Source organism: Coffea eugenioides, chromosome 7, assembly GCF_003713205.1.
Source record: "Coffea eugenioides isolate CCC68of chromosome 7, Ceug_1.0, whole genome shotgun sequence".
NCBI lineage: Eukaryota > Viridiplantae > Streptophyta > Magnoliopsida > Gentianales > Rubiaceae > Coffea > Coffea eugenioides.
Window position 1 is genome coordinate 11,584,013 of NC_040041.1, and position 130,070 is coordinate 11,714,082.

At 34.7% G+C, this 130,070-nt stretch overlaps 14 protein-coding genes, 1 long non-coding RNA gene and 1 other non-coding gene across 24 annotated transcripts in view; 8 read left to right on the top strand and 8 right to left on the bottom strand.

Annotated features, from left to right (window-relative positions):
• The first annotated feature begins 22,511 nt into the window (after positions 1-22,511).
• On the top strand, positions 22,512-26,945 carry LOC113778674 (autophagy-related protein 13b). Of its 4 annotated transcripts, XM_027324150.1 has the most exons (5): positions 22,512-22,768; positions 22,957-24,395; positions 24,473-24,657; positions 24,770-24,824; positions 26,248-26,335. In XM_027324150.1, exons 2-4 carry the CDS (start codon positions 23,010-23,012, stop codon positions 24,789-24,791), a joined length of 1,593 nt encoding a protein of 530 aa, XP_027179951.1. In that variant the 5' UTR covers positions 22,512-22,768; positions 22,957-23,009; the 3' UTR covers positions 24,792-24,824; positions 26,248-26,335. The 4 variants fall into 4 exon arrangements, with proteins under 4 accessions (XP_027179951.1, XP_027179948.1, XP_027179950.1 ...); XM_027324147.1 differs by lacking the exon at positions 24,770-24,824 and having other exon boundaries at positions 26,248-26,945; XM_027324149.1 differs by lacking the exon at positions 24,770-24,824 and having other exon boundaries at positions 22,960-24,395; positions 26,248-26,945.
• Positions 26,946-37,931: 10,986 nt separating this feature from the next.
• Positions 37,932-39,398, top strand: LOC113776893 (nodulation-signaling pathway 2 protein-like). The gene has a single exon (XM_027321942.1). It carries the CDS (start codon positions 37,932-37,934, stop codon positions 39,396-39,398), a length of 1,467 nt encoding a protein of 488 aa, XP_027177743.1.
• A 1,289-nt stretch (positions 39,399-40,687) lies between these two features.
• Positions 40,688-42,279, bottom strand: LOC113777530 (acetylglutamate kinase-like). The gene has a single exon (XM_027322647.1). It carries the CDS (start codon positions 42,255-42,257, stop codon positions 41,205-41,207), a length of 1,053 nt encoding a protein of 350 aa, XP_027178448.1. The 5' UTR covers positions 42,258-42,279; the 3' UTR covers positions 40,688-41,204.
• Positions 42,280-44,746: 2,467 nt separating this feature from the next.
• Positions 44,747-44,875, bottom strand: LOC113778892. The gene has a single exon (XR_003469358.1). It is a non-coding gene; the product is annotated as a U6atac minor spliceosomal RNA (small nuclear RNA).
• Positions 44,876-47,746: 2,871 nt separating this feature from the next.
• Positions 47,747-53,390, bottom strand: LOC113778527. Of its 4 annotated transcripts, XR_003469281.1 has the most exons (6): positions 53,308-53,390; positions 52,962-53,017; positions 52,701-52,788; positions 50,001-50,056; positions 48,278-48,365; positions 47,747-48,180 (listed from the first exon to the last, which is right to left on the bottom strand). It is a non-coding gene; the product is annotated as an uncharacterized LOC113778527 (long non-coding RNA). The 4 variants fall into 4 exon arrangements; XR_003469279.1 differs by lacking the exon at positions 52,701-52,788; XR_003469280.1 differs by lacking the exon at positions 48,278-48,365.
• A 1,975-nt stretch (positions 53,391-55,365) lies between these two features.
• Positions 55,366-60,197, bottom strand: LOC113778382 (serine/threonine-protein kinase ATG1t). The gene is given in 10 exon segments (XM_027323780.1): positions 55,366-55,456; positions 55,567-56,150; positions 56,265-56,303; positions 56,306-56,375; positions 56,448-56,528; positions 56,664-56,757; positions 56,861-56,925; positions 57,643-57,701; positions 57,786-57,903; positions 59,915-60,197. Coding segments are annotated over 9 exon segments (873 nt in total). The 5' UTR covers positions 60,194-60,197; the 3' UTR covers positions 55,366-55,456; positions 55,567-56,082.
• Positions 60,198-68,280: 8,083 nt separating this feature from the next.
• On the top strand, positions 68,281-70,925 carry LOC113777525 (G-type lectin S-receptor-like serine/threonine-protein kinase LECRK1). Of its 2 annotated transcripts, XM_027322642.1 has the most exons (2): positions 68,281-69,724; positions 69,803-70,925. In XM_027322642.1, exons 1-2 carry the CDS (start codon positions 68,380-68,382, stop codon positions 70,771-70,773), a joined length of 2,316 nt encoding a protein of 771 aa, XP_027178443.1. In that variant the 5' UTR covers positions 68,281-68,379; the 3' UTR covers positions 70,774-70,925. The 2 variants fall into 2 exon arrangements, with proteins under 2 accessions (XP_027178443.1, XP_027178442.1); XM_027322641.1 differs by having other exon boundaries at positions 68,282-70,925.
• Positions 70,926-74,136: 3,211 nt separating this feature from the next.
• LOC113778836 (G-type lectin S-receptor-like serine/threonine-protein kinase LECRK1) lies at positions 74,137-76,732 on the top strand. The gene has a single exon (XM_027324338.1). It carries the CDS (start codon positions 74,266-74,268, stop codon positions 76,600-76,602), a length of 2,337 nt encoding a protein of 778 aa, XP_027180139.1. The 5' UTR covers positions 74,137-74,265; the 3' UTR covers positions 76,603-76,732.
• A 7,694-nt stretch (positions 76,733-84,426) lies between these two features.
• LOC113776894 (G-type lectin S-receptor-like serine/threonine-protein kinase LECRK1) lies at positions 84,427-86,823 on the top strand. Its single transcript, XM_027321943.1, has one exon. The coding sequence runs from the start codon at positions 84,427-84,429 to the stop codon at positions 86,821-86,823; it is 2,397 nt and encodes a 798-aa protein (XP_027177744.1).
• Positions 86,824-87,885: 1,062 nt separating this feature from the next.
• On the top strand, positions 87,886-90,419 carry LOC113777438 (G-type lectin S-receptor-like serine/threonine-protein kinase LECRK1). Its single transcript, XM_027322521.1, has one exon. The coding sequence runs from the start codon at positions 87,939-87,941 to the stop codon at positions 90,282-90,284; it is 2,346 nt and encodes a 781-aa protein (XP_027178322.1). The 5' UTR covers positions 87,886-87,938; the 3' UTR covers positions 90,285-90,419.
• Positions 90,420-91,794: 1,375 nt separating this feature from the next.
• LOC113778437 (UPF0235 protein C15orf40) lies at positions 91,795-93,380 on the top strand. 2 transcript variants are annotated; one of them, XM_027323850.1, is made up of 4 exons: positions 91,795-91,972; positions 92,088-92,176; positions 92,815-92,949; positions 93,067-93,380. In XM_027323850.1, the coding sequence occupies exons 1-3, from the start codon at positions 91,807-91,809 to the stop codon at positions 92,944-92,946; spliced, it is 387 nt and encodes a 128-aa protein (XP_027179651.1). In that variant the 5' UTR covers positions 91,795-91,806; the 3' UTR covers positions 92,947-92,949; positions 93,067-93,380. The 2 variants fall into 2 exon arrangements, with proteins under 2 accessions (XP_027179651.1, XP_027179650.1); XM_027323849.1 differs by having other exon boundaries at positions 93,073-93,380.
• Positions 93,381-94,562: 1,182 nt separating this feature from the next.
• LOC113778521 (G-type lectin S-receptor-like serine/threonine-protein kinase LECRK3) lies at positions 94,563-97,091 on the bottom strand. The gene has a single exon (XM_027323958.1). The coding sequence runs from the start codon at positions 97,027-97,029 to the stop codon at positions 94,663-94,665; it is 2,367 nt and encodes a 788-aa protein (XP_027179759.1). The 5' UTR covers positions 97,030-97,091; the 3' UTR covers positions 94,563-94,662.
• Positions 97,092-106,221: 9,130 nt separating this feature from the next.
• LOC113776895 (AT-hook motif nuclear-localized protein 21-like) lies at positions 106,222-109,616 on the bottom strand. Its single transcript, XM_027321944.1, has 2 exons — positions 109,574-109,616; positions 106,222-106,859 (listed from the first exon to the last, which is right to left on the bottom strand). Exons 1-2 carry the CDS (start codon positions 109,614-109,616, stop codon positions 106,222-106,224), a joined length of 681 nt encoding a protein of 226 aa, XP_027177745.1.
• Positions 109,617-109,803: 187 nt separating this feature from the next.
• On the bottom strand, positions 109,804-111,933 carry LOC113776896 (histone-lysine N-methyltransferase, H3 lysine-9 specific SUVH5-like). Its single transcript, XM_027321945.1, has one exon. It carries the CDS (start codon positions 111,931-111,933, stop codon positions 109,804-109,806), a length of 2,130 nt encoding a protein of 709 aa, XP_027177746.1.
• A 6,240-nt stretch (positions 111,934-118,173) lies between these two features.
• Positions 118,174-119,007, bottom strand: LOC113776897 (cycloeucalenol cycloisomerase-like). Its single transcript, XM_027321946.1, has one exon. It carries the CDS (start codon positions 119,005-119,007, stop codon positions 118,174-118,176), a length of 834 nt encoding a protein of 277 aa, XP_027177747.1.
• A 10,296-nt stretch (positions 119,008-129,303) lies between these two features.
• The window catches only part of LOC113776898 (G-type lectin S-receptor-like serine/threonine-protein kinase LECRK2), a 10,074-nt gene continuing 9,307 nt past the window's right edge, over positions 129,304-130,070 (top strand). The window contains exon 1 of the mRNA XM_027321947.1: positions 129,304-129,403. Within this exon, the coding sequence (XP_027177748.1) occupies positions 129,304-129,403 (100 nt within the window). The remainder of the gene's footprint in view (positions 129,404-130,070) is intronic.

The window sequence follows — 130,070 nt, forward strand, 5'->3', positions numbered from 1 at the left end:
AAGGTTCTATACCACGGTAAAATCTTGCAAGGGAATCCAAGGGCATTGACAAATAAAAGTTCTCATATAATTATTTAGTACGTAGTTTTATTTGGATTCCGGTTTGTAGTACTTGTCTTATTTCGGAATTTGTGTTTTATTTGGTAAGTTTTTATACAAGTAGTCTCCTATTTTACAAGTCTAAGTAAGTTATAAATAGGGCATTAGTTGGAGTTTTCTTCTTCTTCTTTTTTTTTTTTCTAAGAGACTCAAAAGAGTTTGCAAGTTATTATTGTAGTGTGTCTTTCTTTCATTGTCTAAAAAATCAATTCTACTGTTAACGTTTATTTGTTTATTCTCTCCCACACATATAATTTTTTGTGAGTAATTATTTTATCTCTTCAATCTTATAACCCCGCACGAGTTAATTATTATTAGAACCCTAAATTTAGATTCTACAAAGGGGCCTCCAAGTTGTCTTAGTGCAATCTAACAAAGATCCAAGGGATTTACAAAACTTCTGGCATGTGTCTAAAGCAGATCATACTGTACGTACCATCCTCTAAAGAATTCTCTTAGCTAAAAGGCAGAATAATGCAGTTTGATATTCTAAACTATTCTCTTAGTTAAAAGAGAAAAAACCCTCGAAAGGTGAACAAGGAGGTTGTTGTCAAAGGCCTACACACATTAACAACTGTCTGAAAAGGATATAAGTGTAGTAAGGTACCATCGTAACAGCCTGGATACCTAGATATCTTCACAAAAAGTTCTCTAATACTACTTTTAGGGCAACAACATCTATCTTTAAGTTTTTGTACGTTTTGTACTAAATAGGTGAAGGCTAAAAGGCTAAGCTGAGGATATGATTGAGATATGATTTAGTTACTAATGCAAGTACCAGCATGCACCTTAACCCTATCTTCTTGTGGCTGGACAACACTAGTAGTCTATTGTGCTTGAGGTCCCATCCTGAAAAGCATTCATATTAGAGAAAGTGCAAAATGGATTAAAAAATATTTTATTTGTATTCAGAAGATATTACATGACGACTATGCTGCAACTCCTATGCTTCTGATGGGAGTTAAGAAAGTAAAGAAAACAAAGTTAAAACAAAAAACCAGAAAAGATATAAAACGAAATAAAAGAGCAAATAAAGTAAATCATGCTATTTTACTTTTTCATACTTTAATTCTTTATCGTATCTCCAGGGGATCACGATATGACAGGATGGCGTAATCACAGTGGAAACTCTAACAACAAAAAGTTCAATTCTAATTTTATCATTCTGTTAATTTGTATATATAATAAAGAATTAATCTTATATATACTGATAATATATATACTAATTTTCTTGAATGTGTAGTATACGTACAAAAAATAAAATTCAAATTCAATTTGAAATTAGGTAACATGCATCTAAAAGTGCTAGTGTATACACTTTCAATGTAAATGCATGATAACTTATGTTGATTAAATCTCAGTATAAATTAACTTTCTATTGATGGATTTCCTTAAGAGATCATTTGTAGTATCACTAGAAAGACATGCAAAGTAACAGGAATTGTGTGAGATCCAATCTGGTGAAGAGGGGTAGAAACAATTTTCAGTAACCTCAATAACTAGTGGCCACATTTGCTACATTCTTACAAATAATTTCTTCTGCTTGGATTCATTTATGTGCATACCCAGGCTTGAATGTATACGTTCATGTTCCTTTCTACGTAACATGAATCTTGTTTACGTTCATGTTTACGTTTATGTTCCTTTCTACGTAACTTATGTTGATTAACACGTATAAAGGGATTATTTTAGTTTTCAATACAATTTAAACTATACTACGAATTAAAACGTATTTTTTCAAAAAATATCTTGACTTCCTTAATTGTAATTTAATTGTGCATGAAATCTTTTAAGGTATTAATTACTCACCAAAATCCTCCTAAGTGGTTGACGTTGATTATATTTAATTTATTCATGTGATCCCAATGTAAAGAAATATGGACCATTATTAGCTAATAATTTGATTTTTTTTAAATTTACATTTTTTGGTTTTAAAATTTTGTTTTGTTTTGGTTTTTTGGTTAAATAATTATTAAGAGCAAGGGTAATGTTGTCCATTTGTGACATTTGATAGGAATATTTAGTCTTGTCAAATTGACAAGGGAGGTAAGCGAGATTTTAAAAACTTCAGAAAAGTTAAATAATATTATGACAAATCCCAGACGAGGTTTCTGATATTATCCCTTTAAAATATGGACCAGTATCATTATTAGATAAATACAAATTGGGGGAATGATTCTCGAAAAAGACTACAGAATACTCCTAATTAATGTACAAGTAAGAATTTGGCGCGCTACCCCTTTATCGATTTCCATTACTAACCTCAGGAGGATGATGTATACCTTTTGCCCAGCACAAAACAAGTGTTGTCAATGCTAATTTTGTGACTTGTAGCATCATGAGTGACTTGTTTCGAAGAAAATTGACAAACACATATCATCATTTAGCTCTATCCTCATCCCGTACTACAACAGCAAGAAAATTGACGAGTACGTCTCATTTAGTTCTATCCTCTCGTCTGCGGCATGAGCCACTTCTTTTCTCATGATATTGACCTTTTGTCTTGTAACCACACTAATTTGTTTTAACTGTCACCATTTATCTCGAATCATAAGTGCTGAACCAACAATATAATATCTCCTCTCACACAAGCATTGCAATCTATAGCAAAAACTCCTTTTCTTCTCCTTTTGCAAATTTTTAGTTGAATGCTTAAGTTAGTCTAAGTAATTCTTAATATACAAACAAAAAAAGTAAGAATTTTGTTTCATCCTACTTTTTTATGTTCTTTTCCTAAAAAGAAAAGAAGGGTAGAAAATTTGTTCCAATATTGTGTTATGTTTCTTGTTTTTTTTTGTATTGTATTGTTTCCCTTGTATTCTCTTGCTTAAGTACCATCATTCATGATGCCCTGCACCATCTCACTCTCCATTCTAATCGCTACCCTATTTTGTCCGCCACGCGCTGTACACGATTGAGAGTAGATCCCATGCAAAATATCTTCATGTTGGGTGTTGGGGTCCGTTTGAAACACGTCACCTGCCCAGTTTTCGTAAAAGCCAAGGCCTTTGGATTGGTGGTTCAAACAGAGCTTTATTTTCCACCTTTAAATCTTCTTCTTCTTTCTTTTCTTCCGGCACGATAGATTATGTATTACAACTACTTTTGATTTACACTAGGGATATATTTTGTATTACAACTGCTCCTATTCTACACTAAGGGGAGGAGGATCTAAAGAGTGCACCCATTGATGAAATATTTCTAGAAAAGCATGGATATTAGAATGCATCCGCTGGAATTTGATCTTTTGACCTACATCTAAGTTAAATTTAAAACTCTTTTGGTGGCCAACTATATACACTGTCAATGTATATAAGATTTACTCGATAAGGATTAATCTTTCCTATACTGATACCTATACTAACAGTGTATCAGTGTAGGAAAGATTAATCCTTATTTTTAAATCTTTTTTTTTTTTTGTGTAACGGCACATCTAACCTAGTCTAACATATTCCTACTCCTAAGGGAAGAGCCTGCTCTATGAGGTGGCTCAATTGAATCAGGGGAATCTGACGGGGATTAAACTACCTATCAGATCAGACAAGTGCACCACGCACTCGTATGGATTTAGAACAAATCTCATATAGAAACACATTGATGGGAAGCAAAATTTGAATCCTTGACCTTCCACCTTACAATTAATGTGGTGGCCAACTCCTCTAAATGGAGTTGGTTTACCTTTAAATCTTCTTGCTTGCCAATTTTCTTACTTTCCTCTTGTTTAAATCTTCTTAGCAACTGAGCTCCCGCAGCATAACTCGGAGCTACAATATCCCTTAATTATCTCTCCCTTACTAATACTACAGATAATTCATGGGTATTTTACATACGTGCAAGTTAAAAAAAAATGAATTACACCCGTTCACTGCAAGTATACAGGTCAACTAGTAGTTTAGGGTATATATCGGGTCGATCCCACAGGGAAGAGTGAACAATTACCGGTATTACTAAAGCTTCTGTATTATTTAGACTATAAATGAATTATAACAAATTTAATCTACTAAAATTATACAAAATAACAAATAAAAGTTCCTTAGGCTGTGGTATCCCTAACTACTCATGCAAGTGCTATATTTGGATCATTGAATACTACATCTAGGATAGTTATGGTGTAATTTCCTTATGCATTTGAATCCTACTTTCGTAGTGAATCAATTATACTTATAACTAATCCATACCTATTCTCATGGTTATGCAATTAATTACAAGTTCATTTCTTCAGTGAAATTACATGAAATGAATCATTAAAAACCACATAGGTGCACCTCTACTTTCGTGAGTGTACTCCCTATGTTTAGCACTTCTTGAACTAGTGTTAAATCTCAATTTTTATTGCAGAAATAACACCTTAGATAATCACAATCAATGGTACCAGATTAATCATGATTTAAAGAGCCAAAATGCTAAATAACTTGCTCAAATCATAGCAATCAAATAACCAAATAATAAACACTAACAATTATAGAAAGTTCAACCAAACCCAAGGCATAAACTTTAGAGACACATATTAAACACAAAATCCAGAACTTGCATATTAACTATACTTAAGAATCTGATATAAAAGATAAAGAGTTGGAGAAGAGATAACCCATGTCACTTGAGTTTCAACTCCTCCTTCTTCATCTACATCTTCATCCTAATCTAGCCAATATACAGGAATAGATGAACTACACTTACTCTATACTAAACTAACCTAACACTCAGAAGATGAAAGAGCTACATTTCTGCACTCTCCAAGTTCTCCCGTATGTCTCTCTCTTCTCCTCTTCAATCTTACAAGCTTTTGCTATATAATGATGAAAGTTGGTCAAGAAGTGAGGTTTACACCTCCCTTTTACAGTTGGGAATGTTTCTCACATGTCTAGCATCACATGTGAGTTGGTGGAGGTGAAATTGAGTTTTTCGAGTAAAGAGCAGCCTTCTCAGACCACAATCCGGCCAAGTTTAAGCCGGATTGCTACAGTGACCTTTTGGTCACTTTCTGCTCAATTTCCAGCTCTGCTCCAATTTTGCATCAATTTTAACTAAACTTTTCTTGATGATAAAAGCTGATTTAGCTCTTGACCAAAACATGAAAGTTGTAGCCCTTTGAGATAGTTTTCCAATGCATCAAGAATCACCTCATTTGGATTTGTGTGGGTTGAGAAATGACCGAAATACCCTTGACTGCTCATTGCCCTGTTTCAGTTTTGACCAATAGAAATTGGCTACTGTAATTCGACTTTTTGACTTGAAAAACCTTCAAACTGGATTCAAATGTTTTCACCAAAGTTGTAGATCTATCTCTTATCTTCAAATAGGTTCAAGAATCATTCCAATCCGATCATTGTAGCTCAAGTTATAGCCGAAATACAAAAATGTGTCAAAACTGTCAAAATACACAAAATCCAAGTAAAAAGTGATAAAAACCTCATTTAATTATTTAAAAGCATTTTTCACCAATTTATAGCCAAAATGATTTATATTCTTCCAATAATATAACCAAAGTGACTAAAAATAATATAAAATGTCATACAATTATTACGTAAATTAGTCACTTATCAATAATAGCAGGCTTTGGAGGTTGGGCAGTTAATAATAGTGCAGTATCTCTCAAACTCTTAAAGGAATCATCGATATGTCGTGTTTTTTCATAGCATTGATAACAAAGTATCCTCACAAACCCAAAAACTATTAAAAAGGCATCTTACTGCAGAAAATCCCACCTTGATTTGATATTTTCAAGCCCACAAACTACTATTAAAATGGAATCATTACTATGTCTTGTTTTATCTTTTTGTAGCATTTTTTGGCTTTTCAAAAATTATTTTTTTGACATATATATTCTTGTAACACGTCTGTCACCATACATTTTTGAGTAAATTTTATATACACTGACAGTGTATACGTATGTAAAAATTGAATATTAAACTCAAATTTGTTATAATCGTTATTTATCTAAATTTGATAGTGTACACACTGTCAGTGTAAAAAAGATTAATCCTATCTTTTTAACAGGGAACATGTCAATATGAACAATCGAAAGGGTTCGACACCTACACTATGCAGCCATTACTCCCCCAATTTCGCTTAACAATCTTCAGTCAAGCTCTGTTGTCGGTGTCTGTCCCATGATTCTGGCCTTAAGTAAGCCCTCATAGTGGATAATACTACAGGTTTTGTAACCTGCAGAAAAGAAAGCCTCTCAGCAGTGGAGGATTCGGATCCTTCTTCGGGTCCAGAGTTTCTGTAGTTGTCAGTTGCAACTGCACCATATAGAACCTGATACAGTAAAAGTAGACACTGAACTAAATCTCATGGACACTAACATGACAATACATAAAAGGATTAATATTTTTTACACCGACAGTATATATACTGTTAGCATTGGATGAATGACAATTATATAAAATTTGAATTTGAAATTCAACTTTTACACACATGTCATGAATCTAACACAAATTTAATCCCAGTCATCCAATTTAACATAAATCTATCTCCACCATGAAACTGCAGAGGATCCAGATCCCTAATTCAAGCAGCATCTGATAATGTGACCATTCAACAAAATCATGCACAACCAAAAATTATCACCTAAATTTCACTTTAAATTGCCAAACAGCCTCCTCATCTTATTTCATAGTCATAAAAGCTCAAGAAAGAACTGCTAATATAGTCAAACAATTTCCTTGATTATAAATGCGATGTCCATAATCGGTTTTGAGATTTGGCACGTCTCAAGGTATAGCAAGTCAAATTTTCATGTTTTTAATATGCACTTTCTTTTCTCTTTTCTCTTTTCTTTCTTTTTTTTAAATAAATTTTTTAGAAGACACTAGAAGACGATACAGCCAATAGAGCGTCTGATTATTGATTATCTACTCCACGTTTAAAACATCGGAAAAGTAAAACTTTTCATGATAAAAGGTAAGCTGGCAGTTTGCTAGATGAGCACTGGACATTTAGATACAATAAAGTTGCAACAAGCAGTTGGACTGTTCCAATGATTCCCGATGTTGTTTTTTTGGACTGCATATGTAGGTAGGGGCATGAACATGCATCATTGACAATAAAGACATATCACTTTTTTTTTTAATATATATATATTTTTTTATGTTCGAGATTTCTCACTTACACTCCTTTCTTCCGTACCATTCAATTCATCCCCGACATATCACTTGAGTTATTATACCAGTTCTTTAATTTCATGTCACAAACCATAAGATGGAGGGTAAACCAGTTATATAGAACCAAATTGGAACTTCTTGTTGGTAGCTCACTTGGAGAAAATCCAAAAATTATGTTGTCAAAATTTTAGCAACGTTTGATTTTTTTTTTTTTGGATCAATTCCATGACTTCTTCACGCAAAAAAAAGAAAAAAGAAAAATAAATAAATTGGTTCGGAGTACACACAATTAATAAGGCTAACAACAGCTTGAGGCCTCAACTTTACCCAATCTCAACACCAATGCTCTTATCTTGATTGATTAATGTCTTCTGCAAATTTTTAAGTGGAACCCACATGAAATCTTGGTGCATTATATTTCCACATTCCATTCTATGTATTGGAGAGAGTGGCTTCTTCACTTATCAGCATTTCTTTACAGTGTGGTGGGGTTAGAAAAATGGAATTCTTATTTGTCTGCTCTTCTCCAGCACAATCTGGTGTGGATATTCCACAGCCTACTTCCTTTCCCAAATCAAAAGAGAGCTACTTGGATTGGTAGAAATTGGAGACGATCCTTTGAGCCAAAAAGGTTGCATAATCACTGGCTGGACAGCAAAAGTTTCCACCTAGGCTTGCCTAATCAGAAGATCTTGCTCCAATTTTTCTCAAATGAAAATAAGATCTTTTTCTTTTTTAAACTTTATGACCATTTTCAGTAACTATCACAAGGTCATGTCCTGATCTGGCATTGTTTAATTCTGCCACTGTTTTCTTGGTTATATAATACTTCAAAGGTTGTTGCTCAGAATCACTCAATCTGGATTCTCATCTATCCTTCGAGACTAAATGCTTGAAGAACTGCAATAGCAGTCCAGAATTGTTTGCAAAGTTGCTTTTTGTCCCTTATATATACGATAAAGCACTTTAATATAACCTAGTAAATTGATCAAAAGATTAATTGTTTTTTAGAGAGAACCGGACAGTAGTTGGATTAACTTTTACAACAAAAAAGGAGTCTAAATTAATAAAACATATTTTTATTACTTCAATTATTTGCTCGAGTCTATGTCAACATGACTTGGTCCTTGCAAGTTGCGGTTTGCAGGCGCCGTTCAATTTACAAATAAGACAGAATGGACGCTAAAAGAAAGCTATTAATTTGGTGATTTCAAAAGTTACCTAATCAGCACGCTTTGCGAGATTTCTGCCTAATTAAAGCACAGCCTTTTTTTAGTTTTCAATCACAGGAAAGAAATCTCCATCTTTTGTACATGATTGTCAAGAATAGTTTACTAACCTGTAATGAATGTTCTTATTTGGATTTTTTTTTTTCTGATAGGCACCAAGGCATCCGTCAGCACACCTAATTTATACCGAACTTATCATATGAATGTTTGGACTCACATTTATTATATTCTCCTATATTTTGATAGTTTCCCAAATCAATAATATCCTTGCCAAAAACTAACACTTGAAACTAAGCATGTCAAAGGATAGGATTTGGGTTGGACCCTTTGATTAAGATCCAAACTCATTAAATTTAATTAAATCCAAATCCAGACTCAGACCCATATGGGTTTGAAAAAGTAAATCCAAACAGGGACCCTTATGGGTTTGGGTCTCTAATGGGTGTCCATGGGTATTCTTTTGAATATACAATGAAGAACTAAAGTAAAAATATTTTAAAAATATATAGAATTCAAAAATAACATAAACATCATCTAAATGTTAATTTTTAAATAATAAAATTAACATTCAAAAAGTAGAATGCAATATTATGAACTCAAGAAAGAATTATTATCAACTACTTCTATTTATTTTCACAACTTTATTTGCATATGCATCCAATCTTTTATTTGTTTGCCTTTACTTTTTCTCATTTCCCGAAAATGTTCGCACCAATTATAATGACAACTAAGATTATTATATATATATATATATTTATAGGGTAAAATATATTTTATCCCCTGTGGTATAGCATTTTTTCACAACCCCCTATGATTTCAAAAGCTATACATGACCCCCTCATAGTTTGGATTAAAATGTTAAAATGACAGAATTTATATTCCATAATAGAGTCAATTAAAATGTCAAAAGTGCCCCTATGTAAAGTTAAAAATTATTTATTAACCATGGGGTATTATGTTTATATTTTGAAAATCATAAGAGAGTTATATGGTAAAACATAAAATCATACGGGGTTAAAGTGTTATACATGTTATATTTATATATTTTGATCACTTCAGTTATTTTAGTTTTTAAATAAGAGTAATTTCAACATTTTTATGGGTTTCGTTACAAATGATCATTTCTGTTATTTTGATATTTTAATTCAAAATATGAGGGTATTATATATATTTTTTGAAACTATAGGAGGTTATGTGAAAAATTGCTAAATTACAGGGGGTAAAGTGTATTTTGCTCATATATATATATTATATATAGTATATGTATGTGTGTATATGTATATAATTTACACGTAGATTTGGGTTGGATTTGATTTGGATTTGGGTTTGGATATGAACCATAGAAAATCATATCGTACCCAGACCCATTACTCTCATATAGGGTCTGGATTTGGGTATAGTTTGGATTTGAGAAATTAAATTCAAACTTTATCTAAATATATTACATCTGAGTAAGACCCGACCCATTAATTTGTCTACATGAAATCCTCTTAACGAGGCATCTGTGCCACTATTAGCCAAACCCTCTTCATTTTTTTTGTGTAGTATAATGTATTCATACTAATTCTGTATCATTACAAAAATGGAAAACATTTCAGTGTCAAATTGATGCAAATATCAAAAAGTATTCATTCTTATATGTGTAATGCTATGGGAAAATTGAATGAATTTAGAAAGTAGAACCGAAACTATTGGAAGATAAATCATGTCCTGGCATTCCCTCTTTAAGTAGTCGGCAGCAAGAAGTGAGTAGGCCTTCAACTAGAATATTAGCAAGTTCTTCACCCTTACACAAAAATTATAAGTTTTTTTCATTTTCTTGATGAATTTAGAGAAAGCACTCTAAATAATTGTTACTTATAAATATGGCAGCACATGCTCGGTTTTACTGTGGACTCAATGGAACATTGCCATCTGAAGAGGTGATTTCCGTCTTGATGAGCTGTACCGGATCACTAGAGTGCCTTCTAAGGTGAAATGCGATTGTTTAGGAATCACCTGTTCAAGTTACCAGAGGCGGGGCTATGTTCCCCGGTTCACCTCCGACGATCTAATCAGTTTGGGTGAGAGAGAGTAAAGGAAGACTTTCGAAAGTAGTTTTTTTTACATCTGATATCAGTTGTTCTTTTTGAGTGAGAGACTCCGATATTTATATGAGACAATTTGGAGGGAAGGACAGTGGGGTCTAAGTCCCCAAAAATCCGATTGAGACAGCGTATCAGCCTGATTTGACAGGTCTGTGCAGTGAACAGATTTCGTCGGAAATCATATCCACTCTGCAAGTGTCAGAATCTTGGACAGAACCTCGGGTGTTGTGCTAGGTATGGCACTATCCCGGGGTGGCAGCAAATATAAGGTTCACCTCGGTCATCCGTACGCGATGTATAGCCGAGGTGACCAGAATGAACGAGTGCCGCCCCAGTATCATCTCACACACCCGTAGGTGGGAAGGTGAGCTCGGTAAGGCCGAGCCGGGATGATCATCCTCACCATCCAAATTGTTAATGGCATTGAGATATGGGACAAAATATAATAAACGCATGAAAATTCAGAGCCTATTTAGATGGATTAAAGTTAATTTGATCTGAACTTGTTTACTGTACGTGCGGGGAATCCACCGGCTTGGGACTTCGGGTACCAGCAGGCAGAAGTCCTGAAACGAGGAGCTAGGAAGAAGCTTGGCAACTTCGATGCTTAAGTCAGTAAAAGTTAAGAGCAAAATAAAAATAAGAACTAAAAAAGAAATGAACAGTATGTGCTTCTTGAAAAAAACATAGGGGTAGTTATTCTAATTAGCAAGAGAGAGAAATGAGGGACAAGACCTGGCATCTCAGTTTAAGGCAAATCAACGGTTTTAGGGCTGCACAATTGCATACATGATAGTTTGACATCGATACTGTTTCTAAATGGAACAGTAATTCAAAAAATTTATTGAATGCTTTATGAACTTAACAAGGATGTGAAACACATTATTCTTTCACCTTTCTTTTGGTGTATAATGCATAATTGTTTGATTTTGACATCTTCTGATGCAATGAAACTGCCTTTTTACTTATATTAAATACATGAAGTTATTAACGTTGAGCCTTATGTCTGAACTAGAGGTGGCAAAATGGGCGGGATGGGCGGGATTTGCTTGGGTTTGTGATGGAACCGAGTCATATGGGTTTGGGCCCAACCTTACCCATATGTGTTTTGGGACTAACTTGGGCGGGATCACTTTGGGATGGGTTTAGATTGATCCCGCCCAATACCCAAATCTATTTTCTACATATTTTTTTTCCTTTAATTCATTTTTATTTTTTATATAATTTTAATATTTTTGATTTATTAAATTTTTTTTAGTTTTATTAAATAAACATGCAAGTGCTTTATACTCAGGATTCCCATAAAAAATTGGATTAACAAATAAAGGAAAAAATAGATATACAGTAATTTTCCAACATATATCAAGATGACCAAGGTACTTAAGGTGTTGAATATTTATCCTCATCATTGTCCAAAGATGACAGGTCTAAATTGACTGAAATGTTGAAAATTCTTGTGGATAATGACTAGGAAAACTACTAGATTATATTCTCTAGTATGACTATAAAAATTGTTAAAGATAATTTTTTAATCTAAGACTCCGTTTGGATTGGCTATTTTTTCAAAAAATAAGTTTTTCAAATACAATGTTACAGTAATATACAATAACTCAAAAAACATCCCATCCATATTAGTATATCAAATATTTCAAAAAAATTTTATAGTAAAAATTTTTCATATACACTGCTATAATAAAATATTTCAAAAATACCCCCCAAAAATAGCTAAACCAAACAGAGCCCTTGTTATTTGAGCCCAATGGGTACCCAAGTATTTCCCAAGTATTCCCATCAATTAATGGGTACAATTGGGATTTGTCCCATTTTAAACCCAATATCAAAATCCAATACCCATCCCGCCCAAAGTCCTCATGGGCATGGGTAACCCATTGGGACTTGGGACAAATTGCCACCTCTAGTCTGAACAATCAACTGTGCCCATAAGACATACACAAAAATTATAATGTGAGAGGAAAGACGAAACTTACCAGATATTATAGATTATGATGCATTTTTAGTCCACTCTCAAATTTTTAGCTTTTCTAAGTCCACACAAACCATTTCAAAACCACAGATGGGAATACGACATTAGAGAAAAAAATATTTTTAACTGGTATATTAAGGTCACCAGCTCGTTAATATGCGCAACTTACCCTTCAAAAATCATGCAACTATCCTCCCCTTATGGTTCATCATTTTTCTAATTTAACCTCCTTTTTCTAAAAAAAAAATATATAAAAATATAGATTGTTGTTAGACCCAAAAAAAATAAAAAATCAAATTTCACCAATTTCATATCGTTTTAAACGCATAGCCAAGTGGTAATGCTGGAGAATCCATCTGTCTTTTCGGTTTGGAAAAGCATATGAATTTTCAAGAGCGAGAATCTTATGAAGAAAATATTGAAGTAATTTATCATCCAACACTAGAAAGTTAGTCGTTCGACAAAATTACTTTCCTCAGACTAATGTCATTATGGCATTCCTCCTCACAAATCACATTAATCATCACAAAGGGCCCTTGCAAAGAAACCACGTGAAAATGTTACTAAAGTATGTGCTATTGTACTTGTCTGTACGTAACTTTTCGCATGTACGGGACAGATAAAACAAATGATCAGCACGATGAATCCAAACCTAAAGCCAAAGGTAGAGTTGGAGGAAAAGAAGAGAGGTCATCTATCATGCCCTGTGATTTTTGAGATCTTAGGTCGTTAGTAGTGGGAGGACATGTACCACATTCCGAACCTTTTAAATGGTATTTTCCAAACCTTTTGCTGGTAGCCCTTAATTATTTTTTCGTTTTAGATTTAAGATTTGAAGTTCAAATACTTTATTTTACCCATATGATGATACATCTTACATGAAAAGGATGCATGAACTTAGAAATCTTAAGATGTACGTGTGTGGAAAAGTTAATCACCTTGCTCCTAGGATTTTGGTAATTGCATTGTTTTTGTTCAGAAAACTTTCAATTTTTGTTGTACCCGACCTCAAATATTTTAAATCACAACTCGCAAGTATAGAGTTTTTTTTGTTTAATTTTTTTCAACAAAAAAGAGATGGGACTTAAGAAACAGGAAAAAAGTAAGGAGATTTGTACCCAAAACCTCTAATTCTTGAAACTATACAAGTATAGAGTTAACAACGTAATATACCTCTACTTTGATAGTGGCAGGATCAATGATTTCTCCTACGAGAAAAGGGTTAAATAGGATATGTGAAAATTTTATGAAATATTACACGAATCTTTATGACTGATTATGTATTCTCTACATTTTATGTATAAAAAGGAATGATGTCGTGTTTATAGCTAAATGAGATCCTCAAAATCTAATTGCAAATTATCACATTTAGCAAGTGATCTAAAAGGAGAACAAAATGCTGTACCTACCGTAGTTATAAAGCTCCGGTATAGAAGAAATTACAGAGAATCATAGATAGACAAGAGAAAAAGAAGATGGATAAAGATAAGAAAATGACCAACTGAAAAGATGTTTAACAGGCCAACAATTTTCATTTCTCCCCGATTTGACACCATGATTTCGAAGCACGAGTTACAAATACAAACATGGCGTGCATCTATGGGATTGTTAAAATCTGGCAAAAGCCCACCATGTCTTCCCACAAAGATCTTGGGGATTCTACCATCTGATCACTATGTTCCAGTGGCGGATTTACACTGGGGCCACTGGGGCCCGGATTCCACTACCCCTTTAAATTTCTATGATACCTATAAAAATTTGATATAATTTTAACTGTGTCTCTGGAGTTTTGTGTATCTATTGGTTTATAGGCTCCCACTGCCCCCTTAAATTTCTATAATACCTATAAAAATTTCATGTAATTTCAAGTGTGCCCCCTAGAGTTTTGTGTATCTATTGGTTTATATGCTTTTAAAGTTGTTTTTGATTTTACCTGTTGTTACAGCTACCGTAGAAAGGGTTTTTTCAATAATGAATATAGTGAAGAATCGGTTACAAAATAAAATAGAAGACACTTGAATAAATAATTGTTTAGTTACTTATATAGAGAAAAATATATTTCGTGAAGTTCAAAATGAAAAGGTTGTAAACCGTTATCAAAATATGAAAACTCGTCATGAGCAATTGTAAATGGTTTAGTTTGCTTTTGAAATAAAATTATTATTATATTAATAATTTTGAGTTTGTTTTTTGATGTTTTTCATGAAATATATGCATCATTTTGTACTTGTTGGTGAATACTTTTTTCCTTAAAAAAACTAAAAAAAGAGTAGGTAAAAAATTTTAGAGTTATTTTTGTTCCCCATTGAAAATTTTTTCTGGCTCCGCCACTGCTATGTTCTACGATTGTATGCAGTCTCATGATTTGGTTTTTGAACAATTTCTTCGGGTACAAAACTGTACTAACGCATTCCTTAACGAGGAGTTCCAGTCCGGCTAGGCGTGATCACCATTCATTTCAATAATTGAAAATTAAAAACTAATTAAAATTCTAAAAAACGTCGTTACTAATTCATCATTCATTAAAAAGGAATACATAACCATCAATCCCCACGTACTCATAGTAAATATTGTTTTTAAGATAACGTTTATTTAGAACAACGAAAAAAATAAAAAAAAATTTACATATTTTGACGAGCTAACAACCATGTATTGTTGAAGTAATAAAGTAAATCATTTTAAACATGAAGATTCGATGAAAGATTGTTATATCTTTCTCTATTCATTTTAGTTTTAATGAATGAAATTACAAATTTAGCGTTACATGTGAACCAAGTCAAGTTTCCGCGATTTTTGTGAACCTCAACCTGACCGTGACCCAAATCATATGCTAAAATTGGTTCATATAACGTGCGGTTTAGGTACCCTAATTTTGCAGTTCGGGAGGGCCGATTGTGGTTTGTCAGTTTTTTGGGTCAAAATGAACCGTCCTAGTTTTAGGTATGTGTAATCCTAAGTGTTCAGTATCTTAGGATTATTTGTTTTCCAAAACTGTAATCCATTTGCAACCAACCCTCCCCCCTTTTCGGTGAGATTTATATCAGTTAATCTCTCCCAAATATTAAGTAAGTTTCTTCAATTATCAGAGGCTTCAACTCTATTTTATGTCTCCTATACTTCTTGATAATAATATTTCCAAATCCAATTCCAACAACCAAAGACATGAGTAATCTTTTCAACACTGCCAAGCCACTGCATTTTTCTTCAATCTTCCCGATATTTATTTCTTTTTGTTGGCATTAAGCGTTTTTTCGAATCAGAGTTGATCTGCCTTTTGAAATTTCATGTCCGGGATCAAAGGTATTTGAGGGTTGCATTAATAAACGACACTGAACAATTCGATTGAAGGTGGAAAGGATTTTGGTTTCTGTTGGTAATTGGATTGTAGGTTGAAATTTTGAAGGCAATGAGGGTTTTCATTTCTATAGCTAATTGAACAGTGGGTTTTCTTTTTCGATGTTTAAAGTATTTAACTTTTGATCGTGGGTAAAACTTGTGAAAAGGCTATAATACGTTGCAAGGTATTCTTAATTATGTGGCATGAGATAGTGAGCCGTCACTATAAAATAGCTTTACACTGACAATGTAAAAAAAAATTATTCATATAAAATTAATTATTCAAATTCAGCGTACATTTCAACATGAATTTGCTGCAAATGTTTGAGTAAAAAGTTATGACATATGAACTAAAGTGACATTAGTCAGTTAATTATGAGGTCTCTGGTTGAAATATCAAACTCTCTTATTTTTATTCTCTTCATAAGACTTGAGAGTGTTCTTTAGGTTAAAAAAAGTGAACTTTAGGTAAAATTGAATCGGAAATTAAAAAGGGGAATAAATAACTTCCTTTAAAAAATGGTTCATGATGATATTTGTTGCAAATGGTCTAGCCCAAATTAAGCTATTGTCTTTGTGTTTTTTCATAAACCTTGTGAAAGCTTGCAATTTCCAATCTAACAAAATTTAGTTTACTATTGAGGTTTAAGCCCATTTCCTTTTCAATTAATTATTGATTACTCCGGTGTATTTACTAAAGAAAAACAAATAGACTACACAAAAAAAAGTTATTAATTAGTTGAACTTCTTTTCCTTTGTAAATGTACAGACTACAGGGGTTGATGCTCACTTCAGTAAACATGCTTGAGAATTAATAAAATTTATGCTACTTTTTTCTTTTAAAAAACAAGGTTGGAGTACTTCTTATTGTTGGAAAACTTGCATACTTTAGATGAAAAATATTGGAAGCTTCATTGAATTTTGAAAAGATAACACGTATACAATAAATGAACTTATCGGATTAAATGAGTAATTAATTGTTTCAGTTAAGAATAAAACATAAAGTTCAATATTAAAAAATAATATATGAATTGTTCTCCACAAGTTCTCAATTCTCACCATCCCCCATCTTCATTGATTTTCTTCTCTTCACAATCTCCACCTCTGAAACATGGACTGCTAGAAACCAAAAAGAAAAGACAAAGAAAAAGAAAAAAGGTTTCAGTAAAGTTGCTTATTAGTATATTCAAAAATATATATATATATATATAGTAAGGAAATCAACCTGCATTGCCACTCTCACAAGTTTCAGAAAATATGACCAAGCCTTTGAATGCAACAATTTCATTTCTGCTGATGTTCTGCATGATGAAATCTTGTAAGTCTCTCTCCCTCTTGCAAAGAAAACTTGTCATTTCTTTTTATTTCATGTGTTCATGCATCTTTCTTTTACATGGTAAACATTTTTGTATAATTATTAACAAAGTAAAACTAATTAATTTGACATGAATATTTATATTGTCTGCAGGTCTAATACATAGGGCAGAATCTTGGATTCTTCAATCAGAACGCCAATGCTCTAAAGACGAAGACTGTGATTTATTTTGCCTACTTATTTTCAAGAACTTTGTGGGAGCCAAATGCCATCAAAATAAAGAAGGATGCATTTGTGAGTACAAAGGAAATGAATATCTGCCAACTGATATGTTTTATAAATGGATAAACGATCGCATTGGTGGAGGCAATCCTGAGATCAAGGTTTAGATGACGCAAAATTCAAAAGGAAGAAAAAATAAATAGGATTGAAGGTTGTGTTATGAAATAAATAAATGAATTGATTTTCAATTTCCTTGCTATGTTTAATCTGAGGAGTTAACTTTGTTATGGCCCTTAATAGCCTTGTGTTGCTGAAAAATTATGTTTAGCATTTTAGATGATTGTTGACATATTGATTTGATTTGGTAGCAGAAATTTTTTTTTTCCAATTCAGTATTTTCAGTTTACACTAGCGGTCTTGAATTTCTTGTTTATAGACAGTAGCACAATGTATTACATAAATAGGATAAAAAATATATACATTCACGTTAACTAAGAAAAACATAATTACTAGTTTGAGGTGTTCTTATAGAGTCTGAGTATATATATATGGGGTGAATTCCCAGCAATCCCTTCAACTTGATGTAATTCTGAAGAAAATTATGATGATCTTCCCTTTTGAATACAGAAGACCTGTTTTTAGTTTTGAAAATCAAAATCATCATGCATGGTACTCGTTTGCAACTACAGAGTATGGTGAAGAGTAGATCATGTTTCTCAAATCAAGGACCTTAGGACTTGATCCAGGAGTAATTCATAAGAGCATACATTTTTAGATCACGTTTCTCATATCAAGAACCTTAGGGCCTTAGGAATAGATCTGATGGTGTACACAAAATTTCAAATTTATATGCATTTATGTCATGTTTAATGTATTTTCTGTCGTTAGTGTAGATTTATTGTATGGAAATTGAAATTGTACTTTTTATAAAACAAAAGGGTTTTTTATGGTATTTTGTATTAATCACAAAAATGTACACTGCAGCAAAATTTGATATTTGTGTTAGCCTGTAGTTTGTGTGTGTATGTGTGCGTGTGTTGTTAGATTTTCTGAGTGCATCATATGTCACTAAGCCGATTTCTAATGAAGAGAAAAATGGCCCTCATCACGGTGACTAACCCTCTCATATGAGTGTTGCTTATAAGACTTTGGAAGTTTCCTCATAAAGGAAAAAACAAAGTAGCTAGAGTTGGAAGTATTAGGGGCTCATCTAATTGTCTTGTAATCAAGCAAATCGTACAGATGGCAAATGCTCAAACATCATGTAATTCAATTGTTTTCAGACAATTGTCGAGTGGGTATATAAACAAACAATTCTACACAATAATTTTTACTTTGAAAGAATGGTCTATTCAGTTTGAGAGATATCCCTATTACCTCTCGGTTACCTAGATCCATTCCTAGCTATCACACTTCTAGTTAGGATTGCAAACGAATCGAACAACTCGCGATCAGAGTTTGACCCGAGTTCGAGCTGACCAAGTCGAACTCGAGTTCAAAAATACTAAACTCGTTAGCTCGCAAGTCGGTTCAAGCTCGATTATATATATACATATATTTATTTTATTTTTTATTTTAATAGTAAATTTACATATATATCCTCAATATTTTATTATTTGTTAACAAAAATTATTATTTTATTTATTTTTAAAAAATAAAATAATTATTTTTTAAGCTCGAGCTCGACTCGAATTTAAGTGGAGCTCGAGTTTGAACTTGATATTTTGAACTCGTCGAGCACGAGTTCAAGTTCAAGATTCATAAAATTATGTTGAGTCTCAACTCGATTAGATCATAATTCGACTCGGTTCGACTCGATTGCACCCTACTCTTACCAAAAAGAAAAGAAAATAAAATAAAATCCACTCTCAAAATTTCACCAAACTCGTATTTCACGTTGAACTTTTAAACATACATTTGAGAAAAATGCCTATAATATGAGTACGTTCAATATTTATAGGAAAATAATATTAGCACTCCTAGAAAAAGTCTCTAGCACTCTATCCTCTTTTATGCATTTAAAAGGAGATGGAGTGCTAAAAACCTTTTAGGAGTGTCAATAACATGTCTCTATTTATATTACTAGGGGGGAGTGCTCGCGCATCGCGCGAGTGTTTGGTGCCTATAATTAGAGAGATAATTTGAGAAGAAATAGTTAAAGAAGCTGGAGTTTGATATTTTATGTAAAACGTGTTTGCAGTACAAATGTTAAATGGCATATCCAGGGCATGGTGCGGAGGAGTAGCGGGTACCGGCGATGGTGTCATAGAAGTAAGCGCTCTTGCCGAAAGGAGTAAGGACTCAATGCCCAAAGTCAACTGCTGGTGGTTCAGGAAATTAATCAGATTCATCCTACATAAAGTAAAAAGCGCCAATACAAAAGTGTGTAAACTATAAAAACAAGTCAAGGTGAATAAGCTTACCTTTATAATCAATTAGCAAGTGACTACAGTTACCTAAAGGCAAAGAGGAGCTCATCAAGGCTAACAGGAATGGCTAACCCCAACCCTGGTAGAACCTTTCTTTTTCAGTTGAGGACTAATTTGCTTAGCCAGCGTAGGAAGAAAGGCATGTAGCCGTATTCCCATTAAAGGGATATTCCCTGTTGGCTACTAATTTAGCAAGAAGGTTCACTATGTCACTAAAAGAAAAAGAAAGAGTTTGTTGTAGGAATTTCTGACCTCTCAACGTAAATTAGTCGCTTAGTTTTCTAAGAAAGCAAATAGCTAGCACATCTCTCCCCTCGTCAAGCAAACCATTCACTTTCTCTAACAAAACGAGCGAGGAAAATGCTTGAAAGCCAAAAACTCTATAAGATCCCAGTCGTTCTCCTGCCCTGCCTTACATTGATGGATTTCTGTCCTGCTACTAGCTATTCCCAAAAGGAAAGAGGAAGTGAATCTCTTATTTCATATAGCAGAAAACACACCATGACCGGATTAATGTACTAAGCTAGAGTACCCTAGAAAGCTGACCTAGTTCCAAATACCTCCTGGGACGTTTTTTCTTAAAGTTGCTCCGAACCTATGATTATAAGCAAACCAGTTAAATTTCAGAGGACACCGATTCTGTGTGAAAATCTTTATCTTGCAGCTAAACTACACAACCAAAGTTTCAAATTTAGGATCTGACCACACATTGATGCTACAAACCACAAGAACCACCCACATAAACAACAAAATTGAGGAACAAATCTAATCTCAAGCTAAACCACCACGAATAGCTGCGGCTGAAAACCATTCCGAGATGTTTAGTATAAAGGTTGCAAAAAATATCCCAATTCCAGAAGCCGAAAGGGGAGAAACTGAAGAAGGTGAAAGGGGAAGCATTGAAACAACCATAACGATGCTCAGCCGTTTATTCATTCAATACCCATGTTTTTGGCTATTTAATTGAGATGTAAATGGGAAAAGGAATAGGTTGTTTTAAACGTGAGCTCATATGAGTTGGGAAACGATCAGACAAGTTGTTTCAAACAAAGAAATAACCTCAAACGAGTAGTTGTAGCAACATGTCTTTGTTTTAATTGCACAATAAAAGCCACAGTTATATTAAATGTATCTATAATACCATTCCAGTAATTATACCAACATATAAGCATATATGAGTTGTACACGGTGCAAAAATGGTTGCAAAATAATTTTACCTTCCAGAAATACCCAGATGCCTATATAAATCAAAACTTTTAATGTACTAAAATAAGGATATTTCGGTAAACATACCCAAATACATGCTCCCCTCAGTTGTACCAAAAGTTTTAAGAAAACCACACAACATTCCACATTCCCAAAAAACCCCTATCATGCGGTTGAAATTCAACCCCCTTTTTGACCAAAACTCAATCTTATATAATATAAAGATAAGGATACTCCTTGCTATGTTACTAACTATTTTACATCGCTGCAAATGTAAATGGACTCACATATTTCTCAGTATCTCCTTATATTTATTAATAAGATAGAACTTTGACATGTTACTCTCATTTTCTTAATACTCTGAGTAGGATCAAACTATGCCTTTTGTTTGATAATCTAATTAAGTACTTAAATTTAACGTGTTTAAAGCTTAACATAGTTAGATGTGTTTGATAACAAAAAAAGAATACTTTAATTAATTAAGTGACTTTGAATTTTCTAGATAAAATATACTCTCAAAAATAAGCAATAAGTTATTCACTTATCATTTAATGCAAATGCAAGATTTATTAATTTTATTGTGCCAATAATATTTTTTACTATATCTACATATGCTAACAAAGGAGCAACAGAAATTATTGAAATTGTGCTAAAATTTGTTTTTCTCAAATAAAATTATTTTTCTTTGATAAATTTGTTATAAAGTTTTTTCATTTTTATTTTGTGGTTTGTTCTTATTTTTTTAATATCTTATTTTCAATGAAATTTAATCATATATATTACTAATAAAATATAACATTTTAATACCATATTGTTGAATAAATCAACTTAAGGACAAACCTATAAAATATATAAAATTCAGCATTTAGTTTTCTATAATTATTCAATAGGCATACTATATTTAGTATTTAGATTCAATAATGGGTTGTATCAGATTCAATATTTAATGAATTCAGTAATTTAATGGATTTAGATTTCATATTCAAATTTCAACTTTATCAATGATCTTTAGATTGAACAAAGTAAAGTTGAAAATGTAAAACTTTTGACTTTTACCTTCTTTTAAACATCATACATTAACCGTGACCAAAATGTAAAAATAATAAAATAGAAAAATATCATACTCTAATGATTGAATTTCAAAAGTATCAATTTATGAATACAATTCTCCTGCCGCTCCCTGCTTCTTAAATCTTTCTTCTCCCCTACTCGAGAAAAACAAAACTTACGAATACTTGCCGAAATTGGCTAAGTAATAGTAGTATTTTCTTTTGCTTTTCCTCGATCACAGAAATACGTTACTTCTCAAAGAAACGAACAGAAAGGGAAGCCTTGAGAGGCCCTAAACCAACATCCACAACTACAAAACTTTGGGCTTTTTTCTTTCAAAAGTCCATTCATAGGAAAGCCATGGACAGTGAAAGGCTGCTTGTCATTCAATTCCCGGCTTCAGCTCCCCATGTTTCAAAAGAGGATAAGTATCTTAAACAGACGAAAACTCCCCACTCTTTCTTCTCCTCTCGCTCTATTTCCAGTCCAAATTCAGCTCCTTTTGGACTCGGGAGGTTCCAGTTTACTTCCACCTCCGTTATGACCACATCGACCATATATACTGGGGTCTTCATATTCGTCAATTTTCATGAATAGGCACCCAAAAAGCTTTACATATTCATTCCAATATACCAAGAAGGGAGTAGAAACAAATATACCCTTTAATCCCTTTTCTTTCCCTTGCAATCCAAGCGCCTCTGTGCGGTAAGTTTACTCTCTTCTTGCTGAGTTTGATTGAATTTTATAATTTTTGCCAGTTACGTTCTTTGGCCGATTTAAGAGTTTGCTTTATCGGGTTTTTTTTTATTCTGGATTTTTTTTAAATCTGGGTTGGTTTTGTTCTCTGCTTATATGTTGTGTATCATTTGAATTTTGTATTTATTTTTCGACAGTAGAACTTGATTGATGCTGGGGGACTGTTGTTGAAAGTTGTTTGAAGAGAACTATGGCATCAAATCATGGAAATACTAACTCAGAACCTGCTACAAATGAGCAAATAATTACTGAATTTTTCGCGAAAAGCCTTCATATAATACTGGAATCGAGGTGCCCTTATGTGTCGTCCCGAAATTATAGTGGTGAACAAGTGCTGTCGTCCCCCTCCTCATCCTCGTCCTCCTCGTCGATTTTTTGGCCAAGGGATAAGTGGTTTAATCTGGCATTGAAGGATTGTTCTGCTGCTTTAGAAAATATTGATTTTTGGAGGCAGAGTTATCTTGAACCGATGGTTGTTGATGTGGTTTTAGTGCAGAGATCAAGCAATTGGGATCCTTTGAATTGTTCTCCGAAAAGGGCGCTTGTTAGAAACTTGTCATCAAAAGAGACGTATTATTGGAATTCAGAGAATGATGAGTATCGGAATGAGGTGATGAGCGAAAAGATTATTGAAAGATGGGTTGTGGAGTACGAGAGTAAGAAGTGTAGTAATATTGGTGGTGGTGGTGGGGGCTCTGGGAGTAAGAGGTGGAGTTCCACCAGCTCGCACACTTTGTACAAAAAGTCAACATTGTTGTTGAGATCTTTGTATGTAACTGTTAGGCTTTTGCCTGCTTATAAGCTATTCAGGGACCTCATTTCATCTGCTCAAATTGGGATGTATAATCTTGGTCATCGGGTTTCTTCTTTTGTTGAGCCATTTACACATACAGAAGAAGCAGAGATGCAAAGGTTTGTGTTCACCCCGGTGGACACAGCATGTGGTAGGCTTTGCCTTTCAGTATTGTATCGTTCATCAATCTCGGATGTGAGTTCTGAACCATCAACCCCCATGTCTCCACAGTTTATACCAGACTATGTTGGCAGTCCAATGGCAGATCCCCTTAAGACATTTCCATCTGGTCCACTGCCTCAAGGTTCCCCATCTTTTTCTCATCTTGGGAGGCGTCACAGCTGGAGTTATGACTTATATAAAGCATCACCACCTTCTGGAATCCCATCACCATCTCCTTCTTATTCGGAATCCCATGCTACATTTGCTAAGCCGCACTCCTATCGTCTCCCTCCAACAGGTGTAACTCGTCACCTGCCCGATGAAACACCTCAAGAACATGTGAAAAACACAAATTATGATGAGTATTCACCGTCCCCTAACTTTTCTATGTCTCCATCTCCATCACCCCCTACGTACACTCCTGGTATTCATATATCAAACGCTCTAAAACGGTCTGAAAGTGCTCCTGTCAGTATCCCTGCAATTAGGGCCTCTGGGATTCCTCCGTTGTTCTACAATCAAATGCTGCCTCCATCTCCCCCTTTAAGACCTTCCAAATCCAGTCTTGCTAAAATGGATTGCCGTTCTACTCTGTTGCAGGCTGGCTCAACAGTTGACAAGGTATTCTGGGTTCTGAATATGCTGAACTAGGGAGTTTGTCTACCTTTTTCATTTCAAACTGATTTTGTGTGCTGTAGATATTCCCTTTTGGGAAAGATGAAGCTGGAAGATTGACTGGGGTGAAGATATCTTCAAATAGCTCACCACAAAAATCAATCTCTAGAAGCTCTAGCAGGTTATCATTTCCAGATGACTATGATGAATCTGAGTTTTCTGGTCCATTTGTTGTGGATGAGGATGATATGACGGACCCAGGTAGCAGGTAATCATTTGAGTTATTGATTTTCATCTAGCTTTTCCTTGTAAATGCAGTTTCATCGACGTTTAATGTTGTAATTAGGAGGATTAAAGGCTCACCTTCTTTCATTTTTCAGGCAACACCATACATATTTTTAACATATATTGAAGTCAGTCATACTTACTAAGATGGTCAGTTCACAGAATTTACATTTTAAATTCCATGCTACTAGAAAATTTAACAACTTATGGTTGCAAACATATTTTTATTGAGGATTTGAGAGGTAATGGAATTTGTTGAATAAGGAATCATTAATTTGGCCAGATTGGGGTAATTGTATACATATGCTACTTGATGCTCCATTGTTCACTGATATTCTGTCAAGAATTGGCAAGAACTTTGTAGTGTGTCTAGATTGGTTCTGGAAATTCCCTGGTCAATGCAGAGAAAAAGTTGCATCTTCATATCAGGTCTTGTTATAATTGCATCATTCTGTATTTTGTGGTATGCTAGCCAAAAGATAAATGATTAAATAGGACACTGGTTGAATTCACCTCCAAAACTTTTGCCATTCATGTTAAATCAATTGTTGGGGAGTTTGAAATTTTTGCTACCTCGATCAAAATGGTTTAGTCAAGCTCTGGGGCACCACTAGTTAAGGAGGCGGCTCATACTTTCCTGAAGAGTCTAGGAGGTCCTTTCATGAGAGGGAAGAAGGGTGTCAAGAACTTTAACTGTTTGAGCTTGGCTGTGGGGAAAAAGAAGTTAGATTGTCTATTGGAGCAGTTTGATTTCATGGTTTTTATTGGTATCCAAGATCAGCATGCACAAGTGCTTCCCGGGAGAGCATTTGAATAATTTGTCTGGAATTCTAGTTTCTTCAAAAAGCTGAATGTTTTGCCTTTAGACATATACATATGCACCCAAAGTACACAAATGTGTGGACCAAACAAAGCCACAGCGGGTATGAATACCAATACCTCTGTGGTAGCTGTACTTGCTTGACAAATAAAGATGAAAGCTCTCGAGTGTAGCTGGTGTAAGAAATGCATTTGAACTTTCCTCAGTAGTTTGACCCAGTGGATTTTTCGTTGAGGAGATGATTAGCAAAATTCCATTACCAGTGCAGCCTCAAAAGATAGACGAGAAGTAAAAAGCTGAAAATCTGATTATTTCCTTTCTTTTTTGGCTTTCCTCTCCTGCCCAAAGCAAGACCCCATTCTAATTATAATTAGGAAGCATGGTTCCTAAATAGAAGTCTCAAAAGAGTTACAAGCATGGAATACCTGTCTCAAACTATAATCTGTTCATGCAATGACACACAATGGGTATGATATCAATACTCAGCCACATATAAGAGTCTTTTGAAGAAATTCATTGATCCTTCAACTACAGAAGTTGTGAATATCCTAGAGAAGCATCTTTCTTTCCTTCAGAATCTTTTTGTGCCTATCTGAAGATGATGTCTGGTGATCCTATCGGCGTCTAATTATGCCAATATGCAATTGTGTGTCTTGTTTCTTTTGTTTTCTGGGGAGGTTTGCATCTTTGGTGTTTTGATATGAGTGCCCTTTACTGGTAACAAAACAAACTGAAATAAAGGAGACTTTGCAGACCTGGTTCATTTGATCCAGTTGGAAATCCTTGTGGACAGAATGACCATTTAGGAGTTTCTGCTGTTAAAAAATCCCAAGATGCTGCAGTTGGTGCACTCGTTTGTATGCTGAAGAAGGCACCCCCACTTCAACAAGATTTGCAGAATTCAGCAAACTTGTTGCATGGATCCAGGCCTGAAATCTTGAAGGCCACAACAATAGATCCTAATCAGATCTCTGGACAGCCAGTGATGCAGCAGTCCGCAGCCATTAGTTCTGCAGCTTCTCTACTCGCACCCAAGACAACAGCTGATGCGCTAGAAGAACTCCGTGGGTATGCGGTCATGAAAAACTCACTGCTGAAGCAAGGTGGAGATCACAAACATACCTAGTGTGATCTTGTGCAAATATAGGAAAGCTGATGATGGAAAGTATTAAGATCTGTACAGCATTTTGTTGCTGCTAGGGTCCGAGTTGTCATGCCATACAGCTTGAGGTTCTGGCCATTTTTTTGCCTTGTAAATATGGTGAGCTTATAAAATTTAGTGAGCTAAGTCCATCCTGCCGAAGGAGCACTGCACTCTGGTACTTAGATGTGTATATAAAAGCATATACATATGTTGTCTAATATATTTAAGCTGTATATAACTTCATAGGATTTATTTGTGCAGAGTTTGTATATGAATGATTTTTAAATGCAGAGTTTGGATATGGAAATGGAAGTGCTTTGTGATCTTGAGGTTAGAGCACTGGTTGGACAGGAAAATACAGTATGGGGAGTTGGAGATTAAAAGAAATCAAAGGTGAGAAACAATCAGAAAGTTCAACGGTTGAGGTGCAAAGCTAATCAAGACAAGTAGGAATCCTAATTTTTGTGAATTGAATTTTAGCGCCCCATGTTCTGAATTAAGTTGACTTCAGTCCTTAATATTTTGCAACTTTTGTACCTTTGATCCTTATTTTCTGTACTTGATAATTCAATCACTCAGACGTTGAACTAGGGGTTGCTGATTTGTCATTTTAGAAGTAGGTTTACTATACAATTAAAAATGTCATGATATAGCAACATTTATGAAACACGAGAGACCAAAAAAGGAAAAAAAAAAGAGAGAGAGAACATAAGGGACCAGTTTTGTAATATTCAAATTTTTCTGGGGGCTTTCACAAGGTTCGATATTTTAACTATGGAGAGAAAAGTATAATGAAAACAAATCATGAATGACCAAATTCATTGTAAGTTAAATGTCAAAGACATTGAAACTACCAAAAGTGATATTTATTCTTTTTTAAGAATTCCAAAATTCAAATTTAAAATGTAATGCGGAATCAATCGAAAGTTTAAGAGCACAAAATAGCTCCAAAATTGAAATTTAAAGTGTAATGCGAAATCAATCGAAAGTTTAAGAGCACAAAATAGAAGTAAATAAGAAAGAAAAAGCAGTGATGCTCACTGACAATTTTATTAACATTTTATATATCATTAACTATTATACAAAGTGAGACACATAATAGAATTTAGTGCGTAAAACATTCAAATGTTTAGGGTGCAATGTGAGAGTTGATATAAAGTACATAGGGTGAAAAGTGAAATTAGTCCAAAACTTCTTTTCTCCCTGTAAAAACTGGTGGCTGCCCTATAGTTCAAAGAAAACTTCTTATTTCTTTACTCCATGTTGATATGTAAGCTCCTTGCAATTGAAATTCAGACAGTCCTTGAAGAGTTGTAAAAATGGGAAACACAGCTTAGATATTCAAGCCTACAACAAAAGTCCAGCAGGTGGAATATATAGTCAAAGCCATTCATCAACTTCAGTTTATCAATTAATGTACAATTTTTACACAGTGCAAACTCCAAGAATTTCACTTTTAACGTTCAGACACATCCCAAATGACCCAAGAAAGTTCAGATATTGTCTTTCACCCATTATGCCAAATCTTCCTATCTGCATAGGCTAAATCTGGTTTATAGAAACAAATTCTGTAATTAGAGTATCAGATTAAGTGCATTTATTGTTCCATGCTGTCCTGTGTATCTAATTATTTCAACAAAAGTCAGAATTGCATGCAACCTTTTATATATATTACAATTATTTTTAAAAATACTTTTTGAAGCTTTATAGTATATTTTTTATCTATCTTTCAAATCTGTTCTTTAATATTTGTGTGTCTTTGACCATGTATATATCTTCTGTCATTAGTATAAATTTTAATAACATTATGATATTTTATCATATATACACACACGTACACACAGTGGATGGTCTTAAATTTGGTCATGCTTTCAAGAGATATAAGTCTGCAAATATAGGCAACGATCAACTGCGGTTTGTATGTATCTGGTTTATTTGAAAGAGTATTCAAAAGTTGCCAAATTCAACGTTAACTATCTGAATCAGAAAAAGAGAAAAGAAAAAACTGTAAAACGTATTTAATAACAATCCATTTTCTTTTGATAAATTAAGAAAATACTTGCTTGGCCCGAAGAAGAGTTGAATATAGGTAAAGAGTTGATCTGACCTTTTCGAAATTGACAAATTTGGATTAGGGCTATAATCGAACCAAACTACTCTTGAACTCTAGTTGATCGAATTTGAGTCGAGTTCGAATAGCTCAATAAGCCGAGCAAGTCGAGTTCGAGTACCCAGATGCAATGCTCGAAGGCTCATCGAGCTTTATCGAGTTTTTTAAATTTTAATTCTTTAATATATTATTATTATGAAATTATGCTTATGTCCAAAAAAAGTGGCTGAATTTATGAAATGTTTCAAATCGTATGAATATTTTTAAAGGACAATAATGTCTTTTTGCTCAAAAATTATCAAGAAAATGAAAATTTCTGACTCGAGTTCGATAAGGCTCGCATTGACTGGAGCCAATACGAGTCAAACTCGAGTTCTGTGAGCAATCATCGAGCTCGAACTCGAGTTTCAATAATACTACTCACTCGAGGTCGAGTATTTTTCTTGCATGTCGAGTTGAGATCAAATGTAATGATACTCGAGCTCGATTCGACTCGATTATAGCCCTAATTTGGATGTACAAATCGACAATTGTAACGGCTATTTAAAACATGACGTATCTGTAACTTGTGCTAACTCTTTTCGTGACTTTATACAACTCTTTAGTCTTTACTCTTCAGCCAATCATAAGCCCATAATTTGGTCAAATTGTTCCTTGATAAAGCTTTTGGAGCTTTACAAATTCTAAATAATTTAGAGGGTAGGTATACCCTCACAAGATTGTCCACTAATAACTACAATGATGGTACATTCTCCATAGTTTTTGTAAAGAAGAAGGTTGTATGGATCATAAAGAATGCATTGGCTATCTAAAGCATTAATGGTCTCAAATGGTTGTTAGTCTTAATTCCCTCAAATCATACCTCCCTGAAATGAAAAGGAAACACATGTTGGAAGAAGAATATTCTTATCTTGGTAAAGAAAGTTTAGAAATTACCTGAAATTTCCAAGTGGACTTACAAATATGGCCATCATACGGAATCACAGCAACGAGGAGGTTTAGATGTCCATAATGGCTAACTTCACTAGATACAACATGTCATTAGATTACATGATGTATTATTGTTGATGCGTAATGATATATTATATTGATACATATACTCGCATTTATTTTTTTTTACTTTATATTTTAATACTTTTTCGATTTAGTTTCGCTATTTTTAAATTCAAACACTTGTGACATCTTTTCACCAATAATCTTCCACTGGGTCTCGCGCGATTAGGCAAATCACAGTTTCCTCTTAAAACACTTGTGACATCTTTTAAATTATTGTTGTCAATGTGGTAGGTAATGCTTGTTAATCGAGTGATGATTTTACCATGCCTACACAACTCAAATAAAACCACATGATATTCTAATCAGAGTAAGACTCAGACAGACAGACACCAGGAGTATCATTTCGAAAAGGAAATCACAGTTTCCTCTTATTCTTTCATTTTATCATTTCCTTCTAAACTTGAATTAGCAGAACAATTAATTAGAGACAACAAAGTCTAACTCAGCTGGGTTGTAGTCTGAGTTTTTTTGAAGTTGTTAACCGCCCATTTTCTTGTCTTACTTAAAAAAATGAAGAATATGTGTTGTCACTTGATACAGACATTTGGAAACTTTCCAATTTTTATCATCCCTATCGCTGCACAAATACATCACTATTTTTGATTAGTTAAACTAGTAAGACATTCTCTGATTGGAAGATTAAACCACTGATTATCTATTGACTTGCCGCTCTTGTAAATTTGCATGTTGTCTGTTCTTAATCATGGATTGACTCATTGACAAAAGCTTTTCCCAATCATAAATCACTTTACTTCAAGTCAAATTCAGTGTTAATTAGTAAACAGCTAGTTAATTCTTGAGAGCACTAATCACATAGTGATGTGGGCTTGGTTTAAAAACAAAAAAAAAAAACTAGAAAATATGACGTTTTTGGAGTGTTCCTAGTGACAAATTCTTGAGTTGAACTTTTTAGCTCTTTATTTTAGGCTCAGAAATTTATCTTCATTCAATAACACTTAGAACTTCTAATAAGGTTCATTTTTATAAATGTTGACTAAATGGCAGCTCAAACTTATAGAAGTTTTCACATTAGGTTCATCTCCATATAGTTTGGACTACATCACCTGAAGCACTTTGTTGTGTACACAAGAATGAAGAAATCTACGACAACGAGCCATATTTTGACTCAATCATCATATAAAGGAACTAACCATAATGCAAAGTTAGTGCTTTTTATATGTTAATTTAAAGAACATACACAGCTGGTAAAGATGAATTTTCCGATGATAAGATTTCATTGTCGTAAAGGGGAAAAAAATTGTCAATCAAGAAACATAAAAGCATTCCATACTAGCTAAATGTTCCCAAGGTTTAAAATGTAAGTTTCTTCAACCCTGCAAATTAACATTATTGTTTCTGGCACCTTAAAATATTTTTGTTTTTCCAAAATGAATAAAGGATAAAAAATTCCATCGTCATTTGTAAATGTTCCAGTTCACATCCTTCCCATTACATTTTTCCCAAAAATCAATTTAGCTTCTGCTTTCCATCTCAACCAAATTATAGAGAAATTCACAGAGTGAATTGAGATTGTTGTTAAATGTCCTGATATAATATACACATGGCCGGTAATAAACCAACTCATGTGAAAAATTAAAGAATTAATTTGGCCTACACCAACACGATAATTAATAGGAATTATCCCTAATATATATTCCAAAGATATCAGTATATTAGGAACAAAAAGAGCACATCTGCAGATCGAGAACATTTGTCCTTGGATTTCTCTTGTGAGTAAATTCATTCACAGAGAGTTTGTATACTGGACTTGTTCCAAACGGAATTAAGAGTTCAATACTTCAATTAAGTGTGAGTTCTAAATCCACCCATCTGAGAGTTTATCAATTAGTTGCTTTGTTATCTCCAAGGCATTTTGGTCAAATGTGGGATTTTGAATCGTACGTCCTTTAGTTATAGGCAAGAACACAAATTTTTTTTTTTTTTTTAGGTTACCTTCTCACCCCTCCTTACGTCTTTCTCACCTTCAGTTGCCAGAGATTCAGGTTTCAAACCTTGAACCTGGTAGCAGTGGATAAGAACACTTCTATTTACTGAAAAGAGAAAAAATTAATAATGCCAAAGATGTAATTACATAAACATCCAATTTCTAATGAGTGCCATTGGGACACTCGATCGTTAGTACATATGCATTGCACTTAATTTATTATATGAATGCGCTCACGGCATCCATTAGCCAAGCCTATAAAGTATAAACATGAGTTAAACTTTGTTTAGATCTTATTGCACATTCTAATGACAATTGACAATTTAAATCAATCCATGTAAACCTTCAATTAACCCTACCTTGTTCCTCAAATTTTGTCCTTTCACACCCACTCACTACGTAATTATTCGCAAGGCTATACGACCTGATTTAGTTATGATATCAACAACACATACACACACACACACACATATATATATATATATATATATATATATGTTTATTAGAAAAGGAAGATTCCAAATCTTATAAATTGAAGAGATATAGAGGGAGAGGGTTCAATAGTTAAATTAGAGATTGATGGTTATTTAAGTAGTGTCCTTAACATCTGCGTTAGCTCTCGGGACAATTTCGCTTTCTCATATATTTATTATGTCAAGTGTGTTTTTGATCTGTGTTATTCTAGTAGTCTTTTGAAAAAGAAAGCACCTGGCTCAGAAATGCCTTCTTTGTCAAAGTAAATAGTCCACAAATACACATCCTTTACTGGCTGCATGTACTTACATGCCAACATGCTTGCTTATATCTTCTTCTTCTTTTTTTTTTTCTTCTTTTACAGTGGTCAGATAACAATAATATATGCGTCTCTTTACTTGCAAGAATGTTTTAGCAATTGATGATGTGACTCACCATTATGCAACTTCTACAATCTGCAAAGAGACAAATGCAAATATATATAGTGTATATGATGTATCTATGTAATGTATATAGCACAATCGTCATTGACTACTGCATTTCTCACTGCAAGTTGCAATTGACACTATGGCATCCATCATCATGCTTGGTACAATGAATTTAGACAAGTTCTACTATTTTGCGCATGCCAAAGCCAAACTCCAAAATATGGAGAATCACTTACGCAATGCGTGCTGATCCAATCAAGAAATACAGAAGTCTTAAGTGACATAATAATAAAAAGGACATATGCACCAATTGTATGAGTACTTGAGATTTTTTTTTTTCACTTTGGTTTTTTTTTTTTTAAATTATCGAAGTTTCTAATATATTCAACAAAAAGTTCGATAGTACAAATTATGTAGCATGCTGATAGAGACCAGCTCTCCCCTAATAAAATATCTTTGTGAATAGAAAATAGCCTGGTCACATTAACATATTTTGGATGTGGATTTTCTCAATGGTGGTTATGTTGATACACAAGTAGTTTACCATTTAAATGGATAGAGTCACACTTGCTGTCGACTCTCAATTGCGATTTAGACTAATAAAACTAGGGAAAATTTTCATTTACAAATAAAATTTCCCGAAAACTATGTGATTCCAATTTGATGCGATGCATCTCACCCGCTCGCAATGCTTGCTTGTGTCTCTATATGGTGAAAATAATTGAGGGGGCCATGATTGGGATTTGTTTGATCGTCTTTCTATGAGGAAGAGGCGAAATACAATCAACATGAATTGGGGACCGTTATTCAAAAAGGACTTGCATTTATTGTGGAATTTCATTTTATATATAATTAATATCTTCTCAAAGGGGTAGGGGCCGGGGGCATAAGTTCATTTCCATATCAAAAGGGGGCTTAAGTTCTATTTCTTTATTTTAGTAGGATAAAAACTAGGAAATGTTGAAAACAAAGAAATTGCTGAAGGTATCATTTTTATATATAGTCCCAATAGGTTTGGATCTCTTGCAGGAAGGTTGACTAGATATTTCTTGCAAAAGCACCAGCCCCATCCAGTTCATAATAAGAATGTTTTAATCTTTTTTGATTCCTTGTATTATTTTCCTTACACACATAGGGGGAGCGTATAAAGTGAAAATTTCACGTGTGGTTTTAGAATGGAGCTTTTTTGAATGACAATATATATATATATATATATATATATATATCATGTGTGTTTGTGTGATCATATTTGTGATCATCTATATGTTCAAATTTCAATATTTCAATTACACACGCACAAACATACATTATATATATATATATATATTGAAATTTGACCATATAGATGATCACAAAGTATTGAACAATCTAAAGATTTTGGATTTGCTACACAGAGATATCTTCTAGAAACTGAAAAGTCTTTCAATTTTCTCCTATCCTATTAATCAATTATAATGAAATTCTTTTAAGATAAGAAGATTCTCCGATTTGAAAATTGCACACACCATAACATTTTGATAATTTGCTTTTGTCATATTACTATAGTGCAACAAATGGCCAGCGTTATCAATGATTGGACAGATGGAACCCTTCAACTTTAGCAACATTTGTATTTCAACTTTTATGCGTGCAATAATAGCGCTATGCATGTGAATCACGTAGCTTGTAAATGGTCTAGTACGTACATAAATCCAAGCTGCCGAGTTGGTCTAAAACCAAAAAGGGTACATAACCCTCAGATGCCTAAACTCATTCAGGAAATCGTACTTAGACATTATAGTCCTTTAGCTTTATTTAGACAAATCAATTCGATCCCTGTCAATAGTTTAGCTTTTCCCTAAAAATTTGACCTTATGTCGGAGTGTAAAAAATTAGGCCATTTCATAAGCTCCATAAAAGCTAATACAACATCATTTGGACATGATTTTGGTGCAATATTTTGTTAGTCATAAGTCTATGACAAAATGTAAGGGAAAAAAATTATGCTTCAATTTGTAAAAATTTTATTTAACAATCAGTCATTTATTAGTAACTGTATTTTTTATTTAACAAAATGTAAGGTTGTGGCTTTCAGTTTGTTCATTTTTATTTCAACTTGATGTTATAAGTTTCTGAAAGAGAGTGAATTTCCCAATATTTGGTTCAGAATTGTACAAAAATCTTCAGGTCACATGAAATTCTAACTAGACTAAAATACAAGATGTATCACGAATCCGGCCTTCCTTAAAAAAAAAAAAAAAAAAATCTAATTTCCATGCATCAAAATTGTGGGAGCAAAAAAAAATTTTCATTAAGCATTTATATCATAACTAGGTGTAAAAGAAGAGCATCCTCATGCTACATTATTATTTTTCTTTTTCCTTCTTTTAGCTATAACCTTAAAGTAATTAACCCACGAAATTTGCACTCACAACAGCACCATAATCAATTAAAAAACTTCCAACATTTAACAAAAATTACTTTCTTAAGATACTGAAGCAATTTTTTGTTTGAGCATTGCTAGCACTTTTCTTATGATTTCTGCGAAGGGCATCACACAATCATCCTGTTTTACCTCAAGGAAATGACGTGACTGAAAACAATGGTCATCACCACAATAATACAAGGCAGCTGCCAAAGACCAAGAAAGTGATGGGGTCTAATTATTGTACTGTAGGTTTGACTTACATCTCCTTCTCATGACGGAATTACAACCTAGTTCTTTATGGAAGATCTTCCTTTTTTTATTTTGTCCTTTTTCTTGGGGCCAGAGAATAATTTATAGAAGTTGAGTGATGCTATTTACCTCCTAATTAAGAAGATAACATAATTAAATTACTCAATGTTTTCAAAAACCACAATTATTAACCCCTCTTTGTTCATAAGATGTCATGTTTAATAGTGTAAGTTGATTATAGGAGGACGAATTAGCAAGGCATCTGCAGCACAAGTTGATATTTGCTTCTTTTCATTTTGTTTTCCACAATAGATACAAGTGAAATAGCTTTACTTCACAAAATTATGTTGGTATGGCTTTCTTGTTTATTCCAAAAGTATCACTAGTAGAAAGTTAACAACTTCTAAAATACACTTTTCTTGTATATATGTGTGGCTCGTCCCTCCTGGGTAGCTCGGTTGGTCACGTATCCTTCTCAGGAAGTATTGTCCATCTCCTCCACCAGGGTTCGAGTCCCAGGGTTAACGTGTCCGAAGGCCCGGAACCTCCTGCGTCTGAAAAAAAAAATGTATATATGTGTGGCTCACAAACAAATTAACCTTGGTTTTAATACTTTAATTAGTTCTCGAGTCTTAGAAGCTGATTGAAAAGGCTTGTTTTCAAGTCTTGTAGTTGTGAGTTGTACAACATACTTTAGTCTCACCCTTTACAAGTTATTATATCAACAACTTCATCCCCACTTCCCTAGAATCTTGCCCTATTGAGGCTCAATTACTTGCAGCAAGCTTTATGCTAGACACGCCTTTCACCCTAGCACAGCTTCAGAGAATTGTGCTTGTTAACATATTTAGGTACAAATGGCATCCTGAGATACAGTTGTTAGAACCAGAAGACCAAAGATGCAATTATTCCTACCCAGAGAGAGAGAGAGAGAGAGATGCAATTAAAAAATCATTTGCCAGCCCTTTTGCATGTTAATGCACTTTGTCACCAATGAAAAATAAAAGAAATAAATTAAGGAGATTTTTTTTTTGTTTTGCCATGGATTAGACATTTGAACCACTTGAACATGTCTTTGTTTTCCTAATTTGTGGGATCTTCTTTTCCTATATGATTGCGTCATCAAATTTTATTCTAATCAGTGTATAAAAACTTGGCTAAAACGGAAATGAGCAAGAATCCAAGTCTAGTTTCAGTTGTTGCAGGGGAATTCGTCAGCTACCAATCATATGCTTGGCATATTCCTTACGATTCCTTTTATACTCAAATTAAGCCTATTTGATTGCTTATTACTTGCTACAGATTTGTCTAGTTAGGCAAGAATCTTTTGAGAGAATGTCTATAAAACCCAATTACAAATTTAAGTAACAAATGTGAAGTTCTGATTTGATGCAAATATTTAGATTATGTGGTTGCATTTTATATAATCATTTAGTCTTGAGTCTTATGGTCTAATTAAGATGCTCTTAGGTGATATCCCACAGATGAATTAATTGTCAGTTGTCACCCATGATAACATTTAAATTGTGGCAAAACATTGTCAGATAGTAAAGTTTGTACATATTATTGTCACATTTTATAATGATTGATACTACTTTGCTGCCTTTTGCACAAAAAATTCTTGGAGTGGCTTGCCAAATATTTGGCATAGTTTGAGATGTCTATGCCTGTGAGCTTCAGTGCCAAAAAAAAAAAAAAAAGTACTCTATCCTTCAATTAGTACTTTGTAACATCGAATATTGACCTATCCTTTCTGCTATTTATTAACAAAGTTAGAGAGAAATTACCTAAAAATAAAGGAATATAGTACAAGATGATGAAAGTAAATACAATTGTAGTCTAAAAGTAATATAGAGCTTGTAACATGCCGTGTATGCTTTGTATAGCTAAAGTGACAGCTTAATGTATCCTGCTTTGTGTTCATTGATATGAAGATGATTGGAGAACGTGTTTTAAGAGTTTTTGGGGAACTTGTATCTAAGGAAATCAACCATCCAATCTTTATACAGATGCAATATATAGCGTCTTAGTGTATTGTGCTTATGGTATATAATTTTTTGGTTATGATAGTTTGATTAGGTGGTAACAAATATATGTGTCCCTAGTCTTGGGCTTAGAACATGAATATGCTGTGTTACTGTTACTTGAGTTTTAGTTTTTCAATTTTCCTTTGTCATTCTTTTGCTAATGGTGGTCTAAGGAGATCTTTTGCTAAGCTTTATATTTAATTCCCCTAGCAAAAGTTAATGAGATAGGCAGAATTGAACAATGATTAAATCTCACTAATATTTTATCGTTTTTGAGTTTGGATTTTTAAATGTCTATACTCTAGCAAATTGTCCAAAACTGATTTGTTGAAACTTGAAAACCTCCAAATTGAGTAGTAAATTCTTCAGCTTTTCTCAATGTTTAATGGGAATGCGAACGTCACAGTTTGCAAGAGATTCTCTTTTCTTGGCTTTACAACGCCTTTTTTTTTTTTTTCAGTTTACTGATGCTAATCAGGTCGAAACTTTTACCAGCACAGTTCAAACTGCTACTTCTTTGACAATCCATTCTATATATATATATGGCTTCCAGTGGTTTGATCTCTCAAAAGGCTCCTAGCTTAGTAACTTGTAGTAATGGAGTTTGAAAAGATGTATTTTGATGTTGAGCCAAGCTACATTATTGATCATCATTGTTGTAGCTTGGAAACTGCATTACCTTTCCAGAACAACCATTTGTCTTTCCAAGATTATGTTTCCAATGATATTGTTAGCACCGAAAACTTTCTTGAAATGGAAACAGATATCAAGGATTTCGATTCCATAGCTAAAAATTGTGCTTTAGACCACGAAAACGTGGTACACAAAAGATTGTTGCCCTGTCAAGAAATCCAAGAAACTATGGATATTTTGGCTGCTGAGCAATCCCATTTGAAGGATATTCAAGATGAACTCATGGAAGAGAGCAGCTTAACTGATCTGCTGCTGATGGGGGCAGAAGCTATTGAAGCAGGAAATGTTCGTTTTGCTTCATTAGTTGCACTAAGGCTCAAGGATATCCTATCTGATCAAGAAAATGGTGACAATCCAATGGATAGGTTAGCTTTATATTTCACTCAGGGCCTTCTTGACAAGAGCCTCGCTCCTCCTGAGCTTCCGGAGGACCCCGTTTCGCAACAAACCAATGCTATCACAGCCTTCCAAATGGTGCAGGAGCTGTCACCATATGTGAAGTTCGCGCATTTCACAGCCAACCAGGCAATCCTGGAGGCAGCCGAAGGTCTTCAGGAGATTCATGTTATTGATTTTGACGTCATGGAAGGAATTCAATGGCCTTCTTTGATGGTTGACCTTGCTGCTAGAGAAGATGCGTCTCTTAGGATAACAGCTATTGTTGGCGACAAAAGAAGTTCATGTAATATTCAACAAACAGGTTTTAGGTTACAAGATTTCGCAAATTCAATCAATCTTTCTTTCTCCTTTGACCAAGTTCTGGTAACAAAAGAAGAAGATTTCGAAGAGATCAAAGTAGGGCATACCCTGATAGCTAATTGTATGATTAATCAGCTTCACATGCCTTGTAGAGAAAGCTCATTGGTCAAAACATTTTTCAACGGTTTGAGGAAACTGTCCCCAAAGATATTGGTTTTAGTCCAAGAAGAGTTATTCAGCTTCTCTAAAGCTCCATCTACATCATTTGCGGAGTTCTTTTGTGAGGCCTTAGATCATTACACAGCACTCTCTGATTCACTCCGGAGTGGTTTTTGTGGAGGTTACAAATTAGCATTAAAGATCATAGAGAGGGAGTTCTTGAGAAAGAGAATTTTGGATAGTGTGAAACATTTTCCTTGTGGGATCATGGGAAATGAAAGTAACATGTTGCCAGATTATCCTTCTATGAATGGATTCAGGCCAATTCCCATGAGTTCCTGTAACGTTACTCAAGCAAAGCATTTAATCAGTTTGTTTAATGGGGGTTACTGGGTGCAAAATGAACACTGCAAGTTAACATTATGTTGGAAATCAAGACCTTTGACCACAGCTTCCATTTGGGTGCCGACAGCATCAAGCAAGACTAGTCTTGCTAGGTCAACTTATTTTTAATTGGTTTTAGATCAATTTCCTTGGACTTTGGATCATATTATATATTGGAAGCTAGTGTGACAGTATTTTCCATTGTGAATAGCCATGTTTTGTTTTTAAGATTTGAAATTGAAGAGTTGAAAGTGATTGTATACAATAAAAAATTTTCATGCTAGCAGTGAGTAGTTAGGTTGCAAGGTGTGACCAATGTAGCAAATGGAATCTTCTTTGCCTTTGTTTTCCCTTTCAGATGGCTTTTACTCTTTTTCCTTTTGTTGGTTGTGGGGAAAATTAGTGCAGAAGCACATTAGAAGGAGGAGAATGTGACTACAAAATGAAAATGGGGAAAATAAGTGGCCCCAAAACCTTATCAACTTTGAGAATTTTATCAGCAGATTTATGTTCTTGAAAGTAGATATTATCCAAGTGTTATTGTTTTTCAAGTTTCTCCATATGGCTTTTAGCTCCACGATATACAAGCATCAAATCAAATTAAAGAAGATTCTAAAAGGTTTGTAGTTTATAACTGAAGTACACTTTACTCCCTCATACTATAGTGGCAGTTCGTTCCCATCTAAATTCTCTTTGTTAGGACTTTAAACCCTTTAGGCTTTTTTTTCCTGGTATAACGCACAGGTATTTGCATCCGTTTTATGATCTGCGACTAATCCTGTTTGAACTCTTGCATCAACATCCGTTGGTTTAAGCCCTTTAGTTACTACTCCAAATATCTGAACAATAATCCCAGTGTAGTTTGAGAGTCCATTTTTCCTGTAGCGTTTCTTTTTCATATTTTTCCCGTAACTAAGAAGAAACAAACTGATGAGAATAGTGAAGTTCCTATCAAGATTGTATTCAGACCTTATTTAGTAAACTAGCTTTTCAAGAAACTCTCAAATGGTTGTAGTTAATCTCTTCAAAAGTTAACTCATATTCCTCCGAAATGAGTAAAAAAACTGCTACAAATGTTAATTTTTCCAGATCAATAAAGCAAATTCAATAGGTTAAAGGCAGTGAAGACCTCACCACAATGTGGTCACAAGATGGGTTGTTGGAACTTAATCTGCTTAAAATTTGCTTCTAGAATAGAACATGTGAAGAGAAATTTAAAAAAAAGTAATAAAAAACCAAGTCCCAAGTAAAATCTGCTCGAAAGAAATTCCATGGAGGTAACATATGTACAAAGAAAATACAAGATGATTGTAACTAAACTTGCTCTAACAAACATAATTATTACTTAATGTTGAAAAATCTCAAGACATGGTTGATTTTAGGGTTAACAGCTACAGGGAATGATTGAACAGTCAGAGTTGTGTCAACTAATTTCCATGAGTGACAGAACACAAATATATCAATCTATTGTCAAGACTTGTACAAGATCCAAAGCGATGCTAGATTTCTTACATTCCAAGGAAATGCAGCTAATATGCAACAACTCGAGGGGAAAAAAACAAAAGAAAAAAAAATAAAGAAGCTCAATAGCAAATAAAATATTTAGTATATAGTATAACCGAACACAAGCTACAAAAAGGGTATATGGTAGAATTATCAGGCACGTAGAGCACTGCGCACCTTAAAGGAGGGAGGAAACTGAAAACCAAAAAGCAGAACCAATCTAGCCACAGAAGTGATTTACCCCAACCACTATTAGCAGAAACATGTGAATAGTTTCAAGAGCTTAAGGACTGAAACTCACAAGTGAAGAACTTTTTTCTTCATTGGCTGTTCAAGCACTGCAAGCTATATTTCCAGATTGCCATTTTAGATTGAACATCTTCTAAAGTGGTTAACAAATGTAAGCTTTAAACAGTGTGCAAGCTCTCCAATTTATCCAGTGATCATTGTTCCTACTCCTTCATCAGTGAGAATCTCAAGGAGTAATGAGTGCTGTACTCGTCCATCAAGTATAGTTGCAGTCCTGACACCTTGAGCTACGGACCTCACGCAGCAATCCACCTTTTGAAACATCCCACCTGCAATCTTCCCATCATTCATCATCCTCCTCGCCCCTTGGATATCTAATTCCTTCACCAAACTTCCTGGGTCACCTTGGTCCTCTAGAATTCCAGCCACATCAGTCAAAAGAATTAACTTCTCTGCTGCCAAGGCCGCAGCAACCTCACCTGCAGCTATGTCTGCATTGATGTTGTATGACTGGCCTGTCTTGTCAGCAGCTACAGAGGCAATGACTGGGATATGACCATTGTCAATGAGTAGTCGAAGCACTGTGGGGTCCACAGTGGCTATATCACCAACGAAGCCAAGCTGATCAGAATTTTGGGAAGGCCTGGCAGTCAAAAGACGGCCATCCATACCAGATAAGCCAACGGCAGAAGCCCCTGCCTTGTTGATTAAGGCAACAAGATGTGTGTTCACTTCACCCGCCAATACCATCGAAACAATTTTCATGGTTGTTGCATCAGTGACACGACTTCCATTCACAAACTTGGGCTTCGAGCCCAACCTACCAAGCCACTGGTTGATTTCAGGACCCCCACCATGGACCATGACAATGCGAAGACCAACACGAGAGAGAAGAACCAAGTCAGACATTACAGAAGCTTGAAGGGCCTCAGACTTCATGGCTGCACCTCCATATTTGACCACAATTGTCTTGCCATGGAACTTTTCTATATAAGGCAGCGCCTCCGGAAGGATATTGACTCTTTTTTGTGCTGATATGGAACGTGCTTCAGGTACAACTACAGGTTCTGATGAAGTCCCGTGGCAGGAGCTCCGAAAACTAAGAGAAGGATTGGTATACTTTTTCGTAATCCATTTGTTGATGCCTATGCAGTTTGTTGAGGTGAGATTAGCATCAGGAGATTTGGGTGCCTTTATCAAAGCGGAGGAGAGAGGGAGGGATTTAGCAGGCAGCATTTCTTCTGCCTAACCTCCTTTTGCGTGGACTATTTGGGTCAAAGCAAGAAATCCAAACCAACCACACTCCAAGCAAAACGTAGGGAAACAGGTCAATGAGATCTGCAATAATAAGAGACTCCAAATTGGAACAGCAACAATTAAAATTTTGTTTTACAACTGCAAAGCAATACAGTTACGTACAAAAAAGCACACATCGTTGTGTGAAATTTGGGACTAGAAAACAAATTTAGGATGTCAAAATCACAATCTTTATACGTCAATGAGATCTGCAATAATAAGAGACTCCAAATTGGAACAGCAACAATTAAAATTTTGTTTTACAACTGCAAAGCAATACAGTTACGTACAAACAAGCACACATCGTTGTGTGAAATTTGAGACTAGAAAACAAATTTAGGATGTCAAAATCACAATCTTTATACGTCAAATTCAGAGCCTAGATTACTAATGGAGCTCCCCTTACAGGTACAAGGAGGGTGTTGGAGGGATTTTTCTCTTTATAGTTCAAATAATAATGAATTATGGTTGATGACCAAGCATCTTCCAGATTCCAAAAGGTATTATTCGTAAAAAGAAAAAAAAAAACAATAAACAAAACTGCCACTGAGGTTCATATAGCACTATAACAATTAAAGAACTGCTCAAGTGCAAATCATACAAAAAGTTCAGCAACCAGTGAAATTTAAAGCCAGTAAGAGGGTTCAGGAATTTCAAGATTGTCAAGTTTTATTCTTACTAACTAATAATCATCAGGTCAATAAACTCCAAAACTGATACCATTACAGCAGAAGTTCTAATTCTCATTCTCAGAGAACAGACAAATCATTAGATAATTTCCATCATGTTGACATAATATTTTAATAAAATGGACGTAATTGCAGTCACAGGGCCAAGGATAAAGAATGGAGCGCACAAAGTTTTCTTGGAGATCATTAGTACGAAAAATCAGGAACGTATCAACTTATTCTTCCTACTATACAGATTCTGAAAAGTATAGTTACAGCTCAAAAATCAGAATCATCCCAGTGTAATAACTAAGTAAAAATAATTTAATTAACTGCTGCAAATAATCAAGCACCTGCTATGCTTTAATACCTCTTGAGCTAAAGACTGCACAAATTAAACCAACAGCACCTGAAATTTACAGTTAAATCACAACAAATTATGCATATAGAGCAAAAACCCATTTACAAACATCAGCGAATAAAAAATTAGTACAAGTATATTATAGCAGTTGACTGGGGCAAATAATCAGACACCTAAGATGCATTACTACATAACCTACTTCAACAATCAGCAGCCCAATAATTGAGCCAAAAATTGCATAATTACAGCATCAGACAAAATTTTACCTTCCCCCGTAGAAATTTCAACCAACTATTAGAAGCAAAATGAGTAGAAATCCCTAATAGCGATGTTTTTGAGATGAAATTAAGATAAAATGATGAAGCCCTACACCGCCGCCATGTTATCTTTGTTCGCCCCTACAAGAACTAAGTATTTAAGGGTAGAGAATTGAATAACAGTTAGTTGTTAATTAAGAAATCAGAAAATTATAGCAAATGAGAAAGGACAGAGAGGTCCAAAGGTAAAACGGGAAAAGAAAAAATTAATTGAATCTTTAGGAAATCCGAAAAAAAAAACATAGCGAATGAGAAAGGGCGACAAATGATTATTTAACGGTAGGGAATTGAATAAGATGTACATTAAGAAATCACAAAAAAGAAATTTAACAAATGAGAAAGGATGGACGAATCAGAGGATAAAATGGGGACAAATGAGAGGGATAGACAAACCTAAAGGTAGAATGGTAAAAATAATTGGAAATGATAAAAAATTAAGAAATCCAAAAAATATAGCAAATGAGAAAGGGCACCAGATGATTATTCAAGGGTAGGGAATTGAATAACATGTCCATTAATAAATAACAAAAAGAGATGATTTTAGAAACCTCCATTAAGGTTTCTAATAGTTTCACTTAACACTATTAAATTTTTAAAAATCTCACTTAACTCCCCAGACTTAAACTTTTTGTAACATTTGAAACTCATTTCAAAATATAATATTAAAAAATTCATTTTGGGAGAGTGAATACAATTTCATTCCAAGTTGGCCCTTTTCTTATGATTTCTTAATTATCATAATATGCCAAATCTATTACTTAACTTTTGCAAATTGATCAATGTCTCTTTAACAATTTTTGTGTCACTGCTTCAGATAAAATAGGTTAAATTACCTAAAATTATGAATAATTTATATTACTCTTAAAAATGACTTGCAATAATTTATAACCATGAGAATATCTTTTTGGACTAACTTAAAAATAATAAAAAACAAGTTTATATATAAAATTTAGCATGTTGTATCTTTTTAGTTATCAAGCCATCGATTTAGAAAAAATTAAAAAATGTGTAAATGATTTATTAATTAACTCAAAACACTTTGATAAAATGAGAGGAGACAGACAAATTCAAGGGTAAAACGGTTAAAAAAAAGGGTTATAGATCCACCGAAGCGGGAAGCCTTAACCGGCTGTGTTGGTAACAGTTAAGGCCCGAAGGCCGTTCCCGTCCCTGTCGGGGGAGATGCCAACCCTCTCTCCTTCTTATGAGCACGGTGCTTAAAGCTTATCCAACAGGCCGATGTGGGACAAGTTTCGGATACGACAATCCCAAAAGAAATGGATACTAAAAAATATAAAGTCGCTGTGGTAAACTTAAGTACAGAAAAATTTTCGTGATTTCAAAACATACAATATGATGTCACATACTTTGAACTAATTTGTAAAAGTGACGGAATTCGTTAAAATTAATGAAAATGACCATTAATTTTAACGAATTCCGTCACCTTTATAATTAGTTCAAAACATGAGATGTCGTGTTTTGAAATCATGGAATTTTTCTATGTATTAGATTTATCACGAGTGATTTTTTTGTCTTTTGATCCAAAGAAAATCGATTTGCTTCGTACTATCCCTGTGCACTTAAACACGCTTGTCATTAGTGGCGTATAAGAACCCATCTTTTTGGACGCTTGACCATTTTTTATAGTTTCATTGGGCTAATATTGTTCACGTTTAAAACAATGACACCTACGTGAATATAAATAATATATAGGGAACGAATTACACGTGAATGAAAAAGTTTCATATTAACCTGAGAAAGAACTGAATTGTAATCATGACTTACAAAAACTCCAAAATTTCATTGCTTTATTTACCCAAAAAACAAGTAGAATTTTTAGGGCTCCGGTTAATGTTTTAAAACCCGGACCGTCAAGTGAACCGGTAAAGTGAAAGGATCGAGGTTCAATCAGTCAGACCGGTTCAATCCCGATTCAATAAATAAATAAATAAATAAATAGTATATTATATATACATATACATATACATATACATATACATATACATATATATCCTAATTTGCATCTCCTGTTAGTGTACTATCTACATGCCTCTCCACGAACAGCAGAATTAGAGTTGAATCTAAATGCAAATTTCCTAGATCAGGAAACACACACACACACACCTATGCACAAAATAAGATATAAATGCTAAACTACAATTAACATAAGAGCAATATCCACCAATTCACGCACACAATTAACATAGTTATCCAACTTACATGTCCAATTGTCTAAATATTAGAATTAACAAAAAACAATACAAGTCTAGAAAACAATCAAAGGTCCAAACAAGTCCAATTTCTGAGGCTTCTATAATCTTCTTTGTAACTATTCGAATTCTTAATCTTCCATCCCAAAAAGCACTTAAGATCTTTATGGTGGCCAGGCCAGCAGCCTAACAAGCCGTTGGTGGAATTTAGCAGTGAAGTACTGGGCCTTGAGAGTATTCCTTTGTAGTGAAACAGTGAATTAGAAAAGCAGTAGAAACCGGCAGATGCATTTCTTCCTTTTTCCGTTCTTCAAGAATAAAAAATAAAAAGCTTGAGATTGATCCCTGTTTTTGTGCCGGTCAGCCACGTTAAGCTTACGCATGATTGATCAAAGTAGCTTTTGCAGTGAAGGTCCAAAAGGATTAGAATAATTTATTTTGCTTCAAAAACAAATTGAAACTTATTTATCACATTAAGATTTTACTAGGACATCATATGCAACTTTTTCCACTTATGACCATGAAACTTTCTATCTAAATTGGTACAAATCCTTACTAGACTATCATGCATCACCAATCATTACCTCAAAGACAGCAGTGAGTCATGTTTCAGAGCCTATCTTAAATTTGTATGTTTCCTACATTTTCGATCACCATAAGGCCAAGGTAGGAAACGGACATCAATAGAATAGACTGAGTGGCCAAAAATTTGACCACCAATTAACTGACATTTTGGTTGTCGGCCAAAAACTGAGTGGGAGTCTACCTCCCTTAAGTTCCGGTTTCACCAGCGGCGCAACTCAACAACAGGGCAACCAAATTATCTAATGAGTAAAAAAAAATGAAAATTGCAGGACAAACAGACTGACAGCTTATCTAATTTGAGGACAAACCAAAAAAAAAATGATTTAGGCTGATCAGCTTATAATATAATCATTTAGGCTGCTGCTGCAATGACAAGTTAATAAGGATCATATCCCCAAAAATTACAGCAGTATATATACAGAGGGCCGAGGGGACGGAAGGGCAACCAAAACCCAGTAATCAACAACGAAAGGAAAAAAAAGGGGAAAAGGATAAACGAACCTGGTATAAGATTGAGGCCTTTCAGGAGTGCAATAGAATGGGAAAACGTTTCAACTCGGCAGGTTCACTTTCAGTGCTGGTAATGCTGTACAAGACTCGATCATAAATTTTGTCCCTAAAGCTGTTGATTAATTGATGGATAGCAGCTGAGAATCGAAACAAAGGGAATTGAGTTGCTCCATAGATCACTGTCCGTGATTGATTCCAGACTCCAGAGTTTTTTTTGGCTTAGAACTTAGAAGCGGTGCGGTGAGTAGAAAAACAGAAACTTCATGCTTCCTTTTTGCTGATTGCTATGGATCAGCTAGAGACGGAGCAGATTAAGGGTGAAGGAGCTAGAGACAGCAAGCAATTTCGGCAATTGTAGAGGAAGCAGAAGGAAGACCGAAGCGGCGGACCGAAGCGGCGAAGCGAAGAGTGAACTGAAGAAGTGAAGATTAGCCGATTAGGTTTAGACTAGGAGAGGTTCACCGCGCGATGCGCGGTGGAGCCCAGTTATACCCGCTTATTTTGCTAATTATTATGTAGCAGATGTAAATGAAAAACAAAATATTCAGAGTTGTATTCTTAGAAATTATATATAATTAGTTCAAAATTGTAAAAATATGAAATTCAAGAGATGAAAATTATTATACAACACCTTTACAAAAGGCCAGAAAACATGATTAGAACACACACAACTGGCTATTGATCCAATATACAAATTATATTGTGCTCTCCTCAAAATTTACGAATGAAATCTCATTCTTAAAAAGCATCAACAGTAACATACTTGCATTAATTAACATAATTAAAAACTCTTTCTCAACATATCTTGTCTTTTGAGTTTTGAGGAAAGCGACCTCACAATTTCTGCACAGCTTTGATGCTAGAGAGGTTTTACAGCATTATGGGATAAAGCCAATCAAAAGAAAAATAAAATCCTCCAAAAAATATCAAGGATATACATCATAAAGAAACCTCATTTTTTTCTTTTTCTTTTTCTTTTTTGGGTACATTGGAAGAGGTCATAATCTCTTAAATAGAAACAAAATGAGAATAAGCAATTGCTAACACATACGCATCCAACAAATCTCGCATCTCTGCAGGGATGTCATCAAGAACTTGTAAACCCAATGGACCATTAATGCTGCACTTGGCCAATCAATTTGTATATTGATTGCTTTCCCTCCAAATATGACTCAGCTAACAGCCCCAGCCTCTTTGCTTTAACTCTCATATCTGAATAAGAAGATTATGATCTGCTGAGTTTTGATACCTAAATTTTTGACTAAAACTGCATGCAAGAAAAAGACCAATCAAATGGATCTACATATACCGTGCAATAGTAAGGGGCATGGATGACTGGTAATATCCTTCACATCATGCAAGTCAATCTCACAACTATCATTTGGAGTAGTCCCATGCTGTTTCAAAAGATGCAAGCTAAATTGCTAAATGAAAATAAGAGGTTTGCCATATGCAAAAAACTCGTCAATGGTTTCCAAACAAAATTTACTCTCAGTTTCGACGTTATGTACAACTAAAAACTAACTAAATTTAAGTGCAAACATCTGCTCCAAAATCTAACTTGGCAACTTTTCGTATAGGAGAACAAAAGAATCAAGAAGATTTCTCAATAAAGCAGGACAAAAGGAAGTTTCTAAAAATTTTCAACTTAACTTTGATGCTCTTAGCCCAAGGACAACAAAAAATTAGAACAATCCACTAAAATAAAATATAGAAGAAACTTTTCATGAAAGGGAGAGGAAGGAGAGAAAATATTAACGGCATTCAGAGGAGGAAGGGAGAAAAGAATATAGCAACAGAAGAAAGAATGAAGTAGAAGGGGAGACAACATTGGAAAAAAAAAAAAGAACTGTCTAGAGTAAGCTATAACCTTGTAAGCAACTCAAAAACAAAGATAAGATATGAAGTAATTTTCTTTTACACTGCACACTGGCCAATATTTACAGCCTCAAAACCAGCTAGAATTCCTCAAATTCAAACAAGTCGGTATCTTATTATTTTCTTTATTAGTAAAAAGAAAACAAATACTATCATACTTTTCCATTCCAAACAAATTAATACAAGGTAGACCATAAAACTGCCAAGTAGTCTGAATTTTCATTATAAACCATGCGGCCAATATCAAATAGTAAAGCTACAAGTCAAAACACAACTGCATAAGCAAATGCCATAATGAGCTTCACGAGAAACAGGAAAAAACTCACATGAGAAATTTACGAAGCACAGACAATTATCAGGTTGATACAATTTTGGAGAAAGTCAAGGAATGAAATTTGTGAAATCCTTGCTATCAATACATTTTTAAGGAATCCGATCAGACACATAATATTATGCAGTAATATTTAGCCTTTGAATTGCAGCAGCATTTTTAAGGGAAAACATGACTAACAAATTACCCTTTGAATTGCAGTAATAATTATAATAGTAATAACTACTCTATGCTCAATCGAAAATGCATTTTAAGCATCCAATCAAACTGTTAGTCCTCTTTTGCATCATTCATTTAGCAAAATATTTGATCTAAAAGCCTAGAGAATCAGCACAAATCACAAGGTGAGAAAACATATATATGTCTAGAAAAAATGAAGCAAGATTGTTTGATCTCTTTCAACTATTTCTTCCTTTAGATAATTGTTTGCCTTTTCTTCAACATCCACAGCTTCTAGAAGAATAAGCTACATTATTTAAAAAAACCCTCAATATATGGCTATCAAAGACTATATTAGAATGATTGATAAATTCAGCATGGCAAATGATAGAACACGAGTATAATGCACATCAATTATGAGAAAAGATATCCACCTCAAGAGTACTTCAAACTGAACCTCCCAGCTTCATATATGATTCAGATGCATAACAATTCATGTTGAGAAGGCAATAGTTTAAAAAAAAGGAATTAGTAAAATTAACAATTTCAACACCCACCAGACACTTCGTGAAAACCACTAAATAGCACAAAAATCAGAAATTTGAAATTCAAAGTTAAGGTAATCTAGAAAGATGACCACAAAATAAAAAGAAAAGATGATAACCTGAAAAGCTAATCTTTTTCTCCTCCCTTTAGTATTTCCTTGTGATTTTCCTCAATCTATCAAATAGGCAGCAATCTAAGATTATGAGGAGCAGCAAAACTAAAGAAGCAAGCAAGAAATTAAAAACTTCAGAAATGAAAAGGAAGCAGAAACTTGAAGGTCCAATCTAGTGTAAAATTGGAAAAATGACATGGAAATAAATCAAAAAAAATTCACAACCTGAAAAGTTAAAATTTTTTCTCCTTTCAGTAGATATTCCTTCCATTTTTTCAAAATGTTTTCACATTTGTATACTATAACGTTGAGATACCAAGAACCATATATTACATACACTGAAAAAATGACTTCACCAATAATGACTAACCATAGAAAAAAGGGTTTTAAAGATCTGATTTGGTAAATTCACATACGAAATAAAAGCTCAAGTAAGATATTGTCAATAATATTAAAAAAACCCATAAAAGTATAAACAAACAATTATTAGATCAAACTTGGCTGTTTTGTCTTACAATTACTATGGGCAGAATAGACTGCTATTATAGGCAATGAACCACATCGTTCAATCGTCAGCTCTGCTTTACCCAACTTGCTCACACAAACACTTCTAGAACAAAGCCATGTAATTAAATGATAATGCTCAAAATGTAAAAACATTTGCTAAAAAATTGATTTTCTAGTTTTTGAAACATTAATGAGGTGTTATCAAGATTAAAATGCAAAGAAGAAAAGTAAGTTTGTAAAATCTACCCATTAAATTGGTGAAACAAATTGTGTAACCTAACCATACTATGATAATAACCAAAGTAATAGGCTCTTTGAAGAGCTAAGAGAGCCGGGAAAAAAAAGGAAGAACAGGCCAGAAAAGAAATTGCTCCAGTACAACTCATCATTCAAGAGTAGAAAGGCAAAGAAAATTATAAGGCACAACTATTCAATATGTTATTTTTAACTTTCACAAGCAAATGTACATGTATCAACCCCCTGGGAGTTTCTATTCTAGCTTCGTAACCTTCAATTGTTGAGGAATACAATCTATCAAATAAACAAAAGAACGCAATTAGGAGATAATCTAAATCCTATCAGCATATACATTTAAGAATCTAGGGAAGGGAAAAATTTCTCTTATTCAGGGGGAAAAACCCCGAAGAATACAAAATCAGTCTGTTTACCACCATGTGTGCATTATCTTCAATGAATGTCGCAGTGGTAGTTATTAAGTGGTGATTTTTTTTTGCATTGATAGTAAAGAAATTGCACATGAGCCACTGTAAATAAATCATTCTTTTCCGTAGGGCCAATAATTACAATAAGAAAGCAAACTATGTACCAAAAGGTAAATACATCAATACATTGAAACTGCATATAAGCAAGCTAACAAATGAATTTCAAATCAAATATTAAATAATCTACAATAAATGAAAATTTCTTACTAAAAAATTCAGAGACTACAAAATTACAAGGATCTCATGGTAAAAGAAACATTAAGTAAACAACAGTACATCAAAAGACTAAACATACCTAATTAAGTAGAAAAAGGCTAAACATAGAACAAACTTAAGTAGCCTTAAAGCTATTGAGAATAATATAAGCAGCTTCCCTCCTATCACTATTAGCAATCAGCTTAACACAAAATACCTATTAAAGACACCAGATCAGTTTTGGATACTCAAAAAAACCCAAAAAGAAAAAAGAAAAAAACATTGCAATCATGGGTTCTGAACCAAGTATAATCCCTGCATACATAAAAATCTTTCCTTCTTGTACAGGATGATGGCACATAAACATTAAGAAACAATATGATTTTCCATTGAATGCCTTCTGCACAGAATGTTCGAGACAAATAAATGGAGGAAAAAGTAAAAATCTGGAACCCATACAACAAATTGAACAAAAGGTGAGATGGCCAAAAAAAAATAATCACAGTTAAGAGTATGGCCAAATATACACACTTTTGGCAAGTAACAGAATTTCTTGCACTGCACAAATGTAATTTGAGAGCAAGGATTTTTTGGAATTTGATACACCAGACATGGTAAGCTCAACCAAAAACTCAATATTGTACTGAAGCAAATTACAGCATAAAAACTTTTGGTTCCGCTGCAAAACTCAGACACCCATAAGACATTTTAGCAATAAGTGTTAACCACACTTGTAAATGCAACTACACCACTCTATGCATACTCTAAATAAAAGTCACAACTACTGCAATGGAAAAGTAATGACAAAGACATCTATTCCAAGCACAATTCAAACAGGATCTCCCAGTACCATGTATAACATGGATGCATAACTATCCGTGTTAAGAAGGCAATAGTAAAGATAAAAGGCAAAACTAAGAAATAATACCTACAGCTACTTTGTGAACACCAATGAATAGAATATAACTTGAAAGCTGAATTTCAGGTGAGCTGCAAAGATAATTGGGGAAAAAAAAAGATCACAACCTAAAAAGTTAAATCTATCTCTTGTGGATTTTTCTTGCGTTTTTCCTCAATCTACTAAACAGAAATCAAAATATGACATAAATGGAAAATAAGACTATTAGCAGCAGCAAAACTAAATAACTAAACAAGAAATTAAAACATATAATCTTCAATGGAAAAGCCCAAAAAAAAAAAAGAAGGAAGCAGAAACTTGAAGGTCCAGTTTAGCGCAAAATTAGAAAAATGGTTGGAAAATAAACTACAGAAAAATTCGAACCTTGAAAAGTTAAATCTTTTTTTCTTCCTCCCGTCGATTTTTCTTCCAGTTTTCCCTCAATTTATTAAAAGAAAAATGAGTTCCCTATCTGTCCAATAGACAACAGAAATGAGATCGCTAACAGCAACAAAACTAAAGTACTAAGCAAGAGATTAGAAATTAGAAACTTTTCTTACAAAAAAAAAAAAAGGAAACAAAATTTTGAAGGCTAGAGTAAAATTGGAAAAAGACTGAAAAATAAATTAAAGAGAATCGCACAACCTGGAAAGTTGATTCTTTTTCTCCTTCTGGTGGACTTTCAATCCATTGTCTGCAATCTATGAGAAGCAAAATGCGATTGTGAGTAACTGCAAATTCAAGAAAACAAAGAAAGAAACAAAAACTAAACAAAAAAACATCAATGTGCCTTATTTTGTTTTTAATTTTTGTTGATTAACAAAGAAGAAAAGAAGAAAGAAAACATGTAGATGAATGATAGATCTGGTCATCGTTTGACAGAGAGGGAGAGCGAGAAAGGAAGAGTGTTCGTCTATCAAAGTTGAACAAAAGCAGAAGTTCTTGGAGGAAGAGATTAGCATCCTGGAGGAAGCTAAACGTATAAGCTTACCTAATTTCTTCCTCACACAGCATTTCTCAGCAACTACCCACAACTTCAACCTTCAACTTTCTGTCCGAGGCAGAGAAAGTGAGATGGTAAGTCCAAGCAGGTAAACATCTGACATACTCTTTTGGATGCAAAGTACTTTACTTTGGAGACCGAGTACTGCTTTTTCTTCTTTGGAGGCACAATGGAATCCAAGGTAAACTCACGTGAGGAGCACGAGCGACTTGGACGAACACTCTCTAGCCAATAACGATTGGCCACATCACCAACACAAGCACCTCTTTTGAGCCGAGGTATTCGCTCTTTTATACATATGTTAATTAATAATTTCGGTCAAAATTGACTGAATTTTCAATTTTGATCAAAAAATGAAAAATCGCGGTTCAAGGTTCGAACCGATTTTAACGATTTTAATGATTTTTCACGATTTTGACCGATTTTTGATCCTGGTCAACATAAGCAATGAATCAGACCGAATACACGGCCGGTTTGCGATTGAATCGGTAGAACCGACCGATCCGGTCCGAATTTGAAAACATTAGATGAACTTTTAAAGAAACATATGAATGCTATAAATCCTTTATGTAGTACCCGAGATGAAGATGATCTCTTGTTTCCGTAACTTAGGAGTTAGGTCCCATCATGTCCCATCATCGTGGCCCGAATCTCGAGAATGCCTCTCAAGATCGATTTCGAAGGTAACTGCAATCCTGTGATCTTAACCGGCGCTTAATTCCCGAGCTTTGTTTCTTATTTCGTGCAGGAAGCTTGTAACAATGATTGCCGATCTACACAGATCTCGGGAATCTTGATTACGATTCTACACTATGCTTTTGTAAGTTACGTAATCTTGGTTCCTAATTTTGATGGTTATTCAATCTCCTTCTCCCTATATATTATTAGTACTTCCACCCTTTACTTTCAGGGGCCATGGAGTTGGACGAAGCAGGGGACGGGGCTGTGCTCCTCAAAAGATGTCCTTAAAGGTTATTCTGCTTCATCAAGCTACCAAGCGCCGGCAGATGATCCGTCCAGGAACGCCACCAGGTGCCCGAGAATGTGATGAAATTACAGGGATGTAATTGCAGACTGTTCTAATGAGCAGAAGGCTGGGGCCTCAAGAAATGTTACAGGTTCATTATCAACCTATAGAAAACCAATAGATAATCAATCTTGGAATGATGTAAAGTGGATGCACAGGTTCGAGTAAGGAGTCGAAATGCAGCTTGGCCTTGGAGCTGATAAAGGATTGCAAAGAAAAAAGACAATTTGGTGCCTCAAATAGATACAGGAAGTTCTTCCTGGCTGTCGGAACCTATTGCTTAGATTTGAAGAATGCCAGCTGAATCATGGCTTGGCAACAGGAGCAACATGTTTCGATGAGTTTTACTTTGTTCCACTCTCCCCCACCCCCATTTTAATGAAGATGAAAGGGAATTCATTTTCACCGATTCTTTTGTAACTCACCTCATTTTATTTGTTGAATTCTGCGTAAGCAATGAATAGAATCCAGCCACACAAGGTAATCAACTCATCTTGAATGAACTGTTGAGACAATAGATGAACTACCGGAGACATCTCTACAACAGCTTCACTCATTTCAGTGTTGCACCTTGACTTCTTCCTGTTCCTTTAAAAAAAATAAATTTGCCATTCAACTGAAAAGAATGAAATAAATCGAGGAAAGACCAGAAATAAGCAATTCAAATTCCCAGGAGCGTTGTTTAGTAGTAAAAGGCTTGCTGTCTGACAAAGAATTAGTACAGCAGCGTTTCTAGATATTGGAACATATTCCTGAACTTGTAAAATCTTGTATTGCATTTTGAAGCTTCCTTGCAGGGCGCCTGTGCTAGAACATGAATCCACAGGCATATCGGGGTAATTGAGTCCAGTTCAACTACAGGCAGCCTAACCCTCCCTGTGAGCTGCCATCTGCCAAATTGTATCACAAACAAGCAAAATAAGTGTACCAAACCGAAGCAAAGAAGACTGAATATTGATTTGTCAACTTACCATCTAACATTGCAGCTGATCTTCAATGCGAAAGGCACATGAAATCTTCTCCATTCCCGTAAAAGCACTATAGCCACTGGGCAGGCCAAATTAGTGCACTGCATATTCTCATCCATGGGAGTGATGATTTGACTGGGAACTGTGGCAAGAGACTTTATTAAAACTCATCGATAACTATTTAAAATACTATAGTGGATAACTATTTAAAGAACAGGTAATTGGTGTCATAAAAGGCAAAACATAGCCAACCTCATTCTGGCTATCCACCCGAAACTCAGAACTACTTTATCCACATTTGAGATGCCAAATGAAGCCAATTTTAAACCAAGTCTTCATATGATAGAAAAACTCATCCAATCAGCTGGGGTGTGGCAGACTGAAAGTAAGCTTTCGGATTGTCATAGCTGGTTTGTACTCTACTAGTCATTTATGTCAAAGGAGAAGGTATATGATTTCAGGAGAACAGGCAGACTTAATCAAGGAAGAATGTTATCCATTAGCCTGAAAAGCTGGAGCAACAGTATTCATTATAGAAGCTTTAAATTCAAGAACGATCCACTGACAAGAGGAATGCAGCTGAGTTCATATTTTTTTCACACTCAGGAAATGGCAGCTTCACAACTGAGATCTTGGCAGACAACCCATCATAATGACATCAACATATAGAAACCTGGTCACCAACATTGAGATGATTTACAAACAAAGCTATAAATCACTAAGACAGTTCAATGGTGATTTAGAAATGAAACCACTTATTGCTGGCTTTTATCTCTCCACTTTCTGAATTTCCAAAAAGTCATGCTCGTGAAACTCATCAAAGGACATCCGGGTCTCTGCATAGACAGAATACAAAGGAATACTAAAAACTGCAGGTATAACCAAATTTCAGCGTTGCTCTCTGAAAAGAAAGGAAAATCATGAAATCCTAATCAAGGTAGGATCCAAACCTGGATTGACAGACAACAGTCTAGAACATAAATCAACACGGTCGGATGCAACTCAGAAAGAACCAGCTGAGAAAAGGGAAGATATGAAGATTCCTTGATATTCTGCAAAAGCTGCATCATCCAAATATAATTGGTGCACGAGGAGCTACTGAGACGGCTATTCAATTTAGATAAAGGAGTTACCTGAACACTAGTCCTACCATGAAAAGGAGGGTAGCCATTAAGAAGTTCAAAAAGAATTGCACCAATGCTCCACATGTCAACCTATGAAGAAAGCTTAAATCAAATTACGTGTCACAATCTGTACTCATGATTGTATGAGTTCTCAATAGTTCTATTGGATATGCTGGCAACATTTCTCTCTAGCACATTTAAAATAGTAGTAGAAAGATCTCCAACCTTTTCATCATATTTTTGAAATTGAAGAATTTCTGGAGCCATGTATAATGGAGACCCACAGACTGTCTCAGCAAAGGTATCAGGGTGTAAAATTCTGTCAACAGGAAAAGGCATTGAGATCATTACAAACAATTTTATTACATTGTCCTCCTGTCAAATGAAAATTCAAAAGCTATTACGTGTTAGTCAACTATTACCTTGAGAGACCAAAATCAGCAATTTTCAGCAGAGCATCACCATCAGAGCTTGACAACAGAATGTTCTACGCCAAAGAAAACAACACCCAAAAAAAAAATTAGTATCAGAAAGTCAAAATTTCTGATAGGAAATATGATGAAAATTTTAGCCTTCAATGTTAAGAGGAAAAAACAGAGGAAATAATCCATTCCATCCTATTGAGAAAGATTACTGAAGGAAAGACAAAAGCAACAAGAGATAGCACAAGTGCTTGAAATTGGGAAAGACTCGTCATAGTGTGCTGACACCGGCAACCAAATTAATACAAGTGATCACCTTATACCATATGCAAAGCTTTTCCCTCATGAGTGACTAACATACTTTGTGTTCACCTAACTGTCTAATAGCTATAAGAACATGCTCAGATATGCAAGTATGGGCGTATTAGGCATGCTTTCTTTATAACATTCTTTATAAATGGAAGATGCCAAACCAGAAAGACTTTCATGCATTAGATGTTTTTTCTATGTAAGTTCAGAGCCTGCTTTGCTTGAGGTATTTGAGATTCTAAACTTCCAAATTTTAGAAACAGAACAGCATAATTAGCATTATTTCAATTGTTTATTTATGACAACATAGTTTCATGCTAAATGAACATATGTCGTCAAAGGATTGGACAGTGAGAGAGACCACTCTCCTATGATGCAGCATTTCGTAGATAAAACAAGTATAAATGTACTCGTGGCTGCACTGTGAGGGAAGCTTATACATACCTTAACCAAAATAGGTAAAAAATTCATACCTCTGGCTTCAAGTCACGGTGGATGATTAGGTGTGAATGCAGCACCTCTAATCCAGCAGCTGGAACGAAATTATTAAATGAGGCAAATAGTGTAGTTGCTGAAAATGAAGAAGTCTGATGCCAGTTTCTGAGTGAAACATTACCAATCTGTTGCATGAATCTTTTAGCTATGCATTCTTGCACTCTACCATGATTCCGGATATAAGCACCGAGATTGCCCCCAGCACAAAACTCCAGGATGAGAAAAATGCTGCCTTCAGCCTGAAAGACGTCCATTGACTGTCCTTGAGAAGGTGATTAGAAGGAAATTGCAAATCACTTTCTTGGAGTTTACTTTTTTTGTGGAAGAAAAGAAATGAAAATTTCATTATCACCATGATACTGGAAGACTGCCATATCCAACTTTCAAGCTCTTGAAATCCTGAGCAATGAAAGATCCTACACTAACATGTTTTCAATTTAATCTTAAATGCTTTCATCTAAATTACATTTTACTGCAAACAGTCTATGTCCTAGATTTCCCTAATTCTGAGTATTAAATGACACAAAAATGATTGTCTTAGATAGTTGTAGAATGAGTGCTATGATGGAAGAGTCCAAATTCTCATACACAATATAGCTACATCAATAATAAATAAATCAAACCACATCCATTGAGATAAATGTGCCAGCGAGTTGACTTACAGACATATTATGTCATCCAATCAAGCAATAACAATTTCATAGTACTAATTAAGTGGACGTGAGAGCCAACCTAGCTCATAAAAGTCATGACATAAAGCTACCAAGGTGATGGCCAGCATGATTACTTAAATAATGTAATAAGAGCTATATTTTCATCAACAACAAAACCAGAATTTCAACCCTTACCACACATTATCACATCAAAGGAGTAGTCCATCATCACACTCAATTTCAAGAGCTAATAGACCCAAATGTGTATCCAAAAAATAAATAATATAAAAAAGCTGTCAGCTTAAATTTCAGAGCATATCGGTTAAAACAGGGGATTTTGGTTATCGGGTGAAAAATTAAACTCAAAGTCTCAGTCAGCTGTGAGTGCACAAACGGCACAGATGAACAACTATGACAATTTGATTTGGCAACCGAAAAAATTGTTCCATAGATTGTCACTAATTTTTTGTAGCAATCAGCTAAATCCAGTGGCAGCATAGTTTGAGAAGGAGAGTGCGCTGGTGTCATGCAACGGTAATAGAAGCAATTGTCATGAACCATGATGAACATGGTGTCACATCCCAAAACAGAACGCTAAAATTAGTTAATGATGCCAAAAAATTTTATCGTAATACAATCTAGTCAGATTGAAATTACTTTGGTGACATGCAACAAGGAACAAGAATTATAAAAAAAGAAGTTAAACAACAAAGCAAATTAAACAGGAACCTAACATCACAAATGTGTCAAATTTTCTACTTTCCTACTTTTCAGACAAATAATCTGTTATTTCTTGCTATTTCTTCCTAGGAATCCTTCTGCAATTCTGTTTATCAACAATTCACCGATGGTTGAGCAATTTTGAACTCACCTATCTGTAAAACTTTAAGGCCATGTTATGGAGTACTCCAACTTTAAGTTTAGATGCCAAAAATGAAAGTCAGAGAATTAAATGGGACTTCCTACACTCTGGGATTAAAATTAGTATAAACTAAGCAAACTTCAGCTACATTTCAGCTTACAGCAGAGCAGATTCCATACACTTGACAAGAAATCACAAGCATAATTTATTCGACGATTAATCCCACACACATAAAACATCTACACCATCAAACTTGGAGTCATTATATTAATTTAATATTATACAATTATCCAATTTCACGATCAATCAAAGTAATCTCAAAATAAAGCAAACTGGTCTGATCAAAGGGCCATAGTGACTTAGAAAAATGAGCAGAACGCAGCAAACATAAAAAACATCTAGAAGACGAATGATACAGGGTGAGTAACAGAGGATAAGAATTTTAATTCAGAGTTAATTTCAATATACAAAGCAAAATGGCGGTGTTAAAAAGAAAAAAAAAAAAAGCCATAACACTCGAGACACTGTACAAATTATAAGAAAAAACAGAAACCATTTGAGCAAACCTCCAAAGAACCGAGAAAATGAATAATATAAGGTGATTATCAGAGGGGAAAAAAGTTGATTTCACAATGGATTTCAATGCAAAGCAAAATGGGCTCTTCAAAAGAAGGCTATGAAACTCAAGAACTGATCACAATTACAAGAAAATGAGCAGAACCCATTAGAACGAACCTCGAAAACACCGAGAAGACGGATGATATTTGGGTGATTAACAGAGGATAAGAAGTTGACTTCGCACTCCAAGCAGTTCTTGAGGCTGCGGGTAAGCTTTGAGAGTTGGATTTGCTTTAAAGCTACTATTTGCCCGCTTTCTCTGTGCCTCGCTTTCCACACTCTCGACACTGATCCTCTGCTGCCTTCGCTAAGTAGGGATTTCAAAACGTAGTCTTGAATTCTTCCCAGGTCGTTTGAGTCCGACGAATCGTTCTCTGCTATCTCATCAGTCTCCATTGCTCTTGAGATTTTACGTCTTTTAGCTTTCGGCAGTCGGGCTCATGGTCACTCTAGAAGGCGCTGGTGGATGTGCAATTTTAAATCGAATTCTATTGTTGCGGTTTTAATAATTGTAGTTAAGTTCAAGGGCTAAATTACAAAAACCCACCCATAGGTATATAGCCAATTTTACAGTCTATATTCTCCCTTTATGCTAAAACCATTAGTCTAACTCTAACGTTATATAATGACAATGTCAAAAAAAAAAAAAAATTTTACCTCTAAAGATTAATTAGTATAAATGCCCTTAAGATGTAGCGTGTTTTTTATTCAAAAAAAGATATATTGTACTTTACATTTTATCTCCTAACATTATTTTTCTCTTTTTTTTGTATCATAAATTCTCCAATATTTTATAACATCAGGACAAATTATGTCTAAAAAATATCATTATTCCAAACATAATAATGAAATATAATATATTTATGGATATAGGTCTAATTTGTCTGAATGATTCAATAGCAGAGAATGATTCGTTGGACTAAATATGCAACTCTTAATTACTATTTATTTTCATTTGTACTATAAATTACTAAGGTGTAAATTGGTTATGTTAATGTACATAAGTATTATCCATACTACATATAAAGTTTGAGAAAAGGATTTTGGATTAACATTTATTTTTATTTTATGAACTTCCTTTTTATCCTTATAAAAACTACTTTTATTTTAACTACCTATAACTACCCATGACTATTTTTACTTTTAACTATTTAAATATATGTTTTCAACATAACTATCCCTTCTTCAGTAATAAAAATTTTATTTAAAATATGTGACCATAAATATTACGTATTTTTTTAGTGCACACATATTGGGTATGCATTGAGCACTAGTACTTATAATTTGGGAGTACGGACTGCTAATCAATTGTAGTTTAATGGTTTATAAAGCAATTAACACTTTTCATGAGAGTTGTTTTGGTTTCTAAAAGGGGTTCACCACAGAATTCATAATTCTTCATAAAAAGAAAAGAAATTATTAGTAGAGAGTGCATAATTTTGATATGTTATTAGGGATATTTGAATTTATTTTTCTATAAAATATGCTATAGTCCTGAAAAAGTGTACATTCTATGGAGAAATTAATTCAAGTATCCTTTATAATAAATTCTCCCTCATTGATAATTGACACAACTTTTCGTCGTTCTGAATGTACATCAGTAATGAATTTGGCACGGGATAATTTCACAATTCTTGGGATTTGTGACAATTGCACAAAACTACCACTGATTTTGAAAAATTACACTCAACTCCCGGAATTAGCATTCCTTGAGAGTTGAAAATAATAATAATTCGAACGGACAAATTTTAGAAACAAAACGTAGCCTCTCCCATTCTAATCAGGAATCGAAGAAAGCGAGATTATTAGGCATTTTCCTAAACATTTTCTGATTAGCGTCACCTTTCCAAAACAAGAATGAATCTCCCTTCACACCAGGACCAAGTTTAGAAATTGCATTGATCTTCTTCTATATATATAGTAACTACATTGTCGTTTGCATCAACCTGCCTAGCTAAAAATCAAGAAACCCTGAAGTTGTTTACGAGAATTTTTTTTTCCATTCTTGATTCTTGATTGGCTTCTCCAATGGCGAGTAAAGGACTCCCTCCCCTTGATCTGATTCTGCCACTGGCTCCACTGAGTACTCGGCAGCCTCCGCCCTCCTCCACCTACACATACGGTCCAGCTAGTCATGATCAAGATGCTGCCCCAATCAAGTACGCTCTCCTGCCCACTGCAGCAGGTGTTGCAAAGCCGGGTAGTACCATATATTTTCCAGAATTATTTCGTCCTCTGGAAAGAGCCAATGTAAGAAATCGAGGGCTTGAGCCGCCACGGCTTGATTTGTTGCGTAGGGATGATAATGGTGATGGATGTGATCTCTCTCTAGCTCCTCCATTGCAGGACAAGGGCAAGGGTAAGATACCGGCACAGGAACGTTACTTGGAGATGAAGAAACATAGAAAAAGAAGAGTCCGAGCCGGGCCTGATCAGGGTCAAGAAATCAAGAAAAGAAAGGTAACTGCAAAGGCCAAAGGGATCAAGAATGTCAAGAAAAGCAAACCTCAGAACGGTGGAAGGACTGAGGCAATCTCAGTCAGTAGTTCTAGCCCTAGTAGTGCTGCTTTGTCTCTGTAGTCAACATGGCAATTTTTGATGTTTATCGGTGTAGTATTTAGTTTTTTTTCTAGTGCTTGAATTCATATAGTTTTTTAGTTTTGCAGTCTTATGGATTTTTACATTGAAAGTCGAAAGCAAGATAATCTCATCAAATTCTATTGTTCTTCTCTTAAATATTCATTGTCCATCGATTTTCTTTTTCTGTAATTTCTTTTGCTTTTAATTTTCTTCTATGCCTGACTGTTGGTTCTCAAATTTTATCATATCTACTCGACCAAGAAACTACTTTTTCGTTGTTTCTGATTTGATTAGTTCTCTGCATTCCTGCTGAGGATTCATGTCTGAATAGAGAACATATATGGCCTTCAATAGCCTGATGGATGATACAAAACTTTGGAGAACAACATATTTTTGGGTCCTAGAAAGAGTTGTTAGGCATAGGAATTTTTTTCTTGCTAAATTACCAAAAAACAAAAAAAAAATAAAGGAATTGTATCTTGATTTAAAAAAGAAGTGTTTCTTTTTTTCCTTGAGTTTTTTTTTTTGGCATGTTTGGTGTTTGTTTAACATTTAGAACATTAGTTCAACTAAACGTTAGGAATCTATATGATATTTTGATTTTTATGTTGCTTGCAGTCAATACACGGGATATGAATCTGCTGATTTACATTGCAGTCCCTCAATTCAAGATCTGTTCAAAGTCAAGAAAAAAAGAATAATAATACAATTAGTACTAAATAATGATTAGATGGAAATCTCAGTCGAACAGATAAAAACAGTGCTATTTCGACACATAATATGTGAGGATTTTTAGAGTTCTCTCCGCCCACCTTTCATAAATAAGTTACTGACAGTTGGAAATAAGAAGGGCGTAGAGAATGATGGAACGATAAAAAACAAAAAGATTACCATTAATTCAATTACAGTAATGTTATGCTAATGTTTCACATGAAATTTTCTACAACCTTGTACTCATAATGGATCAAATGTTGTGTGCATACCTATTTTACTTTGAGTGCATAGCTCCCTCCTCCAAAGGATCACGAGTTTTGTTGATGCTAGAAATTGGCTCGATGTCGTTTTACTTTTTTCTTGTTTGAGTTCAACCTGTGACAGGCAAGTCTTTTTCCTTAGGGAAAGTTTCAAAAGTTAAGTTATTAAACTATTAAAAAAAAGTTATTAAACTTTTTAGAGAGATAAAATTATGAGAATTAGCTTTCCAACCCTAAAACAAATTTAGTATGTATAGAAAAGTTGACTTCATCCTCCTATCATGACCTCAGATAGACCTTGGACCTTAATGGATATTTGTACACCTGGTGCCTCTCTCCCTTCTGAGCTGAAGTCTAACTTTACACTAGGGCTTGAATGTTTGGGTCTAGGCCCGATACTTGGGCCTAGTGTTTGTCAATTCTACTGCTACATATGCAAAAAAAAGGCTGTGTTTTCTTCTTCCTTTTATGTTCCTGGTTGGTGTAGGAACCTTAAAATCCAATTTAGTTGGGAAGTGAAAGTGAGGAGGCTTTTTACCTCGATTTTCAGGCTTTCTCCTTTTTCCTCATCCGGTTTGTAACGCAAAAACAAGAATAATAAAATAATATAAGTTGATGAAACTTTAATCTAGTGATTAAAATTAAGATTGAAACCTCATAACATAAAAATTTTAAATTCTAATTCCTCTGTCTGCTGCTTTTTGCTTATTAAATCTCATTCCGCCCGGCCCAGTTAGGAAAAAAAAATATATAATTATCTAGTCAAGTCAACGGAACTGATGGTTTATGAGAATTTCATATAGCTCGCCTTTATATTTTCAAAATTGCACTTATCTCTTTTATCTTGATGCTTGTTAAATATTTTCTTACATCCCCATGGTAGAGAAATATCAGACAACATAAACCCATGAGTGCGACTTTTTTCTTTTCTCTTCTTGCATTACTTTTATTGTTCTTATTTCCCGGTTACCATTTACAAATTTGTCGTCCCGATTTTTTGCTTCATTTTTATGTTGCTATAATGAATAAGATAACGGTTACTTGTTGCATATGAAATCCATTTGCATGTCTCTTCTTCCTCTTTTTTTTTGTCAATCATTACTTTATCTATAGTATCCTGCATTATTCTAATCTAAGGGAAGACCCAACTGGGTCTAAGAGATCGGTAGAGACTGAACTACCACCGAACCAGACAGATGTACTATGCACCTATCTGAATTTTTTAAGAAACCACTTAATATGACAATCTGAACCCTTGCCTCCCACTCCACCAAACTTTTAATAGTTTAGTGGTGGCCAATAGTCCAAAGGCTAGTAGTTATTTGCATGTCCCTTCGGTACAACAAAGTTTGTACATCCTTCGGTATCATATATGCAAGAAATGGAAATTTTATAAATCCGAGAGGGACATGCTAAGAAATTAGGTGTCAAGTTTCACAAGAGGGCAATGCACGCCATTAAAAAATCTACTCCAAATTTATTTGCCAGATACGGTCAATTTGGTCAACTAGCAACAATTTAAGAAACCATTAATAACAAATATTGACAGTTTAACAAGTAGTTAACACTGATTACTTAAGCTGATAGTGATAACCACACAACTTATTGGACCGGGGCAAGACCAATAAAAGAGGTTAGAATGGAAGAATCTAAAACTGAAATTTAGAGTTGTGCTTTAGCGTCGTATACTAGTAGTATTTACCCTCATTAGGCACCTAAAAACTTTTTAAACTACATTATGCTAATTGTACATCAAATGTTAAAAAAAAAAAAGAAATATTGTATGGCTGAGTTGACTATAAGTCAACGGCTTAGCAGCCTAGCAATCTACTAAATAAATACCGACCTTTTCCCATGCTGGTAGAAGTTACCAGGAAAATGGCAGCTGAATAGATTGACCGGTTTGGTCACGGAGCATGGTCCAATTGTATGGCTGAGTTGACTATAAGTCAGCGGCTTATCAGCCTAGCAATCTACTAAATAAATACCGACCTTTTCCCATGCTGGTAGAAGTTACCAGGAAAATGGCAGCTGAATAGATTGACCGGTTCGGTCACGGAGCATGGTCCAATTGTATGCCTGAGTTGACTATAAGTCAACGCCTTATCAGCCTGGCTACTAAATAAATACCGACCTTTTCCCATGCTGGCAGAAGCTACCAGGAAGTGGCAGCTGAATAGATTGACAGGCTTGGTCACGGAGCATGGTCCAATTGTATGGCTGAGTTGACTGTAAGTCAACGGCTTATCAGCCTAGCACGGTCCAATTGTAAATTTTGGTTTCGAGGAGTGGAGTCTATGTAGGACTTTTTAAAAAAAAAAAAATTTCTGATAGAGGAGAGGTAGAATTTAAAAAACGGGAAAGATGACGGGACTAGACGTGAGATTTAAGGAGCGAAGACAGGAACAGAGAAGGAATAGAAAGAGATGTGAGATTTAAGAGGCGCGAACGGAATAGAAGGATTAGAACTAAGAATTTCTAATTCGCAGAATCTCAACTTCAACCGTTAGACAAGGCCCGTTTTAGATATTAGCCTAAGACCTCTTCGACCACAGGTGTCACGCCCCAAATTTGGGTCCCTGAACTGGATTAGCAATGTGGCACGCCGTATCTATGAGACTTCACTCCCATAAATACAAGGCATCATAGTCATAACTTACAAAATTTCACTAAAATTTAAAACTTACAAATAATAATAAAATATATACACTTCACTAAATTGCATCTACACAATGCTTTACTCCAGCTTCCTAGAATTTAAACATTTACTTATTTACCTCTTTTACTTATCTTCTAAACGTACACGAATTGGCTTTCTTGATCTGCAAGAAAAATAAAGAGATGTGGGTTGAGCGACATACGCCCAGTAGATAGTACTTACTCCCATGTCGGATCATGTAGCTATACACATATTATATACATTTGCAAATTTGATCACACCATATCACATATATACATCAGTTAAAAACCTTTGTCATCACATTTCAAATATTATATAAATATATTTCCTTGAAGGCGAGAGTTGCATGCACATAAGTGGCCTCCATCCGATGTGGCACTTAGTCCTACAGGTTCTAGAAGTGGCTCCAACCGAATGTGGCATGAAAACACATATAACATGACATGATCATATTTATTGAATATACTTGCAAATCATAAAACATATCAATCTAGAACCTGCAGGACTAAGTGCATGTAATTGTTTATCAGCTATGACATGATTTTACATGTACTTGTTTATGAGCTATGTTATTTATTTATTTATCTACTTATTTATTTAATTAATCATTTAACTTATTTATATATTTATTTACGTTTGTAGAAATTGCCTGCATTAGATTGGGTTGAATTTGAATTTGGAGTTTGATCTAGAGTTAAACCCACTAATGAAAAAGCTTTGTTTATTTTTATATTTGGATTAACAATATTTTTACTTGTGTTATTAAAAGAGTCCTTGGATTCATTTAGGTCAAAAGGAACCTTTATAATAAGGTTGACTTTATTAAAATAACACACTAGGTTTGATCAAAGTATACTTCTTATAATTGTGTCATTTTTAAAACAACTTATTTTCAGTTTAAGCAAAAATGTTATTTAATCTGCAACTGCTCCAACTCCAAAACTTTTGAGCCACAAAGGAATTTTTTTTCCCAAACTCTAGATTAAGTTTCCATGTCTCGATTCTATGTACTCCGGCCACGGAACATTATGGAATTATCAAGCTATGTCTCTAAATTCATACAAGAAAAGCTAGCGGTACTCCTCTGTATCTATTTCTTGTCTTCTTGGATTCTTAGTTCAAGCAAGTCCAAGTTTAATAGTAGTAGTATCAAATTTAGAAGTTAGCGATGCTAGTAGTAATATTTAATAATGAGAGCCTAGTGACGTGCCAGTTCCGAAATTTCAACAACTAAATCTATCAAAATTGACCAAACTTTTACTCTAATTCCATAAATGTTTTTTTTTTTGGCTCCTAAGCATGAAAATCTTTGCATGGTAAACAGAAAACAAGGAAATTTAGAAGAAAGTTCATAGTCTTACATGTCCGTTGTCCAAAATGGCAACAAACTCTCTCATCTCTTTCTGTTCTTTGACGTGAATGGTGGATAGTGACAAGAGTTCTAGAATTATAAATGTTATCAGACTTTGTTTGTAAAGAAATTTTTTATCAAAAAAAATCTCTGCATTTTTCGTGAGCACATTGGGTTTGTTTGGATTGGCTTGATTTCAAATAAAAAAATTTACTTCACAAATTTCAACCACCTTTTTATCTTTCCAATCATCTTTTTATCTCACATACATTACATCACAAAAAGTGCTATAGTAATTATCTCAAATAAATCATGCAAATAAACTCTTATCCAAACAAACTCATTTTTCAATTATTTTTTTTATCTCATATATATCAAGTCCCTCAACATATAACATAACTGCTACAATTTCCATTAGTCTCCATGACTTGTAGCATAACTGCTCCAATTTCCCGCTGCTGAATTTAACTTCCTATTTCCTTCTTTTTCTCCTATCATGTCTAGATGACAATCAGCATATTTGGTGTTTGCCAAACGGAAAAAGAAAAAAATAAAAAATAAAAAGTAGAAATTCGATAGGTTGGTTAGTTAAGTTGTACAGATCGTGAGTTAAATATCAACTCCCACAATCCCTTGGTAGAACATTTACGATAAAATCCCTGAGGAGATAAATGAAGTAGTCACACTACTAGTAAAGTAATTAATAATATTAGTCAATTAAATATTTTTAAGCAGAGGGAAATATTGAAAATGTCTGGGGTTTCACAACCGACTATTATCTTGGTGTATACGTACAATATTTTGTTGTACATGTACAAGTTTGGAATGAATTTTGTTGGTCTAAATCAAATATTGCAAGAAGTACAATAATTTGTGTAACTTTATGGAAAATATTATAAGATGTACCAAAATTTCAAATTAGATCATCTAGTCGACACTAAGACTTGAGGCGGCCTGACGGAGGGAGTCAACCCTCTTCTAGCATCAAATAAATATAATGTTGTTCTACCTACAGAGATATCTATTCATCCCAATGGCCAAATTGGTACTCAAATTCTTGACAATTGTAATTTTATTTCAGGCTGGAAATGGCGATGACATGCTTCGGCCGTTCAAGAATATCACCTTAGGCTCAAAGCTCTACCCTCAATACAATCCTCCTTATTGGCTTTCCCCTTCCGGCATATTTGCATTTGGTTTCTACAAGAAAGGTGATGGATTTGCAGTTGGCATATGGCTGCAGACTGAACGCATTGTTACATGGACTGCAAATAGAGACGATCCACCTATCCCTTCAAACGCCTATCTGGAGTTGACTGAGGAAGGTAAGCTTCTTGTTCGGACAACAGACACTGCCTCTGGATTCATCCCAATTGTTTACAACTTGCAAGCACCTGCAACTTCAGCTTCATTGCTTGATTCTGGGAACTTTGTTCTCTTTGATGGTGATAATAATGTCATATGGAAAAGCTTTGACTATCCAACAGACACCATATTAGGGGGTCAAAAACTTCTGTCGGGCGAGAGCCTAATCTCTAGTGTATCAGTGGCAGATAGATCAAGTGGAAGGTTTAAACTGGTTCTCCAGCACGATGGTAAACTGGCGGCGTATCCAGTGAGCGGTACAGGAGCGCCTGATGAGGCTTACTGGTCATACGGCGCTGGATTTGAATTTGATGGTTTGTCTCTAGTTCTCACAGAAACAGGCCGTCTTTACTTGGATCCAACCTTTGATCTTAGTAATGACAGCATAGCGCAGGGCTTGAATGTTTCTGAAAGTAGCGAAACAATGATTTACCGAGCAACCCTTGATGCTGATGGCAATTTCAGGCTGTATGCGCACAAATTAAGTAACTCAAGAAGCATGATGACCCTATGGTCGGCATTGACGCAATTTGATCCCTGTAAAGTAAAAGGATTTTGTGGCCTTAACAGCTATTGCTCATCTAATGCCAGCAAAGGCAACGCTACCTGTAGCTGCTTTCCTGGCTTTATCTACCATGATCCGGATCCTGATAAGAAATTCTTGGGATGCTACAGAAACTTCAGTTATGAAAGAATATGTGGAATTAGGGAGGACAATTCTTTGTCCAACAAATATTACTTAATCCCGATAGAAAACATGGAAATCGGGGGCGACCCATATGTTAGTATTCCAATGGTTCAGGGGGACTGTTGCAAGTCTTGCATAAGTGATTGCAATTGCTGGGCTGTTCTACACGCAAGTGGTAATTGCAGCAAGTACAAGCCTCCTCTCCTGTATGCAACCCAAGATCAGAACCATTCAGGGGTAGCTTTCATCAAGCAGAGTCACAACAGTTTCCAATCTGCAGAGCCAAAAGGTATACACAGGAGGAGAATGGTTCAAATTCTTGCACCTCCATTTGGCTTCTTATCATTTCTATTTACTCTGCTTGCAGTCTTGAGTTACTCAATGTACAGAAGGAGAGCTGTTAAATACCAGAAGCTCTTAAAAATGGAAAACTTCGGCCTAAATAAGGAGTTTACTCTTCGGTCATTCTCCTATAATGAGCTCGAGAAGGCTACAAATGGATTCAAAGAGGAGATAGGGTGCACTTCCTATGGGAAGATTTATGGAGGAATCATATCTCAAGGCGATAGAATTGTTGCTGTAAAGAGACTAGAAAAAGTTGACGACGAAGGAGAGAGAGAATTCATAGCTGAAATGGCTGCTATGGGCCGAATTCACCACAAGAATGTTGTTCAACTAGTGGGCTTCTGCTTGGAGGGTGCTAAAAAGCTCCTTGTATATGACTTTATGAAAACCAGATCACTGGCAGAATGTCTCTCTGACGTCGAAAAAAGACCCTTTTGGAACCAAAGAATGAAACTTGCATTCGACATAGCTCAAGGGATTCTTTATTTGCACCAGGAATGTGATACACATATCATCCACTGCAATATTAGGCCGGAAAATATACTAGTGGGTGACAATTGGACAGCTAAAATAGCTAATTTCAGTTCTGCAAAGCTTCTAATTCCATATCAAAAGCAAACTCTGGCCTTGGAGAGACAGGGAAGAGGATACTCGGCGCCAGAATGGCAGAAGAAAGCCTCTGCATCAGAGAAGGTAGATGTTTATAGCTATGGAGTTGTGCTGTTGGAAATAATTTGTTGCAACAGTACTGAGGAAATCAATGTTCAAAGCGTAGACAATAACTTTTCTACTAGGGTGTACGATTATTTTATGGCCAAACAATTGAGAAAGCTCACTGGAGATGAAGAGGTAGATAAGGACTCACTGGAGAGAATGGTTAAGGTTGGATTGTGTTGCATTCATCATGATCCTGATCTGAGGCCATCCATGAAAAATGTGATTCTGATGTTAGAAGGTACCATTGATACACCAGCTCCCCTTTGTCCAATCTAGTGGTAGGTAGCTTGTATTGCAGACTAGACCAAGATTTTTTTTCCCTTTTTCCTTATGTTTTTTTCAATGTCTTTACGCTTTTTTTTTTTTTTTTGCCAACGTCTTTATGTAAAATTGCATATAATTTACCTTAGTAAAAGTTTCCTGTTATATGTGAATGTAAGCAAGTTGTAATAGTCCACCAAGTTTAAATTTATGAAGATTACTTTCTTTCATTATTAATTTAGCTTGCGATAAGCTTCAAGCAATTCCTTTGGATTTGAGGGCACAAGGGGTTGGAATCCTCAGTTTTAAGTGCTGTTGGCTCCGAACTTCAGAAGTAGCAATTATATATTTCCACGACCAAACTTATTGAATGAATTATGGACGTAGGTTTCAAGTGGTTGCAGGTTGGGAGTTGGGACTATGACAGCAATAAATAGTAAAAGGGCGTACAAATATGAAGTGCTTTTAGGGGTATAGAAAAAAATTTCTTTGTTGTTGTTGTTGTTTTTTTTCGTCTTTTCTCCCTATGAAAATCTCATGTTTTGATACTTAAGTTTTAAAGTATTTATCTCTTAAAGATTTCTCCGGTTCAGTGTACATTCGATAGGTTTGAATGCATGATAAATAATCTAAATTTAAATTTAAAATCTAAAATTGTGCATATGCCTTGTACATCCAATTAGAATAGTTTATACGCTAGTAATAAACTTCTTCTTCTTCTTCTTTTTTTTTTTTTTTTATGTTGTGTCGTAGGACAAGTATCTCAAGCTGAAGGGATGGCTTACCCTAAAATTCAAACATTATTATCTATCCCTGATTTGTGTAAACTTTTGCACGTAAAATTTAAACTTTTTCGGACAACTAAACACTTAATAATCTTATTGAATCGTTTAAATAACTGGATAAAGTGGTCATTGCATTCCAAACTTACTTAGGCCCTGTTTGAGGTTGCGGTGCTTATGGTAAAAAAGTACTTTTAGGTGCTAAAAATATTTTTATAGTATTTGGTGAATATCATCCCATAAAATTAGGAGTAGAGTTTTTAGTGTTAAAATACTTTTAGCAAATGCTCAAATTTGGTGCTTTTAGAGTAGTTTTTGTAATTAAAAAATAAAATATCAAATTTAATTTTGTTATCCTATTTTATGAACCAAATAGAGAGATAAACACTTTTAAAAATTTTCAAATTACACATTATTCAATACAATAAGTATTTATTGAATTTTGCCTCCAAACAATATATTTAAAAACACTCAAACAGTCAATAAGTACTTTTTATTAAAAGTTTTATTGAGAAAGTACTTTTCAATAAGCTAATAACCTATTGAAATGAACCAAAAAAGTCATTAGATGGTCAACTTTATTTACGCAAAATATATATTTCTATATTTTAACAGGATAATGTTGAGTGAAAAAATATGTGCTTCTGCACACAATATCGTCTAGAATCAGACTCTTTGTTTAACTCAGCTCGAGTTGTTTAACAATGGACGGAACTACTTGTCTAGACGATACGACAGTAGTATCTTTTAGTCCACACGCAATAAGATTTCCTAAGTATTCAAAAAGAGAAAATATATACAGTGAATTGTTTTAAGTTGAAATTTTTGGTGATTCCTATACATATATAAAAAGCACTTTGAATAACACTGTTTACAAGTTTTCATCCGACTACTATATGAGTATTTCAGTAATTCCACATGTTGTTCTTAAATTAGTTGTAAAAATTGTACAAGTATGCTATACTTTTATTAAAAAGAATTTTGGATGGCACTGTTTACAACTGTTCATCCGCCTCCTGCATGGGTATTTTAGTAATTCCACATGTTGTTCTTAAATTGGTTATAACAATTAGGGTTATTATCACTTTACCCCCTTAAACTATATCACTACTATCAATTTACCTCATAATGTTACCTTTTAGTCATTTCACCTCTATAAGTAATTCAACTCAATACGTTAAAAAATTTTGAACAAAAATACTCTTATATTCTATAGCATTATCACATTATTATTATCATTTTATCCCTTGAAATTATAGTGATACAATCGCTTTAATTTCTAACATTATTTTCTAGGCATTTTATCTCATCGTTATTCTAACTAGTATGGTCAAAATTTTTAAATATATTTACCCTTTTTATATATAATTAAAAATAAAAAAGTTGAAATGATTATTCTTCCTTGTTTTTTCACTTTAAGAGATCCAAAAATATAAAAATAAAATAGTTTTCTCAAATTTCTCAAATTATTGAATATTTAAATTTGCAACTTTAGCCTTTATATTCACCAATCATTAATAATCTTTAAGACTTTAAGCATAGACAACTAAGGCAATGCATACGGAGTTTGTACTTGAATGGAGTTATTGTAGCCTTTTTGTTTTATTTTTTAAATTAAAAATGGTTAATCCTGTTTTCATTATCAATTCCATATTCAATTCGAAAGTGAAATGAATTTGGTTATCTCCAATTTAGAATTAAAATAGATTTAAATATTTACAAATCAAATAACCGAATTGATCAAATTTATATCGTTGCTCACCCTACGTTTTGGTCCGATGGCGGTTTAGTCGCATCCTATTCTAATGATTCAGTTGAATCTGTCATCTACTTCGTAGGTTAGTAGTAGTTGTAAATAAGCAACAATTGACTAAAAAAAAAGGACAACAGCGTCCGGAAAATGGAGATGGAAGAGAGAAAAATGAAGAGCACAATATGACGGGATACTGGATGTGAAATTCTCTTTTTTGGGCACAATTCTCTCAGATAAATAAAAAAACAAATATTGTCCAACTAATATAAAGGTTGCTTTGCTTTTTCATTTCTAGTACTAGTCTTATAGAAATCAAAAACCAATTGTATTCGTATTTTTGTTGAAACTTTAAAAACACACAATTCGTCATTTTTTGGAGTGTTACTGTAGACTCCAAAAACAAAAACAGTTTTTAAAAAAGAGTGCTGAGTCAAACGGACTCCATTTCGTCAGAGATAACATCTTTGACCCGTTTAATTGCAAAACGACATTTCGTTTTCTTGTTGATAAGGAAAGAAATTGACAATTCCGCTACTGATAATAATCCTTAAATTCATTGGTCACTCGTTATTTGCCTAGATGGTGATGTTATCTTGTCGATATGTGAGAGGCGCAAGAACGATTGCAGAAGTTTCCGCTCTGCATAATTTAGAGTCCAAAATTGGGATCTAAAAAAAATGTATGGTATCGACAATAAATTATACATAGTTTGCGACGTGATGTATGAAACTTGCAAAATAGGAATCCTTATCTATATATTTTGTATAAAATGATTAGCAATGATAAATATATATTGTACAATCTTTAGGAAGCTTTGTACGCTTTTCCCTTGAATGTGTGCCATGTCAACGTCCAACCAACAACATTTTGCTATAGATGTTCAATATTGTATCCTAGTGATATGTTGATCTAATCAATATCCAAATAATTTCTCCATAATAGCCATCAAAGAACAATCACTAATCTGAGTTGATGGCTTCTTTAACTGCAGTTTTCTGGATATTTTTCCTTGTTACTGTATCATCTGAAACTGCTGTAGCTCAGCCTGATGACTTGAATATGATACCGTTGGGTTCTTCACTTTTTCCTGTTACTCAGCCCACAGCTTGGTACTCTCGTTCTAAAAGATTTGCGTTCGGATTCTTCCAAACTGGAGAAGGTTACAAAGTCGAAATTCGGATTGTTGGCAGTGGAAATGGTATCACAGTTTGGACTTTCAACCGAGATGAACCGGCAGTATCTTCAAATGCAACACTTGATTTTGTCAACGGCAAGCTTCAGCTGAAACATGGTAATCAATATCAAACTATTGCTGATCATCCTTCAAAATCTGCCCTGTCTGCTTGCTTGCTTGACTCCGGAAACTTTGTGCTGTACGATGAAAATCATGCCTTACTATGGCAGAGTTTTGAGTTTCCTACCGACACAATTTTAGGTGGCCAGATACTTTACAGTGGGAGAGAACTCATCTCTAGCCTTTCTCAAGATGACAAATCGTCTGGCCTATTCCATCTGAAAATGGAGTATTCTGGAAATCTTGTTGCTTATCGTGTAGATGTCACTTCAGAGACCTATTGGGGCATGTTTAATGTGAGCTACAGCAATAATAGTCAGCTGATTCTTGATAATTCTACCGGAACATTGTCTCTGATTGAACCCTCTGATTCTTCTGTCGTGCATGTATTGGCTTCAGCAATTTCACAGATCAGGGGAAATATTTACCGGGCAACACTTGGTTATGATGGAAACTTTAGATTGTATACTCACAGCTTTGATGCAGTGACATTACAATTTAAGATGAGGACAGAATGGGAAGCTATTGATGATCTCTGCGACATAAAGGGCATCTGTGGCTTTAACAGCTATTGCACTAGTAAAGATATGGAGTGGAATTGCAGTTGTATACCAGGGTTCAACTTCATCAGGGACCTCAGCAGCCTGGCCATTAATATCTACGGCTGTGAGAAGAATTTCACCGGTGGAATGTGCATTAACGGCAAGGAAGATGCAGCACGTAACAGCATGACTCCTGTGAGTATATTAGGGGAAGATCGACCTTATTTTCAAGAGTATCAGGGCAACCAAGATGATTGCATGAAGTCGTGTTCAGAGGACTGTGATTGTGATGCAGCTACATATTCCGACTTGCATTGTTCTAGATACAGGCTTCCTCTCATGTATCTCAGTAATGCTACTTTTACATCATCTATTGCTTTTATCAAATCACCAAATCCTCAAAATGATCATCTAAAGAAGGAGGTGTCTTGGTTAACATTTTTTGCAATGAGTCTAAGCTTTGTTACATATTCATCCGTTGTACTCGCATGTTTTGGTATCTTCATGTTTAAGTTCCATGTTCTAAAGTACAAGAAGCTGCTGCTTCAGACCAGAACAACTGGCTTAATCAAAGAATTCACGCTTCAAACGTACACCTATAATGAGCTAAAGAAGGCGACAAAGGGATTCAAGCAAGAATTAGGCAAAGGAGCATTTGGTGCAGTTCACAGGGGGAGTTTTGATAAAGGCAAAAGTTTTGTTGCAGTGAAAAGATTAGAGAAGGTAGTGGAAGAAGGTGAAAGAGAGTTCCGAGCTGAAATGAGGGCAATAGGCAGGACTCGTCACAGAAATTTGGTTCAATTGCTCGGATACTGTATTGAAGGACCGAAAAGACTCTTAGTTTATGAACTTATGGTCAATGGTTCCCTTGCAGATCTACTCTTTAAAGGAAGATTGCATCCTAACTGGAATGATAGAGTTCAGATTGCCTTAGATATTGCTAGAGGTATTCTATACCTCCATGAAGGATGTGAGGCTCCAATAATTCATTGTGACATAAAGCCTCAGAACATCTTACTTGACCAATTCTGGACTGCGAAAATCTCAGATTTTGGCTTGGCCAAATTATTGATGCCAGATCAAACAAGAACCGACACTGGTGCCAGGGGAACAAGAGGGTACATGGCACCAGAATGGAATAAAAACATCCCCATATCTGTGAAGGTTGATGTTTACAGTTTTGGGATAGTTTTGCTGGAAATCATCTGCTGCAGAAAAAACCTTCAAGTCAATTTGGCGATACCAGAAGCAACTCTGCTTTCAGGATGGGCTTATCAGTGCTTTGCAGCCAAGGAGTTGGACAAACTTGTGAGTTGGGAAGAGGTGGACAAGACGGCCTTCGAGAGAATGCTTAAAGTGGCATTGTGGTGCATCCAGGATGAGCCGGCTCTTCGCTTCCCTATGAAGATTGTGCTGCGGATGCTGGAAGGGCTCGTGGATGTTCCCATTCCACCATGTCCATCCCATGAGTAAACACCTCCAAACATAAAATTGTAGGTTATTGGAGGTTATTGCTCGCTTGTTCTTGTAAAATTGTCCCACTTTGCTATGGTAGTTACTTCTTTAAAGTATGAAGCAAACTGATTATTTTCTGTTTCTTTTTTCTCAAAAGAATAAAGAGTTTTATTTAGAGTTCTTCTTTTGTGTTCTATTTTATGTCTTTTTTTTTTTCCTTTCAAGGAGTGCTCTGAAATCTTGCGAGTTTGAACTTTAATTTGTCATGTGCTGAGTATAGTAATAAATTTTGAGTCTTAAAGGATCTGCCGTATGCTTAAATCTTTCACACAAAAAATATTGCAACAGAAAACATGCTAATATAGCTAGTAATCTTGAGTTCTTCATTTTGTATTTTATGTCATATCCTATTTTTCTTTCAAGGAGTGGTCCGAGATCCCGTGAGGAAGAGTTGATAATTTCATGTTTGGGGCATGAACTTTAGAGAGTTTTAACTTTTTATTACAGAGAGTTTATTTTTAAATCTTATTTTTAAGGGCAAAATACATTTTACCCTCGTATGGTTTAGCGCATTTTCATATAATCTCTATGGTTTTAAAAACTATACATAACTCCCTCACGACTTTAATTAAAATATCAAAATGATGAAAGTTGCATTTCATAACGAAATCAACTAAAATATAAAAAATACCCCTATATAAAGTTCAAAATTATTCATTAACTACAGGGGGTTATATATATATTTTGAAAACTATAAAAGGGTTATATGGTAAAACGTTAAAACATAAGAGAGTTATACGATAAAATATAAAATTATACGAGGTTAGAGTGTTGTCACTGTTGGGCTTGAGTTTTATCCCACCAGCCGAAAAGTCACTTCAATTATTTTACTTTTTAAATAAGGATAATTTCGACATTTTCATGAGTTTCATTACAAATGATCATTGCCGTCACTTTGACATTTTAATACAAACTATGATGATGTTATATATAATTTTTGAAACTATAGGAGAATTACGTGCAAAATCGCTAAATTACATAGGGGTAAAGTATATTTTGCAATATTTTTAAGGATATGGTATATCTTAAATCTTCAGGTAAAATACACTTTACCCCCATATAGTTTAGCATTTTTTCACATAACTCCCTTGTGGTTTAAAAAACTATATATAATCTTTTTATAATTTGGACAAAAGTATCAAAGTTAGGGAATTTGCATTTTATAACGGAGTCAACTAAAATGTTAAAAGTATCTCTTTGTGAAGTTGAAAATTATTAATTAACCACAAGAGAGTTATATATATTTTGAAAATCATAACGGATTATGTGGCAAAGTATTAAATTATAAGGGAGTGACGTAGTAAAATATATAACCACAAGGGGAGTTTATATATTTCGATCACTTCAACCATTTTAGTTTTTCAACAAGAATATTCTCGACATTTTCTTGAGTTCTGTTATGGAGGATCATTTCCGTTATATTGGCATTTTAGTTCAAATTATGAAGGGATTATGTATAATTTTTGAAACTATATGAGGGACTATATAAAAAAAATCGTTAAACCATAGAGGGTAAAGTATATTTTATCCTAAATCTTCCACAGAAAAAAAAATTTTGCTTTCCAGTATTTTAGGCCACAAATGCCCTTCCTTATGCATGACAGACGCTAGTAAGCAAGTCAATGAACATGGAAACGCCCACACAAGTTGGTTTTGTTGTTAATGGCAGATTTCTTCTTTTGTAAATAGGTTATGTATTTGAATTTTATTATTAATACAAAAGATTGTATTGATCATCGATTTATAAGAATTCATATCAGTGATTTATGACCTTAAAAATATGTGATTTGTAAGAATCTCTACAGCGATCTATAATCTCAGAACATGCTATCTGTGAGAACCTGCAAGTGGCTTCTCGGGTATGCCCTGCCTATTGGCGATGGGAGATCAATCCACCCAAATTATATTGTGCCAAAAAAAAAAAAGAATATGGAAGCCAATGGCAGTCTGTCTGCCTTACAGATGCCCCACAATAACTGCGAGATGTGACTTCTTGACCGCAGACTTTGTGCTCCCACTTTCCAATGGCACTGTTTGCAATAATGCATAGTGTAGGGCCTCTAGGCAATACCTTGACTTGTAGACCAAGTACACATGCAGCCTTGGAAGGTACCTAGAATTTGCAAAACAATTGACATTTTCAAGTCACGTCTTTGACAATCAAGTAAGACGCGTAAGAAACATTTGCCGTAATGACTTGCCTACGGGTGGTAATAAATGATAAATGATATGGATGGTGCAAATCAGCAATTTGTGAGTCTGTTTGGATAAGAGTTTATTTGAATGATTTATTTGAGATATTTACTGTACATTTTTTGTAATATGATGTATATGAGATAAAAAGGTGATTGAGAAGATAAAAAAGTGATTGAAATTTGTGAAAATAAATTTTGCAAACCAAATTATCTTTGTCCAAACAATCCCAATTTGAGTAATAAATATTCCAAAGGATCCACAAATGGGCAGTTGGTCATGTCTGTGTCATTTCCTATCCCTATTTAGCGGTCCCTTTGAGGCTAAAATCCCTTGTCTAATGTTGGGAATGGAGTAGTGAAAAAAAACTAAAGAAGTCATGATCTTTTTTTCTTATTCTTTTCTTTTCAAAAAGGGTACTTTCCTTATAATTATTTGGTCCGGAACATATTACGTGATTCATCAAGATTACTCAAAAGAGTTGTCATCCTCGTAAACATGGGAGCCAAATGAACAACATCTTTGTAAACATGCAAACCGAATGAACAAACTTTTTTAGCAAGGAAAAAGATATGATAAATCTTTTATACACCGACAATGTATATATTAATAAGTTTAGATGTATACTATATATACAAAATTAGATATTCAAATTCAGATAATGTAACATTTATCCAATTCTGTCAATGTAGGAAAAATTAATCCAAAAAGATATTTCTTATACAATTTTCCATGTTTGATAACAAAGATGATTAGCTTGATGAAGGGTGTTGAAGGATATGGAGAAAAGAAAATTACAAGTGAGTTTGGAAGAAGAAAAATAATTGGGATTTTTTTGGGTAAAAAGACCGTATATCTTTTGCTAAACAAATCATAAAGTGGAAAGTGTGGGGGTATACCATAAGAAACCTTGGATGTATAGAATAAAGGGATAATTGCACTGACCTCCCCTGAACTTACTAATCCTTTACAAATTCAGTCCAAACGATTAAAATATTATTTTAGGGAGTGAAATCAGAATTTTGTACCAAATTTGCCCTTTCTGCTACATGTCAAATGAATGACAAAGTACTACAAATCAATTAACAATTATAAACTTTAAGGGGTGTAGTTTATGGGCAAATATGCATTACCTATTTAAAGTACCAGCTCTTTATTGGTATTGTACTTTCAAACATTTAATTTATGATAAATATATTGATGTTTGTAAGTAAAATAAAAAAGTGTTACAGTAATATTCTTACAAAAAGGAAATCGGTAGATTATCTATTTAATATAAATTAAATATTTTAAAAAAAGAAATAGCCCATAAAGTATTAATTCTTTATGGCTTTCATCCATTAGATGAGTAAAGTATTGGCTCTTTATTGGCATTTTATTCTGAATTATTTAATTTATGTTAAATACATAAATGTTTGTAACTAAAATTAAAAAAGTGTTATATTAACATTTTTATGGAAGGAAAAATGGTAGGTTTTGTGTTTAACAAAAATTAAATATTTGAGAGTAAATACAAATTTAAATAGAGGATTCAGATTTTGAGGTCATATCACGTGAATAGAGGTAAAATACTAATCTTTTTTAAATTTAAATTGCCTGATAGAGATTTTGAGGCCATATCACGTGAATAGAGGTAAAATACAAATCTTTTTTTAAATTTAAATTGCTTGATAGAGGTATCAAATTTAAATTAACTCAACATTACATGCATGCATATTTTGTGGACCTGTAATTCTATTCAAGGCAAATGACACTTTACCGCCTGTAGTTTAGTAAATATTTATATAACTCCCCTATGATTTCAAAAGTTTTACATAAGCCCCTCATTATTTGGATTAAAGTGTCAATATGACGAAATTTGTAATCCATAATAGAATCAGCTAAAATGTCAAAAATATCCCTATGTAAAGTTGAAAATTATTTATTAATCATTGGGGGGTTATGTATATATATTAAAAATCGTAAAGGAGTTATATGGTAAAATATAAAACCATGTGGGATTAGAATGTCATGTATATTTTATTTATATATTTTGGTCACTTCAATCATTTTAGTCAAGGGTAATTTCGATATTTTCATAGGTTTCGTTATAAATGATCATTTTCGTCACATTAATACTTTAATCTAAACTATGAGGGGGTTATATATAATTTTTAAAACTATAGGGGGTTATGTAAAAATTAACTATACTACAGGGGGTAAAGTGTAATTTGTCCTTATGTTTATGGTAGAGTAATGATTAATGGTAGGAAACAGGGCTATGGATATAAATAGATGGAGATGAGCGGGTAGTGTAATTATTACAAAATTTGTTCTACACAAAACCAGATTCATGAGTATATTAAAAAATATCGTAAAAGTTAGACAATTTGAGACAAAATTCAGCTGAACCTTTCCCTGTTTCATTCCAGGGCCATGTAAAAGTAGAGAACACGAAATTGGATTGATGCTAGGATAATCATCCTATTAAGCTAATATAAAACCTCGAAATTTTCTTTTTCCTTTGTTGGATTTTTGGCAATCAAAAGAGTTGTCAATTACTCACTCGAATGAGTTCTATTTCTACAGGTGGCTTAACTCATACCTAGTTTATTGGAAGAATTCTTCTGTCCTTCTGCATGTCGGAACGGGAAGCTGGATCATTCGGCGGCAAACCTAGACTGCAATTCCAACTCGTGGCTAATTATAGCCGATACCCACAAGTTCTTCAACCTCTAAACTTATAGTAATATTTTTGGGGTAAGGAACCCCATTATATTGGTGCTACAAGAAACTAAAATGTAAGACGAATGGCATATTTTGGTCTATGTGTCACCAATCAAAAGGTACTTTGATTGGGAGAGGAGTAAATTCCACGTAAAGTGGCCTAATACTAAATTATTATATCAAAGTAGAGATCCTTCATATAGGCCAAATAAATCACGGAACTTTACTACAAATTCATAGGATTACGCAGATACAAGTTTGCAATTTATATCATTCAAGCACAAATTTTGTTTATTACATATACTCCAATTATTTGTATTCAGAGTCACATAAGTGGGCTCGTGGCTCTAAATCATTCTTGTAGTATTAGGCTGAGCAACGTTAATAACAATTATAAAGGCTCTAAAGTCCGATAATGAATCCATAAATTTTAAGCTATCATGCTTATTTTTTTTCTTTTTTTGGTTTTAGTCTCAGGCTTTAAGCCCCTAATTGGATTTTAGGTTCTAGGCCCATAAATTTGATTTGGGTTGCAAGACCCAGAATTGGATGTTGCTGAGTTCAACTTGCAAATGGTCTCTATTTTTGTGCCCCCTTGTACTCGTCGTACACATGGGATCCTCGGTATAACTTTGCAGTGATAACTCAGTGTCATACTGTCACTTTTATATTTATACAAAATGTTTAGTTTATTTACGTTGTCACATGCTCTTTAATTTTTTTAATAATTCAAATTGATTTGATTTAACTTAAATTTTTTTTATCTTCACGTGATAAGCGGGATTAGCACTGAAATTAGCATCGAACAGTGGCAACGAGGGTCCTAACTAAGTACTCATGAGTAAGAACTAATTCTTTGCTCACCCTATCTATCTTGCAAGTCATAAATACAATACAAGTGTAGACTAGAGAATGCCCGTACACTGCACATACATTGCACGCAGTTGGAGTTATTTTTTGTAACATAGTTAATCAAGAATAGTTGCTTTTTTCTCAAGAAAGTTCTCAAACGTTGCAAGAATGATGCTTTCTTATAATTGTTCTTCTTCGCACTACTATTTAAATTTAGGTTCCAACTATCGATTGAAATTTTTATAACCCGAAAGTTCAACAAGTTGAAAACAAATGGTATTTCTCTCCAAGAACTCAATACGTTTTAGTCAGAACTGACATTCAAAACTTTAGGCCGATAGCGCTTGTAGCAACTGTTAACATTAGGGTGAATGGTCAGAGACAGTTGTTGAGAATGGTCTGTTCGCCGCTGCATTGGAGGTCAATATGCAATATTTCTTTCACCACATAAAAGTATATATGCTACAGGATCTTTGAAGTAGTCTATTGGTCTTTCGTCTCTTAATGAAACTAATAGAATATCAGCCCTATCAGCTATTGTATCATCAAAATCTTTAACATTGTCTACGAAGAAATACCCATAGAGCCAGCACTCTCTTTACATTGCAAACCTGGTACTGGGGGCTCTACCTCTTTACAATATCCTCTCCAATACCTAAATAGTTGGCTTCCTTGCTCATTCCACCTGATGCTATGGATAAAGTGAGTATCATGCCTCTTTGCGCCCCCAAATGGTTTGATCTCAGAAACATGATTTGCGTTGTAGCTAATATAGTGATGGGCTCAAATAAACTTCCCATGGCATCAACAAAATTTTACACAGACTTGGCCATGAAAATAACTATATGGACCAACCAACAGCCTCGCATTAAAACTATTGCAGTTTTGATCAAATTCCTTGTGAGTAGCCAAGAATATCATGTGGAGAATTATTAGGCAACTATTTAAGGCACATGAGTGCAGAGTTTGTCTTTTCCTTTGTATATTTTTTATTCTCCAGTTAACAGTATACAAGGTTTCTTGACCTGATTCTTAATTTCCATGTTAACACTATCAAAATGCGATGGTTACCTATTTCATGTGAAATTTGTAGCTTTGCATGCCCCTGCCTATGTAGCTGGTGAAGGTCAAAATATGTGTACGTCTAAGGCATCCAACTCCCATACTCCAACCGGATGCCCACAAACGAAACCAATAAGGCAGTAAAACGTTGAGCATGGCAAAAACATAGGTCAAGAGATCTCTACCTTAAGCATCTAATTTTCCCCCATAAATCCTGTTTTAGGGTGGAATGTTTATTACTTCTTCGACTGATATCATGATATCTAATTTCTATCGCCTCACACACATCAGTTGATCAAGCAACCGTGATGGGTATGAAGAACAAACTTGAGTTCCATCAATTTCTTTTTTCTTTGTAATTTTTGGATACCAAATTAAAGGCTTAATTTCATTAGCTATATGGTTTAAGACCTAAAATGGAGGGTTCTTCTCTTAGTGCCTTCCGTTGATTCCGCATAATATAAAATCAACTTTGTGGACTTGAGAATCACACAATAGGAAAAACCAACTACATAAAATAATATTACCAGAAGGCCCCTGATTAATACTAATGATTCTGCTACTAAATGGTTGAAATTTGATAATCCATTAGAAATAACCTGCTAAACCATAAAATCAAAAAAATTATGTTTTACATGATATTGTTGAGATATATAAAGTGTGTAAACGTATGCATCTGATATTTCATTTGAGTACGTAAACTTGTGGGATGGTCCCCCATTCCAGGGAAAATCAAGTTTTGATGGAATTGACTCTAAGTCAACGGTCATTAGGTATGTTGATCTTCTAGCATTTGCATTTTCCAAGCTTGCAGAAACTACACGGAAAAGAGAACTGAAAGAAGTTTCTAATGAAGTATGAACAAGTCAAAATCAATTAAAGTAGAGCCTTCTAGCTAATCTTCCTGTTAAATAGAAAATGCGTATGTGTTACTGAAACAAATTAGATACCTCTTCATTTCTCTCCCTCATGGCTAACTTGATACTCAAATTCTTGACACTTCTGATTTTGATTTATGCTGGAACTGGATACTTTGATCCAGTAAAGGGCAACAACATAACCTTAGGTTCTAAGCTCTTCCCTCAAAATATTTCTTCATGGCTTTCACCTTCAGGCACTTTTGCATTTGGTTTCTACAAGAAAGCTGATGGATTCGCAGTGGGCATATGGCTGCAGACTAAAACTCCTGATCCAGTCGTTACATGGACTGCAAATAGAGACGATCCACCGATCCCTTCAGACGCCTATCTTGAGTTGAGCAGGGAAGGCAGGCTTCTCCTTTGGACCAAACAAAGTGTAGGAGATATTCTTTATAATCTAACAAAGCCTGCAACTTCAGCTTCTTTGCTTGATTCAGGTAATCTTGTATTCTTCAATGGAAGTAATGTTCTGTGGGAAAGCTTTGATTATCCAACAGATACCATATTAGGAGGACAGGTTGTGCCATTGGGATATACCTTTTTCTCCAGTGTATCGGCAACTGATCAGTCAAGGGGAAGGTTCATACTTGAGTTCCAGGGTGATGGAAATCTTGTGGCCTACCCGGTAAACGTTACATCGGCATCTTCTTATTCTTATTGGTCTACTAGAACTTTCGGATGGACTAATGGCAGGGAGCAACTGGTTCTCACTGAAAGAGGTCATCTATACTTGAATTTAACGTCAAGAATTAATGACAGTGTGCATACTATAGCACAAAGCTCATATAATCAAAGCCAGCAGAAGACTGTATACAGGGCAACTTTTGATATTGATGGCAATTTTAGGCTGTATTTGCACATCTTTGAAAGCAGCGGTAATTCGACCATGAAAATCTTGTGGTATGCATTACAGAATCTGTGTGAAGTAAAAGGTCACTGTGGTGTTAACGCCTATTGCTCATTTGATGCCAGCACAGGCAACAATTGTTTCTGCTTTCCTGGCTTCATCTACTTTGAACCTGAAAAGAAATTCTTGGGATGCTACCGGAACTTCACATATGAAAGATTTTGTGGAAGGAAAGAAACTTCACAGCCTTACAATTACACAGTGTTAATGAACATGAGCATTGGAGGCTATTCATATGGTAAGAGTCCAGTGGCCCAGGAGGAATGTGGCCCGTCTTGCATGAATGATTGCAATTGCTGGGCTGCTCTATATAAAAGTGGTGACTGCAATAAATACAGGCATCCAATCCTCTATGCAACCCAAGGTAAGAATCAATCAGGAATAGCTTTCATAAAACAAAGCCATAATAGTTCTCAATCCGCAGAAGCAAATGCATTCCTTGAGCAGAGAGCAAAGAAGGTGGGTAAGCGCAAGAGGAAAATGATCCTAATTCTGGCTCCTCCTTTTGGCTTCTTATCAGTTTTGTTTACACTGCTTGCTGTTTTCAGTTTCTTATTGTACAGAAAGAGAGCTCTTAGATATCAAAGGCTATTAGATATGGAAAATTTGGGCCTTAATAAGGAGTTCACTCTTCGATCATTTTCCTACAATGAGCTCGAGAGAGCTACTGATGGATTCAAGAGAGAGGTAGGAAGGAATTCTTATGGAAAGATCTATGAAGGAACCATATCTGAAGGTAATAGAAAAGTTTCGGTAAAAAGGCTGGAAAAATTTGATGCTGAACCAGAAGGAGAATTTACAGCAGAAATGACTGTCATGGGACGAATTCATCATAAGAATGTTGTTCAATTGGTAGGCTTTTGCATAGAGGGTGTTAAAAAGCTTCTTGTGTATGAATTCATGACAAACAGATCGCTCGTGGATGTGATCTATAAGGTTGATAGAAGGCCATTCTGGAAGGAAAGAATGAGACTTGCAGTGGATATAGCACAAGGGCTTCGATATTTGCACGAAGATTGTGATACACGTGTAGTTCATTGCAACATAAAGCCAAGAAACATACTGGTGGATGACAATTGGACAGCTAAAATATCGAACTTTGGGTCTGCAAAGCTTCTAGCACCTAATCAAACAGAAAATATGGTAAAGGAAAGAGAGGAGAGAGGGTACTCAGCACCAGAATGGCACAAGACTGCCTCAATTTCAGAGAAGGTAGATGTCTATAGCTATGGACTTGTGCTGTTGGAGACAATATGTTGCACAAGTGATCTGATTATCAATGTTGAAAGCCCAGATGAACCCTTTCCTAGTAAGGTGTATAGGTACTTTAAGACCAAAGAACTGAGAAACCTTATTGGAGATGAAGATGTAGATATGGAGTCACTAGAGAGGATGATCAAAGTTGGATTATGTTGCATTCAGAAAGATCCTGATTTAAGGCCTCCAATGAAAAATGTGATTCTAATGTTAGAAGGCACCCTGGATGCACCTATTCCCTTTCCTCCAACCTTCTCCCAGGCACTTGTTACTCCTACATAGCCTAAATGATACCTATCATTCAACTATGTAAAATTTGCAATCATTTACATACTTGGAATGCTGTTTTTTCCCAGTAAGTTACATACGTTTTTATTCATTTCCTCAGCTATAGAGAGTAAAAACTTCAAATTTTGAGTTTCACCAGACTTTTTGTTCTTTTGTCCCTGTGTGTCATAGATTTCTGTAACACTGGAGATTTATCATCATGATGAGATCCATTTTGATGCATTATACATTCCTGTGGAATAATATCAATTCCTTTTTTTTCTTTTTGGTGGAGTGATGGTTGTACTTGTGATGAATATTCTCCATTTTGAAATATCAAATCAAATGCGTTTGATCAGGTCATTCTGATGAATAGGACCAATTATTACTACAAGTAATGTAATTTGACTGAGTAATAGCACGCATGAATGATGACCCAATCTCCCATACCCTGAGCAGACTCAATTGGTGTTAGTCGAAGTCATAGGCAGGAAGCTAACTAGAAGTATATAATCTGTACCCAACTTCACATAGCCAGTGAAATTCATCAAATCTTTATAACCAGTGTCTTTGAGATTGATGTACAGCCCTTGACAGTTTAAGAGCTAGGTGGTTGTTCAATCTTTATCACAATATTATTGACTTGTTGTGGCGACCTCTTAGGACGCGGATTGGAACCCAATTTACAAAATCATAAAAAGATATATAAGCTGTAAGATACAATTTTTAATTTCAATTTATAGTATTTAAAATCAAACGTCATGCAACAGTGCTGCTGCAAGGTACTCGGAAGTTTCAGATGTACTATCATGCTAAGTAACCTCGTTGATTAATCAGGCTTGAACCTATGAAAAGTTGATCTTGTCTTCTTTTGCGCGTCCTACACGGTATAGACTTTTATGGTTGTCCGTGAAAATTCAAAGACTTTGTCTTAGGAAGATTCTGTGTCCTCTCAACGAAGACTTAATGAAGTTGACTTATCCCCAAGCCGGCTGCCTATTTTTTTTTTGTTTCCCTCAGATGTAAAAGTAACCATGCTAATGAATTTCTTTATCACTACTAATCTCCTGATGCTAATACCAATTTCTGCCTCTACAAAATCCAAATAATCCCATCTAATCTCTCCATTTATGGCTTTTTTTATAGTCGCTGTTTATTTATCATTTTTGCTTGCAACAACCTTTGAAGCTGCTAAAGCTCAGCCTGATGCAAATATGATAGGATTGGGTGCTACACTTTATCCTAGCAGTCAACCTTGGTACTCACCTTCCAAAAGGTTTGCATTTGGATTTTTTCCAGAAGGGAGTGGCTTTAGAGTAGGAATTCGGATAGTTGGAAGTGCCAATAATGTCACCGTGTGGACTGCCCAAAGGGATGATCCAGCTGTGTCGTCGAGCTCAAGTCTTGGTTTCATCGATGGAAAGCTTCAGTTGAAATATGAGCAAGGTCAGCTTCACACAATTGCTGATCCTTCAAAACCTGCGAGCTATGCTTCCATGCTTGACTCTGGAAATTTTGTGCTCTATGATCAATATAAAAGTATTATATGGGAGAGCTTCATATTTCCAACTGATACCATATTAGGCGGCCAGGCACTTGACCCTGGAAAAGAGTTGATCTCTAGTTTGTCTCCAATCGACCACCCGTCAGGTCGATTTCATCTGAAAATGCAGTATGATGGAAATCTTGTTGCATATCCTGCCGACTCCGCAGATGACTCGGTAGATTCCTACTGGAACACGGGGACTATGAATAACCCCAAGACTAAGCTGATTCTTACTAATGTCACCGGCAAATTATTACTGGCTGATGCTACTGGTACCTCAGTGATACAACCTGTGGCATCACCACTTTCAAGGGTAAACGGAAGTCTTTACCGTGCAACACTTGGTTATGATGGAAATTTTAGATTGTTTTCTCATAGCTTTGATGCAGAGGGAAAATCTAATATGTCGACAGAGTGGGAAGCAATTGCTGATCTCTGTGACGTGAAAGGTTTCTGTGGCTATAACAGTTATTGCAGTAGGATTGATGGCGAACCCCAGTGCTTCTGTATGCCAGGTTACAGTTTCACAGACCTCAACGAGACAAGTGGTGGCTGTGAGAGGAACTTCACTGGGAGCAAGTGCATTTTAGGCAAGGAAGATGCCTCCCATATTAACATGACTTCTCTGAATGTAGGGTGTGATGATCGGCCTTATTTTCTAGCGCCCATGCGCGAGAAGGAAGATTGCAATCATTCCTGCTTGGAGGACTGTGATTGTGATGCAGCTATATATTCTGAACCCACTTGCTCTAAATACAAGCTTCCACTCAAGTATCTCAAGAATACAACTGGTACCGTACCATCTATTGCTTTCTTCAAGCTGTCTATTGACATTAGCAGAAGTCTGAACGGTGATACTCAGAAACAGCCGTGGTCAACTATCCTTGCTCTAAGTCTGAGCTTCGTAACATATTCCTGCATCATCCTTGCAGTCTTCACTATCTTCATCTTTAAGTTCCGTATCTTGAAGTACAGAAAACTACTTTTTGAGACCAGAACAACTGGCTTAATGAAGGGATTCACTCTTCGAACATACACTTACAATGAGCTAAAGAAGGCTACCAAGGGGTTCAACCAGGAATTAGGTAGAGGCGGATTTGGAGCAGTTCACAAAGGCACTTTTGACAAAGGCAGAAGCTTTGTGGCGGTGAAAAGATTAGAGAAGGTGGTCGAAGAGGGTGAAAGAGAGTTCCGAGCTGAAATGAGGGTAATTGGCAGAACTCGACACAGGAATTTGGTCCGCTTGCTTGGATACTGTATTGAGGGATCGAAGAGGCTTTTGGTTTACGAATATATGAGCAATGGTTCCCTCGCTGATCTTCTCTTCAAAGGACAATGGCGTCCGAATTGGGATGATAGAGTTCGGATTGCACTAGACGTTGCCAGAGGCATACTCTATCTCCACGAGGAGTGCGAGTCTGCAATAATTCATTGTGACATAAAGCCTCAGAACATCTTACTTGACGAATCTTGGAGGGCAAAAATCTCAGATTTTGGTATAGCTAAATTACTAATGCCGGAACAAACGAGAACAAACACTCATGCCAGGGGGACAAGAGGGTATATCGCACCAGAATGGTTCAAAAACGTTCCCATATCCGTGAAGGTGGACATTTACAGCTTTGGAATAGTTCTACTGGAAATTGTTTGCTGCAGAAAGAACTTGGCATACAACCTGTCAAGGCCGGAAGAAACCCTGCTGCCTGCCTGGGCTTATAAGTGCTTTGAGGCCAACGAGCTGGGCAAACTCATCAGAGGCGAAGAGGTAGACAGGAGGACCTTTGAGAGAATGGTTACAGTTGCATTATGGTGTATTCAGGATGAACCGGCTCTTCGATTTCCAATGAAGACGGTGATGATGATGCTGGAGGGGATCATTGATGTACCTATTCCACCATGTCCATCGGATGAATTCAGCGTCCATTACTAAAATTGTTGCTATCATTTCTCATTTGGTGCATCTTTCCAATAATACATAAATGCACTAGCACTAGATCAGATGCTGCAGCAACTTCTTCCTGATATAAAGATCTTTCTGTTTGAAAAGAAGAATGTTGATCAATAGTCAAATAATCCTTTTCAGGGTTCTGTGTATCAAATGCTTCTCTAATCGTACACATAAGATTTCAAATTTCAAGTTACTACTGCTCATCTCTCCCTTATTCCAAATTTGCATCATTGCACTCAAACTTTTCAGATAAGAAGAATATGAACAAAAACAAATGCAGCCACGAAAGAAAATTCGTCCACCTTCATATACATTTAAGCAAGAATGACAAACATAATGTAGCAATACATATAGAAAAGTGTAAGACTGGGGAAGCTAAAGTAGTTGAGCCATGAAACAGTTGTTTCACCATCTATGGCGAAAGCCAAGCAGGACTCCTCAAGAAATAGTACAAATATCTAGTATACTTTTCATCCCTAAAGAGAGGTAATAGTAGTTTTATAAACCCTTATGTGTATACTAACACAGAAAATATGCATATTTACTAGTAGACTTGGCTGTGCACTTTTTGATTTTTCTTTTATGCTGTGCAGTTATCTGTTCATAGCACCACCCACAGCAACCATCAATTACAAGTAAAAATGTATTAATAATTGATTAAGAAATATTTGTGTGATTTAATTATCTTCAAGTTTTTATCATCAGTTAATACATTTTCCCCAAGTGTTAGACATTGTTAATAATTCAATTTTCAGATAACTTCATGACCACAAAAACAACTCAATCAAAAAATAGTGTCTTTTATCACCGGTTAATGATAACCTTTGATTGCTGATTGCCTGGTACTAATTCTTGGATTTATCTCTTGCTGGAAGTACCAAATCTATTCATTAGTAAAATAGTTGATAATTAAAAAAAATTAATATAGCACCAAATAATTTAACCCTAAAGAAGACAAAAAAAAATCTTTTTGTAGTTTGAAACCATTTTAAATAGATTTCCCTTTGTGTACTTTAAAACAAAATTTGCCTATAATTGCGATTGCTTTATTTTGTCTCATCATATTTACATCTTCATACTTTTGACTTTGTTTTTAACTTTAGATTAATATACTTTTTATTTTCTCATGGAGAGAAACTATGTTCTTTTTTTTAAAATGAATATTCTAATAGTATATTTTGAATTGGGTTTAAAATGTTACAAAATTTTGAAAATAAGTGAATCAAGTGATATTTTTCAAATTTCACCGGTGTTGGGTGATATTATTAAAAATCTCAGAGGAGGTTTTCCAAATTATCCCTAATTATTTATTTATTTATTCATTTATTTATTGTGAAAGGATTACCTTCTCAATTATTCGCAAGAATTTAACTTAATGAGCTATCAACTTTTGGACAAAAAAAAAAAAAAAAATCTCTTTTGGACCCAAAAAAAGAAAAAAAAATCTCTTTTGGACCTCTATACAGCAGCAGCAGACAGCAAGGCATTGGTAAACCCGCAGAAAATGGCTCCAAATAAGAAATCCAAACCCAAACTCAACTCAGCCGAGTCAACTCAGTCTCCATCCACTTCTCAATCCAAATTCCCCGCCTGCCTCCGCTCCGTTCCTCCTTCCTCCGTCGCCATCACCATCCACGCCAAGCCCGGTTCCAAGCTCGCCACCATCACTGGTCCTTCTCTTTCCCTGCTTTCTTATATACTTTTCAATTTAAATTTAAACTCTGATCATATTATAAGCTGTATGAATATAATAATTCTATTTTCTTGCAAAAAATGGAAGAACAGATATTAATGATGAAGCATTAGGAGTCCAAATTGATGCCCCTGCCAAAGACGGCGAAGCTAATGCTGCACTTCTTGATTACATCAGCTCTGTAAGTTCTTCATTCTTCATTTTTTCAATTATATATTAGTTGGATTTTCTTTTTACTAATATCATTTATAATTTAAAAATTTTTAATTTGAAGTCTGATACTAGTTTGGAACTTAGCTTGGATCAAGTTGGATATATGAAGGGTTTTATCATTAATTAGAGTTTTGTGAATTGTATTTTTATTTTTTCAATTGATTTGAGAATTTTTATTTACTTCTATTGTATGGCCTGGATAAGAAGGAACTTTTGGCCTAAACTCTGGAGGATTATTGCTAATGAAGTTGCTAATGAAGTTGATTTAAGTATCTGTGTAGGAAATTTGTTGATGCGATGTACATCTTATGATTATATGTTTCTGAAGTTGGTAAATGCGAAAAATAAGTCGGAAAATGATGAATTGAATGCAGAGTGTTTTAACTGATTCTAACAAATGTACGAGGTTAAACAGCAGTGCATAACGTTAAACTAGCTTGGTTTTTGTTGCTAGAATGCATTTATGTATCCTGAGGATTGGACGAATTTAGGTTGATGTTAATTTTCAGATGGCTGCATTGAAGAAAAAAGATAGATTTGGTAGATTCAAAGGACTGGATACATTCTGGTAGGCGATATTAAGATTTGATTTTCCTTCCTCAACAGGTGATAGGGGTCAAAAGAAGACAAGTTTCTATAGGCTCTGGTTTGAAATCACGGGACAAGGTTGTGGTTGTAGAGGAAGTAACTTTACAGGGTGTGTTTGATGCGCTTGACAAAGTATTAAAGGGCCAATAAAAGGTAGTTTGTTTCAGCTCTTTCACCATGACAATACGATGAATAAGCAATGTGCCTATGAGGCTTTCTAATTATGTTGGTATTATGAGGTATCTGATGACAGTTTCTGGTTTGTGGCGGTAGCAGGTCTTTGAAAGTATGGTGGAATCATTTCCTTACAATGGGGTTATCTCATACAATTTTTTAATTGATATTTCTGTGTACTTCTTCCATCTTCAAGAGTTGAGTATGGTGTACTATCTTGTATTTCAGCTTTCTCGTGGAAGCTACATATCTAGTTTGTTTTTGTACTTCTTTCTGCCAATGATAAATGAGCACTAGATGCTTGGGGATTTTTAGTGGTAGGATTCTTGTATTTATGTGATTGTGATATTGAAATCCAGTTTTACACAATTGCATATTAAGATGTATGGCCAGCATATCTTTCTATTTAACATATCTTTCTGTAGGATCAGAGTTTTATATTTCCATGCAGTCAAGGATTAGTAATTGGCTGAAGGTGTTGTCAGAGCTATTTTGCTTGAGTTTGATATTGGAGTTCATTTCTGCTTTGATGCATGGTATGTCATCATAGTGTGTATGCCCAACATATGTTTCAAATTTTAACACATATTCTGTCAGTAAGAGTTTGGTATCAATAAAATCAAGGATTAGTAAGTGGCTGGCGATACTGCCATGAATTTGTCCTCCTTGAGTTATTACTTTGACTCTTCTGCCTTCCACTAGTTGCTGATGGTTGCACTTCTAAGATGTCATATGCTTGCCACCTGTCACCCTTCTCTCGATCAAGTATTGATTGGAATTGAGACTAACACTATTCTTTCTCATCCAATCCTCGTTTCCTTTCAATCTTATTATCTTGCAGAGTGTAATTTTCTAGGGCAGTATTGTCATAATGAAAATGTACATTTGACTAGGAATCACACCTATACAAGAATTATCGGTTTAGTTGAAAGAATATATTGGAAGCCATTTCTGTTAGAACTTGGTAGAGTTATCAATGTTGGTTACATCGTGGACATATTTATATTATTAGCTAGGGCAAACTGTTAAAACCAGCAGACCAATCGGCAAAGAGTTGGGCTGCTTGCCTTGAAAAATTGTTGAACACCATAAGTGATTTATAATTCACAATTGAGAAGAAAAGGGAAAAAAAGAAGATTTTTTTTTTTTGTTTTTTTTGGGGGGGGGGGGGGGGGGGGGGGGGGTTGAAGGAGAATGCAGATAATGGTACAGGGGATTAAAGACTTTCTATTGTTTTCTTAGATGGAAAATAGGCCGTGATAGTTGATCGTTAGTCTTGTGGTGTAAACTGCTAATGATATGAACTCGGAGGTAAAGTGTAAGTTATAGGGTGTTTAAATGTTTGATTTGTAAACTTTGATCATGGTTTATGTTCTTGCAGAACCATCAAAATCTACATATTACAATTGAATTGTAACGTTAATCATCCCTATATATCGGACTCTTTGAAAAGGGATGGGAATATGCAGCTAATATCCCAGTACATTGATATGCTTGCAAATTGAATATAGTTACATGCAGGAAAACTTTAAATGTTTTAGTAGAAATCTAAGTTCAGACTGTGAATTATGAGGAATATTTTAAAAGAGGTATTGTAAAGCAATTCTTTTATTGCTGCATCACATTTATCTAATACTGGATTACATTTGACACTAGTTGAACAAAGCATAACAAAAGAAAGAAACTGTCGTGCTAGGTAGAACTGAGAAAAGAAGTAGGATTTGGTGGTATTGGGATATCTACTGTCCCTTCTAGCATTAGCAGAACTTTCTTCATTGTGGGACGAAGTGAGGGCTCTCCTTGGATGCACCAGATAGCTATCTTGATCATTCTTTCCAGTTGTCTCATGTTAACAAGCTCATCATCAGCAAACAATTTATGCAACTCTTGAGCCTCAAAGCAATCATAAGCATATTCTTCAAGAATAGCTTGATCCTCGGGGAAGCTCCAATCAATGTTCTTTCGGCGACATATGATCTCGAGCAGCACAATCCCATAGCTGTACACATCTGCTTTAACTGTGACTGGCAATTTTTTATGCCATTCTGGTGCAACATAGCCTTTTGTCCCTCTGATTGCAGTAAAGGTTTTGGTCTGATCATGCTTTAAGAGTTTTGCTAGGCCAAAATCTGAGATTTTTGCACATCTGTGTTCATCCATGAGGATATTTTGAGGTTTGATGTCACAATGGATGATTTGTGTCTCACACTCTTCATGTAAGTAGAGAATACCTCTTGCAATGTCACAAGCAATTTTAATCCCTTCATCCCAGTTGGGCTGGTTCTCTTTGGCATAAAGGACATCCGCCAATGATCCGCTGCTCATGTATTCATACACTAGAAGCTTCTTAGGTCCATCAGCACAGTAACCAAGTAACCGGACAAGATTACGATGATGTGTTTTTCCAATCACTGCCATCTCATTATGGAACTCCCTTTCTGCTTCCCCTTCAGCTAATATTTTTTCCAGTCTTTTCACGGCGACTGTCTTCTGGAAATCCATCAGCATACCTTTGTAAACAGTTCCAAATGCTCCTTGTCCCAGCTCTTCTTTGAAGTCATTTGTTGCCCGCTCTAGTTCTGCATAGGTGAATGCCCGCGGGGCAACATCGCCGATTGGTTCAGCATTCTTGTATCTGGACATGTTTTTGTGAGCACCTAATTGATGTATATGAATAAGAACCCCAGAAATTACAAGTATCACCAGGGCAAAAACAAGAAGTGAAATGCTGATGATTAAGATATCCAGACGCAACTTTTTCTTGGGGTGTAATTGGGGATAGCTCGGACCACCTCCAACTGGGGAACCAGGCATGCCCACCTTCACAAGAGCAACTTTTGGATTAGTCAGCACTCTTTTCCCATATTTCAATGGAAGCCTTTGCTTGCTGCATCCACCATCTCCAAATAACGCTGCGCCACAGTTGCAATCGTTTAGACAAGCCTGTTCGCATTCTTGTCTTATGCTTGTCTTGAATGTGTCATATGAAGCATTTTCCCAGACTGTGTTTGGTATTGGCATCATTGTGAATCTGAGGATTTCTTTCGGGGATTGACATCCCTCTTGTGAAAAATTTCTCTGACACCCTGAGCTGAGGTCACCTGGAGAAATAAAATCGAATCCTGGAATGCACTTACATTCGATGTCAGTATCTACATTGCTGCAGAAGGCATTGAGTCCGCATATGCCTTTGGGTTCACATTTATTTGATGTAGTGTTATACCTGACGATCCAGTTGTCTTTGTACTGGAGAGAATATGAATATAGCCGAAAAATACCATCCACATCAATGGTTGCGCGATAGATTGTTTTCTGATCGGGGAATCCTTGAGTGACATTGAATATTATGGTGCCATTGTCCCTCAACAGGTAGAGATATCCATTTGGGTCAAGATTCAGGGTCACATGCGGCCCGCCATTATTAGTGTATGATGAGTAGTAAGCATATGGATCTAAACTCGGTGCATCTGTAGGATATTGCACCAGGGTTCCATCTTGCTGCATAATTAGGCGGAAAGGCCCTGTTGAAGGATCATTTTCTGAAGCACTTGAAAACAGCTGCCCCTGACCTTGCCCGTCATCAGTTATAAGACGCTGAGTGGGTAAAAGGGTGTCAGTTGGATAATCAAAACTCTGCCATATGGTGTTGTTAGCAGAATTGTACAGGACAAAATTTCCTGAATCTAGCATAGAAGCTGAAGCAATCTTGTCTTCAGCAAGATTGACAATGTCTACTTCTTGGCCTGGTGACTGCTGCAGGATTAGCCTTCCATCATTGGTTAGAACCAGTGTAACATTCAGTGGATGAATGGCACTATCCCTATTGGCTGTCCATACTACGGTCTTATCAGGAATTCCTCTGAGGGAATCAGGAATTCCATTGAGGAAAACTCCCACAGCATAGCCATTGCCTATGGGATAGAACCCAAAGGCATAAAGCCCTGAAGGTGACAACCATGATGAGTTCTTGCCAGTGGGTGTAAGAGTAGAACTCGGGCTAATTCGAGCAGCTGCTAAGGAAAATGCAGACAAAAAGAGTAAGAACAAAAGGGCAGCCATGATGTTTGAGAAAAGGATATTTGCTCGTTTTATGTGGACTTTTTTTTCTCTCTCTTTTTCTAATTCTGGTGTTTCCAAATTGGAGGGGATAACAATTTTGAATGTCTAAGCTGCAATTTATAGAAGATTTTTCATTGCAAAAGAAGTATTGAAGTCCTGCTAGACGTAAAACGCGTGGTGAAGAATTTTCATGTTGTTGATAAATATGATTATCTTGATTTCACAGGAATAGTGCTTGACTCCAAGTCATTGCATGACTTGGACTCAGACTTCATCAAAGTTGGCAGTGGTGGAAATTTTGCGTGGATTGGCTTTCCCACGTGAAAGAATTTTGCAATAGGCAGATGCCTGTTGGCATTTGGGGTAAATATAACTTTGTAGAATTCAATCGTGCTTGATATTATTTGTGTAGTTTTCAGCTGTTTGGGCCGGATATTATAACCCTGTTCTGAACTTGGAATGAGCAGATCAAAATGATGAGCTTTAAAGCAGTTGCGAGACTGAGATGTGAAGTGATTTATGCCTAAACTTTAATACGTCCTGATTATTCTTGCCCCCTAAGGTATGCTTACTTCTTTATCAATTTTATTCCCAAATCTCAATTCTGGTTCCTTCAGCAACTGTATTCCTCCTTTGGTCCAGGCTCACCATTTCCAAGTTGGATTGCTTTTTAACTCTGGATATGATATGGGTGATTAATAATCATTGACATAAGCAAGCGTTTTTAGAGAGGTAAAATCAGTATGCTAATTTAGAGAGGTAAAATCAGTATGCTAATTTAGATGTGAAATCAAATTATCGTTTACCCGAAAATTGACTCCTTCAAAAAAATTGTGTAAATTCATTATTCATGCCAAAAAACTGGAGGTAAATGTACTGTATTCTGGTCTTAGGTCCTTCAAAATACTTTTCCAATCAAGAGTGATTCACTCTGTAGAATTATAGAATAGTGAGGAGTCTCGGGACCCCAAATGCAATTTCCTGCCAGTTGGCAAGAAGGAAAGTTCGGTGCCTTGTGAATTACGGTGGACCACTTGGAATGTCATCAAGTATAGGTTAAATTACATATAACCCCTTTGTGGTTTTGCATAATGTTAGATGGTCCCTTTAAAGTTTCAAAATAGCCATATGATTCCTCTATAACTTTATGTAAAGTGAAAAATTGATAGAATGCACAATTAGTTACGGCAATTATTTGAGAGCGCTCCAAAAGTGCTGTATCATAACATCTACTTAATTTCTTTATAATTTGCATTAATATCCACTTTACCCGTTGTAATTTTTGCATTTATCCATGTAATCCTTATGTGGTTTTATATAAGGTGATTAAGTTGTTGTTTGATTTAGCAATTAACTAAAGACATTGTTGATATTTCAACTAACAACATTAGTAGGTTATTTTTCGTCAAATGTCGAACGTACATGAAACAATAGGGGGTGAAATGAATATTTTGAAACATGAAGGAGGGTCATGTGGTAATAGATGAAACCACAAAAGAGTTATTTGTAATTTATCCTTAAGTTTAATGAAACGGTATCAATTCCAGTTATATAGTTTTGTTTTGTTCCTTTTCTTTAATCTGCAATGATGTGAGTAGAATTCCTTATAAAGCCAACCAAAAAGACTTTAGATGAAAATCAAGTCACAAATCTGAAACTTGGCTTAGTCAGCAAAGTTGCTAAGGTAATTATTGTCAGTTTTACTGAGAGTTTATTTTCTTGGTCTTGGCATAAGTTTGTCCTCGTTCATACAATTATAACATTCTCTATAATCGAAATCTTTCTTAATATCGTGTGCAATACTCATGGGAGTCTTATTATAGATCAAAGGTATAAAGATCCCTCTTATTAACTTTAGAGGACAATTGACAATACTAACTCATAATCGCAAAACTTGACTTTGTAATCTTACTCCTAAGGACTTGATTTTGATTAGTATCCCAATGAAATAGCTTATTAATATTTGCACTCATTTACCCCTCTTGCGCGCTCGAATTTACTCACTAAAAATATAGCATCCTTCCTCCAGAAAACATATCCAACACCTGAACTTGGAATGGTGATTGTAATTCCAAAAAAAATTTCCAAAAATTTTCTGACTGATTGCTGCATTATTATTATTTCTCTATCAGACTTGGAATATTTTTCTCCATGGAACTAAAATTCAATTGAAATAATTATAGTTGTTCAAAAAAATTCCATGTCTCATTGCTACATTGCCTTGCTGGTAGAAACCACAGGCGAATGGTCCTGACCTCGACAGCCATTTTCATCAGATATCATGTGCTGAGAAGTGGCTGCTGACTCTAGTCTTCGGAACTCGTGTGAGAAAAATTGGCAGTTTCAAATTTTTTTTTTTTTTTAAAGATTGTATTCTTCTGCCAAATAAAGAGGGTAGATTACAAATTTCAATGTCAAGCAAAATTTTAAGTATTTACAAATAATCCAATTTCATATTTTTTTTTAACAAAATATATGCGAAACCTGCTCTTATCTTTATTTCTTTAACAGTAGTTTTTATATCGTATAATTAATCTTTTGTCTGATTCCAATGGTGCTTGCTTGTCAAAACTTTCACAAATAGCCTATCAACAGTATCTCTATATTTCAACTTTTCGCAACCACTTCTCAACCTTCTTAAACTGGATTTTGATTTTTCATATTTTGTTCTCGATTGATTTTGATTTTGTAAAATTGGTTCTTGAAAATTAGATCTTTTAGAACGACTTATGTGTTCTCGTTTATTGTTAGAAAATCTATTTGAATAAATGCATAGATAATTTAAAAAAAAGTTAAAAAAAGTTGATTTTGACCAAAAAGATGACAATGTTAGCCTTATATGCCACATGAATAAATCTTTATGCTAATTAAATAATTTTTGATGTAATTACTCTTTTTTCTTTGTGAAGATTGAATATTGGATGACCAAAAGAAGGAACAGATAGATGAATCTCGAAGTCGAATAAGAGTAGGAAGAAATTAGAGACATCATAAAAATTATCAAATCTTTAGATTGTTTAGTAATTATGTTGAAATTTGAATGGTATTTTTGTCTGCATGAAAAAGTGAACCAGAATCAGAATCCAAAAGCATCTCAAGACCTACTTTTGATTTTCAGTTTTTCTAGGTACAAAAATTTTAAAATTAGGTTTTCAAAATCAGTTGAAAACACAATAAAAAATTGCTTTTCAAAAATCAAAAAGTAGAATTAGGTTTCCAAAATCATGTGAGAACAAGGCCTCTGTTACTTTACCCCCAAAATGTTTATGGCCAGTTATTCCATTTAATTCCTCTTTATTCAAGCCTCCTATATATAGCAAGCAAACTCTAACTTTAGAATGGCAACTAGGATGAAGGAAACGCTACATAAATATGAAACAAAGTCGAAGAAAAGAAAAGGCAGCTAGTGCTAAAACTCTATTTATTTGAATTAACATCAACTAAAAAAATGTAAAACTAAACACCAAGTAATGACTTTTAATCTTTCAACTATTCCCCAATTTTATTGAATATACTTGAGGGCTCTTGCTCAAACTCTAGCAAATTTTTTATTTTTATTTTGGCTTTATAGTTTTTCCTATTTTAACTCTTAATCATTAATCATTTATACAGTTAACTTTATTCTGAGTTTGCATTTAGTATTTTAAGGTGTATGATATATTACGCTATTAATTTATTTGGTAGTTCATCAAATGACTTGTGTATTTATAATTAAATGATTCATGGCTGTTGTGTTTGTTTTTAGATAGACATGGCCACATTTCAGATTTAAATCAAGAGCAAAACTTGAACTTGACCAGCTGTTTGTCCAGCTTGAACCGAAACAGACTTTGTGGAAAAGGAATCAAGGCCAGAACTGTGCTGAATGTTTTGATTCAGGCTCAAATTATCCTTACAAAATAAAAATCAAATATCAATGGGGAAATTGAAATATTTTTTTCCTTTCTAATTCAATTTCGATGAGAAAACTATGTATTGTTTATTTTAGTTAAAACGTTTAATAAATGTGAGGTATATTTCTTTCATATAATTTGTATCACTTTTTCTTTTTATTGTTAACTAAAAATAAATTAAGTGTCTTAATTTTCTTGAACATCCAATTTCTTTACTTGTCCTTATTCTAAATTCAGTATTAAATTTTCTTAGTATCGGGTTCTTGATCATAAGTGATTAAGTGTAATTAAGAAAAAGTCAAAACCATAACCATAACTAAAAGGAATCAGAACTAGACCAAAAAAAAATTCAAAACCGTAACTATAACTATCCGTAAATGGAATCGGCCATTTTTGAATCAAAATGGCGATATTGGAACCATAGCACCCTTACTTTTAGGTATTGATGTATAGGATTTTTTTTTTAAGGAAAAAAAACTAGTACGACGAAGAAAAAGCATGGCATGATAGCAATAACTTATTTAAGAGTAGGATTTACAATAATTATACTTTCGATTGTTCTCCCTCTCGAAGCTGAAATCTTGGTTTTATCATTGACAGGACTTACTACTTAAGCTCAACTTTTAATTGATTAGATTAAAGCTCATTTGAGATGATTCAAAAAATTATCAAAACTTAAGTAGGGATGCATGCAAGTCAAGTAGAGTCAATTTCAAATAGTGTCATGCTCGAACTCAAGTTCAATTGTTATTGGTGCTGCTTGAACTTGAACGAGCAAAATAAACGATCTCGACTCCTGGAAGCATCGCACGAGCTCAGGCTTGACTCGAATAGGCTGAAGAATCTGTCTAGCCTTTTTGAGCTCAAGCTACTCGAGCTCGAGCCCCATTTTCTGGCTTGAAAATCTGCTCTCCATTTCCAAAATTTCCACAATCATTCCGCTCCTGCCACTGAAGATCAAACACTCAACCATTTTTCCAGTTTATCATCCTGCATAAAATCCCTCCCAAAACGTTATTTATAACAATAACATGCATCATTAAAGATCCTATCTATACACTAACAAGAATACAAGATATGTAGCAATTAGCAAAGCAAAAGCCTAATAATCACAATAAGTACTTCAGCAGAAGCAGTCAAGAATCCCAAATTCCTTGAATGGCCTGAGGCTCAGTATTTGATCGAATTCCATCTTTCTATCCACTCTCGGATAAGCTGCAACTCGAGATCAGGGCAGCGACAGCGGCGCAATGCAACTCCAGCTCAGGTCAGCAGTGGTAGCGGCAAAGCAAGTGAAGTTGCTGTCAATTTGCTGTTTGAAGAAGATGAAGATGGAGACTTTCAAATTTCGTCTGAAGAAGAAGAAGCTGGAATAAGGGAGGAAAACTTGGGAATTAGGATTGAGAACTTGCGATTTGTGAATTGTAATAGAAAAAAATGTTTCTGAAATTCAATTCAGCTTTTAACTTTTAATATTTTTTAGATTTTATATTGTCAAATGTTAAAATCACTCCAACATAATGTTATGAGAAAGAGGTTTATATCGTAAATTATCTAACTTATAAACCTACAATAGTAAATTCATAACACATAATATATAAATTAAATATAACACTAAATACTTGAATAACCTCGTCGAGCTCACGAGCTTGACATATTCAAGATTAAACTCAACTCATTTTCCCAATTGAGTAGCTCGACCTTGACCCGAACTCGATCTACATCGAGTTTCAGTTGTGCTCATAATTGAGTAGCTCATGAGCTACTTAGATCATGTGCAGCCCTAAGCTCAAGCATAATTTTAGACTTGTCGAAATATGAATGTAAACTTGAACATGCAACGTTTAGCCTGATCATAGTATACCCCTACTTTTGCTCCCCCCTTCCCACCAAAACAAGGATTATTGGATGATAATCAATGTTTTAAAAGGGTTGAGATGTTAGGCAAGATAGGTTTTTGTCTCATGAGGTGAGGCAAAGCGAAAGCCCAATGTGTCGTGCATTTGCCCCGTAAATGTTTAGAACTCTCATAAATAAAAAAACAAAGTATAGGAATATCTATAAATAAATATTGTGCCTTATTTCATTAACCTCTAATTTTTCAATTGTCGAGAGATTTTACCCAAGTCTTTCTATCATCCTTGAATCAAAAGCATAGAAGGAAAATTCCATAGAAGTTCTCATTACAAAACATGCTAATGTAACATGTGACAGTGTTATTTATTACGCCTTATTTCTTATATGACACTTCTCGAGTAGCTTATGAAGATCAAGAATGTCCTCCATGATTGTGGTCAATTGGAAACAGTTTCTTCCACTTTGAAAAAGGATTTGCACAATCCCTTTTGCATCTGAATCCAGTGACACTTTCTTCCATTCAGAGGCCGTAGAGCATCAGTAAGTGCCCGTCTCTGATCAGTAGCCATTGCCTCTGCAACTAAAGCTTTCCTACAACATTATGTCTAGAAAGCCGAAGCACGACTCGTACTTCCTATGTTAATGCAGTTTTCAAATACATTCGAATAAACAAGAGGCGAAGGAGATCAGATCTTCTAAAATAATAATATTCACGTAAAAAAATTCAAGTCCAACATCTCTAGGTGATCCTAGCATCAACCACCAAGATTTTGTTTAAAGAAATTAAGACTTAAATTTAGATATTTGATGTGGTGTCAAAAATACATACCACAATTATGCAACATTTAAATTTAAAATTTAACTTTTGCACAAATATCATGAATTTAATAGTGACGATGTATATACTGTCAGTGTATATAAAATTTACTCACAAAGACAACAACCATAACAACTTCTGAAAAGGGTAAAGTTGTCAATGAACTTTCTTAAATTTTCTCATTTTTTAACTGAAGTTCTTTGCCTCTCTAATTAGTCAGCTATTTAGAATCCCGCATTTAATTTATCATTTTTGCACATAAATGGATTAATGGGGGAGCATTCTCGACCCTAAAAAAGAAAACTTAAAACTCGTAGCCGATGAACCATTAGTCTAATGATTAAACAACTAAGGTTGGTGAGGAGGACTATACCTGTGCTCTAAATTTTAATCTAATCCCTCTTTAACTGCAAGTGCACAAGTCGTGAATTGTAGTATATAAACAAATTAGGATTGATCCCACAGGGAAATCAGCTATATATGAATTACTAAGACTTTTGGCTCTTTCTATTATCTAAACTTACCAGGAATTTTTAACTAGACTAAGCAGCTAAATGCTAAAGTAATACAATGCAAGTTAATAACTCGAAATAACTCAACTAAACATTAATGTTCTAGGGTATAGAATCCATCAAAAGTGCCTAAACATGGATGCATTAGCTAACTATCACTCATACTCTTGTCTTGCTAAGGATGCATTTCACTCAAACCATCAGAACTTACTTTCGCCAATGAACCGAACTTAGTCTACACAAGTATTTTCCTACTTTCGTGGTGAAGTCTCAGGCATAAATCAGAATCTAGCGCAAGAAATGTAATAAACATCCACTTAAGTGCACCACTACTTTCGTGTGTTCACTTCTTAGGTTCCATTCATTCATTTTCCATTATTGTCAACTATTTTCATAGACTAACAACAACTAAAATGGCTTGTAAATGAAGATCAAGCATTCACAAGTGCTAAAGTATGAATAAATGAACTAGCAAGTACAAGATGTAGCAATAATCACTTCATTCATCCATATTCAAGTCACAAATAGTTTCATCTCTCCCTAGAACAAGAAGATTTAGCTAGACATGGTAGGTTTAACAACAAAGCTCATATCTTCAATGTAACAAAGCATTAGTAAGACAAATAAAGAGAGTAAAGATGAAAAAATGCTCATTCAATTGAAGAAATATGATTTTCAAACTCTATTATCCTCATTTCTAACAAAAATCCTTTAATACGTCAAGAGTTCTTCAAGTTCTTCAATAGAAAGGAAAACTAAATCTTCAACTATATCTAAGTTAAGCTAGAGAGAAAAGAAAAGAAGAGTCTCCTCCTTAGGTTCCTTCTCCCCTCAATAATATGCTTTTCTTTCTTTTTAACTCGTCTCTTCACTTCTTGTTCCAAAAATGCCCTCCATTGGAATCCCCAATATTCCTTCTTCAAGAGTACAAAGTGCCTTTTTCAACTTCCAGTCGAAAATTGTTGTGAAACAAGAGTCAAAAAGTAAGTATGAAATGCACACAAGTTGGTCTGCAAATTGCAGCAGAAAGAGAAAAATCCGAGGCCGATGATCCGAGGGCTTCCAAACAGATAAGAATTCAGATCAGTTTTTCCATTTTCTTTCACTTTTCTTGTAGAAGTTGATCCGAGACCTATTCCCTATGGATCCGAGCTCGGATCTTCTGCTCTCGGATCAACTTCTCCAGCATCAGAGATGAGGGCTCGAATGTGTGGCCTTTGGGAATGGATCCGAACTCGAATCCTCCCCCCTGTTTGTAGCTTCAATCCTTTTTCTTTTCCTGTGCAACTCACTATCTTGTTTCATGTACACGTTAATCTCCGTGAGTTGCCTTGCATCTGCTTCAACTAGAGAGTGTTCCATGCACTCATTACCTACAAAATACCATATGTTTCTGCATTATTCCACTCATTTGCACATTTAGTTTACTAAGTAACATTTGAAGAAATTTTATACTAAAAGGGCATAAACATGGCTATCATCCCCTAAAAACACAACAAAACTTGCACTTTATCAAATGAAATCAATGTAAAATATTCACTTGTCAGTTGGGTTCCAAAACTTACACTACTACAAAAGTGTCCTTTTATGACATTCAAAAGCGTCATTATAGATCTATGTCATGACGTTTAGGCTCTAATGACGCTCTATTAGAAGCGTCGTCCATTCTAGCGTCACGATAGGTTTATGACAGTTTTAAGTGTCCCAATTTATCGTTATTATGACACTATTAAATGTCATTATCTATGCATATTATGACACTTTCAAATGACAAGAAATGTTGGGGTACAATAACATATCATGACACTTTTTTAGTATAAGTAGATAGAAATATTATGACACTTTTGAAGAGTAACTAGATCAGGCTTTTATGACATTTTCTACTTGTCAGTGTAGCATCTAAATTAAAGTGTTCCACCTTCTTGCTGCATATCATATGACAGCAGAAACCACATTTCATCCTGCCATACAAGCATCTCCAATCCTAAATTTTGAAGGATTGTAACGTAGCTAGTACAATAATATAAAAGAAGCAATACAATCATCCAAACTTGTGCAAAAGTACATCATCCAAACAATCCACACCAAAAGTGTCTACAAATTATATACTAATTTAGAATAAGGGAAGCCCTAAAGATGGATCAGAAAATTTATTATTTGAGCCACCAGCAACAGCACCACTAGTGCCACTGCCATCGCCACCAACGGAGGGCTGAGACACCATAGGTGGCTGCACCTGAAGTGAGTGATCATCTTCATCCAAAGACAGTCTTTCATATGCTACATTAGTGAAAGAAGCAGCAATAACAATCACAGGTCCAGAAGCAATCAAAGCTCCCACAACATTTCCTCCAACAACTTGACCGTATCTTCTAGCCAAATATATGGTCAAATTGGTGGCACCCAGTGGAGTTGGTGGTGGAAGGAAGGAGCTCGACAATGATAAAATTTCGAACCAGCCATGTAACGTCATGACTGAGCCGGCAGCAGCTAGTTGCCTCAAGCTCACATTGTTGACCGTGCCACTACTACTCAATATGCAAATACCTCTTTGCCTTTTTCTAACATATGTTGCAGCTAATTCAAACACATCACAGCCGCTGCTGACCTCTAATTTATGTGCTCGGAGCGTGTTGGCACTCTCTTGAGTGATTATCACCGGGGGTTTAGGATTGTTTTTGGAGCTAGGTGGCCGGCCTCTTGGCCGACGAGCTACAACATTGCCTGAGCTTGTGTTTGATGTGACCAGCTCTATATAGACAAAAACAACTAAATATCTCAAACAGAAAATGCATGTTCAAACTAAAGATCCGAAGAGAAAACATAAAGACACATTCAACCATGTTGCAGTATTTCAGTTCTCTATTCAACTCAAGATTAGTTTATAAAATAAATTTCAAAAAAAGAAGGCAGAACCTTGGCAAAAAACTAAAGGGCATGCTGCTTGGAAGAATTGAGTAAACTAGAGAGCAAATCCATTTGGCAAGCAATGAAAAGCTCGTTTAGTCAATTTATCAAACATGTGGTGGGTCACAGATGCTACCAAACTGATGCTAAAGAAGGCTATAACATTTACTTGGAATCTTTCGACGGTATCCATTTAGACCTAAAGTTAAAATTATCTCTTAAATACAAGAAATCAAAAAGAAAACAACCTTGATGTTAACAAACAATTGAATCATTGATATTCAATAAACTAAACAAACATCTTAATCATCATACCTCCATCGGTGGGATGAATCCTAGTTGCTTCCTCCTTGAAAAATTAGCAGATTGGCAAGAAAATTGGCTAAATCTGCCCTAAATTGAGAGAAACAAGAGAGGGAGGGAAAGGTCACAGTACAAAAAGAGAGAGAATGCAGCGGGTGAGGAGAGATGTGATGAGATGTGGTAAGTAAGAAAAGGGAGGAAATATTAGAATTTTGGGTGAAAATAATCACGCGCTAAAACGTAGAGCCAATTTTCAAAATTAAGGGTGATACGGTGTAGTTTTGTCTATTTTTGGCACCTTTTTAATGACACTCCTTACTGACTGTCATGTTAACACCCTATTATGACACTTAGGAAAAAATGTCATAATACAAGTGTCACTAAAAGCTATTTTTCTAGTAGTGTTAGAGGTACTAGATTCAGACCTCACAACACGTGAATTGTAGTCTAATTGTATCCGTAAGCATCCAGCCCACCGATTGTGAGTTTAGATTGTAACCATCCATCCCTCCCGTTGTGGTTTTGAGCTATTTGTGATCTCATCATGATAACTAAATCGTTGTTATTATCATTATCATTACTATTACAAAAATACCATGAATCTTGGTACCTTTGAGTGTAAGTATTTTTATAGGTGAATTTCCAGAAATAATGCAAATGAGAGAAAAAGTCGGAGAAGTGGTGTTGTGTGAGAATGTGTGATAATTGAAGGGTGGCCGCAAATGAAATTATCAGCTACTGAAAAAACCAATTTTTTTCCATTTTTCTTTTGCAATTGAGAAGGAAAATTTTGTTTTCATTCTTTTGCGGTGAGCTTTTTAATAGCTGCATGCACTATGCATGAGGCTAAGACCAATTTTTTTTTAATGAAGCCCTAAAGTATAATAACTAAACCCTAAAGCCTAAAGCCTAATTCCAAATTTATAAATCGTAAATCCTACTTTATAAAACCTAAACCCTAATTTATAAATCCTAAATCCAAATTTATAAATCTTAAACTCTAATTTATAAGTCAAAGTCCTAATTTATAAACCTTAAATCCAAATTAATAAATCTTAAATACTATTTTATAATACCAACAATCTGCTGCACAATTTGAAAGCACAAACGCAGAACCACAATGCTAGCAATTCTTCGACAGAAAATCTAAAGGCACAATTGTGGCGACACAATGGGAATGGACAAATACAGGACCACAATTGCAGGAGCTCTTCGATAGAAAACCCTAGCAATGGAACGAAGAAATTGGGGGACTTAGAAAGGAAGTTGGAGAGACTAGAGTACAAAGATGCAAATAGGGATCTAGTCGGTGATGTATTTGTAGCCAAACATTTTGCATCATTGTTATCGATGATATCCATCCGTTGATCAATATTTAATCAATGGCTAAAAAAAACTGCTAAAAAAAACTGTCGGTGGGCATCCTTGGAATGCGGCTAAACTGCGGCATCCGGATTTTGAAAAAAAAAAAATTAACTTGGCACCATTGATCCACTTTTTATCAACGGTACGAAGAATTATGCCGCATCCAAGAATATTGCAGTTTTGCCAGACGCCGCAACGTAGCGTCTGAATTAAAAAAAAAAAGGTTTGCACTGGATAAAAAGCTTTGCACTGTTGATCACAAGTTGATGAACGGTGCTCAAATGTAGCTGCATCCATTGTTGGATGCGGCGTTTGAAATTTTTTTTTTTTTTTTAGAAAAGCTTTGCACCGTTGATCATCACAATTTGATCAACGGTGCTTTTTTTTTTTTTAAATTTCCACTATTCTTTGCATTATTAGTTTAAAAAATTCGAAAACAAATTAACTTTATCCCTACGCTGCAAATTACGGCCGTGGCCCCTAAAACAGCATTAATTTCCCCACAACACCAATTTTGGCATGATCTCTTATTTCCGTAATATTTACAGAAATTCGCCTATTTTTATGGTCTTAGTTTGTTATTTCAATTATTCCCTTATTAATTGATGATTAAAACTTCATATTATTGCTCTTATAATTTATAACCATTAAAATTCATCATAGAAAACAATAGCTGATGACAAGATAAAATGTTAATTGATGATTAATTTCACCATATTATATAATACAATATTAATTTATAAAGAAAATCCTCATTAAACTTGTAAACACATGTGATAAAATAAATATTGAATGTAAAATAAATGATTTAGTAGACCCATGTAATACTATTACTAAAGTATGATGGTTGCTCATAATATCTAACAAAATGTTATCCACTAGAAAAATACCAATCACGTGCAAAGCATGCGAAGTATCACTGGTAAAAACCATCATAGACTTGATTTGTTTACATTTGAGTTGGTAATTATTCCTTATTACCATCACCTTAAGTTTTGGAAATATAGTTTTCTTAATTGTCTAATAACTCCTACAAATTGATGTTCAAGTTATAAATATTGTTTAAATTACAAAACAACAAAGATTACATAACAACATAATCTTACCTGATGGGGCTTCCTCAATACAACCTGTCGGTACACTTGCGAGAACCGCAGAAACACTTCTTCATCTTGATGTTTCCATTGGCATCAAGAACCCGATTGAGCTTGTAATTATAATCATATGAAAGTTCCTTCAATGCAGGTATTTTCTTGGTAGCAAAAAGCATTACATGGGGCACTCTTTTGTCGTCATGATCGTAAAGAACATTTTGAGCATAAAGATTTGGTGAGCAACTGTGGTTGATGAATCTTCCCACATTCCCATATTTCGCTGCATCAATTGTAAAGCCTTCACCATCATCAAGATCAAAAAGATATTCATCATTATCTCTTAAATCAGCTTCCTTGTCCTGGAGCAACTCTCCAGCATATTCACATATGAAACTGCCAGATGGGATTTCAACCTGTGATCTAACACCCCATCCAGTTGATTTAGTCCTAAATATCTCCAATGGCAATCGAGGACCATGTTGGCTAACTCTGTTCTGACAAGAAGGTGGGCATTTGCAATTCGGGCCACATTCGTGCACCATTTTCTTTGCTCTAACGATGGAGCCTTCCTCATTGAACGGAAGTTCCCCTCCGTTCTTCACAGCACAAGGACATCTAATGGAGTCCGAGCATCCACCAACGCAATCACAACCTTCAGGCAATGAGACTTGATACCAATGTGGATACATTATCTTGGTTATGTAAGTAAAGTTATCTGGTTTTTCAATGCTAATTTCATTCACAACCATGATTGGGACTTTTTCCTTGCCTCCAGACACATCATATCCTGTCTCAGCATTGTTGTCCTCGAGGTCCTTTAAGGATCTTCTTGGCTTGGTAATACTTAGGTGATTACAATCTGGCTGCCTTGACGATCGAACCAATTCAAACATCAAGGACAATTTGCCAGACTTGGATCTTTCAGGCCCAAATTTGCTCACCTTATATAGACCGTCATAGATGTACATTTTCTTTGTAGCTGTGGTTGCATCAACAGATCCTAAGATAGTTTTACGAATAACCCTCACAGGATAATTTGCATCCATGCTATTCTTCAAGGCAAGATTACCTCGTTGGAGCTTTTGATCTTCAAATGTCTGACCTTGGCCAGAATATAGAAGAATATCAGGAGAAGCCGCTCTGTTTCCATAACGGCGCAGACCTGAATCCACCACACTGTTAGCATACTCTTTTCCTTCAATTGTCACGTGATTAATACCAGCCATTTGTTCATGATGTAGACCAACAAGAGCAAGTTCAACCCTGAATCGGAACTGGTTGCCAATTTCAACCCCAGGAACATGTCCGAAACATGGTTCAGTATTCACCCATTTCTGCTGTTTCTTGAGAAGCATTGCTGCTTTAATATGAATCTGTTGTCTCATTGGTCCCTCCCCCAACTCTTGCTTGTATTCATCTAAGAGACTTCTGTATAGCTCATCAAAGAGCCTAAGGGCATTCTGCACATTGCTGTGACTAACAATGTTCATGGCTGCATTATCATATGGAACAATTGCCAGATTTTCCATATCCTTCACTTCGGTTTCTTCAACACTCTTTTCAGCTGTATTTCCTTTTTTTCTTTTATTATTGCAATTGATTCTTGATTGAAGTCTATTTTCCCACTCTGAAGCAGATAAAATGCGAACATCCTCGTCATCTCTTTCTTCTTCCTCTTCAGATTCACGGACTCCGGATGTTTGCCCATGCACATGATTTTGGCTTGAATTTTTTCGAGTGATTCCACCATGATCCTTGACTAATTTTTTCTCACAAAAATTACTTGATTTCTCCTCTATAATGCAACAATCTTCATCATCTTCATCTCCATGTGATTTGTTATCAGTTTTGGCTTTCACCTTGGTAATTGGCTCACCTGAGTGAAGAATTGCTTTCCTTACGAACCCATATTCCACATTAGTTGGTGCCACAATTCTCAATCGCTCAGCTGCTACAGCATTCGAAGAAGCATTGAAATTCTTGATAGTCTTCATCGCGGAGGTAAATGGACCACAATGGACTGGAAAACTTCGGACTGAATCAGCATCTGAACGCTTGAATTTTGATGCATGTTTGTTACTTGGATAACTGTCCTCTTGAAACAGTCGCTTCCCGGGCATCTTAGCAGGAGGGGATGTGTCAGTTAACAAACTCATCTTCAAGTTAACCTACGAGAATCTTTGATGTTTCCTAACTGAAATTTTGACCACTGAATAAATGGAAACAATGGTTGTTGTACCTAATTAAAACCTGAAAACAATATGAACCAATTTTGAATTTACTAATAACCAGTCAAATAAGAAAAGAAGGCAACATGTGGGTAGAGGATAAGTACACAAAAAAAAAAAAAAAAAATGGGCTCACTATAAAACTTTGACATTATCTGACAGGTTGTCGATGCCTGTGCAATAATAAAAATAAACCTAATTGTCAATTAAAATAACCAAAACCCGATTCCAAGTACTAGAGCAAGAACTCTAGGTGTGCAATGGGTTACTTGATTCACCCCTGTTCCCGAAGAGTTTACTTGATCCGATATACCCGAATGGGATGGCTTTTTCACAAATAATTATTAATTTGTAAACAGGGCAAGTAGGGTCGTATCCTCAGGAACTGGGGATATTTGTCTCTTTTGAAATCTAAAGTAACACGGGGGATGTTTTTGTATAAAGAATGACAATTAAAACAATTCAACTAAAAATAAAATAGCCAACTAAAAATTAAATGACAATTCACTAAAATCAGAGTAATAATAATTAAAGGTCTAGCCAAGAAATAATTTCAGCAATGGTTCACCTAATTGATCATTGATGCACAAGCAATTCCAATTATTTATTAATAAATAGGTTATAACTGTTAAACAAGCGATGACAGTCAACCCCTCCTTACTGTGTCGGTGATTAAGGTACGCCCGTTAATCACTGTTCTAATTGAGAAATAGTCCTAGGTACGCCCGTAAGGTTTAATTTCCCAATTGCCTAACGTATTAAAGGAGCCCTATTCTAATCAAATAACGCACTATTAGGGTTATTTTAAATTAACTCGCATATTCCCCTGACACAAATCTAATCATGCCAGTTGTCACATTTCAATGCAATTAAATAATTACGAATTTAATGCCCTAATTGACAATAGATTACCAAATTAACTAATTATCCGGATCCAAGACAATTGATTAATTGGACAACCATAAACATTGTAATCAAAGAATATGCGAATATTAATAAATAAAATAAAAAGATAAAATTAAATCGATCTCACAATTTTCAGACAAATCAAAGCATCCGTTGTTCCTTGACTAGACAAAGGGATTTAGCTCATTGTCAGATGAGAAAAACCCATACAAAACTGAAGAGAAAGTAGCGGCCATTGTCCTTCGATTGAGAAAGGCTCACTCCGTTCAATTGATGAAAGAAAACGTAAAATACAGAAAGTGACTAAGTCCTCCAATTGCTCCTGACATGCCGTAGGAGGAATCCACCAAAGACCAAAAGGAAAAGTCAAAAGAAAAGCTAAGCGAAGAGTCCCTGCCACACGAAGAAGGAAAAGCAACTAAAGAAAAGTAAAAAACCTAAGCTTCAAAGTAGTCTGCTCTATTTCTTCTCTAATTCTCCCCTGCTACTGTGCGGCGGCCAAGGAAAAGAAGACTCCGTCCTCCTCGGTTCAGCAGTTGCCATAAAAGGGCAAAAGTTTTTCTTTTCCAAAAATGCCCCTGGGGATAAGCGCTGTTACTTGGATTCCTTTTCTGTCAAATTGGCACTTGTTATCATATTTTTATTCTACTCTCTGAAATAAATGTAAAATACCAAAAGTGAATAGAATCTAACAATTAATTCATATTGGGTCAGATAATAGGGGGAATTAATAATAAAATAAATGATAAAATTGCAACCTATCATTATCCCACCCGCAAATTGCTCATATATTAGCACAAGTATTAAAACTTTTACTAAAATATAATGACTTTTTATACAATGTCACTATCAAAATTTTCTATTACACTAGCATATAAAGATACACGCCACATGTAAATTGAATTTCAAATTTCAATAGAGATTATGTAGCATTCGTTTAAACATGTTGGTGTTATCAAATTCTCACACTGATAATTTATAAAAAACAGTTTTCAAATAAACAATTAACATGCCTTTAATCAATTTGTATATTGAACAAAGAATAATGAAAATTTTAAGTTTGCGAGAGATCAAAGGTTAAAATGTTGGCTCAAATGTACAACAATTGGCTCCTCTCAAATATATTGTCTCTAGATAAGATTGGAATTTTATATTGAAAATATTTTTAGCAGCTTGGAGGTACTCTTTCCTAGTTTCATGGTCGCATAAAACTTAATTGGTTAACCTGATTCTCCATTCACTGTTTTTTTTTTTGTGGTAATTAAAATGTGAAACAACATTTTGTTAGGTCAATGAAATTTGACAAAACAAATAAATTTCGCCAATCCATTAAAATCAGTTATATTGATCATCTCCTACATTTAACTCTAAGATCTTTTGTGTGTGTGTGTGTGTATCCATGAACCAATGAGTATAGACAATCAATTAGATGGAAGTATATTTTTAAGATGACACAGCACTATATGAACATCACAATAAATAAAGTTAATTTTGGTAGCAAAATGAGTTAAAAATTATATTTTGTGTAATTTGAATTTTCTTGTAATGCTTCCAAGATATTAGAAGACTTTTCAAAAAGTAGAATAATTAAATTTTGGATTTTCTTTTCATTTCTAAAAGTCTCATTTTGCTTTATTCTTTATTATGATATTCCTCTGTCTAAAATTAATTTTCATGGAAGCATTATGAGTATTCAAAAAATCAAAGAAAGACTATATATAGGAGTGCGCATAAAAGTGTGCACGCTTTCTGTGAGAAATATAGGATGGATAAATCAATATGGTTTCTATCTTGCAGAAACGAGGTGTGGCATCTCCAAACCATAGTTATTAAACCCAACCCGGGAAGGAACCCGGCGAAGGAGGTGGGTCAACGGGTTACTGGTTTAACCGGTGGGTGAGTGGTTGAACCGGTGGGTCACTACATATATTTAAATATTATATTTCATAATTATTTATATAAGATATATGATATAAATTGTAATAAATAATGCCATAACAAAAGCTCATTTAATTTAATTTGTTATAAAATAATTAATTCATATAAGAATCAATCAAATATAAAGTTATTTATTAATATACCAAACTTCAAGTGTAAAATTTTATCTATATTTAGTGTAATTATCTAGCTTATTTATGAATTTTAAGTGTAAAAAATTATTAAAAATAATATTTGTCTTTAAATGAATTATTTAATATGTTATTTTTGGAATCCATTTTATAACTTATAGAGTTTGGAGGGTAATAAATTTTTATTAAAAGATTCCAAATAAATTTGTTTTAGAGAAAAAAATATAGAATTGAAAAAACATTTATATATCATAATAAAGCTACTATATCAACATATTTGGAAGTAGTTTGGTGGTTAGCAGGCGGTAGTGTTGGGGCAGAGGTCCGAAGTTCGAGTTCCCACAATAGCAATATAATTTTTCCACAAAATCCGGTTAGTGACAAAACCGGCCAAAACCCACCGGGTTTCCGGTTTAACCGGTTCGACCGCCGGATCGTTGACTAAGTCAACGGTCTCTTTGCACAAACGATCTGATTCCAAACCCGGCCCGATCCAATGACCGGTCCACCGGTTTGACCGGTTCGACCGCCTGGCCGGGCCGGGTTTAATAACTATGCTCCAAACTAGACAAAATGTTTCTTTTTCTTCTACAATGTTGTAGGAATGATGTTTTTTTATTTTTAAGTATGAAGTATAGTTAACCCAAATTAACAAGAGAATATGTTATACTAGTAATTAATCTGCTTTTTGAACATGCCCTTATAAAAGTTTTAAAGGTACATTACGTATAACCCCTTGTGGTCTCATACAGTACTACATCATAACATGAGCCCTCTAATGTTTTAAAATATACAATTTATCCCCTACTGTTTCATGTAGAAGAAAATTTGACATAACATAGCCTCTAAAACGTCATTAGTTGAAAACCAGTATTGACCTTATTTAAACATCAAATTGAACAATGGCATAAGGACCTTCCTATGGGTGGCTTATGTGAATAAATGAAAAAAGTACAAGGGAGTTGAACGGATATTATGATTCCACATATTGCATCTTTGGAGAGATTCCATTGCCATCATAACCGATGGTGCTTTCTGTCTATTTTCTACTTTAATTTACATGGAACCACGGGAGGAATATATATGGATTGGACATTTTGAAACCTTAAAGAGATTATATGGCAATACGCAAAATTACAAGGGGATTGTATGTAATTTACCCAAAGAAATAACAGCAAAGGAATTGTTGTAAAATAATTAACAACTTTGAATTTGAATTAAGTGATTTTCCTAAGAAATGTAACTTGGAATCGAAAGTTGTATGCAAGCCTAGTGCGCCTCCAAAATCATTTGATTTTGGAGCTTTAGTTTGATAAGCAATGGAGGCAAATAGCAAATATTAAATTGCATTTATAAAACAAGAATAAATTTAGTGTTTTCTACAATTCAGTTAATAAGAATTTTTGTGATTAACTATGATTAGTTTTTCCTAAACTTTTTCACACTAATTCAATGGCTATATAGGAGATAATTTCTTTTCAACTAAGATAATCAGAAATGATTGAATCAGTCATCTACACCCTTCAACAAAAAGATTAAGACAAACAACATGGACATATTAAAATAAAAATAAATTTTTACGATTTGTAGGGATTAGATTTTCAAAAATTACTTTTCTTAGTAACTTCATTCCCCTCTCATCCGATATAATTTGGGTTCTATCACGTTATACCAATGGGGAAAGGCAAAACAATTTATGTAATCGGCTACTTTTCTATTCCTTCTAAGTCATTAATTTTTCAATTGAGTACTTGGCCTGTGTAGTTAGCTACATGTAAATGAATGTGTTGTGTACATGCTTGATGAGTTTCCACTACTATCAAATTGAAAAATGCATGCCTGTGTATCGAGCAAAAAGCAAAAAGAGAATACCTCAATTTTTATTGAGCTACTTGAAGCTGATATTCAAATCCAGTTCTGATTGAAAAGATGGTTTCCTTCGAAAATGGCTTTCTTATGTTTCTTGCTGTGATTAATTAAGATACTTGCGAGCTCTGTGAAACAGAATGTTTTCCATCAAAATAACAAAATTTCTTCTCTAAAATAAAATATATAGCATTTAAATTTTCTTTTTGGAAAAATAGAAAAAATATTTTGATATCTCAAAAATGTAAATAATTCCAGACAAAAATCAAAAGTAAGGGATTTGAGCATTCGATTTTAGGATTTTGGGCCTTAGTATGTATATAGAAACAGTTCAAGAAATAAAATCTAAAAAATAATTAAAGTTTAGCTAACTTTTTCAGACTAGCATCAGATACGAACATGTCAATATGGCAATCGTCTTTCTTTCTGTTGACATCTACCTTTCATCTTACAAAAAATTAATAGTTTTACAAATATTGGACCAAAATTTCTATACACAAACCAGCTCTATCACAAAACATAATTTTTTCCAATAAAAATGCTTATAAAAGGCAAAGGCAAGAAACAACAACAATGTAAATTTACCAAACCAAAAGGTGGAAGTCAGGAGCAAGCTTGAGATTTTTTTTTTTTTAAAAAAAAAAGGTGAAAGAATTCTATATGAATAAGAATTTGAAACTATTTGTACGGGGTTGAAGCTTCAACAAAACCTATATGAAACTAAATGAATCGATTGAACATTTGGATTTTCCAAAGCTTGACTATAGTTGAAGAAAATTAAGAGTTGCTCATAAAATTCTTTTAACAAGGAATTACCTGTGAGAAACAAAAACTAATTTATGCCTGAAAACAACTGTTAACACTTATCTTGAAATCAATTTTCCAACCCATAAAAGATTTGGCTCTCTTATATAAAGGAACTAATATTGCAAAACCAAATGTGCTTCAAATGTATGATGAAGGAATAGCGATAAAGATACATGATTTAGTTTACAATTTTGACACATAAACTACTAAAAGAATGAAGAAAGAAAATCTTTAAAATAAAGAATACCTCATTAGGGAAAATGTTTGTTTTATTTAACTTCAATATACAAGGCTCATTCTATTTTTTTTTCACCGGGAAAAATGAATAAAGGTAAAATATGAACAAAGCAAGATACCGTACATTGTGCATCTCATCGGCAACTTGTTGAACTAAGGATACAAGAAAAACATGATACAACCAGTGTTGCATCAAAGAAAACAGAAATGCATGCATGACTGCTCCTACTGTAGTTAGAGATCATTCTTACAAATGCTCTTCCTTGAAGAATTTTCCTTGGCTTCAGAATTGTTGGGTATGTTCGGCAAACCATGGTAATCCTGATTGAAGACACTGTTTTGAATCAGGAATAGGAACAATAGGTCCAAGGAAAATGCGCCACAAGTCTAGTAAAATTGTAACAAGCATTGCAGCCCCCAAGGCATCAATGGCCACTCTGGGTAGGTTCCACGGATCGCCAGGTTTTTCATCAACCCTCCGAAACATTGGGAAGCTGACAATGAAATAAATTGCATAAAACAAGCTGCCAACTTTGTACATGGATGCTCGGTCCACAAACGTATAATAGGGAAAATTTGCAATAGCCACTGTCTCCAGGTATGCAATGACATAAGCAAGAGCCAGAATCCAGCCAGCCTTAAAAGCCCATTGAATTGTCTCAGGCAACGCAGCAATTGCATGTTGTAGTCTACGAAGAGTAATGTTTGAAACAACATGGTAAAACAAGAAGCAGACGTGAGCAAGGAGGAAAGTTGTATGGGGTACATCATTCATCCTCCATGATGGAAAGGTATACGATGCGCCCAAAACTTTGAAAAAGTAGTGAGTCCAAAAGTAATTTCCAACATAACTGAAAATCATCATCCAGAGATTAGCCTTTACCCAATGGCGATTGCTCCAAGAAACATTTCTATCAGCCTTTCCAACAAATAGAAGTGGTACTACAAACGTAGGAACTGCCGAAACAAGACCAATAAGCAGATACTCCCATTCTGTGAATGTCTCATATAACTTGTAAGGAACAACAATGCCAAGGCAAAGGGTTAACCAGAAAGGTGTATATAGAAGAAAGAATATTTCGCCCCATCGCTTACTTGGATTTTGAGCTAACCACATCATACAAGATCTATTAAACTATATTTTTGCCTTCAAAATCCACCTCAAAGGACTTTTGCAAGTACTGATCTGTTCAAAAAATGACTGAAGAGTGTTACAAGCCTCATTCGATTCGATAATATAATAGGACTTTTTTGTTGAAAAAAATACATGTATTACAAAAGTATTCATTATTAAGTTACCATCTTAGCAAAATCACTACCTATTCTCGAACACTAACGTCTTTCCTATGTATGATTACAAAATATGAAAAATTAATACTATCCGACATGACCATAAAATGCCAACATATTCCTTTGAAGTGCGAGCCATATCTGCAAAATTAAAGTCAAGAAATAATGTTGTTGAGTTGCTCTCTAAGCTATTGAATTTGTTTGTCATAATAAAGGACTTTTGCAAGTACTGATCTGTTCAAAAAATGACTGAAGACTGTTAGAAGCCTCATTCGATTCGATAATATAATAGGTCTTTTTTGTTGAAAAAAATACATGTATTACAAAAGTATTCATTATTAAGTTACCATCTTAGCAAAAATCACTACCTATTCTCGAACACTAACGTCTTTCCTATGTATGATTACAAAATATGAAAAATTAATACTATCCGACATGACCATAAAATGCCAACTCTGCAAAGTAATTCACGATGCCATATATGGAAAAGGCATAAAAATTGAGGCTATATGATAAATTATTAGTGACTAAAATCTTGAGTTATGACAAGGATCCTCATCTATTTCTTATATGTATAGACATTCATATTTCGTGTTCTAAATTAAATAAAGCTTTTGACTATATGTGCATATTTTTGCATCATTTAAAAATCTACTTGGTACAATAAAAATGTTAACAACTTCTCAAGAGAGGAATTGAATAACCTATTTTGCATGATTCAATTTTATCCTTCGTTTGAATATTTATGTGTATAATTTAATAAGTAAATCTTTCCTACATTGAGAATGTATATACTATCACCATTTGATTCATGACATGTGTATTGAATTTCAAATTCAAATTTTGTATAGTTGTTATTCATCCAACGCTGATAGTGTATTCACTGTCAGTATAGGGAAGATTAATCCTAATTTAATTATGTCTTTCAACATAGTAAATTAAACTTACAAAGAATCATGTTCACAACAAGCTATAGAGTATGCCTAACAAACATTTATTTTCACATCAATAATGATAAGGAATCATGTTCCAAGATAACATAAAACTTGGTAATGCGATGAAATACCTAAATACAAAGAAAAAAATTATAATTATTGCATCCTTGAACTGATACAACTAATAAACTAACAAGGAACTAAGTTTCTATTGTCGGCTACTATAAATTTAGTAAAAAAGTTACTTAATCAAAATCACCAAAAGAAATTGTCCAGCATATTCTAAATTTTTTGACTTTTTGCCTACTACAAAATCTAAAATCTAAGTCCAAAAGCAAATGAAAACATAAAAAAAAACCCCTTCAGAAGAAGAAAAAAAAGTTGATTAAGCTATATTATGTTACTTTTTTATGCCATACATTAAATTGGGATTACATATCTCCCACTTAATTATTATGGTCTTAGGCACATATTGAAGTTCCATTGAACCTCCTCAATCCACTTTTGCTAATGGTCGGTTTTTCCTAAAGTCAATTAGATTCATAAATAACAAAAAAAATACATTATACATTGAATGTGATTGAATAAATTATGCAAGTACAATTAATGGATAAAATCTAATTTTAAGAAAAAGAATGTGCGTATGACTAAATCTACAACAGACTCAATTATAATCTATAAAAGGTTCAAAATGCCATTAAAAGATTTTAATTCTTGAAATGAAATTATGTTAATGGCCTCTTATTATTTCTCTAATTATTGCACTCACCGATATCATTTTCTCCAAAATCCATATATCTTATATTAACTAAATATGATAAAAAGAAAAAGAAAAGTCTATGGTATAAAATATTTTTTGGATATATGAAAAATTTTAGAAAGAAATTGCCACAATGTGCAAAGTCATTAATAGTCAACTACTTATTGATTTTGTTATATATCAGCACAAAATCAAGAATACAAAATTATCTTGTGCCATGAAATCCCCAATTTTCTCAAAAAGAGAAGCTTGCCTTAATTTTGTAACTACAGATGCTACCTAATAAAACAAAGGATTAATACTTATTCTGGAAATTTTGGTATCCAGCTATTTGTACCAAGCCCCAGAGGTCCCTTTTTTTTTTTTTTTTGGCCATCGTCACTTTATTTATACTATCCAACTCTAATCTAATTTAAGGGGGATACCCAATTGGGTCTACGAGAAACCGATGAAAACTGAATCACAATCAAACCAGACGGATGCACTATGCACCCGTGGGTCTCTCTCCCATTGGATGCCTCTTTTCTCCTTCTTTTTCCTTGGTCTAGCCAAACCAGCCCCTAATAAAGTCTACCACAGCCTCACCCTTTGTTAACCAAAACCCTAATTCTCCCATGTCCTCTTCAGGAAAATAAAAACAAAGGACCAAAATAAAAAGATGGACTTCTTCATTTCTCATCTTTATAGACTTAGTTTTCCCTGGTCATACTTTTGTCTTATATCTCAAAATCCCTTTAAACTTTCACTAAACTCCTTCTAATCTTCCCAAACCCTCATAGTAACCGGATCAAACTCTGCCTTACCTTTCCTTTCGCTTATTTGTAAATTCTTGGATTAAGTTAATTTTCCTTTGATATATAAGTACATATTTATCTTTATGATGTAGTAGCACATAGTGCTTGCACATAAATCAAGTGAGCCCTAGGTGAGCCTTTTTGCATGTATCTGACCAGCCAGCTGATACAAGAAAGACAACCAAAAATTCTAATTGGTGAAGGACAAGAATTGAGTAAGGATAGATTGGATTGATTTGAAGTCCGAAGTTCTGATTGGATTAGACCAATGAGCTCCTTTCCCACCTCTCACCCCCTTCACAAAATTTGATTAACTTGTACTTCTTCTTCATTTTTGTTGGAATTAGTATTTTTTTTTTTTGGTGTTTTTTCGCTTGTGATATGTTTTTTCTAAAAACATCTTTGGACATGGTGTTCTTTTGGGGTATTTTTAAGTTTTAAGATAGTTCTCTAAGTACTTTTGCTGCCCCCTTCCCAATTCACCCTATTGCGCTAGGCCCATTGCCTTCTTTTTTCTCTTACTACACCAAATTTAGTGATGATAAAGGAGAGGAGAAGGTTCATGACCGGTGATAAGGAATGCAAGGTAGGAGGAAAGGGCTGCGGGGAAGGATACGGGAGTTCCACTAACCATTTTATCTTTTCATATCTATGTTAGCTAGAGTCATTTATAGGAGTGACACCAACATGACTGCTCTAGTGCAAAATGAAGAGTTAGACATGAGAACAGCATAACAAATGAGAAGAGTCCAGATAACACAGCTTCAAATTTTAAACTGTAAAGAGGAATTTTGAAACTTCGTATGTACATATTCAAATTATAAGAGTTTCATTATAATTTCTCCTTTTGTTATGGCTGAAGTAGTAATGAAAGGTTGAAAATAATTTTAAAAACCTATTAAAATTTCAAACCAAACTTAAGCACTATGTATACTCGATGAGGCTCACATAGTACACAGACACTACATAGTCATAACTATACACCAACAACAAAGACTTGTACACTCCCTCAAAGTGTACCATAGCACAGCGCAAAAGTACCCCAAATCCAAACCACAATGTATTGCCATGTGATACCCTTAGTTGAATGATAACATGTCCTAAACTTGAAACCTAATGACCCACTTCCATCCTACAAATTCTTTACCTCGATAGTTGCAACTTATCTGATGCATGAGAATAACAAGAAATAGAATTATTTCAAATTGCCCAACTCAACTGGTGGAGATATTAGTTAAGTGACCATAAATTCCTAGATCCAATTCTTAAGTTCTCCCTTCTCCTCTCGTAGTTGAAAATCTTGGAATCTCACATAAAAAATAAATAGTAAGTAGAATTAAGGGCTCATTTAATAATCCAATTCAACACTTAAATTTAATGGATTGGATCTTAACATATTCAGATGTTTTTTATAATAAAAAATTATACATCTGAATTAATTAAGTGGCACTGAATTTTCTAGACAAAACTTACTCTAAAAAATAAAAAATAAACTATTCACTTATCATTTAATATGGTATACATTCAAATATGCTAGATTTAGTACTTAACAATTCAATAACTTAATAAAAACAAATTTTAGTTTTCAATTTTCAGATTTCAGTTTTATCAAACGCGCCCCAAGTACTTGAATGTCAAAATTAGTTTCTACATAATATTTGATTATTTAGTGTGAAAGAAACCTTAAACAAAAATGACGTCTCACCTACATCACGAAATAGATATCTATTAATAGAATATGTAATACATCTCATCTTGATTTAAAACCCTATCAACTATTCAAATTAACTAGACGAAGCTAATCATAAAGCACAAAAGAACAAAAGACTCGGTCCTTTTTTTCTAAGCATAGATTTTCTTGTTATTCTAGTCCAGAAGAGCATTTTTCCTAGTATAAGACAGAAATAACAAGTACTAGTCAAACACACCACAGAAATAATCAAAGAAATCTATATACTTCTTTTCAGGCTGCAAGTAGATAATGCTAACTTTGATAGGAAGTGGGAATGCGATGGCTTTTCAGGAGAACAAGAAACTTGGGGCAGTTAGGATTGGGATCAGGCAGGTACGGTTGAGGTTAAGTACAATTGGTATAGCCATTGTACTTATTTTAAAAATTAAGTGATTGTATTTATATATTAAATTGCTGTACACGAGCAAAATTAAATTGCTATAAAATAATGTTGCTACAAAATAATGTTATTATAAACCAAATCATATTAGATATACAATAACTGTACAACCGTACACAGAAACTTCAATCGTACTTTCCCCAAATTCGAATGAATTGTTGATGGTAGTTTAGCAAGTAGTCAACACATATATGTTGTATAATCATACCATCTTGTTATAGCCTCGGTACACGGAATGTTACGTGCATGTACATTAATATCTGTAACACAATTATAATATTATGTAATTGTACACCAAATTATTTGATGCAAAAACACAAGATTTTTATACAATCATACGAAACCAAATTCATGTCTTCCTCAACTCTTAAACTTAAAATACACCTACTTTTTGCTCTTTACGTTAAGCTTGAAAGATGGAGAGGGATGATATTTAGATAATATGACATATATGGAAATCGCTTGTTTGGCCAATGCTAGCCAGACTAGTCAATATAGTGTGGAGATTAAAATAACTTACTTTTTAAATATTGAGATGATGCAGACTCAACGCTATTCAATCTTCCTGCTGCGATCGCTTGATGTAGTAGTCCTTCACTTGCCCCGCCCAACAAGGCTTGGTGTTTGACACTTTAGGTTTAAAAGAATAGAAGGAAAAGGTACAGGAATAAATTTAACATCATAAGACTGACAATTTAAAGCAGGACAAAATAGTTGCAAAAAAAGAAAAAAGGAAAAAAAAAAGGTTGCAAATCAAAATATAGGGCTGTTCTCACTTGGTGAAGATTTTGCAAATCACACTCCACCAAAGCAAGGCAATTTTTGTTAGATTTTAGGTTTTACCTTTATAATCTACACAGCAGACAAGAACATTAAAAAAAAAACTATTTATAACAAGAAACTTCACCCTATGCCAAGAAATTTTTTTTTTTTTTTATTCCTAACCCTAGACTCTCTAAGGCAAACTGAACTTTTTCTACTCCTAGAGTTAGACTCCTATTCCAATTCTATCTCTGAACCCACTCTGCCATCTCTCTTTACCAAGCATATATAGTTGGCAAAATACATCATAGCGGCATTTTTGTAATTGAGTATCTAAATTTGTTTCCTTTAGCAGGCTCCCTCAATCTACACATCATTCAGTTAGGAAAATCCTATACTGAGCGATAGGCCTGTCAACGGGTCGACTTTGGGCCGGAATTCATTATTTCGAACCCGAACCCGTCATATTTTATTGGATTCGGTTCGACCCGTTTATCCAACGGGTCTCTTCTTTATGTTCCGGAATCGGATCCGGGTCGGTCTACCCGGTAAAAAGAGAGAGAGAGAGACGGTACAAAGCTGAACCACCTTAATAAAAGAAATTGGTTTAATTTTTTTTAAAAAAAGAAAAATATGCATCAATAGAAGTGAGCAGAGCAATCCCGTAAAGAAAGTCCGAAGTAGAAAAATAGAGGTGGGAAATCGAGGTGATAAAAGTGCCTCCTGTTGCTTAATTGTTGTTTTGGAGAGCAGGAAGTAGAAATGATAAAGGAAGCAGCCGCAGGAATGAACAATGAAGAATGGAGGATGAATATACCCCACGGTCCCCACCAATCCAGTCCACTGCAGACTGCATTTAAACCAACTAAACAATAATTGCTCTCTCACTTCTCTTTCTTCTGTCTTTTTCTTTTGCTCTATCTATCCATCTATGTAGTAGCGTATTTACATTTCAGAGAAGAAAAATGATACGAAAAGGTTAACCCGTCCATACAAGGCTCAGAAATTCCATAACAAGCACCTCTCCTTAGAGGCCAACGTCCTCGTGGCCTGGTAATTCAGGGCTCCCCCTCCGTCGAGGTAGGGTCTCGCGAGACTCGAACCTGGGACGTTGGGGTTATTTGTCTGACTCTGATACCATTGATACGAAAAGGTTAACCCGTTCATACAAGACCCAGAAATTCCATAACAAAAAACTCCCTCTCCCTTCTATTTCCTTAACAGTTAACAGACCCAGAAATAGAAAAAAGCAAAACAAAACCCAACCTGGCTTTTTCCACTGCAAATAGATCCCTTCAGATTTTTTTTTTCAAATTGGTTTGGGACTGCAACCGCTTCTTTCCTTCCTTCCTTTTAACTAATTGCCCGGGGCCGATGAGAAAGAGAGGCGATGGACTGGAAGCTTAGATTTTGCCTTGCTCCTCTTTGAAGCTTGGAAAGGGGACAGCTAAAATTGGGGACAACAAAAGAGAAGAGAGAGTGAGAGAGACACTGGTCTAAAATGGGGCATTAGGGTTTAGCCTGTTTGGATAACAAATTGAAGTAAAGTTGGAGTATTATAGTGATAAATATATTTTTTTTAAATTATTAATTAATTTATATTTGGGTCCGGGTCGGAATACGGGTCAGAATATTATATTCTGTATCTGACCCGTTTTTATGTTTGATAAACGGATCCGGATCCGGGTCCAGATGACGGAATTATATTTCTACCCGTACCCGAAATTATTTGACAGATCCGGTCCGGGTCCGAGTCTGGACCTGGACCATTGACAGGCCTACTGAGCAACACAGAATTCATAGGACAGGTACAAAATTTATACGTCATTTAGTTAGGAAAATCCTATACCGAGCAACACACGATTCATGGGATGGATACAAACTAAATTATGACCCACATCTTTAATTTTAAAGATTCTCATATTTGTATCTATCATACAACAGATACAAACTAAACTAGTGTGAATATTCGTGCGTACATTATTGAAAAAAATTAAAAGAGACGGTAAATTTTTAAAAAGTTAAAAGTTTTGCACCAATATAATTAAAATCTAAGATTTGTCTAATAATAGTTGAAAGCATGACAAAGTGTGTAGATCATTCAAAAACTGCGTTTTTGCGGAAGATGGATCTTGAAATAATAATATAAATTTATATTAGAAAATGAATGATATATGGATAGAAATAAATGTAACTGCATATTTTATTTGATTTCAAAATGAAATACTTACAAACATTATGCATTCGATTTGATATTCTTGTACAAATGTGCAAATATTTTTTACACCAATCAACTTTTAGTATGAAAAATAATATTGGTGGTTTAATTAATTCTATTGAATTTTATGGAGTTCGTACTATAGAAAAATGTTTAGCGAGAATTGTATTTGTTGGAAGTAAATTTACTGAACCTTTTAAAATATTTCAGCGGGATCACTATGATGTAAGATTTGTTTTGTGATCAGTTGTTTTCTCCTTTATAATCTTACAAATTTGAAATTGAGACGCTATTGAAATCAATGATGGAACTAAGGGAGGCTAATAGGGGCCATAGCCCTGCTTAAATTTTAAAATTTTCAATTGTATAAATATTTGTGTAAAATAAAGTTGGCCCCCTTAATTTTTTACAATTTTAATTTATATTATGAGAGTTTATATATGTGTGTGCGCGAGCGCGCGTGTGAATTAACTACATTTGAATTAATTTTTTTTAAAAAAAGTTATTTATTTTTTACATCCCTTTATAATTAAAGTTAATATTTGATGTTTTTAGATGTCATATATTTAAATAGATAAAAATTATTTCAAAATGAAATACTTACAAACATTATACATTCGATTTGATAATTTTGTATAAAGGTGCGAGCATTTTTTACATCAATCAACTTTTAGTATCAAAATCAATATTGGTAGTTTAATTAATTCTGTTGAATTTTGTGGAGTTTGTACTATAAAAAATGTTCAATGAAACTTGTATTTCTTCGAAGTAAACTTGCTGAACCTTTTAAAATATTTCAATGGGATCACTATGGTATAAGATTCGTTTTGTGATCAGTTATTTTTTTCTTTATAATCTGGCAGGTTTGGAATTGAGACATCATTGAAATCAATTATGGAACCAATGGGGACTATAGCCCGTTCCCCCTAAGTTTTAAAAATTTTAGTTCATATTGTGTAAATATTTATGTAAAACAAAGTTGGGTTTCTTAATTTTTTTACAATTTTAGTTTATATTATGAGAATATATATGTGTGTATGTGTGTGTCTGAAATAATTACCTTTGAATTAATTTTTTCTTATAAAAATATTTATTTTTTGTGTCCCTTTATAATTAAAATTAATATTTGATATTTTTAGATGTCATATATTTAAATAGATGAAAATTATTTTGAACATGACACATAAAACTTTGTTACTGATTGAAATGTTTGTAAGTGGGATTTATCTATGGTAAAAGTATGTTACATAGTCTAACACTTCAATTTCGCTTCTTTCATTTGCATCAACCAAATAAAAAATAGGGTTCAACCCCACAGATACTCCATCTCACTTATTCATGCCATTTTAATTTCTGTTCGGGTCTATCCCGTGGGTCATCCCAATTTTTTAAATTTCTGTCGGGTATATCCCGGTGGGTCTATCCCAATTTTACATTTCCTGTCTGGGTCTATCCCAATTTTAAATTTCTGTTCGGGTCTATCCGTGGGTCTATCCCAATTTTACTTTCTGTCCGGGTCCTATCCCCGTTTTAAAATCTGTTCGGGTCAATCCGATTTAAAATTTTCTGTTTGGATATCCATCTTAAAGGTCATTGCGCATTTCAAAAAAAAAAAAAAAAAATCTGGTAAAGAGGTCAGTCCTCGTTTCAGAAGCGTCCGTCGTCCGGATCGTTCGTAGCCGAATAACACAGGTAAGTATTTAGTGTCTACTTCTTTGTCTCAAGTTTTTTCAAAACTCAGACAAAGAGGGGCAAACTGTAGACACCAAATTTTGATTATTTTTAATTTCATTTTTTATCATTTATTATTTATCTATCTATTTATTATTTATTTTTATTTTTAATTTTTAATTGGGTTAGATTCATCATTTTCATTTTTGTAAGATGTTAAAAGTGGCCTTAATTCTCTTAAATTTGGTTTGAAAATTGTTAATTTATTTTTAATTGATTTTTGAAGAAAAATGAAAGTGGCAAAGTAGGTGGAAATGTGTATGTTGAACAAGTGTACAAAACAATCATTGGACAAGTGGTTAAGGAATTTGGGGACAAGTGTCCCTTTGCTTATTTTGACAACACAACATTTAGGAGGACACTTGTTTAGCTTAGGAGAGGGGACGGGGGACTAGAGGAAAAAAAAGAAAAACTGCAACGGATGAGAGGAGGTCGGTTAAGGGCGAAGAAAAAACGAAGGAGTTGCGGCGGCGGGAAAAAGGGCAACAGAGGCCGATGGCGGCTAAGGTCAATCGGCCAGAAAGAAATGGAAAAACTATAGGGAAAAAGAAAAGGCCCAGAGGATGAAAAAAAAACAAAAGGGAGCTACGGCAAAAACAACGAAAAGAGAGAAAGGGAAAAATCAGAACGGGGGCGGAGAGAAAAACAGCAAGAGTTGACGGCTGAGGAGCTAAGGAAAAGCAGAGGGGTTTCGGCTAAAAAAAGGGGAAAGAGAGCAAAGAGGGAGCTTCGGCTGGAACAAGGGGAAAGCTGGGGAAGTTTTGGGGCTTCAGGCTAGATAAAAACAGAGAATGGGAAGCGGAAAAGCAGCTGGAGTTTTGGGGTTAAGAAGGAAGAGATCAGGGCAGAGGATGAGGGCAAGAAACAGCAAGAAAAGAGCGGCGGACAAGGGTTGATCAGGATGGAAGAGAAGCTCGGGCAGGAGAAAAATTTTCTGGAAAAAGAAACGAGAAGCGGAGGAGGAATCTCTTTTTTCATCTCTCTCGATTTCTTTCCATATTGATACCTTCTTCTTCTTCATCGGTCCAAATATTTTACTCCCCAGTCAGCCCTCAACCGACGAACCTTTACCCTGAGGTCTTTGTCCCTGTTTCCTCAGTTACAGCAGAAAACCTTCCCGTTAACTTCATACCCACCACCAAGGCACCAGTACTCCACCCATGCCACCATTTCACCGCCACCCAAAGCGCATATGATACGGAAGCCTCTTTATTTTCTCCATTTTTTATTTCTCCTTTTTCTTCTATTGAATCTCAGCTACCGACTTGCTGTTTAGTGAAGTTTTCAAACAGAGAGTTAATTTTGGGTTGAAGATTGATTTGTTAAGGCTGCCTTTCTGTGCAATTTCTTGTGTAAATGGGATGTGAGTTATGGTGAAGGTCCTGAATCCCAGAATTTGAGAGATATGTCGAAGAAGGAGATGGGTTTGGGTTGGATGCTATGATTAAAGCACACCGCTGGAATCTGCCGTCGTTTACAAATTTCACCAAGCAAGAGCACCGTAAGTTTTTTCTTCTCTTGTTAAATTTCAGTTTCGGTCAAGTTATTGAAATGGTTT

Bases quoted from the DNA above. Each gene is read 5' to 3' on its own strand.
- LOC113777530 (XM_027322647.1), bottom strand. From the start codon at position 42,257: ATGCTGCCTGCTAAATCCCTCCCTCTCTCCTCCGCTTTGATAAAGGCA.
- LOC113776893 (XM_027321942.1), top strand. From the start codon at position 37,932: ATGGAGTTTGAAAAGATGTATTTTGATGTTGAGCCAAGCTACATTATT.
- LOC113776894 (XM_027321943.1), top strand. From the start codon at position 84,427: ATGGCTAACTTGATACTCAAATTCTTGACACTTCTGATTTTGATTTAT.
- LOC113776897 (XM_027321946.1), bottom strand. From the start codon at position 119,007: ATGTGGTTAGCTCAAAATCCAAGTAAGCGATGGGGCGAAATATTCTTT.
- LOC113776896 (XM_027321945.1), bottom strand. From the start codon at position 111,933: ATGAGTTTGTTAACTGACACATCCCCTCCTGCTAAGATGCCCGGGAAG.
- LOC113777525 (XM_027322641.1), top strand. From the start codon at position 68,380: ATGTTGTTCTACCTACAGAGATATCTATTCATCCCAATGGCCAAATTG.
- LOC113778836 (XM_027324338.1), top strand. From the start codon at position 74,266: ATGGCTTCTTTAACTGCAGTTTTCTGGATATTTTTCCTTGTTACTGTA.
- LOC113778674 (XM_027324147.1), top strand. From the start codon at position 23,010: ATGGCATCAAATCATGGAAATACTAACTCAGAACCTGCTACAAATGAG. The intron at 24,396-24,472 runs GTATTCTGGGTT...TGTGTGCTGTAG, and splicing joins CTGGCTCAACAGTTGACAAG to ATATTCCCTTTTGGGAAAGA. The intron at 24,658-26,247 runs GTAATCATTTGA...GAGACTTTGCAG, and splicing joins ATGACGGACCCAGGTAGCAG to ACCTGGTTCATTTGATCCAG.
- LOC113778437 (XM_027323850.1), top strand. From the start codon at position 91,807: ATGGCTCCAAATAAGAAATCCAAACCCAAACTCAACTCAGCCGAGTCA. The intron at 91,973-92,087 runs GTCCTTCTCTTT...ATGGAAGAACAG, and splicing joins CAAGCTCGCCACCATCACTG to ATATTAATGATGAAGCATTA. The intron at 92,177-92,814 runs GTAAGTTCTTCA...CTTCCTCAACAG, and splicing joins TTCTTGATTACATCAGCTCT to GTGATAGGGGTCAAAAGAAG.
- LOC113776895 (XM_027321944.1), bottom strand. From the start codon at position 109,616: ATGGTTTTTACCAGTGATACTTCGCATGCTTTGCACGTGATTG. The intron at 106,860-109,573 runs GTATTTTTCTAG...TTGTCTATATAG, and splicing joins GCATGCTTTGCACGTGATTG to AGCTGGTCACATCAAACACA.
- LOC113777438 (XM_027322521.1), top strand. From the start codon at position 87,939: ATGGCTTTTTTTATAGTCGCTGTTTATTTATCATTTTTGCTTGCAACA.
- LOC113778521 (XM_027323958.1), bottom strand. From the start codon at position 97,029: ATGGCTGCCCTTTTGTTCTTACTCTTTTTGTCTGCATTTTCCTTAGCA.